We start from the raw sequence: 144179 nt of genomic DNA on the forward strand, positions 1-144179 counted from the left end.
ATGGGGATCCAAACAACACAGTCCACAAGTCATCTTGGACTCTGAAGTGTGCAGAACTGCTACAGTATCTAATCAATCACATGGGGGAGTTGCGGGTACCTTGATACCGACAAGTTAGCTTCAAAGTTCCCTTACACGAGCCTCTAAATCAGCTGAGACCAATTATTGTTAATGCTCTCCGGGGCCGTGTTGAGGACTCCCAATTGGCAATCTGGAACGCTTCCAGAACTTGGTGGGGGGGAGGGGGCTCATATTTCGTGGAGAATGGGGGAGGTGAGCCCTGGTTATAGGGATAACTTTTTAACTAGCCTTAATTGGGGTCTTTGCGGCCAGGCTGTAAAGATTCCCGCCACACTAATAAGAATCAGCCATGGCCTTTTAATTGGAACGCCGGAACTCTGCCTTGTTTTACTAATATCTTAATAACACGTTTCTATGATGGACATGTTGGTTCCTTGTATTTTAAGACGCGGCCACAAACTGAAGCGATAGCGATCACGTATATGCAGTCCCCCAATCGTCCAAGCCGAATAGGTTGCATGTAGTATCACTCAAAAAACATTCATTACCGTCGGTGTGTTGAGTGGTGAGGGCCAGTGTGCGAATTCATTAATGGAAGTCGCGGGACCCCGAGCGGTTGGAGCCCTGCCACACCCCTCTCCTTGCGTTAAGACAACCTGACCCGACCTCTGGGGAACTGATGCGCAAAATGGCGGTTGCACTTCTGTTCTCCGACCCGGGCGCACAATCCTGAGGAAGGACGTCACGTCACCAGGGCAACGACGCTCCTGCGTAAAGGCCCGGCCCAGTGGAAAGTTCAGGGCGTCCGCGCTCTCGCCGCTGGTGCTTCTCCTAGGCCCAGTGCCAGACCAGAGCATGAGCGACTCCCGTCGTCCCTGGCCAGGCAAATGTTGGCCCAAGCTTGGCGCGAACGAAGCGCGCTATTTCCCTGCTTCCTTTAGGCCAAGCCTGCTGTACGGCAGGGCCCGCCTCCGGAGCGAGCATAGACCGGGGCAGCGAGGCCAGCCGGGCGCCGGCCAGGTCCTGAGCGCGCACGCGCTCTGTTCAGCTTCGGGTGGCGGTTGCCGGAGTTGACGTTAGCCATGGAAACCGAGAGCTGGCCCGGGCGGGGCCACGGTGAGCTTGTTGTTCGGCCGCCGCAGCTTTTCTGCCTCCGCATTCGGGCAATAGCCAACCTCCCGGCGGGAGCGCCTAGCCCGGGTTTACCTGCAAAAATGCAGTCCCCGGGATGCCTTCGCGTCTTCGCTTCCCTCGGTTGACTTGAGGTACGTTCGTTGTCCGATGTCCACCTTGGGACTTCTTCGGCGCTTTAATCTCCAAGCCTGTGCGGAGAGCCAAGTTGTTCTTGGAGCATGCATTGCCACAAGAAACACATTTTTCCTTTTTAGTTACAAAACCTGTAAGTGCAATTGCGCTTAATGAACTCAGTCATTAGAGATAGTAATTCAGTGTGATTTTAACTTTACTTTGAAAGACTACTTTAGCCTGTTGAATTTGTAGCATTTTGTTTCTAAGAGACTCGTACGAAATGGAAAATGGCACACCCGGAGCTGTGTCCCTTAGATAGAACTGTACTCTCACGCCTTATCTCCAGCTAAACCTCTTTTGTCCGAATTGTTCAACTCATGGCCCCCTGAACGTGAAGCGCTCCTTCCCCCACTGATCTCGATCTCTGTCCCCACAACCTCCTGTCTGTCCAGGACCAGAATTTACTCCAGTGAATCGAAAGTTGTTTTTCATGCCGCTGCATTGGTTATCTGCTCCGTATCCATCATTTTTCACTTACTCATTTTTTACTATTTTTATGTGTTTGTTTTCTTCATTAAATCATTCCTGCAGTTAGGGCAAAGACTATCCTTCATGTTATTTGGTATCCACCGCCACTCACGCCAGATCCCCAAACCTTTAGCATAGCATCCAGTTCAGATGTTGCCTTTTTACGAATTTAACTGTTTGGAGCATCTGTTGGCTACTCCTAAATTTCCTACTTAAAGAGCTGCCTTCTAATTATTAACTGCTGTGGAAAATACCAATTGGGGAACCTTTTCTTTTTCCTTTTTAAGAGCTTTATTGAGATGTAATTTACATTCAGTAGAGTTCACCCATTTACAGAATTGTGCAACCCTTACCACAGTCAAATTTAGAACATTTGCATCACCCCAAAAAGAAACTCTTTACCCTCAGCAGTCACCAACTCCCCCATTAACCTTACCCCACCAGCCATAAGCAATTACTAATCTATTTTCCGTCCCCATAAATTTGCTTATTTTGGACATTTCACAAAGATAGGATAATACAATATGTGGCCTTTTGTAACCTGCTTTCACTTAGTGTGTTTTCAAGGTTCAGCCATGTTGTAGAATGTATGAGTACGTCATTCCTTTTTATAGCCTAATTCCCTTGTGTGGATATATCACATTTTATCCATTCATTGATGAACATTTGGGTCGTTTTCATTTTTTTGGCTGTTAGTAATATTTCTTCCATGAATGTTTTGTGTACAGATTTTTGTGTATACATACATGTTTTTATTTCTGTTGGGTGTATACCTGAGAGTAGAATTACTGGGTTATATGGTAACTCTAGCGTTTTGAGGAACTGCCAGACTGTTTTCCAAAGGAGCTGTATCATTTTACATAACCGCCAAATATGTTTGAGGGTTCTGATTTCTCCACAGTCTCATCAATACTTACTATTGTCTGCCATTTTTATTGTAGCCAGTCAAGAGGATTTGAAATGGTACCTAATTATGGTTTCAACTTGTCTTTTTCTAATGAGTAATGATGTTGAGCATCATTTTATATTTTCTGTGCTTATTAACCACTTGTATATCATCTTTGGATAAATGTCTATTCAGATCCTTTGCTCATTTTTTAAAGATTGGATTATTTGACTTCTCGTTATTAAATTGTAAGAGTTCTTTATATAGTCCAGTTGTAAGTCATATATGTGTATATATATGATTTGCACAAATTTTCTTCCATCCTATAGGTTGTTTTCACTTTCACAGTGGTGAGGACCTTGTTTTTTAAACACTTTCTCACTTGTTACAGGTTACTGGATACCAATCCCCTCATGCTGGCTTAGCTATCAAAAGCTTCCCATTTTTACACTTTGTAGATTCCTCTTGGACCCACTTTTCTCCAAAGAACCCTCTTCCCCCAAGTTATCCTTCCAGTTCTCTAGCTTCAAAATGAAATTCCCTTTCATTTGGCAATTGTTAGTCCAAACTGCACCATTCTGTAACTCCCCCCACCATTTTGCAGACCTTGGTCAAAGTAACACATTCCACGGGAGTTTGGGCTGTGAGAAACATCCTGCCTAACCACCTGACCACAGTGCACAAGAACATCCTTATCATACCCTGCTAAGCAAAGGCCCGACTGAAGGAACATCCCTATCATACCCTGCAACCGGAAAAAAGGGCCAAACCACCTGATCATAGGAACATCTTATCAATATCCTGCCGGGCAGTGAACCAGACAGCCCAGACCCCTTCTGCCCATACTTGTAAGTCCCCAGCCTGTGAACGGCGGTAGGCTCTGGCGTTAAGCTGCTCCCCCATCTCTGCAGGTTTTTGCAATATACCTGTGTTGCTGTAGACCCCCACACCCCCATCTTTCTTTAACCCCCACCTTCCCTTTTAAGAAAACCTAACAGCAATAGCCTGGTATGATTTAAAAACTCATTCTGCCACTAACTGATGTTGTATCTTGGTTGAGTCACTTAATATCACTAGTTCTCAGGGTTTTTTTGTAAAATTAATTAATTTCTTTCTGGTAATTCATGTGAGTAGCAGACTTTCACCTGATACTTGATTTTAAAAGAAAAGTTTTTCAACCCAATTGAATTTGTAGTGGGTGTCAAGAAAAATGATGGGACAAGTCTCAATCATTTTGGATTTATTTGCCAAAGTTAAGGATGTGCCCGGGAGACAAGTCTATGCCTTTCTCTGAAGATGATTTTGAGGTGTCCAAATTTAAAGGGGAAAGGGCAGGATATTGAGAAGTACACAATTGTCATGTAAGAGGTAGGTAGGGGCAAATAGTCGTTTATGCCTTTGTCTGGCTCAGCGGATCTGCATTTTTTACATAAGATGACATAAAAGGGGCAGAGGAAAAAATGGGGGGAATCTGCATTTTACGTAAGATAATAGACAAAATGGGGTGGGAAACAATCAGATATGCATTTACGTCTGGTGGGCCGGGGTAACTGCACCTGTAAGCTATCAATTGGCATTGCCATGATGAAATTTTAGCTCACTGGGAATTTCCTTGTGGGCAAAATACAGGGGAAGTGTGTAGCTTTTCATCTTGTAGCCATCCTGTTTAGAAACCAAAGGGGGAGACAGATTTGCATGACCCAGTTCCCAGCTTGACTTCTTCCCTTTGGCTAAATGAGTTTGGGTCCCAAAATTTAATTTCCTTTCACATTTCCCTTCTTTTTTCTGTAAAATCTTTTGGAAAAAGCATTTTAAAAGGAATACGAGTTCCTGGCCTCAGGCTGGTTTTTCCTCCCTTTTTCAAGCTGCTTTCTTACTGCTAGGATGGTTTATTCCTAGCAGTTCAGGTCCCCAGTCTCTAGGAAGGCTCATTCCTAGGAAGTCATGCCCCATGAAGATTAAAAACAACAGGGAGAGGAAGGAAGTAAAAAAGGAAAGGAAAAAAAAGAAAAAATATGTAGGCCAGGTTTATAGCAACAAAAGGAAATCACACCTGGAAGCTAGGTCAGGCTGTATTACTGCTTTCTCAATTAGAGCAATTTTCTAGGGAATCATTACCCTAGCCCTTTCAGTTGGCATATTTACAGGCACATCCCATAACAACACTGTAAGCAGAAACAGGACACAACACAAATTAATATTACTAATATAAGCAATAAGCGTCTGCCACCAAGTTCCCCAGGATCCAAATCCACCACTCAACCAGTTGATTAACGAGGGTTTTGGATCTAACAGGTATCTGGGTTTTCTGGGTTTTCATATCAGTCATAAGCCAGGTTATGTTCTTCAATTCATCTGGAGTATAAACGCAACATTCCGTTTTTATGATGGCGCAGGTCCTCCCTTGTGCTGCCGTAAATCTATCTAAAGCCATACAGTTTTGCAGCACAACTTTCCTCATAAGCATGACTTCCTTGTTTAGTGAGGAGATACTCATGCAGCTATCATTCAGGACCTTTTGGGTGTAATTCATTAAAGCCTCTATATGCCATATAACATCTTCAATACCTATCTGTGGTACAAAGATTCAAGCTAAGTGGTCATACCGTTGAAATACCAAATGTGTCCAACAAGATTGTAAATGGAAAAGGTTTGCTGGTTTTGGCAGGGTCTGAATTACTCATCCTTGTGCCCAAGCATAACCTAGGGAACATTGTCCTAACCACTCTGGAGGTAACCACGGCCATAAGTTAGTGCCACATAGCCAATATGTCCCATTTGGAGCTAGCCAATAAATACCTGGTCGTTGGCACCCCGTGAGTGGCATGCCATTCAATGTCTTGTAATATGATAGTGTGGTCACATCGTTTTCCAGGTGTCTACCCCGTATCTCTTGTACTGTTTGGACATAGGTCCTTGGTGTGATTTATTTGCTCCCAACACAAAGCATTTTGGCTGAGTTGGCCAAATGAAGCGGTGAGCCAGATAAATCAATACCAATTTAAAAGGTCTGTGTTGGCCGGGCGCAGTGTCTCACACCTGTAATCCCAGCACTTTGGGAGGCTGAGGCGGGCGGATCACGAGGTCAGGAGATCGAGACCATCCTTACTAACACAGTGAAACCCCGTGTCTACTAAAAATACAAAAAATTTGCCAGGCGTGCTGGCGGGTGCCTGTGGTCCCAGCTACTCAGGAGGCTGAGGCAGGAAAATGGCGTGAACCCAGGAGGCGGAGTTTGCAGTGAGCTGAGATGGTGCCACCGTACTCTAGCCTGGGCAACAGAGCGAGATTCCACCTCAAAAAAAAAGTCCTGTGTAACAAATAATTGTTCTTGCTGTACTGTATCCAAATAATTAAGCCAAGTATAATAAAGCAAGCCAGTCCTGCCATGACTTGGCTTTTAATAAATGGGAAACTGGAGAGAGAAAATTATGTTTCAAAAACTGTAGCACACCTGTTGTTAAATTCTAGTCTTGCCTAATGTTTTTCAATTTTTATTATTTTCTACAGTTTAAATTAAATTCTAATTTTTCTGGCTACAAGTTTCTAAATAAGTTGTGCTTTCTTAAAGCCCTATGAACTGAAAACTAGATGTTTTATCAGGTGCTGCCTCTAAGCCCCCCAACCATCACAGGAAGAAATCTCTTCACTGCTGGGCACTGACAACTAATAGCTGAGGGTGCCCGGAATCCTTCACCCCCATGTCTAGTGAGTCTACGGAACCAGGGTAATTGAGACAGTATCTTTTACAGGAATCAACTCCTGGATACATCACACTGGAGTCGAAGCCTGGAAAGCTGAGGAAGCAACCCCTGACAGCCCAAAGGAACGTCTTAAATATGATGGAAATTATTTACTATGCCACCCTTGTGGGAATTGCTTTACTCACTGTACTGTTTGCAGTAGGACTATATACTGTAGCACCCTCAGGGTGGAATATCTGACAGGGAATCTCAATTGCTGTAGCATTTTGCTTAATTATTATCCTCATAGAAGGAATAACGGTTACTAACAAAAAATAATACATGGGCCTTTGCAAACATGTGCCTCTGCCTCTCATTAGGTAGGGAATGTTGTTTCTATCTCAACCAATCAGGCCTAGTAAGAGACTCTGCTGAAAAACTTAAAGAAAGGACTAAAAAGCTAAGGGAATGCCAAAACAACCAAATAGTTTCTTTGTTTGGGAGCAGAATCATAGCATGGGTCACCCCATTCCTGGGCCCTCTCCTAATATGCCTAGGACTAATGTTCTTACCCTGCCTAGTTAACCTTTTTCAAAGATTTTTAACTGACAGAATCATGGCCATTTCACAGACAACTAACTACCCAAGAACATCTACAGATGGTGTTACTTCTGCAGTCAATGCAAGACTCAAAAATTGTCTATCCCCTTGTCAACAGGAAGTAGCCAGAAAGAACACACCGCCCCTCATCCTTTTTATAACTACAGGGTCTGGATTGACAGAGCAGGAGCATCGCCATTTTGGACGAAGACCAACATTTTAAGTTTCACCTTGATCAGAGTCCACCAAAGTCCAAAGGGCATTAGCCTTATAGCTAAGGTCAGCATGACCATAAATCATACATAACATCTCTGACCAGAAACATTCCAAACCCCTCCTGGACCAGAGACATGCCAGCCCCAACATGACCTTCCCTCTGGCTGGAGAGATGTCAGCCCCAGGATAACTTCCCCTCCGACCAGAGACATTCCAACACTGTCATAAGCTTCTCCCCCATGTAGAAACATTCCAAGCCTGTAATAAGCTCTGTCACCAATAAATACTCCTAGTCTGTAAGAGAGAGCTTTCCTGACTAAAATTGGCCAGAAGCCTCTCTCAGGTTTATTCTCCTAAACAAACCTGTCTTTGACTGTTGAGCCACTTTTTGTTTTTCTTTCCTCTTTAACTTACACTGTGATCTTATAGAACACTCTTACTCAAAAACCCTCCAAAAGTTCCTCCAAAAGTCTTGAATTTGAATACCATTTTATAGATCCAAAGAGATGTTAATGTGCTTGTTCCTTTTCAGTCTTTCTTTTCTAGTACTTGGGTAGACTTTCCTTTCACTGGTTGGGGAGGAGGGTGCTTACCATATAACTTGTAAACCAAAGCATGAAATGTATGTTTCGGTTTAAACACCAAAGTCTTTCGCCGGGTGCGGTGGCTCACGCCTGTATTCCCAGCACTTTGGGAGGACAAGGCGGGTAGATCGCCTGAGGTCAGGAGTTCAAGACCAGCCTGGTCAACATGGTGAAACCCTGTCTCTGCTAAAAATACAAAATTAGCTGAGCCTGGTGGTCCATACCTGTAATCCCAGCTACTCTGGAGGCTGAGGCAGGAGAATTCGCTTGAACCCGAGAGGCAGAGGTTGCAGTGAGCTGAGATCATGCCCTTGCACTCCAGCCTGGGCAACAAGAGTGAAACTCCGTCTCTAAAAAAAAAAAGTATTTCAAAAGACTCCAGAATTTAGCTGTTTATCCATGGAATAGCATTCAGTTAAGATTCCATAGAGTATTTTCAGGATTATAATGGTAGCTATCTTTGCATCTCTGAATTCCTACTGGTACCCTCAACAGATAGCACTTGGCTGTCAGATAGACTTCATGTGTGCATACTTTTTAGAATTGCGCTAGTAGTAGCAAGTGATTTTTATCCAGAGCAACTGAAAATTAAGTTCTTTCATATCATGCTTTTGAGTACTTAGGTGTATAGGCCAGTTTGTTTTCTTTGCCAGGTATAAAGTTTTCTGTTTTCCGAATTACAAAATGTGGTAATGCTTGGAAATGTAAAACTTTAGTATATTTCCTTGCAGATTTTGTAAAATATTTTTTAGGAACATGGATGAATACATTGTATTTATTATTGAAAGTTTGTCTAATTTTTAAACAAGCAGAAATTAGTTTTTCTTGACAAGTTTGAGTTTGTTTAATTTAGGTTATTTATAAATTAACTTTATGTTTCTTGCTTAATAATGAAAATGGAAAGACTTCCAGAATTGCTTCTACCAAAAACAGTTATTTGAAGGGAAAATGATATTTACTGGATTGTAACCTTTGGGTTAGAGAGAGCAGTATTATCACTGAGCACCTTGTAGGTACTCAAAAGTTTGTAACTAGAAGTTTAAATTGTGGGAAGTAATAATTTATCTTTTAGCTGTTTCTTCATAGAAGGAAGAGTAACACATTTGGCCTATAATTAATAACTATCAAAATTTAAATATTTAATCTTTTCTAGCATCTTCTAACAGTGCTTTAAGAAAAAGGTAATGGTCAGGTGCAGTGGCTCATGCCTGTAATCCCTAATTCCAGCACTTTGGGAGGCTGAGGCAGGCGGATCTCTTGAGGTTAGGAGTTTGAGACCAGCCTGGCCAATATAGTGAAACACCATCTCTACTGGGAAAAAAAAAAAAATAGCCGAGGGTAGTGGCTCATGCCTTTAGTCCCGGCTACTTGGGAGGCTGAGACATGAGAATCTCTTGAACCTAGGAGGCGGAGGTTAAAGTGAGCCAAGATCGTGTTACTGCACTCCAGCCTGGGCGACAGACTGAGACTGTCTCAAAAAAGAAAAGGAAAGAAAAGGACAAGGTAACATAGGAAAAAAAGAAAACCGTCATGTCAAAGAGTTAATGCCCTCCATATATGAAAAGTTCTTCCAAGTTCATAAGAAAAATGTTCAAAAATGATCACTTCAATAGAAAAATAGGCAAAGGACATGAAGAGCCAATTTACAAACAAAAAAAAAATAGCATTTATCTACATACACACACACACACACACACACACACACACACACATGCCCAAACATATATACATACACGTAATTTTTTTTTTTTTAAATTTTTGAGATGGAGTTGCAACTCTTGTTGCAGAGTGCAGTCTCGCCATTTTGGCTCACTACAACCTCCACCTCCTGAGTTCAAGTGATTCTCCCGCCTCAGCCTCCCAAGTAGCTGGAATTATAGGCACCCACCACCACGCCTGGCTAACCTTTGTATTTTTAGTAGAAATGGGGTTTGGCCACGTTGGCCAGACTGGTCTTGAACTCCTGATCTCAGGTGATCTGCCTGCCTCAGCCTCTCAAAGTGCTGGGATTACAGGCTTGAGCCACCGTGCCCTCCATAATTAATATTCTTAAACCATATTCATGAAACAATGATAGGATTTTGAGGACTCAGCTCTGATTTCTTAAATCTTGCCCAAATTCCTGTCTAAGGGGCCTAGAGAGTCATGCCCTACAAATCATAAATTCTCATCAGATGGATTTTATTTAACCCTATATATCTTGACTTACTTTCCAATCTGACTCTGGCATAATAAGGAAGAAAGTCAAAATGTTTTACCCAAAAATATATTTCCTTGCCATACCTTGAAATTGCCCTGCAAAGTCTCTTGTGGGAAAAATCCACATTCTTTAATGAGGATTTTTCCCCTTTCCCCTTTGTTTTCTTTCCTTCTTGTCCAGTTCCAAGAGATAATCAGCTAAGAGCCAGGCACCCTTTTAAGTCTGATAAGAAACATTTTACCACCTGCTGTCTGAAGTCTGCTGAGAGCTTCCTCTGCACAATAAAACTTAGTCTCCACAGTCCTTTATCTTAACCTGAACATTTCCTTTCTGTTGATCCCAGGTCTTCAGATAAACTCATCCTATTGTCAACCAGAAGATGTTTAAATTTACCTATAGTCTGGAAGCCCCTGCTTTGAGTTGTCCCGCCTTTCTAAACCAGACCAATGTATTTCTTAAATGTATTTGATGTCTTATGTCTCTCTAAAATATATATAACTAAGCTGTACCCCAACTACCTTGGGCACATGTTTTGAGGACCTCCTGAGGGTTGTGTCTGGGCTATGGTCACTCATATTTGGCTCAGAATAAATCTCTTAAAATATTCTATATAGTTCGACTTTTTTTCATCAACAATTTCATAAAAAGAAACACTCAGAGATTAAAGAAGAGCTCTTAGAAGTTAAAAAAGTGAACAAAGATTTGATAAATTTCTACAGATCTATTAGAAGATAGTCTCCTGAAAGTACAACAAAAATATAGTTAAGACAAATGCCTCAGTGCAGAAGTACTCCTTACTATCACCTTACCTGTTATGATGACTACTATCAAAAAGACAAAAGATGCGTGTTGGTGAGGATGTGGAGGAATTGGAACCCTTGTATGCTGGGTGGGAATGCAAAATTGTGCAGCCACTATGCCAAAACAGTAATGGAGGTTTCTGTTAAAAAAAAAAAAAAAAAAAAAAAAAAAAAAAAAAATCTAGCAATTTTGCTTTTGGGTATTTATACAAAGTAATAGAAATCAAGATAAAAGTGATACTTGCCGGTGGCTCACGCCTGTAATCCCAGCACTTTGGGAGGCTGAGGTGGGCGGATCACGAGGTCAGGAGATCGAGACCATCCTGGCTAACATGGTGAAACCCCGTCTCTACTAAAAATACAAAAAAATTAGCTGGGCGTGGTGGCGGGCGCCTGTAGTCCCAGCTACTCGGGAGGCTGAGGCAGGAGAATGGCGTGAACCCGGGAGGCAGAGCTTGCAGTGAGCTGAGACTACGCCACTGCACTCCAGCCTGGGCGACAGAGCAAGACAAAAAAAGAAAAAGAAAAAAAATTTAAAAAAAAGTGATACTTGCCCTCGCATGTTCATTGCAGCATTATTCAACTTAAATGTCCATCAACAGATAAATGGTTAAAGAAAATGTGGTATAGACAGACGATGGAATATTATTCAGCCTTAAAAAGAAAAAGGAAACCATGCCATATGTAACAACAGATGAACCTTGAAGGCATTATGATAAGTGAAGCCAGTCACAGAAGGACAACTACTACATTCCACTTATGTGAGGTATCTAAAATAGACAAACTCCAAATCAGTGAGTAGAATGGTGATTGCCAGAGAATTGGGGGAGGGAAAATGGGGAGTTGCTATTAAACAGGTATGAAGTTTTAATTATGCAAGATGAACAAGTTCTAGAGATCTGCTCTACAACATTGTGCCTGTAGCTGATAACACTGTATTGTACACTTAAATGTTTAACAGAGATCTCATGTTAGTGTTCCTACCGCAATAAAAAATCAAAATCCTAACAATACAGGAAGAAAGAGGGATTCAATAAATGAAATCAACCAATCAATAAAAATAATATGATAGATTTAAAAAAACTTTACCAAACAAAAATCAATCACTACAACTTCTCAAAATTTTTTTGTTGAACTTAGAGAAATATATATTTAATCCAAAAATGTGGCCACTTTTGGTTTTTTTTTTGTTTAACAGATTTTTAGCGTGGTGTTATATATGTCTGAGTTACATACAGTTTTGGTAACTAAGAATTCCTCTCAGTACATTGTCAAATTGATCTCTGTTTCTTATTCTTCTGAGTAATGCATAAGAAATACAACTCCCAAATAAAGCAACATTACTGTGGCTATTTCGTTGGCTCACTTTCATAGTAGTATATGAAGAAAGCCTATGGCTTAAATCAATGTTGCAATGTCATCTTTATCCCTTCGGTTCTCTTTTCATAGTTTCGTTTTTTTTCCTAAGTCTTGAGCCATTTTTAATTTGAATATTGTAGAGGTGGCATCCATACCAATGCATCAGTTCTTCTGGGAATTACTTGTCTTTCAGAACTACGTGCCAAATTCTCACTGGGGGAGTACATTTTAGTTATTGTGAATTTGTTTTCTATGCTAGTAATTCAGGTTAGCATTTAGAAGATTCCTCTTTATAAATGAAACTGTTGTCTCCTATAAATAAAATATTTTCAAATTCTTAAATATTTTTAAATGTTCCAGGATCTGTAATTAAAATTAAATGTCAACGGGTACCAGTGAATCATAATTTTTGTCTTCATACTTCCTTAATGAGTTGTTAGTATCCATCATGTAATCCTCTTTTATCCTTAAAAAGAAAATAGAAACACCCATACTTTAAATCAGTCTTTAGGTCTGATATGCTTGCTACCTGTCAAATTTCCCTGATAGTTTTTTGCTTGTGTACCTGTTCATGACATTCCTCCTTAACTGGCATACCCTTTCAGTTCTCGGTTTGGCTCAATCTTTAAGATCCTGTGGAATCCCAGGCCAGTGTTTCTTAAAGTAGTTTCGATAAAACATCAGTTACGTGATCTGTTATTAGATATCATGGAAAAAGTGGGTTCCAAGGTCAAATGAATTTGGAAAACTCAAATGACACATTTTAAGCAGACTTGCAGAAGTGTTTTTTTAATATCAAAGATCTCAAAATCTTTAATCTGCTAATATCCATTGTGACTCTTCAAGATGACAGTATAGTGTATAATTTTTCAAACTGCTTTGACTACAGACCCCTTTTCAGGATATATTCTGTGGGACACATGATCCTGTATCTTTCAACCTTTTAAAAATAGTTCACTCAAATCACCATACCAGTGTCCTCTCCCATGTTTCTTAGGCTTCTTGAGGGAACATACATTCTCTTTGTACTTCTTGGTCTGGTCTCACTCAATTCTTGATTTCTCCCACTTTATTTTGCCTCTTATGCCTACTGTTCTATGTCTGCCCTTCTTTCTCAGTATGAACTAGTTCTTCCTTTCCTGATGATGCAGGTTAAAGCATACTATGGGACAGGAAGCAAATTAAAATTGGACTTCTGACATCTTAAAATTCTCCAGTCATTTCCTTCACAGGAGAAACCCAGCCATATTTCTCCCTCAGGCTCATCCTGCTCCTGTGTCGCTATGTGGTATATTGATCTAGCCAGAATCTTCCCTGAACCAGTAATACTATGAATAGATAGTATTATTTGCTCCGTAAAAAATAAGATACTTTCCAAACATTTTAAAACTGAATAAACAGTTTATAGGCTTACTATTTTGAGTAGAGTAGGATATGCTGCAAGTTTTTGAAAATGGTAAATACGAGCAGGCGCGGTGGCTCACGCCTGTAATCCCAGTAGACGGAGATCATGAGGTCAGGAGTTCGAGACCAGCCTGACCAACATGGTGAAATCCCATCTCTACTAAAAATATAAAAATTAGCCAAGTGTGGTGGCACACACCTGTAATCCAAGCTACTCAGGAGGCTGAGGCAGGAGAATTGCTTGAACCCGGGAGGTAGAGGTTGCAGTGTTCTGAGATCACACCACTGCATTCCAGCCTGGGTGACAGAGCAAGACTCCATCTCAAAAAAAAAAAAAAAAGAAAGAAAGAAAATGGGAAATACTCCCAGCTTCCCTTTAAGACAGCAATATGACCTATTTTCCAACTTTAATTGTCTTATTTAGGCTGTATCATTAAAGTATTACATGCTTCTCCATGGAAAGGTATTTTGCTAAATATGGGGAATCAAGAATCTCAAGATGTGGCCTCTGTAGTTATCCGTTTTCACACTGCTGATAAAGACATACCCGAGACTGGGTTATTTATAAAGAAAAAGAGGTTTAATGTACTCAATTTCTCATGGCTGAGAAGGCCTCACGATCATGGTGGAAGGTGAAAGGCATGTCTTACGTGGCAGCAGACAAGAGAGAAAATAAGAACTGAGGCCGGGCGCGGGGGCTCAAGCCTGTAATCCCAGCACTTTGGGAGGCGGAGACGGGCGGATCACGAGGTCAGGAGATTGAGACCATCCTGGCTAACTGAGTGAAACCCCGTCTCTACTAAAAAAAAAAATACAAATAACTAGCCGGGCGAGGTGGCGGGCGCCTGTAGTCCCAGCTACTTGGGAGGTTGAGGCAGGAGAATGGCGTAAACCCGGGAGGCGGAGCTTGCAGTGAGCTGAGATCTGGCCACTGCACTCCAGCCTGGGCAACAGAGCGAGACTCCATCTCAACAAAAAAAAAAAAAAAAAAAAAAAAGAAAATAAGAACTGAGTGAAAGGGGTTTCCCCTTATAAAACCATCACATCTCGTGAGACTTACTCAATACCATAAGAACAGTATGGAGGAAACCACTCCCATGATTCAATTACCTCCCACAGGGTCCCTCCCACAACACCTGGGAATTATGGGAGCTACAATTCAAGATGAGATTTGGGTGGGGGAACCGCCAAACCGTATCAGCCCCTATGCCCAATAACATATTGCTAGAGAAAATAAATAAACCTGAAAAGATAAAATATAAAGAGGTGAACAATACAAGAAGTTACTCCATGCCGTATACTCATATATGTTACAAGGTTGAGTATCCTTTATCCAAAATCCTTGAGACCAGAAGTGTTTTGGATTTGGGTTTCCCCCCCCCCCCCCCCGATTTTGGAATGTTTACATTATACCAATTATCCAAAATCCTTGAGACCAGAAGTGTTTTGGATTTGGGTTCCCCCCCCCCCCCCCAGATTTTGGAATGTTTACATTATACCAATTATGCATCCCAAATCCAAAAATCAGAAATGCCCCGTTAAGCATCTCCTTTGAGCATCATGTTGGCACTTAAAAAGTTTCAACTTTTGGAGGATTTTGGATATTCAGATTTGTGATGTCCAACTTGTAGTATGTAGAACAAGCAGTGGTTTTGGTATACAGAGAGAAGAGATACTCAGCTACACCAAACTGCTCTGCAAAATTTTCAGAAATGTCTTAAAAGTTGTTTAATGTTACTAATTAGGGAAGGGAGGAGAGGACATCATCCTAGGCAAAGGAGAGAGTATGAGCTCAGTGGTACCCAGGAAGAAAAACACAGAACGTATATACAGGGTGTGAGGTTGAGAGTTCTGGAGGACATTTGGTAATTTGAAGAGATGTTAAATGTTACATATAAAAGACACACAGCTTAGTTAATATTCCTTCTGAAACTTTTTATATATATGCAAGCCATATACAGCAATCTATGTATATAGATGTATGTACTCTTTTTTGGATACAAATGGCATCAGTAGTGTGTTTATTTTACTTTTCAGTATATCATGGGCATCTTTCCATGTTTCCATAATAATAACGCTTCAGATATTGCACTGTTTGGAATATGATCACAGATTATTTCATCAAATGGATGAAAACATTTAAACAAAACTTTACAAAAGACCCAGAAATACTAACATGCAGATAGATAATCTGGTTTATAAAGTATCTTTACTTTCCCAGGAAGCCACTCTACCTTGTTTCTGAGTTATCTCAGTAGAGCCAGAAGGGCCAACTTTCACCTAACTCCTTGGGGAAATTTCAGGCACATCCACATTCTTCAAAATCCAGGCCATCCATCCAAGTTCATTTTCCTGTCTGATGGCATCTTCCATAGATAACTTATGTCAGAATGTTTATCCCCTCCCACAGGAGTGTGACCCTCCTTACCCATTGGCTTCTATAAGACAAAGTGGAATATTGTACACTGAGCCTGACGTCAGTGCAGGAGACAAGCTCGTACAAAGGGGAAGGAGGCACTCTTTCCATTCCCTAAGATTGACCAGTAGACCACTAACGTTCGATTTGGCCCTGTAGTTCTGTTATTTTGTGAGTATAGTCATCCCTTGGTGTCTGTGAAGGGTAAGTTCCAGGACCTCTCTCAGATACCAGAATCCAAGGATGTTCAAGTCTCTGATATAAAATGGTATCGTATATGCATATAACCTATGCACTTCCTCCCTGTACTTTAAATCATTTCTACATTACTTAGAATACCTAATACTATATAAATGCTATATAAATAGCTGTACTTTATTATTTAGGGAATAATAATGGGAAAAAAATCTGTACATGTTCAGTACAGATACAGTTATTTTCCTGACTATTTTGTCTGTGGTTGGTTGAATCCATGGATGCAGAACCCACAGACACAGAGGGCCAGCTGTACTTGCAGGGCTGTCCTGTGAGTTAAAAGCTGTGATTCATTCTATGCAGAACTAAGACCAATGACTGGAAGATGTAAGAAGATAGATGTTTACAATTTTTAAAACTCCATAGCGGTATAACAAAGAGGTGATCTAAGGTACTAATTCTTAAAGGTGACCCCCCAAACTTTTCATGCTGCCCCAAATTTCTCTCCAGAATTGATACTGGTTAGGTAGAACTGACTAGAGGAAAGATTATGTTTAAACTGACTGAAAGAAAGGTTATTTTAAGATGGCTTTAAATTTAATTTTTCCTTTCTAGCCTAACATGATCCACCAAAGTAATACTTTGCTAGCTGGTTTTGTGTAGGGTAACTGTTTTTCAGAATAAGCTGCAAAGATTAAGGAAAAGTTGAACTGAAGATAACTTACGTTATTTGATACTTAGATTTTATGGCTATTGAATAAAAGTAGCCTAAATTGATTTGAGTTGAAAGTATTGACATTTTGGACTTTCCATTGACCTCAGAATTTAAATATGTGAGTTAAAGTCTAATTCCAAATATTAGGTTATAAATGAATAAAGAATATGATTTTTTTAAAAAAAGAAATAAGGCTGAGCACAATGGCTCATGCCTGTAATCCCAGCACTTTGGTAGGCAAGGCAGGAGGATCACTTGAGCCCAGATACTCAAGACCAGCCTGGTGGGTAACATGGCAAAACCCCATCTCTACAAAAAATAAAAAGTTAGCCAGGCATAGGGGCATGTGCCTATAGTCCCAGCTACTCAGGAGGCTAATGTGGGAGGATCACTTGAGCTTGGGAGGTCAAGGCTGCAGTGAGCTGTGATCACGACAGTACTCTCCAGCTTGGGTGACAGAGTGATACCCTCTTTCAAAAAATAAAATAACTGAGCATATTTATTTTGTTTATAATATGTTATAAACAAACTAACACTAAGTTGCTATAAAACACTGTCAAGTATGTGTCAGGAAGGGGTCTGAGAAGTACAGTTATAAATCCTACCCTTGAAGGAAGTAAGGAGATAAAATAGTAGTGTGAGGTTTTTCCTCACAGGTTTTAAGTATGACATTTTCAAACAGTGACTTTTTTTTAATTTTTATTTTTTAGAAACTGCTGTGTTACAGAAAAGCATGTGACTTTCAGAATAATCCCGAGTGAGGATGAGTCCAGATGTGCCTCTACTGAATGATTACAAGCAGGACTTCTTTCTGAAGCGCTTTCCACAGACTGTCCTTGGAGGCCCTCGATTCAAATTAGGCTATTGTGCCCCTCCTTACATATATGTTAATCAAATTATTCTTTTTCTAATGCCATGGGTTTGGGGCGGAGTTGGAACACTTTTGTACCAGTTAGGCATCCTGAAAGACTATTACACAGCAGCACTTTCAGGTGGATTAATGCTTTTTACTGCATTTGTCATCCAGTTCACAAGTTTATACGCCAGAAACAAATCAGCAACAGTAGAAAGAATATTAGCCACGGATATCTTAGCAGAGGAGGATGAACATGAATTTACAAGTTGTGCTGGTGCTGAGACTGTCAAATTTCTCATTCCTGGCAAGAAATATGTAGTCAATACAGTTTTTCATTCTGTTCTTGCTGGATTAGCGTGTGGTCTTGGAACATGGTATCTGCTCCCAAATAGAATAACCTTGCTGTATGGCAGTACAGGAGGCACTGCTCTACTATTCTTCTTTGGATGGATGACATTATGTATAGGAGAATATTCATTAATTGTAAACACAGCTACAGAGACTGCAACTTTCCAAACACAGGATACTTATGAAATTACTCCTCTTATGAGACCTCTTTATATTTTTTTCTTTGTTTCTGTGGATCTGGCACACAGGTAAAAACCTACCAAATACTTTGTAACTTGCTTTGTTTTTAAGTATACAGAGTAAGAGAGCTCTCCTTTTAGTGTTACAAAAAAATGAATCCATGGATTAAAAATAAACCATTGGATGACAGGTTATTTTGATAATTATTCTTTCAGGATTAATCTCTGTAAAACATACTAACGCAATAGTTGAAATTTATTAAAGAGTTTTTTAAAAAACCCTTTTTGAGATAAGGAACTTTTCAATTTTGTGTTTCACTTTAAATAAGGAGCTTTGAGTTTTTAGGATAGCCTGGCTGAAACCTGTGTAAGGAGATGGAACTTTCCTGTGGGGGGAAAGGAAGAATTTAGAATTTATACACATAAGTATTATATAAAAATTGAGTGACTTTAAGACAAATAGAAAATTTATTTCTAATTTTGTGATAGCAACAATAGTAGAAGTAATATTGATTTTTTAAAAACCAACTTGTTACAGAAGAAAAGTAGGAAATAGTTTTTTAAGCAAACACGATTGTTCACAAAATTGTTTGATAACCCCTTTTACTTGCCTTTTCAAGTTTGACTTTTCTTTCTCTGTCTCTATAGATTGCAGCTTTCTTTTCTTAGGTTAGTGTCCAGGTAGATATGTTCAGGCATGTTACCTTGTGAATATTTGTGTCTCTCCAGAATTCATATATTACAGTCTTAAACCCCAATGTGATAGTATTTGGAGATGGGGCCTTTGGGAGGTAATTAGGTCATGAAGGTGGGTCCCTGGTATGATGGGACTAGTCCCCTTGTGAGAGGAGGTACCAGAGAGCTTGATCGCTCCCTCTCTGTGCCATCTAAGGACACACCAAGAAGGTGGCCACCTGCAAGCCAAAGAAGAGAGCTCTCACCAAAACCTGACCATACTGGCAGCCTGATCTTGGACTTCCAGCCTTCAGAACTGTGAGAAAATAAATTTCTGTTCTTTAAGCTACTCAGCCTATGGCATTTTGTTATGGCAGCCCGTGCTGATTAAGATTTTGCTACTAAGAAGTGGGATGCCTTTGTAACAAATACCTAAAGATGTGGAAATGGCTTTGTAACTGTTGGTAATGGATAGAGGCTGAAAGATTTTTTTGTTTCTTTGTTTTGTTTTGTTTTGTTTGAAATGGAGTTTTTGCTCCATCGCCCAGGCTGGGGTGCAGTGGCACAATCTCAGCTCACTGCCATCTCCGCCTCCTGGCTTCAAGTGATTCTCCTCCCTGAGCCTCCTGAACAGCTGCGTTTACAGACATGCGCCACCACACCTGGCTAATTTTCATATTTTTAGTAGAGACAGGGTTTCGCCATGTTGGCCAGGCTGGTCCCAAACTCCTGACCTCAAGTGATCCACTCGCCTCGGCCTCCCAAGTTCTGGGATTACAGGCTTGAGCCATCACGCCCAGCCAAGGCTAAAAGAGTTTTGATGTGCATGCTAGAAATATGGACATTAAGGGTGGTTCTGATGAAGTCTGAAGTCCCCTGAACCCAGAGGAAAGGTAGTCTTTGTTACAAAGTATCAAAGAACTTAGCTGAACTGTGTCCTAGTGTTTTGTGGAAGGTAGAACTTTAGAGCCATGAAGTTGGATACCTACGTAAGGAGAGTTCAAAGCAGTGTTGAAAGGAGCAGTTGGCTTCTCCTGACGGTTTCTAGTAAAATGTGAAAGGAGAGAGATGAATTGAAGAAGGGATTGTTAAGCAAGAAAAGGAACCAGAACTTGAAGATTTGGAAAATTTTCAGCCTGGATTATCCACATTGTAAAACATGAGAAAGCATATTCTGAAGAGAACACCAAAAGTGTGGGGCTGGACTGTCACTCAGTAAAGAGCTTTTGGCATTATATGAGTAGAAACACTGCCAGTTTGAATTGAAGTGGTTGGAGACAGGAAGTAATGAAGGCCGACAGTCAAACTTCTTCGATTTGACAGGATGTAATGATAGAACTGTTCACCTACAAACGTGCAGTATTCTTCTAGAAAAGGAGAAAATGATGCCAAAGGTGATTTAAGGGTCTTGAGGGCTACCACCTCAGTTTCAACAAGTCAGATAGCCTCTACCCAAAGCCTTGGGAGCAGTACTGAACTTCAGAGCCACAGAAGCAGTACCCTCACCTAGAGCAGTGGCAGTGACCTGCCACCCCAGTGGCCTGGATGGCAGAGTATGGAACCAAACAGAATTATTCTCAAGCTCTTAGATCTATTGGAATTTGCCTTGCTAGGTTTTGACTTTCTTGGGATCATCACCCTTTTTTTCCTGTTTCTCCTATTGGAGTGGGGATGTCTCTTCTATACCTGCCCTACCCTTGGATTTTGGAAGCACATAACTCATCTGGTTTCACAGGTTCACAGCTGGAGAGGAATTTTGCTTCAGGATGGATTGTACGTAGGTCTCATCCATATCTGATTTAGATGAGACTTTGGACTTTAGCCATCGGAGTTAATGCTAGAATGAGTGAAGACTTTGGGGGATATGGGGATGGAATGAATGTATTTTGCATTTGAAAAGGACATGAGTTTTGAGGGGCCAGGGATGGAATGTTATAGACTAATTGTGTTCCCTCAAAAATGTTTACGTTGAAGCCCTAACCCCCAATGTGATGGTATCTGGAGATGGGCCTCTGGGAGGTAGTTTATGAAGGTGAGACCCTAGTCTGATAGGATAGTGCCCTTAGGTGTCTCTCTTTTTGCCACATAAAGACACAGCAAAAAGGCAGCCATGTGTAAGCCAGGAAGAGAGTCCTCACCAGAACCTGACTATACTGGCAGCCTGGTCTTGTACTTGTAGCCCCCAGAACTGTTAGAAAATAAATTTCTGGGGGGGGCGGAGCAAGATGGCCGAATAGGAACAGCTCCAGTCTCCAACTCCCAGCGCGAGCGACACAGAAGACCAGCGATTTCTGCATTTTCAACTGAGGTACTGGGTTCATCTCACTGGGGAGTGCCAGACGATCGGTGCTGGTCAGCTGCTGCAGCCCGACCAGCGAGAGCTGAAGCAGGGTGAGGCATTGCCTCACCTGGAAAGCGCAAGGGGGAAGGGAATCCCTTTTCCTAGCCAGGGGAACTGAGACACACAACACCTGGAAAATCGGGTAACTCCCACCCCAAAACTGCGCTTTAAGCAAACAGGCACACCAGGAGATCGTATCCCACACCTGGCCGGGAGGGTCCCACACCCACGGAGCCTCCCTCATTGCTAGCACAGCAGTCTGTGATCTACCGGCAAGGCAGCAGCGAGGCTGGGGGAGGGGCGCCCGCCATTGCTGAGGCTTAAGTAGGTAAACAAAGCTGCTGGGAAGCTCGAACTGGGTGGAGCTCACAGCAGCTCAAGGAAACCTGCCTGTCTCTGTAGACTCCACCTCTGGGGACAGGGCACAGTAAACAATAACAAACGCAGCAGCTCTGCAGACGCAAACGACTCTGTCTGACAGCTTTGAAGAGAGCAGTGGATCTCCCAACACGGAGGTTGAGATCTGAGAAGGGACAGACTCCCTGCTCAAGTGGGTCCCTGACCCCTGAGTAGCCTAACTGGGAGACATCCCCCACTAGGGGCAGTCTGACACCCCACACCTCATAGGGTGGAGTACACCCCTGAGAGGAAGATTCCAAAGCAAGAATCAGACAGGTACACTCGCTGTTCAGAAATATTCTATCTTCTGCAGCCTCTGCTGCTGATACCCAGGCAAACAGGGTCTGGAGTGGACCTCAAGCAATCTCCTACAGCTACAACCTACAGCTGAGGATCCTGACTGTTAGAAGGAAAGCTATCAAACAGGAAGGACACCTACACCAAAACCCCATCAGTACATCACCATCATCAAAGACCAGAGGCAGATAAAACCACAAAGATGGGGAAAAAGCAGGGCAGAAAAGCTGGAAATTCAAAAAATAAGAGCGCATCTCCCCCAGCAAAGGAGCGCAGCTCATCGCCAGCAACGGATCAAAGCTGGACGGAGAATGACTTTGACGACATGAGAGAAGAAGGCTTCAGTCCATCAAATTTCTCAGAGTTAAAGGAGGAATTACGTACCCAGCGCAAAGAAACTAAAAATCTTGAAAAAAAAAGTGGAAGAATTGATGGCTAGAGTAATTAATGCAGAGAAGCTCACAAACGAAATGAAAGAGACGAAAACCATGGCACGAGAAATACGTGACAAATGCACAAGCTTCAGTAACCGACTCGATCAACTGGAAGAAAGAATGTCAGCGATGGAGGATCAAATGAATGAAATGAAGCGAGAAGAAAAACCAAAAGAAAAAAGAAGAAAAAGAAATGAACAAAGCCTGCAAGAAGTATGGGATTATGTAAAAAGACCAAATCTACGTCTGATTGGGGTGCCTGAAAGTGAGGGGGAAAATGGAACCAAGTTGGAAAACACTCTTCAGGATATCATCCAGGAGAACTTCCCCAACCTAGTAGGGCAGGCCAACATTCAAATCCAGGAAATACAGAGAACGCCACAAAGATACTCCTCGAGAAGAGCAACTCCAAGACACATAATTGCCAGATTCACCAAAGTTGAAATGAAGGAAAAAATCTTAAGGGCAGCCAGAGAGAAAGGTCGGGTTACCCACAAAGGGAAGCCCATCAGACTAACAGCAGATCTCTCGGCAGAAACTCTTCAAGCCAGAAGAGAGTGGGGGCCAATATTCAACATTCTTAAAGAAAAGAATTTTAAACCCAGAATTTCATATCCAGCCAAACTAAGTTTCATAAGTGAAGGAGAAATAAAATCCTTTACAGATAAGCAAATGCTTAGAGATTTTGTCACCACTAGGCCTGCCTTACAAGAGACCCTGAAGGAAGCACTAAACATGCAAAGGAACAACTGGTACCAGCCATTGCAAAAACATGCCAAAATGTAAAGACCATCAAGGCTAGGAAGAAATTGCATCAACTAACGAGCAAAATAACCAGTTAATATCATAATGGCAGGATCAAGTTCACACATAACAATCTTAACCTTAAATGTAAATGGACTAAATGCTCCAATTAAAAGACACAGACTGGCAAACTGGATAAAGAGTCAAGACCCATCAGTCTGCTGTATTCAGGAGACCCATCTCACACGCAGAGACATACATAGGCTCAAAATAAAGGGATGGAGGAAGATTTACCAAGCAAATGGAGAACAAAAAAAAGCGGGGGTTACAATACTAGTCTCTGATAAAACAGACTTTAAACCATCAAAGATCAAAAGAGACAAAGAAGGCCATTACATAATGGTAAAGGGATCAATTCAACAGGAAGAGCTAACTATCCTAAATATATATGCACCCAATACAGGAGCACCCAGATTCATAAAGCAAGTCCTTAGAGACTTACAAAGAGACTTAGACTCCCATACAATAATAATGGGAGACTTCAACACTCCACTGTCAACATTAGACAGATCAAAGAGACAGAAAGTTAACAAGGATATCCAGGAATTGAACTCATCTCTGCAGCAAGCAGACCTAATAGACATCTATAGAACTCTCCACCCCAAATCAACAGAATATACATTCTTCTCAGCACCACATCGTACTTACTCCAAAATTGACCACGTAATCGGAAGTAAAGCACTCCTCAGCAAATGTACAAGAACAGAAATTATAACAAACTGTCTCTCAGACCACAGTGCAATCAAACTAGAACTCAGGACTAAGAAACTCAATCAAAACCGCTCAACTACATGGAAACTGAACAACCTGCTCCTGAATGACTACTGGGTACATAACGAAATGAAGGCAGAAATAAAGATGTTCTTTGAAACCAATGAGAACAAAGATACAGCATACCAGAATCTCTGGGACACATTCAAAGCAGTGTGTAGAGGGAAATTTATAGCACTAAATGCCCACAAGAGAAAGCAGGAAAGATCTAAAATTGACACTCTAACATCGCAATTAAAAGAACTAGAGAAGCAAGAGCAAACACATTCGAAAGCTAGCAGAAGGCAAGAAATAACTAAGATCAGAGCAGAACTGAAGGAGATAGAGACACAAAAAACCCTCCAAAAAATCAATGAATCCAGGAGTTGGTTTTTTGAAAAGATCAACAAAATTGACAGACCACTAGCAAGACTAATAAAGAAGAAAAGAGAGAAGAATCAAATCGACGCAATTAAAAATGATAAAGGGGATATCACCACCGACCCCACAGAAATACAAACTACCATCAGAGAATACTATAAACACCTCTACGCAAATAAACTGGAAAGTCTAGAAGAAATGGATAATTTCCTGGACACTTACACTCTTCCAAGACTAAACCAGGAAGAAGTTGAATCCCTGAATAGACCAATAGTAGGCTCTGAAATTGAGGCAATAATTAATAGCCTACCAACCAAAAAAAGTCCAGGACCAGATGGATTCACAGCTGAATTCTACCAGAGGTACAAGGAGGAGCTGGTACCATTCCTTCTGAAACTATTCCAATCAATAGAAAAAGAGGGAATCCTCCCTAACTCATTTTATGAGGCCAACATCATCCTGATACCAAAGCCTGGCAGAGACACAACAAAAAAAGAGAATTTTAGACCAATATCCCTGATGAACATCGATGCAAAAATCCTCAATAAAATACTGGCAAACCGGATTCAGCAGCACATCAAAAAGCTTATCCACCATGATCAAGTGGGCTTCATCCCTGGGATGCAAGGCTGGTTCAACATTCGCAAATCAATAAACATAATCCAGCATATAAACAGAACCAAAGACAAGAACCACATCATTATCTCAATAGATGCAGAAAAGGCTTTTGACAAAATTCAACAGCCCTTCATGCTAAAAACGCTCAATAAATTCGGTATTGATGGAACGTACCTCAAAATCATAAGAGCTATTTATGACAAACCCACAGCCAATATCATACTGAATGGGCAAAAACTGGAAAAATTCCCTTTGAAAACTGGCACAAGACAGGGATGCCCTCTCTCACCACTCCTATTCAACATAGTGTTGGAAGTTCTGGCTAGGGCAATCAGGCAAGAGAAAGAAATGAAGGGGATTCAGTTAGGAAGAGAAGAAGTCAAATTGTCCCTGTTTGCAGACGACATGATTGTATATTTAGAAAACCCCGTTGTCTCAGCCCAAAATCTCCTTAAGCTGATAAGCAACTTCAGCAAAGTCTCAGGATACAAAATTAATGTGCAAAAATCACAAGCATTCTTATACACCAGTGACAGTCAAACAGAGAGCCAAATCAGGAATGAACTTCCATTCACAATTGCTTCAAAGAGAATAAAATACCTAGGAATCCAACTTACAAGGGATGTAAAGGACCTCTTCAAGGAGAACTACAAACCACTGCTCAGTGAAATCAAAGAGGACACAAACAAATGGAAGAACATACCATGCTCATGGATAGGAAGAATCAATATCGTGAAAATGGCCATACTGCCCAAGGTAATTTATAGATTCAATGCCATCCCCATCAAGCTACCAATGAGCTTCTTCACAGAATTGGAAAAAACTGCTTTAAAGTTCATATGGAACCAAAAAAGAGCCCGCATCTCCAAGACAATCCTAAGTCAAAAGAACAAAGCTGGAGGCATCACGCTACCTGACTTCAAACTATACTACAAGGCTACAGTAACCAAAACAGCATGGTACTGGTACCAAAACAGAGATATAGACCAATGGAACAGAACAGAGTCCTCAGAAATAATACCACACATCTACAGCCATCTGATCTTTGACAAACCTGAGAGAAACAAGAAATGGGGAAAGGATTCCCTATTTAATAAATGGTGCTGGGAAAACTGGCTAGCCATAAGTAGAAAGCTGAAACTGGATCCTTTCCTTACTCCTTATACGAAAATTAATTCAAGATGGATTAGAGACTTAAATGTTAGACCTAATACCATAAAAATCCTAGAGGAAAACCTAGGTAGTACCATTCAGGACATAGGCATGGGCAAAGACTTCATGTCTAAAACACCAAAAGCAACGGCAGCAAAAGCCAAAATTGACAAATGGGATCTCATTAAACTAAAGAGCTTCTGCACAGCAAAAGAAACTACCATCAGAGTGAACAGGCAACCTACAGAATGGGAGAAAATTTTTGCAATCTACTCATCTGACAAAGGGCTAATATCCAGAACCTACAAAGAACTCAAACAAATTTACAAGAAAAAAACAACCCCATCAAAAAGTGGGCAAAGGATATGAACAGACATTTCTCAAAAGAAGACATTCATACAGCCAACAGACACATGAAAAAATGCTCATCATCACTGGCCATCAGAGAAATGCAAATCAAAACCACAATGAGATACCATCTCACAGCAGTTAGAATGGCGATCATTAAAAAGTCAGGAAACAACAGGTACTGGAGAGGATGTGGAGAAATAGGAACACTTTTACACTGTTGGTGGGATTGTAAACTAGTTCAACCATTATGGAAAACAGTATGGCGATTCCTCAAGGATCTAGAACTAGATGTACCATATGACCCAGCCATCCCATTATTAGGTATATACCCAAAGGATTATAAATTATGCTGCTATAAAGACACATGCACACGTATGTTTATTGCAGCACTATTCACAATAGCAAAGACTTGGAATCAACCCAAATGTCCATCAGTGACAGATTGGATTAAGAAAATGTGGCACATATACACCATGGAATACTATGCAGCCATAAAAAAGGATGAGTTTGTGTCCTTTGTAGGGACATGGATGCAGCTGGAAACCATCATTCTCAGCAAACTATCACAAGAACAGAAAACCAAACACCACATGTTCTCACTCATAGGCGGGAACTGAACAATGAGATCACTTGGACTCGGGAAGGGGAACATCACACACCGGGGCCTATCATGGGGAGGGGGGAGGGGGGAGGGATTGCATTGGGAGTTATACCTGATGTAAATGACGAGTTGATGGGTGCAGCACACCAACATGGCACAAGTATACATATGTAGCAAACCTGCACGTTGTGCACATGTACCCTACAACTTGAAGTTTAATAATAATAAATAAATTTATAAAAAAAAAAAGAAAGAAAATAAATTTCTGTTGTTGAAGCCACTCAGTCTGTGGTATTTTGTTATGGCAACCCAAGCTGATTAAGACAAGGCATTTTAAAATATTAAGTCAGTTTGGGCACTGAAACTGACCTCTTCTTGGGTGTCTGTTTGCAATTTCTTAACTTTTTTTTTTTTTTTTTTTTTTTGAGATGGAGTCTCGCTCTGTCATCCAGGCTGGAGTGCAGTGGCGCGATCTCGGCTCACTGCAAGCTCCGCCTCCCGGGTTCACGCCATTCTCCTGCCTCAGCCTCCCGAGTAGCTGGGACTACAGACGTCCGCCACCGCGCCCGACTAATTTTTTGTATTTTTAGTGGATACGGGGTTTCACCATATTAGCCAGGATGGTCTCGATCTCCTGACCTCGTGATCCGCCCGTCTCGGCCTCCTAAAGTGCTGGGATTATAGGCGTGAGGCACCGCGCCCGGCCGATTTCTTAACTTTTAATCTCTTCTAGTTACACTGCATTTATGAACCAGAGGGCAGTGTAATGCCCATGTAATTCTTCACCTAACCAAAACTGTAAGGGGAGGATTAATAAACAGGAAATCCATTTATAATTGGTTTCTTAATACCACCACCATTTACTGACTATAAAATATATTCCAGTTAAATACTTGGTTTTGGAAAGTTAGTAAAATTGAATTTAAGTGTGTGTATGTACATGATTGCCTTTAAAATATTTAAAATTTATAAGGTGGTTATTTTCAGAATACAAATTATTGAGTTACTGTCTCCGTATCCCATTTCTGAGATCAGAAATTGAATGCCTGATGTAATCTTTGGATTCAAAATGATGTCCTAAGTTCTTTAATTTTAAGAAAGAATCTTTTAATTTAGTTTTCCTAACATTATGCATTACTCATTTCTAAAAGTACATAAAAGGTTTTTTACTAAAATCTTGTTGGATTTAATACACAGTTTTAATGTTTAAGATTTGATAATTACAAAGTTATTTGTTGTTTTTTTAACTGTAACTAAAAAGACAAGGCCAGTCCCCACATCTATTTTTAGAGAAGAAAATGACTATTTTATCCAGAAAAACTACCTCCGGTTTCACTTTTGATTCAGAAAATAATAGAATTGAGATCACCTCTAGACAATAGGTGTGATACTGCAGCCAAATGATGTATGAAATGCATGGACTCTTCAAATTTGGCCAGTTGACAGGTAAATTGTTTCTTAGTTTTATTTCAGAAGATACGAAAGGAAGCGGAAGAGGTGAACCCCACAACGTGGTAATCTTTTCCTTCCCCATTCTTTACCTAGTACAGTTGTGTAATAATACTTTTAAATGAGTTTTTCTGTGCATTTTAATTTTTATTAAAAACATTATATCTCCAGTGCTTAGCTCAGACACTCGGGAATTGTTTGAATGAATGATACACATGTACATCATCTTAGCCACTGTAGAAAACATCTTTTTTCTTGACATGTGGATCTTAGTGAGTGTGCAAAATTTGAAACATTTTTATAGCTGTTAGGTTCCAAACTAAGTTGGAAGGGCTGAGATTTTTTTTACCTTAGAACATTTTTATTATATTATCAGAAATATTATAATTTAAATGTTTTTCCATATTAAAGAATTAACCACAATAATCCATTCGGAGCTAAGTCCTATATACAGGAAAATAATCACAATGTTTGATTACTTCAATTATGTTATCCTTGAATATAAATACTTTACTTTGCCATCGCTTGTTGTTAAAGGACCAAAAGAGATTTAGGGGTAGAATCTAGTTTTGATAAAAGGTTTCATGAGCGCACGTTCTTTTTACACAAATTATCCTATTCTTGATAGAGGGGTGTCATCTTGGGGAAAAAATAAAAAGACTGTACCAATCTCCATGTTTTCCTTGACCTTCCTGTGGCTTACTATGTATGTATGGTTTGATTTTCTTGATTTTTTTGTTACTTGAATGGTTTCTACTCAGAATGAAATGAATTTTATTTTATAAAAAAGTATTGTCCTCTAATTTAGTATCACACTGTTAATCTTGTGTTCATTAATTCTCTACTTATAAAAATTTGAAGGGCATACATTATGAGGCAGAGCACATTAGTTGGCATAGTCCTGACATCTGTGTGAGCAAACATACAATGCCATTACTATATTATATCCATAGTTGCTGTACATTTGCTTTGGGATTGTCAGCATATGCTTAAGTGGATAATTATTTCAGAAATTGTCTTTCTTTATTGTTATTTATTTATTTTTTGATACGGAGTTTTGCTCTTGTTGACCAGGCTGAAGTGCAATTGTGCGATCTCGGTTGACTAGAACCTCTGCCTCCTGGGTTCAAGCAATTCTCCTGCCTCAGCCTCCCAAGTAGCTGGGATTACAGGCGCCCACCACCATGCCCAGCTAATTTTTGTATTTTTAGTAGAGATGGGGTTTCGCCATGTTGGCCAGGCTGGTCTCGAACTCCTGACCTCAGGTGATCCACCCACCTTGGCCTCCCAAAGTGCTGGGATTACAGGTGTGAGCCACTGTGCCCGGCCCCAGAAATTGTCTTTCTCCTCAACTTGGATTCCCAGTAGTTCGGGTATTCAAGTACAATTATGCCGTAAGTTTTGAGACTTTGTTGTCTTTTGAAAGTTATCTTTGGAACCCCAGAAGTACTCTGACCTTATTGGTCTCTGGACACAGTGTTTGATTAGCGTTATTTTTTAAAACATTCATAATATATTGATAATATGTATAGTCCTGTGCTTTAAAATTAAATTATTTGAAGCAGTTTGATGATGGTACATTTAACTGTTAAGTGCTGTGCCAAGTTTGAGTTTTTCCACTTAAGGTAGAGGTAGTCACTCCTTTATGAGGAGATTGTAATGTGCAAGTTTGTGTTCTCAAATTCATACCACTGCTTATGCAAAATGGAACAGTGCTGTAAATGCTAGTTAAGTTGTTAGGTTAACCTGCAGAGATACAGTCATAACCTGAATTGCTCATTTCTGATATTAACCATTCCAATGTTAAATTCTGGGTCCTGGGAGCAGGAGAGTACAAGACAAAGAGGAAGAGAAGAGCTTTCCCCCCTTTTTTTTTTTAGCTGCTAATGTATGAATGTGAGTAAGGCTTTGACTTTCCAAAGTTACTTGAAATTTTAAATTATAAAATTTTAAAACTCTGAAGAATCATTGGTAGAATTTCAGCCAATGTACTAGTTTAGACATTTAGGGGAGAAATGTTTATGCTCTGGCCTCAGTTGTTTAGTTTTACAAATTCCTGTATTCAATTTACTTACTACTCAATGATGGCTTTTAATTACTTCCTCCTCCTCTGCACATTTGAGTTCACATATTCTCTAAATGCTAAGCTTGTACACAATTGTGTAGGGGTAGTTGCTGATGTAGAAGGACACTTGTCACAATTTGTATGTACTGATCATTTAAAAGTTGGGACTAAGACTTTGTGTGTGGTGTGTGTGTGTGGTTTTTTTTTTTTTTTTTTTGGAAGGGAGTGTGTTGTTATACTGTGTTGCTTTGCTTTTCCTTAAAAGATCCTCCTCTATATATTTTGTGTGATTTAAATGTTCTTTTTTTATAGCTTTATGGTAAATATGCCAGCTCTAGAACAAATGAATCAGATTTTACACATCTTGTTTGTATTCTTACCCTTTCTGTGGGCACTTGGGACTCTGCCCCCACCCGATGCACTTTTCTTATGGGCAATGGAGCAGATTTTAGAGTTCGGCCTTGGAGGCTCGTCTATGTCAACCCACCTAAGGTATTTATTTTTAAATATTGATGTTATATGTAACTTATTCTTAAAGAACATTTTTCTTTTCAAGTAAATCTTTTTTTCTTTTTTTTCTCTACAGGTTATTAGTAATGTTCATCATGTCTGCTGGAACAGCTATAACATCATATTTCATTCCAAGCACTGTTGGTGTGGTTCTTTTCATGACTGGATTTGGTTTCTTGCTGAGTCTGAACTTAAGTGATGTCAGTCACAAAATTGGAACCAAATCTAAGAATTTACCCAGTGGTCCAGAAAAATATTTTTCATGGAAGGAATGCCTTTTCTACATCATTATATTAGTCTTCGCTCTTTTAGAAACTGGTTTGCTTCATCACTTTGCTGGCTTCTCACAGATTTCTAAGAGCAGTTCCCAGGCTATTGTGGGCTATGGTTTGATGATATTACTTATAATACTGTGGATACTTAGAGAAATTCAAAGCGTGTATATCATTGGAATTTTCCGAAATCCTTTTTATCCGAAGGATGTGCAAACTATGACTGTATTCTTTGAGAAGCAAACTAGGCTCATGAAGATTGGTATTGTCAGACGGATTTTGCTAACTTTAGGTAGGAAGATAAAGTCTATTAACCTTGTGTTACAAATCATATCCTGGAGGTATTCAAAAATATTACTGAATTCCCATATTTGTGTGGTATTATACCACATACAAGTGTTCTTTTATGTTTTGGTTTTTTGTTTATTAGCTTTTTTAGTTCATTGCTTAAATGTGCTCAGAAAAAATGTATATTTGCCAAAATAAAATATGGTAGAAGGAGCTGTTTTGCCTTAATTAAATTTCTCTTTGTTTTGTTTTAGTATCACCTTTTGCCATGATAGCATTTCTCTCATTGGACAGTTCCTTACAAGGGCTCCACTCAGTGTCTGTCTCTATTGGATTCACAAGAGCCTTTAGAATGGTAATCCTAATATGTGTTTAATAGTATTTTCCTATTGCTAAGTTTTATTGTAATTTTGTTTAATAGTTTGCTTAGATTATCTAATTCTACCTGATAAAAATGAATAATTTGTATACTGCAGGTATGGCAGAATACAGAAAATGCTTTATTGGAGACAGTCATTGTATCAACAGTACATTTGATCTCCAGTACAGACATGTGGTGGAACAGAAACCTGGATACAGGAATCAGACTCTTACTGGTAAATGTGTCTTTTAACAGCTTTACTGAAGTATCTTTTACATACTGTAATATTTGTCCATTTAGTGGTATATATTCAGTTTTGTAGTCATCGCTGCAATCTAATTTTAGAACATTTTCAACATCCCAAAAAGAAACCTCAACTGTTATTTCCCATCTCCCCTCTCCATCTCGCCTACTACCCACTGTAGTCCCAGAAGCCACTAATCTACTTTCTGTCTTTATGGATTTGCATATTTTAGATATGTCCCATGAATGGAATTCTGCAGCATGTGATCTTTTGCATCTGGCTTCTTTCACTTTTATGTTTTCAAGGTTCATTCATGTTATAGCATGTATCAGTGCAGTCATGCACTGCATAAGGACGTTTTGGTCAATGACAGACCACATATACAACGGTGGTTTGATAAGATTACAATGGAGATTAAAAATTCCTATCACCTAGTGGCATAGCCCTTGTAGGGTAGCTCGTTACTCACATGTTTGTGGTGATGCTGGTGTAAACAAACCTACTAGGCTGCCAGTTATATAAAAGTATAGCATATACAGTTGTGTACAGCATGTAATACTTGACAATAAGCAACTACAGTTTATGTATTTAGTGTGCTTTTTATCATTATTTTAGAATATATTCCTATGTATTAAAAAAAAAAAAATTGACTGTGAAACAGCCTCAGACAGGTCCTTCAGGAGATATTCCAGAAGAAGTCATTGTTATCACAGGAGATGACAGTTCTATGTATGTTATTGCCCCTGAAGACTTTCCAGTGGAACAAGATGTGGAGGTGGAAGACAATGATATTAATGATCTGACCCTCTGTAGGCCTAGACTGATGTGTGTTTTTGTATCTTCATTTTTGACAAAAAAGTTTTAAAAGTTAAAAATTTTAAAATAGAAAAAAGCTTACAGAATAGGGATATAAAGAAAAAATGTTGAGTAGCTGTACAGTGTGTTTTAAGCTAAGTGTCATTACAAGAGAGTCAAAAAGTAAAAACGTTTATAAAATAAAAAAGTTATGGTAAGCTGAGGTTAATTTATTATTGAAGAATCAAAAATATTTTAAAAATAAATTTAGAGTAACCTAAGAGTACAGTGTTTTTAAAATCTACAGTAGTGTATAGTAATGACCTAGGACTTCACATTCATTCACCACTCACTCACTAACTTAGAGCAACTTCTAGTGCTCTTTTATAATCTTTTTTATCTTTTATAATGTATTTTTACTGTACAATTTCAATGTTTAGATACACAAATACCATTGTGTTACAGTTGCCTATGGTATTCAGTACTGTAACATTTAGTACAGGTTTGTAGCCTATGAGCAATAGGTTATACCATATAGCCCAGGTATGTAGTAGGCTGTTCACTCAGTGATGAATCTCATTATTTGTGAGCATGTGTTTTCATTTATCTTGGGTATATGTACCTAGGATTGGAATTTCTGGTCATACAGGAACTCCATGTTTAATACTTCAAGATACTGCAAAACACATTTCTTAGAACATATGCTTGTCTGGCTGGACGTGGTGGATCACGCCTTTAATCTCAGCACTTTGGGAGGCTGAGGAGGGAGGAGGGATGTATTTATCTAGATTTCTTTCCTTGTGATATCATTGCCTGGTTTATGTGTCAGGGTAGTACCGATCCCCTGAAATGAGTTAGGAAATGTTCCATACTCTTCTGTTTTCTGGTAGAAGGTGGTGAAGAATAGGTATTGATTATTCGTAAGTGTTCTGTAGTATTCAATATGTATCTGAAATGTTTTGTGGTATGTAATATTTTGTATTGAAGCCATCTGAACCTCAGCTTCTCTCTGTGGGTAGTTTTTAAATTATTCAATATCTTTACTTTTTGTAGGTTATTCAGATTTTTTATTTCTTCTTGAGCCAGTTTTAGTAATTTGTGTCTTTCTAGAAACTTGTCAATTTCTGCATTATCTAATTTGTGGCCTACAGTGGTTCAACCTTAAAACATAGTTAGTATACTGTCAGCTCTTTTTACTGTTACTTTTTTTTTTTAAGAAAGTCCAAACTTTAAAATGTAGTCTTATTTATTAATTGTGAGGTTGGAGAAAATTAACAAAGAATCAAAGAATAAGATCTATTTCTTAAAAAATATTGGGGCAATAATAAAATTCCTGTATAGTCTTTCTTATATGATCTTGAAAATTCATGAAAAATCTTTAAGGATAGATAAAAATAATTTTTACATTTCTACAGGTTGGTATCATACGTGATCGTTTGATTCGGTTCATCTCTAAATTGCAGTTTGCTGTAACTGTACTTTTGACATCATGGACAGAGAAAAAACAACGTCGAAAAACAACTGCCACTTTATGTATACTCAACATTGTCTTTTCTCCATTCGTGTTGGTCATCATAGTTTTTTCTACACTACTCTCTTCTCCCTTACTCCCCCTTTTCACCCTTCCTGTGTTCTTGGTGGGGTTTCCCCGACCTATTCAGAGTTGGCCAGGAGCAGCGGGCACCACAGCCTGTGTGTGTGCAGATACAGTGTACTACTACCAAATGGTGCCCAGGTTGACTGCTGTGCTGCAGACTGCAATGGCAGCTGGAAGTTTAGGTAAGTAAATGGGTTGTGCTCAAGAATTTCTCACTGATGTATTTAAAGTACAAAAAAATAACAAACAGGAAACAATCTTTTTATCCAACCATAAGATGGCATAGCAACCATAACAATTTGATGTGTAGGCAGAAGGACTAAATATGAAATTAGAAGTTTATCTCCTGCTCCTTGTTTTCATCTAAATTAAGTTACAAAATAAAAATACTTGGGGAAATTTTTATTAAGGTGATTTGATAATTTTTAAAATACATTTTCTTGAATAAATTCAGATTACAGTTGCATCATTGAAACATGGAAACACCTTTCCCCCAGGATTTCCATGAATTTATAATGAGTTCATGTCAAGTACATGCAATAGCATACATTCATAAAGTTTAGTGAAAACTAGCTTTACATAATATCCGCTTGAGGAGCAGAGGGAATTTTGTTCATACTTTACAAGTTATAGAGACTTTAAAGCAGTCTGACAAGATAACTGGACAGGATAACAAAAACTTCGGTCAGTGATCAGTAGGTAAGGTAGCCTCCCAAAATGAAATGCTATGCAGTTATTAGCAAGAAAATAGGTTTTTGATGAGAGTAAATTCATTTTATGAGTTTTAATGCTTTTGTCAAACACTAACTATAAATTTTAACTGTATTGTACTTCTCAAGGTTGGTTTTAGATAAGGTATAAAATTGATGACACTAGTGTGTCATCTACCATGTGCTTTAACCCCTGAAACTTGTTTTTAAAATGACAGATAACTTTCTGACAAACTCATTCTAGTCTGAGTAGCAATTTAAGATTAGAGTTTTAATAATGCTTACTTGGGGTTGAACTTTTCTAATTATTATGTGAGATGATTTATGAGAAGAAAAATATTTTATCTTTGTAGTACAAATGTTTTATGAATAGTCGTTTTTCTTATAGAAAATAGTCTATACTTATAATACTTTTATCCAGTGCTAATTAATTTTCATTATGTAATGCTATTCTACTTTTTAAAACACCTGTGAGGTTAAACTCCCATCAGAAATAGTAATCAGATAAAAATTATACTTTATTATCAAACCAATTATATTCAACCAAGAAGTGTATTATAAAGTATTTTCTGGTGGGGAAAAAAGCAATGAGATAATATTTCACATACATCAGAGTGGCAAAAATGTAAACAATTTGACACTACCAACTATTGGCTAGGGCATGGGGAACAAGAACTTTCAGACTTTTCTGGAAGGAAATGTAAATTTTTACAACCACTTTGAAGAGTTAAATGGTAGTCTGTAATAAAGATGTACATATCCCATGGCTGAGGGATTCCAATTTCTGATTCCATGATTTAGTGATTCCAATTCTAGGGAAATTCTAGACATGTGTTTTGGGGGTCCTCAAGACTACTCCAGGTTTGATGGTTCACTAGAACTCACAGCTAAGATTTATTACAGCAAAAGGATGCAGAGCAAAATCAGCAAAGGGAAAAATCACAAGGAGTAAAAGAGACTGGGTGCAAGTCTCCAGGAGTTGTACAGAGTCACACAGAATGTGCTTAATTCCCTGGCGACAAGTTATGATGTGTTGACTGCCAGAGAAGCTCATTTGAGACTCGATGCCCAGGGCTTTTATTGCAGGCTGGTCATGCAGGCACTGTCTGCCTAGCACATACCAATACTCCAGAATCCCAAAAGGAGAGCAGGTGTTCAGTATATACTGTATTGTTTGTACAGGTAGACACAATGGGAGACTCTTACCAGGTAGGGGGTTCCCAGATGCCAGGCAAGGACCAACCATATAAGCAGACCTTTTGAAGAATAGCAGTCAGTTCTGGTATGTTAACACTGTTCTGAACCACATGTTTTACAAGCAGACTTGCACAAAGATAATTTCTGCAACATTACTTATAATAGTGAAAAGTTGGAAACATCTGAAAAGTTTATCAATGAGGAAATGAATACTCAAATTCAATTAAATTGATACAATGTATTTTCGACAGCAGTTATAATAAATTTTAGCTGTTGGCCATAGATGTGGGCGAATTTCATTAATAAAAGAGAAAAACTAAATTTAAAAAGTATTTGTACAGTGTGGTAGCATTTTATGTACATTTTTTAAACCATAAAACACTTTTATATGTTCATATGCGTGTATATAAAAATGTCAAAGATATTTTAAGTCATGACTGTCAAGCTGACTTTTATAAACTCAATACTTTTCCTAATATAATTGACATGTATTTAAGATTTTATACAACAACTTCTAATTTGTTTTTCTGGAAAATCCTTGAATTTTTATGTATTATCACCTGCAGATTGTCTGTTCCATCTGCTCTTGTAAAGAGTTAATTTAATGCCTCCTGATACGCAGTGAGTAGTTATTTCTGTTCATGACCTAATGAGAGGGTAGGAGTCGTGAATCAGTTCTTAGATGTCTTTTCAGTTTTGAAGATTCACATGGCAAAAATAAGCTTGAAAAATGATTTTCTTTTTTTTCTAATTTGTTGTAGGTCTCCTCCTACCTGGATCTCATTACTTGGGCCGTTTTCAGGATCGTTTAATATGGATAATGATTCTGGAATGTGGCTATACTTACTGCTGTATTAACATTAAGGTCAGTGTGCATTTAAAACATCTCTAGTATTTTTATAGTTCATGTGTAAAATTTTACTTGTTATGTTCACATCAAACACTCAGTTTCAAAGAAGAATATCTCTTCAATTACCTGTGAAAACACCTAGGGATTTTTAAAGTGTATTTCAATAAGCATATGTTGATAGGTGGACTAATGTTAATTGTATAATAGAGCATGATAACAAAATATACCTGCTTCCATTCCTTCCGGTCCTATTCTTGTTACCTCTCTCTAGCCGAGCATCTCAAAAGTGTGAATCAGTAACGTTTTTTAACTCCTATATCATTTAAGCATTCTTAATAAAAACTGTATTCTAATCCTACTGCCCCTTCCTGCTATACTCTATTTCTTTCCTTCTTTGAAGAGCAAATGGCCTTATTAGAGCTGCTTATAGTTGTATCTCCAATTTAATTTCTTCCATTCTGTCTTCAACTCACTCTAGGTTTTTGACCCTGCTACTCCACCCGACCTGCTCTTGTCAAGGTCACTAGTGACTGGCACATTGCTAACTCCAGTGATCAACTCTCAGAACGAGTCTTATTTGAACCATCAGCAGCATTTTACACAGCTGTTCTCTTCTCTTCACTTGTTTCATGGGTTACTTCTCTACTTTGTGGTTCCTTCTCTTTGACCTTTTAACACCAGTGTGTCCCCAGAGCCTAGCAGTCCTTGATGACAACTCTGTCCTCCTGGTTGTTCAGGCCAAAAATACTAGAGTCATGTTTGACTCCTTTTTTACTTGTATACTTCCACACCCAGTCCAACAAGAAATCCTGTGGGCTCCACCTTTAAACCATATTCTGTATCCCATCTCTTTTTACCACCTTGGTCCCAGCCACCTTGATCCCTTACCTGGATAATTGAAATAACCTCCTAATTGGTTGTCCTGCTTCCACCTGTGTGCCCCTACAGTATACTGTCAACCAGAATGATCTTTAAAATCTAAGTCAAACCATGTCACTTCTGTACTCAAAACCTTGCAGTGGATCTCTTCTTTCATTCAGAGTAAAAGCCAGGCTCCAAATGGCCAGACTTCCTATTCCCTCTTTGGCCTTCTCTATTACTTTAACCCTCTCACTCTATTCCAGCCTACTGGCTATTCCCTCTGCCTGAAACACTCTGCTTTCAAATAATCATCTAACTCCCTCACCACTTTCAGGTTTTTGCTCAAATGTCACCTCCTCAGTGACCTCTCCTATGGACATCATATTTAAAGTTACACTCCCACTCTTATCCCAGCACTCCCAATCCCCCTTGCCTTGCTTTACTTTTTCCTTATTTTTATAGTACTTATACCTTATCACAAACTATATAATTTACTTATTAGTTTTACTGTTGATTACCCATGTCCCTCACTTTATAAGTATCACAAGCACAGGGATCTCTTGTTTTTATTCAGGAATACATCCTAAGCCCCCGAAACAGTGCCTGGCACAGAATAGGCCTTTAACAAAAAAAAAAAATTTTTTAATGAATCATAGGTTAATTTCTTGTACTAGCACAGATTGGATAAAATCACTAGTGACTAAAAAGCTGTCTCTCTAGTCCAGTGGTTCTCAAAATGCAGTGCCCAGACTAGTATTAGTAATACTTCCTGAGAACTTGTTAGAAGTGGAAATTCTTGACCCCTACCCTGAACTTGCTAAGTTAGAAACTCTGGGAGTGGGCTCAGCAATCTGTATTTCAAAGAGCACTCTCAAGTGATGCTGACTCACCTACAGATTGAGAACCTCTGTTCTAGTCTAACCCATACAAGAAGACAAAAAATATTGAGGACATTTTGATTACTTATTTTTATTCTATTTAAAAATGATATGGTTTAATAATACCTAATAATGTTGATTGATCCTTTGTGCTCTGTGACATATGTGGTTTAAAAATATACTTTTTGATGGTACTCTTTTTTTCTGTCTTTTTTTGACGCAAGCTGGGTTAGGCCATGCCATCTATTAACAATTAATACTTTAAAATTTACAAAGCATGCAACCGTCACAACCATATGCCCTAGGATTATTTTCCTTTGAAACAGAGGAAAAAGGAATCTCGGAGAGGGTAGGTGACCTGCTCAAGTTGTGTGCCAGCCACCTGGTAGAGCTGTGACTTAAAAACAAGTTCTGAAGGCACTGACAGCTTTGTAAAAATATATAAATTAGCAATAGCAATTATAATAGTAAATAGTGACCTGATACATCCTTTTCAAGTGATTCCTTCTAAGGAGGTAATCAAAATGTGTTTAAAATTTATGTAAGGATATATTGATAATATTCGTTCACTCAGCATGTATTTGTTGCATACCCACTGTGTACCAGATACTGGTTTAGGCACTACTGACATAGCAGTAACCAAAGTAATCAAAGAAGTAAATCTGCATTATGATGTTAGAAATCTGGAACAGGAGAATGATAAATTCTGGCACATCCATACATTGAATAATGCTGTTAGTCTCATAAAGTGGAATGGAAAGGATATAATACTACTGTATATACTGTATAATTCTAATTTTGCTTTTTTCTCCTCCAGGATTATAATTTGAAAGGTTTTACTGTGTGGCTCACTCTTAACTATGGATATAGTCTTTTAAAATTATATTCATACCTAATAAATTTGCCCAATTTCTAGTAGAATTTCCATAATATTTTCAAAAAAATAGTAGCATTATTTTTAATCCTATCCAGAATCAAATGTGTTAAGTGCTGTTAACTTTAAGTCAGGATGTTGCTCTTGAGTTAAAGAAATTGTTTTTGTAACTTTCCATATTTGTGTGATGAGAATCTATGGGCATTTTCAAGACTAGTTGCTGTATTCTATGTAATAAATGATTATAAACTTAAGTATTTTTTATTTCTTCTTTAGGGGTTAGAATTGCAGGAAACATCCTGTCATACTGCAGAAGCTCGCAGAGTTGATGAAGTTTTTGAAGATGCTTTTGAGCAAGAATACACAGGAGTATGTTCCCTTAATGAACACTTTGGAAATGTCTTGACACCCTGTACTGTTTTGCCTGTGAAATTGTATTCTGATGCCAGGAATGTTCTATCAGGCATAATTGATTCTCATGAAAACTTAAAAGAATTTAAAGGTGACCTCGTTAAAGTACTCGTGTGGATACTTGTTCAATACTGCTCCAAAAGGCCTGGCATGAAAGAGAATGTTTACAACACTGAAAATAAAGGGAAAGCACCTCTAATCTTGCCTGATTCAAACACTTCGCCACCTCCCAAATCCCCAGAAGACATAGATAGTTTAAATTCAGAAACTTTTGATGACTGGTCTGATGACAATATTTTTGATGATGAGCCAACTATCAAAAAAGTAATAGAAGAAAAATATCAGTTGAAAGATTTGCCAGGTACAAACTCATTTATTCCAGGATCAGTAGAATCCCAGAGGGTTGGTGATCATTCTACAGGCACTGTTCCTGAAAACGATCTTTACAAAGCAGTTCTATTAGGATACCCTGCTGTTGACAAAGGAAAACAAGAGGACATGCCATATATTCCTCTCATGGAATTCAGTTGTTCACATTCTCACTTAGTATGCTTACCTGCAGAGTGGAGGACTAGCTGTATGCCCAATTCCAAAATGAAGGAGTTGAGCTCGTTATTTCCAGAAGACTGGTACCAGTTTGTTTTAAGGCAATTGGAATGTTTTCATTCAGAAGAAAAGGCCTCAAATGTATTGGAAGAAATTGCCAACGACAAAGTTTTAAAAGACTTTTATGTTCATACAGTAATGACTTGTTATTTTAGTTTTTTTGGAAGAGACAATATGGCTCCTAGTCCTGGTCATATATTGAGGGTTTACAGTGGTGTTTTGCCTTGGTCTGTTGCTTTGGACTGGCTCACAGAAAAGCCAGAGCTGTTTCAACTAGCACTGAAAGCATTCAGGTAATCCATTTAGATCATATGTAACATATAACATTGGCGGAAAAATATTGATTTTTCTAAATCACGTACAAGAAGACAGTTGTTTCTAGTTTTTTAAAATTTACTTTCTTCAAAATGAAAAAAATGTTTCATGTGTAGTGTGATTATATGAAGAGTACGCTTTAATTTGTGCTTCCTTTGGTTTTGTTTATATGGAAAACCTATTTTTTTTTATGGCTCACTGATTTCTTCACCTTAACTGCATCATTTCTCCCTCCACTTTTTAGCTGAGATAGATATGATTTCAGTTCAATGTCTTAAAATATTGATTTAACAAAATCTATTTGATCCATAAAGTTGACAACAAATATTCTAAAATTCTTCGGTTCTCCATTTTTTAGGTATACTCTGAAACTAATGATTGATAAAGCAAGTTTAGGTCCAATAGAAGACTTCAGAGAACTGATTAAGTACCTTGAAGAATATGAATATGACTGGTACATTGGTTTGGTATCTGATGAAAAGTGGAAGGAGGCAATTTTACAAGAAAAGCCATACTTGTTTTCTCTGGGGTATGATTCTAATATGGTAAGGTTAAAAATTTTTTAAGCGTATATATTCTAACCTTAGAGAATGGATGTCAGTTATAAAGTATTTGAACTAAGTGATAAATGATATAACATTATAGTTGTGATATAGTTTTAAGGCATTTGTAATCATGACTTTATGGCGAAGCTAGACGAACTCTAGCTGATTTCTCTCCTATGCCAACTGAAGAGGAGCCAATTAAAAATGTTGTGTAGCCATAGTGCAATACCTGACCTATAAGAGAGCCAAGTATGTGTAGTATGGTATAACATATTTGACTAAATGGATTGTATTCCTTTGTTCAATGTATGAATTATCACTTGGATTTGACTCCTAGAAAAAGTTATTTGTAAGTGGCAAAGTATTTTGCTGACATTTATACTGTATTGAAGCAAACCTAACCTGTGAAAATCCAGAGACTTAAAATAGGGGATGACTCTTTAAGATTTAGTACTTGTTCTTATCACATTTAAAATGTCATCAAGTCTACACAATATGAAAGATTCAATGTTATGAGCTTATCGTGGTTTTGTCTGTCTGGCATTATGGTTTGAGGAGCTCTGCAAATGCACTCCCCAGTGAAACTAATGAAAATTATATTTTTTTTAAATAACCACTTAAAGTCTTAGAAAGTCTCCTAAGGGCATACAGCAAATGAACATAAATTTATTTTTAAAAATCTGCTAAAACCCAGTGAGAATAGTAAGAGACTGTAGTATTTGAACCAAAACCTACCCTACCTGAACCTCAGCAAGATGGAATCTCCCCTCAGACTGGTACAACCCAGAACATAGGCTCTCTTCTCTGTCAACTCCCAGTTGGAGGACTGTTTTCCTAGGAAGGGCAGGAGTTCAACATTTTTAATCCTGTCCCAGCTACCTGTTGCTGAGGCTACATTCCAGGCATGTGAAGTCCAAGCAAAGATTCCCTTCTGGCCCACTGCACTTATGGGATGGAGACTTTATCTTGGGTGTGGTGCCACTGAAAATACTGGGGCCTTGATCACTCTTGCCCACTCATAATATGGAGGTCCTATGCTGGGAGAGGCAAGCTGGAAAGACCTGAGGCTACTCCTTCCCTCCACCAAGTGCTTATCTCCTAAAGCAGAAGGGTCACTCAAGAGAGAAGCATGCTGTCGCCCAGAACTCTGGCTCAGAGATTTTGCCCAGTGGAAGAAGCAAATTATTACTAACAGCAACAAAAGCTCTGAATCTCTTCTTCCCAGAGGAACTGATTTATCTGCAATAGAGTGTAGACACATTGAAGCCCAAAATGTTCTTAAAAACAGTGGAGGACTTGCTGTTTTATGATAGTGTCAAAAAAAGAAAACAACATAAACGATGGAGGTTGTGGTGAGAACTAATTTCTAGGAGACTGGTAGGTTCATTAAGCTAAACTGTAAACTGGCTAGATTTTTTTCAGGGGAAGAAACAGCAAAGAGCCTTCCTGGGATCAAACACATGAAAAGCTATTCCTTTGAAGGAGTTCACATTTAATTGGATCAGTCTGTGGAGCAATGTATGCCTCAGGTCTTTGTTGAAAGCAGAGTAACCAGCTGGCAATCAGTGGAGCTTAATAGCTGGGTATGAACACTTAACAGACAAGATAACCCTGCCAAAACCATCCCAAGGTAATTATGCATTCAGTTTGACTGTACTCTATGAGAGGCCGTATCTGAGACTTCAGACTGGGCGGGGGTTGGTAGGGAGCAGACTGGGATTGACTTCACTACAGTAAGCCAGCCAATCACTAAACAAGTACATCATAATAACAAGCCCTGGAGTTAGGAATGAAGAGGACCAGCACCCAGAATTTCTACAGTGTTACCTGCAATATCTGATTTTCAACAAAAAGTTGAGATATGCAAAGAAATGGGAAAGTCTAACCCATATACCGGGGGGGAAAAGTAGACAACCGGGCTTGCCTGTAAGAGGGAAGAGATGTCAGATTTAATAAAGATTTCATAGTATTCATTATAAATATATCCAGAGAACCAAAGGAAACCATGGTTGAAGATATAAAGGACAGTATGGTGACAATCTCACATCAAATAGAGAATGTATTAGAGATAGAAATTATAAAAAAGAACCAAATGAAAAATTCACTAGAGGGGCTCAACAATAGATTTGAACTGGCAGAAGAAATAATTAGTGAACTTGAAGATTCTAGATCAATAGAGATTATGCAATCCAAAGAAAAGAAAAGAATGAATAAAAAGAGAGCTTCAGAGAAATGTAGGACACCATTAAATGCTCCAACATATACTTAATACCAGAAGGAGAGAGAAGGGAGAAAAAAATTATTTAGTGAAATAATGGCTGAAACTTCTTAAATTTATTGTAAAACATTAATCTACACATCCAGGAACTTCAGTGAACTTTATAATAAATGCAAAGAGATCCACAGGCAAATAACATCATGGTAAAAATGTGGAAATCCAAAGACCAGGAGAAAACCTTGAAAGCACCAAGTAAAAACTATTTGTACGTTTTAAGGAAAGTCATATAAAATTAACAACTGATTTGTCATCAGAAACAATGGAGGCCAGAAGCATGGAATGACATATTCAGAGTGCCCCCTTAACCCCAAAACAGAAAGCTTAACGAAGGACCCTGTATCTGACAAAGCGATCTTTCAAAAATGAAAGCAAAATAAAGAAATTCCAGATAAACAAAAACAGAATTTGTTGCTACCAGACCCACCTTACAAGAAACACTAGAGTTCTTCAGACTGAAAGTAAGTGACCACAGACAATAATTCAGATTCACACACAAAAACAAAGAGCACCAATGAAAGTAACTGTGTAATGATAGAAAAGAGTAAAAAGGCATATTTCTTCTCTTAACTGATTTGAAAAGCAATTCTATAAAATGTATTCATGTATTATTGGGCCTGTAATATATGGGAATGTAATTTGCTAATAATTGCACAGAGGAAGCCAGTAGGGGCAAAGCTGTACTGGATAAAGGAAGTGAATCCAGATAATTCATTTCTGGATTCTTGAATCTACAGGAAGAAAGAGAAATAGCATTTTTTTAAAGGGTAACATAAGGCTGGGTGCAGTGGTTCACGCCTGTAATCCCAGCATTTTGGGAGGCCGAGGCAGGCGGATCATCTGAGGTCAGGAGTTCGAGACCAGCCTGGCCAACATGGTGAAACCCTGTCTCTACTAAAACTACAAAAAAAATTAGCTGGGTGTGGTGGTGGGTACCTGTAATCCCAGCTACTTGGGAGGCTGAAGCAGGAGAATTGCTTGAACCCAGGAGGCGGAGGTTGCAGTGAGCCGAGATCGCACCACTGCACTCCAGTCTGGGCAACAAGAGAGAGACTCCATCTCAAAAAAGAAAAAAGGGTAACATAACAATGCTGGACATGGTAATTTAGGACTATAATCCCAGCAAGTTGGGAGGCCAAGGCAGGAGGATTGCTTTGAGACCAGGAGTTTGAGACCAGCCTGGCCAACATAGCAAATCCTATCTCTACAAAAAATAAAAATTAGCCAGGTATGGTGGTATGCATTTGTAGTCCTAGCTACCACTTGAGAGGCTGAGGTGGGAGGATTACTTGAGCCAGGTGTTCAGGTTATAGTGAGCTATGATTGCACCACTGCACTCTATCCTAGGTGATGGAGCAAGACCCTATCTCTAAAAAAATAAAAATAATTAATATAACACAATAAATGCATACTTGCTCCGTTTTCTCTCACCTTCTTTTAAAGGCATAAAATTATATAAAGTGATAATTAAAACAATGTACTGTTGGATTTGTAACGTTTGTAATGTGATATGTATAACAGTACCACAGAAGGGAAGAAAAGGGACTAGAACTTTGTAAGAGTAATATTTCTGCTTCACCACAATTAGTATAAATCTGAGACTGACTCTTGTAACACAGAGATAGTAAGCTTTAGTCAACCACTGAGGAAATAACTGAGGAAAAAAGTGAAAACCGTCATTAAAGAAATTTAAATGGCATATTACAAAATAGTCACTTTCTTGACAAGAGAAAGTCAAGAAAGAATAGAGGGATAAAAAAGATATGAGACGGGAGGCTGAGGCAGGAGAATGGCGTAAACCTGGGAGGCGGAGCTTGCAGTGAGCCGAGATCGCGCCACTGCACTCCAGCCTGGGCGACAGAGCGAGACTCTATCTCAAAAAAAAAGAAAAAAAAAGATACGAGACAAAACAGAAAGGAAAATGACAGACAAAATTCAGCTATTTCAGTAATAAAATTAATGGGAATGGATTAAATAATCCAGATGAAAGGCAGAGATTATCAGACTGGATTTAAGAAAGTGCTTGTAATCCCAGCACTTTTGGAGGCCAAGACAGGTGAATCACTTAAGTCCAGGAGTTCAAGACCAGCCTGGGCAACACAGTGAGACCTTGTCTCTAAGAAAAAATAAACAAAATTATCCATACATGGTGGTGTGTTCCTGTAGTCCCAGCTACTCTGGAGGCTGAGGTGGGAAGATTGCTTGAGCACAGGAAGCACTATGATATATAAACTATATAATATTTTATTAATATAAATATGTAATATATAAAATATATAAATAAAAGACACAAACCATATGATCATCTCAGTAGATATAAAAAAACTAACAAAATCCCTCACCCTTTCATAGTAAAAACAAACTAGGAAAGAAGGGAACTTCTTCAACCTGAACATCTATGAAAAACTCACAGTGAGCATCATAATTATTGGTGAAAGATTGGATGCTTACCCCTGAGATCAAGAAGACAAGAATGTCTACTTTTACCACTTTTATTAACCATTGTACTAGAACTTCTAGCCAGGTGGTATGGACTGAATGTTTATACCCCAAATGTACATGTTGAAGCCTAACCACCAATGTGATGGTAGTAGGAGGTGGGGCCTTTGGGAGGTAATTATGGTTAGATGAGATCATGAGCATGGAGCCCTGTGATGGGATTAGTACCCTTATAGGAAGAGGAAGAGACACCCACAGCTTCCTGTCTTTTTGCCTTAGAGCAGAATAAGAAGATGGCTATCCATGAGCCAGGAGGATAGCCCTCATCTGAACCCAGACATGAAACTACCCCGATCTTGGACTTCCCAGCCTCCAGAACCATGAGAAATAAATGTCTCTTCTTTAAGTCACCTAGTCTATGGTATTTAGTTATAGCAGCCTAAGCTAAGACACCAGAGTAAATAGGCAAGAAAAAGAAATAAAAGGCATTCAGATTAGGAAGAAGTAAAATTATCTCTATTCACAGATGACGTGATCTTGATGATGTATAGAATATCTAAGGAATCAACTAAAAAGCTCAGAACTGATTAGCAAATTCAGGATGGTTGCAAAATATAAGATCAACATAAAAAAATCTGGTGAATTTCTATACACTAGCAACAAACAAACCAAAAATGAAGTTAAGGAAATCCCACTTAAAATAACATCAAAAATAATAAAATACTTAGGGAAAATGGAATAGTAGTAGTACAGAACTTATACTCTGAAAACTACAAAACATTGTTAAAAGAGAAAGTTAAATATCTAAATAAATAAACATCTAGTGTTCATAAATCAAGATGACATTGTTAAGATGGCAATACTCTCCAAATGTATCTACAGATTCAGCACAGTCCTTTTCAGAATTCCAGTTGGCTTCTTTGTGGAAATTGAACAACCTGATTTTCTAAAATTAATATGGAATTTCAAGAGACCCTGAATAGCCAGAACAATCTTGAAAAAGAAAATTGGCGGACTCATACTGCCAAGTTTCAAAACGTATATGAAACAATAATCAAAACAGTATGGTACGGGCATAATGATAGACATATAAATCAGTGGAATTGAATTGAGGATCCAGAAATAAATCCATGGGTCTTTAGCCAACTAATTTTCAACAAGGATGCCAAGACCATTCACTGGGGAAATCATCTTTTGGTAGCAACATTCAAAAGAATAATGTTGGATTACTAGTATTAGTTTCCCAGGGCTGCTGTAGCAATTACCACAAACTGGGTGACTTTTTAAAAAATGGAAATGTATTCTCTCATCATAGTCTTAAAGGTTAGAAGGCTGAAGTCAAGGTGCCAGTAGAGCCATGCTTCCTCTAACGGCTCTAGGAAAGAATCTTTCCTGGCCTCTTCCAGCTTCTGGTGGCCCTTAACATTCCTTGGCTATGGCTGAGTAACTCCGGTCTCTATCTCCATATTTACATGGCCTTATTCTCTATACTCTTGTGTTAATTCTCCTACTACTTTCTTTTATAAGGATGTCAGTCACTGGCTTTAAGACCCACCTAAATCCAGGATGATCTCATCTCTAAATTTTTAATTACATCTGCAAAGTACCCATTCCAAATAAGGTCACATTCACAGGTAACTTCAAAGAGATGCTATTCAACCCACTAGAGACCTTACTTTATATACCATATTTTTAGAATAACTCCAAAATACATCAAAGACCTAAACATAAGAGCCATAAAAATGTTAGAAGGAAACATGAGGGTAAATCTTCATGACCTTAAACTTGGCAATAGATTCTTAGATATGACACCAAAAGCATGAGAAACAAAAGAAAAATAGATAAATATGACTTCATCAAAAGTAAAAACTTTTGTTCCTCAAAGCACACCATCAAAAAAGTAGACAACTCACAGAATGGGAAAAATATTTGCACTTATCTGTTAAGGGACTGTTACTAGAATATATAAAAGAACTCTTAAAACTCTATAATAAAAAGGTAAATAGATTTTAATGTGGACAAAGGATCTATATAGACATTTCTTTAAAGAGGATGTATAAGTTGCCAATAAGTTCATGAGAAGTGCTCCGTATAATTAGTCATCAGGGAAGTGCAAATCAAAACTACAATAAAATAACACTTCACACACACGGGATGGCTAAAATCAAAAGGTCTGAAAATAAGTGTTAACAAGATGTGGAGAAATTGGAACCCTCTTCTGCTCTTGGGAATGTAAAATGGTACAGCCACTTTGGAAAACATTCTGGCAGTTTCTCAAATAGTTAAGCATAGAGTTAACATACGACCTAGCAGTTCTATCCCTAAGTATATATACCTAAGAGAAATAAGAACATAAATCCACATGAAACCTTGTACATGAATGTTTATAGCAACATTATTATTAATTGCTATAAGGTGGAAACAAACCAACTGTACATCAATTGCTGAAAACAAATTTTAGTATATCCATATGATGGAATATTATTCTGCCATAAAAAGGAATAAGGTACTGATACATGTACAACATAGATGAACCTTGAAAATATGCTAAGTGAAAGAAATCGGTCACAAAAGACCACATACAAGTGAAATTTACAGAAGAGGCAAGTCTATAAAGATAGAAAATATGTTAGTGGTTACTTAGGGAAGGGTCAATGAGATAGGATGGTGATAACTAAAGAGCACAAGGATACTTCTTGAGGTTATGGTGTTTTAAAACTTAACTGTGGTGATGGTTGCACGTATCTGCGACTATAATAAAAACCATTGAATTGCATACAGTAAATAGATTGTATGGAATGTGAATTATATCTCAACAAAGCTGTTTCTTTAAAAAGAGCCTATTGTATCATTCACCACCAAATAGTATGTATGACTATGCGTCACTGAGGCAACAGATCAGAGAAGGAAGACAGAAGTGACTAAGATTTTGCCTAATGGTGATTGAAATGACTGCCAGGAAACTTTCTTTTATTAAAGAACAAAGGAAGTAGAGGTAATTCTTGATTCTGAATACAAGCAACTCATTGTGTACATTTTTAAAACACTACTTTCTGTTTTTTGAACTTGGGAGAAGTTTGCCTAATTACAATGCAATTTTTCTGTAAGTTTATAAATAAAATATGAAAACCTAAATGTAATCTCTTTTCTTTCTCTCCATTTTTACTGTAAAGGGAATTTACACTGGAAGAGTACTTAGCCTTCAAGAATTATTGATCCAAGTGGGAAAGTTGAATGCTGAAGCTGTTAGAGGTCAGTGGGCCAATCTTTCGTGGGAATTACTTTATGCCACAAACGATGATGAAGAACGTTATAGTATACAAGCTCATCCACTACTTTTAAGAAATCTTACGGTACAAGCAGCAGATCCTCCCCTGGGGTATCCGATTTATTCTTCAAAACCTCTCCATATACATTTGTATTAGAGCTCATTTTGACTGTAATCTCATCAAATGCAATGTTTTTATTTTTTCATCTTAAAAATGTAACTGATTCTTGTAACTTCAGGACTTCTCCCCACCCTCATTCAGATGCCTGAGAACAGCTAAGCTCCATAAAATTGGTTCTCTTAGCCATCTTAATGGTTTTAAAAAACAACAAAAACATCTTTTTGTCTAATGTAAAAGTTAGAACTATTTGGCCAATACTTGTGCCCTCTGGACTTTAGTAGACTTTGGTAAATATGAGAAAACATTTGTGTAATTATTATATAATGAATTTTGTAATGCTTTCTTAAATGTGTAATAGGTGAATTGCCATATAAAGTTAACAGCTATGTAATTTTTACATACTTAAGATAGACATATCAGTGTTCTAAGTAGTGATAATGGATCCTGTTGAAGGTTAGTATAATTTATAGTATTTTCAAATGTGCTGTTTTAACACCTAATATTATCTGAATGTTTTTATATAGTTTGTTTTCATAGACTTCAATTCACAAACCTTAAAAAACTTTTAATAAAATATTTTCTTTCCTTTTCAAATATCCTTTTGATATATGTGAAAGAAGCAGGGTTCATCCCATTCATCATGTGAATATTCACAGGAAGAGCAATGTTGGGGTAATCTGCATATGACTACTAAAGCATAGCTCTGACTCATTATATATTTCTTTCAAATGAATTTACTGCTTCTGAAAAATGATTTACTCAACAGGACTACCAGTTACTAATGTCTTAAGGTATATGAAGTAAAGAGGAGATGGGAAGAAAATTTTTATAATATGATCTGAATTTTATTTTCTTTCTCTTCTTGCTTAGGAATGTTTTACAGATACATGTAAGGGGGATTAACAATGAATCCACGTCAGTTGAGAGATCAGTTTCCTCTACTTCTTACTTAATTTCCAATGAAATCGGTAGGAGCCCCCTAGATTTGTAATAATGTATTCTCTTTAGAAATCATTCAAATTATATGAAATGAACAAGTTAAGCTGCTATTAATATTCCATTTATTTAGTATGTGGACCAGTTCACTCTAACAATGTTAAGGGATAACTTTTTGGACCAATTTTCAGTTAATGAATTCAAGAGATTTGTATGTTTATCTTTTTTTGGAGGTAATATAGTACAGTTACTAAGATAAGATTTTATATTACTCTTGAGTTCACATCTTAGACTTATGATTTAATTTACATGATTGAGATTTACTAGCTGTATACCTTTATATCTTTGTCATGTAGAAATATTTTCTCATGTCATTAAAAGTACTTTGTAATTATCACCTTTTTTTTTTTCGAGACAGTCTCACTCTGTCGCCCAGGCTGGAGTGCAGTGGCACGATCTCGGCTCACTGCAACCTCTGCCTCCCTGGTTCAAGCAATTCTCCTGGCTCAGCCTCCTGAGTAGCTGGGATTAAAGGCACGCGCCACCATGCTGGCTAATTTTTGAATTTTTAGTAGAGATGGGGTTTCACCATGTTGGCCAGGATGGTCTCGAACTCCTGACCTCATTCTCCACCCGCCTCGGCCTCCCAAAGTGCTGGAATTACAGGCGTGAGCCACCGTGTCTGGCCGTAATTATCGCTCTTAATGACAGCATAAAATTCCATTGATATTATTTATTGGATTACTATCCCCCAAATAATGTGAATTTTCAGTTGTTTAGAGATTTTCACTATAATAATAATAATGCCAAGCTATGCCTTCCCTTAACCTTGCATCCTCCTCAAACTATTCTCATATCTCCATTTCATTCATGGCCAAGTTTTCTCTTTCATTTACTTGTCAAACCATTCCAATCTGGATCCCATCTCCATGACTCCCCCAAATTAAAAAAAAAAAAAAAGTTTTTATTAAGGTCACTATCGACCTTTTTATTGTCAAACCAGCTAGTAGTAATTGACACATTTGACTATTCCTTGAATCAGCTTTTGTGTTTCCTTTTGGACTTTCCTGATACTACATTATCTTTGTTTTCTTCTTATCTTCCTAGCAACTCCTCAAACATCTTTGCTGCCTTTCCTCTTCTACCTGACCTGTAAATTTTAGAATTTCTCACCAGTTGGTTCTAGGGCCCCCTTTGTATTTCTGCAATCACCATAATCTCAACTACTTCAAGACTTGAAATAGCATCAATAAGTTGATGATGATCAAATATATATACCTAACCCAACCTCTCTTCTTACACTGAACCTGTATATATCACTTACTTGATATCTTCACTTAGTATATTAAAAACTGACTGTTAGATTTTGAAGGGAAGGCGAGGGTTAAAGAAAGACACACAGAAAGAGGATAGCTTGACAACAAATGCAGGCTTTACGTCCAGCATAAAACCTACAGAAGTGGGGGACCAGCTTAATGCTAGAGCCTACCACTGCTTCCAGGCTGGGCGTACTTATAGGCATGGGTGGGAGGGGTCTGGGCAGTATGGCTTGCTGTCCAGCAGGATATTGATAAGATGCTCCCATGATGAGGTGGTTCTGGCCCTTGTTCTAGCAGGATGTCATCATGGTATTCCTTGGAACTTTGCCCAGCAAGATATAGGGATATTTCTTAGGTTGGGCCTTTTTCCACCTTGTGATCAGGTAGTTAGGCAGGATGTTTCTCACTGCCCGAACCCCTGTGAAATGTTTCACTTTGATTAAGGTCTGCAAAATAGCGGGGAGCTTACAAAATGGTGCAGTTTGGACTAACACTAACCTTACTGAATTTTCCCTAAAACCTTTTCTACTTCCAACTTTTAGTGGTGCATTCATACCAACTATTTCAGAGAGCTAGAAAAGCCAAGCAAAATAGTATTTTAAAATCTGCTTAAAGACATTAGAAAACCAAAAGACAGTGAAGAATAACATCACTAAGATCTAAGACAGAATGAAACTTAGATACCTGAGCTCAGCATTTGGGCTGCTTTTCTTGTAGGAGATATGCCGATTCAGGATAAGGTGGTTGTGAGTCTGAGACACTAAGTAACACTTATGACAGCCTTGCTGCTGAGTTAGAGGGACAAAAACTGGAGACCAAGGCTCTCCAAGGAAGTAGGGAAGGGGAAAGGAACCCTAGTTAACTGACCATACATTGGGTTGTGTCCCCAAGGACCATATCCAAATCGTAAGGGTGAAGAAAAACCAGATGCAGTTAGGATCTTCTCACTTCCCAAAACTGGATTAAGGTGACCCTTTGTCTGCTACCCAGAGCAAATGTAAATCCTCTCTGATCTTTTGAGTTATTTTTATAACTTTTCATGTTTAGTATTGGAAGGTTATTTAAGGTATCTGAGGAAACAAAGCAACATGATCAAAATCCAAAAGAAGCAACGGATGATAGGACCGAGCCACAGGGGACCCAGATAATGAGCTACACAACACAGGGTCTAAAATTACTGTCTTTAGTGTGTTTAAAGATCTAAAACACAAGATTGAGAATTTCAGCAGAAAATCAGAAACTATATAGAAGAATCAATCAAGTCCCCAACTTAAAAGTACTCTAATCAAGTTTAAGAATTCAGTGAATAGGCCGGGCGCGGTGGCTCACGCCTGTAATCCCAGCACTTTGGGAGGCCGAGTCGGGCAGATCATGAGGTCAGGAGATCAAGACCATCCTGGCTAACACAGTGAAACCCCATCTATACAAAAAAAAAAAAAAAAAAAAAAAAAGCCGAGTGTGGTGGCAGGTGCTTATAGTTCCAGCTACTCAGGAGGCTGTGGCAGGAGAATCACTTGAACCCAGGAGGTGGAGGTTGCAGTGAGCCAATATCATGCTACTGCACTCCAGCCTGGGTGACAGAGCAAGACTCAAAATAAATAAATAAAAGGATTCAGTGAATAGATCTGATAGAAACTGGATACAGTGAAGTAAGAATTTGTGAACTAAAAGTTATGTCAGAAGTAAATACCAGGTATGAAAAACTAAGACACAAAAGAATGGAAGATACAGTAGAGAGAATAAGAGACATAGAGTTAACATGAGGAGATCTAACATACACGTAACTGGATTTCCAGAAGGAGAAGAGAGAATATGACAGAAGCAACCTGTGAGGAGATAATGACTGAGAATTCTCCAAATTTTTAAAAGACATGAAGTCCTGCAAGATCAAAGCATGATAAATAAAAACAAAATTACACCTTAGCACATCGTAAGAAAAAATAAAACACAAAAAGAAAATCATTAAAGGAGCCAGACAGTGATAAAAGACATTACTTTTAAAGGAGCCACAAGTTTATTAAACTGACAGCTACCTTCTCAACAGAAAATATGGGAACCAGAAATCAATGGAATGATATTTTCAAGTTACTGAAAGAAAATATCTACAATTTTAGAATTCAATACCCAGCCTTTCCCCAAAAACAATTCTTGAAGAATGAAGGCAAAGACACGTTCAAACACAACAAATTTAATAGCAGATTGTCATTAAAGGTAATAGTAAAGGGGATTCTTCAGACAGAAGGAAAATGATCCCAGAAAAGGGTTACAGATAAAGGTAGGAATGAACAGTAATTTTAAAAAATAATATACAGGTTAAGGAATATTAACTATATAAAATAGTCTTCAAGGTTAAAATAAATAATGTTAAAACGTGACAATAATATATACATTTGGTGCAGGAATTCTAAGGTCCTTACAATTATCAGAAAGATTATAAGTAATATTAGACTGCTGTGTCATCTATAGGGTAACCACTAAAAGAACAGCAAAAAGCAAAATAAATCATATAACTACAAAGCTAATACAGGGCGAAAGTGGAATAATAAAGCAAAAAGGGAGAGAAAATATAGAACAAATAGGACAAATAGAAATCAAATAGATTAGGAGGTTTAAACCTAAATATCAGTTACAACATTTATATGAATAGACAGTGTACCAATTAAATGCAAAGATTATCAAAGTGAAAAGAAAGAAAACCCACAAAGTACCTTTATGCAAGAGATGCCTTAAGTATAGGAGTACAAGGGTTGGAAGTAAACAAGAATGGAAAATGTTATAGTATGAAATACAAAAAACAGAAACGATAGGGCAGGAGGTATGGTGGCTATTGCAATATTATTTAATGTTGACCTTAAGGTGAAAAGTATTGTAAAGAGAGACAATTTGTAATGATAAAAGATTTGATTCACCAGAAAGTTTCAACAGGTCTAATATTTTAATGATTTAACAATATAACCTCAAATATAGAAGCTTAAATGAACAGAACTAAAATGAGAAAAGACAAATCTGCATTCCCAGGTTTTAATATACTCAGTAACAGAACAGCAGCCATGGAAAAATATGTAAATATGTAAAGATTGGAATAATATTTTAAAACTTAACCTACTTGGCATATATAAAACAGAATGCCCCCCAACAACTGCAAAATACACATTATTTTCAAATGCAGGTGGAATATTTATCAAAACTGACCATATTCTAAGTCATAGGGATGGAATATATTCTTTGGTCATGTTAATTCACTTAGAAATCAATAATAATTTCAAAGATAGAAAAATTCTATTAAGTCCATAAATTAAGAAATATACTTCTAAATAACTCATGGATCAGACAATAAATTACAATGAAAATTAGAATATATTTGAACTGAATAGTAAAAGTGCTACATGTCAAAACTTATGGTAGACACCTAAAGCCATGCTTAGAAGGAAATGTATAGTCTTAAATGCACATTTAAAAAAAAAAAGATTGAAAATGAACCTAGTAGTTATCTCAAAAAATTCTAAGAATAGCAAATTTAACCTGAAGAAAATAAAGGAAATAAGATAATAAAGAACAAGAATTAATAGAGTAGAAAATGAAGATAAAGTTGGATCAACTAAACCAAAAGTTGATTCTTTGAAAGGATAATTGATAAGTTTCTGGTAGACTGAAAAAGGAAGAAACAACCAATATCAGGAATGAAAGGATATTACAAATCCTACGGTCATTTGACAAAATATGTGCATGACTTCAAGCCAATAAATTGGAAATTTTAAATGAAGTGAACAAATTTTTTAAAATATGGAAGAGCCAAAATTGACAAATGAAAAAATAGAAAATTTGAGTAGTTCCCTATCTGCTAAAGAAATGGAACCTATAGTTACTTTATTTGCTTTTCCATAGTGAAACAAGAAGCCTAGATGGATTGATTCATCAATGGAAAAACAATCTTAAATTCTTACAAAGAGCAGCAGAAATGCAGGAACCCTCCCCAACTCATTTTATGATGCCAGAAAACCTAGATACCAAAACCTGGCAGAGACTTCCTGAGAAAGAGACCTATTTCATTCCCCCCAACATCAATGCAAAAATCCTGAACAAAATATTAGCAAACTAAACTACACACATACACACACACCTACACACACGGAATAATCACAATCAAGTTGGGTTTCTTCCTGAAAAAGTGAAGTTGGTGTGATGGTTGCAAATCAATCAATATAATTCAACACATTAACAGAATGAAAGGAGAAAAATAATATTTCAGTAGATCCAGAAAAAGTATTTGATAAACCAGTATCCACTCATAAAAAGTTTGCTTTTTAATATTCATCTTTATTATTCTTATCCTGAGTATGCACATAAGATGTTCTGGGTCAGAGATAGATTTCTTACTACTCAGGGTAAATAAGTGCACCTGCCCACCTTCACACTAGTCCATATCCCCCAGAGCAACCTGATAAGAACTCATGGGATTTTGGCTGTGTAAGTGGCCAAATACTGCCTAGGCAAGGGACAGGGAAAATTAATTTTCCCTACTTAGAAAGACAAAAGAGGCAGCTGTCCTCTTCCCTGCCTGAAAGGGTCTCCTTTTACTCTAGTTTTGTGGTAGACAAAGTCTCTCCAAAAGCCAGATAGCGAGCCCCATGTGTCTCCTAGAGCTGTCTCCTACATCCCTAGGAAGATAGCATATTAGAAATGAGGAAAGATCTCAGCACAATAACCTAAGTTCCCACCACAAGAAACAAGAAAAAGAATAGCAAAATAAACCCTAAGCAGGCAAAAGAAAGGAAATAACAAAAAGCAGAAATCTATGAAACTGAAAATAGAAAAATACATAAACAAAAAACTGGTTCTTCGAAAAAACATCAAGAAAATCCATAAACCTGTAGAAAGACTGACAAAAAGAAAACGCAAATCATCAAGAATGAAATGGCAAATATCACTACAAATCAGGCAGTCATTAAAAAGATAATGAGAAAATACTGTAACTTTCAGCTTATACACTTGACAACTTAGAATAAATAATCTGATTCTTGAAAACCACAAACTACTAAAACTCAACCAAGATGAAATAATCTGAATATCCTATAACCATTAAAGAATTAAATTCATAATTTAAAATCTCCTGATAAAAGAAATCTCCAGACCCAGATGCCCTGGCTTCTTCGAGGTTCTTCCATGTTGTTGCATGTATCAGTCATTCATTATTTTTATTGCTGAGTAGTGCTGCACTGTATAGAATGTAACACAGTTTGTTTATACCATTCACCTGTTGGTGGACATTTGTTGGTTCCAGTTTTGGGCTATTATATAAAGCTGCTATGAGCATTCATTTACAAGTCTTTATGTGGCCATAAGCTTTCATTTCTCTTGGGCAAATACCTAGGACTGGGCTGGCTAAATCATATGATAAGTGTATATTTAAATGTTTAAGGAACTGCTAAAAGTCTTTTTCAAATTGATTGTACCATTTGACATTTCTGCCAGCAGTTTATGTGTGCAAAGTGTGTAATTACATTTATGTAAAACTATAAAATGCAAACTAATCCGTAATAATGCAAGCACATCATTGGTTGCCTGGAATGGGGTGGGTGAGGGGAAATGATTACAAAAGGGCAAAGGGAAACTTTTGGGGCTGATACCTGTGTTTACTCTCTTGATTGTGGTTATGGTTCACAAGTATAGCCATATGACAAAACTTACCAAATTGTACACTTTAAATATGTGCCATTTATCATATATCAATTATACCTCAGTAAAGGTGTCAGAAGTAACAGGATATTTATATTTAAATCTGTCTTTGAATTACTGATTGTGACTGAGGTCTCATGTGGCTTACTGGTGAATCCAGTAGCTGAGCAGACTAAAGCTGTCACTTCTGCTAACTCTTTTACCAACTCACCTACTGTCACCTTACACAACCCCAACTGTGTTTCAGCTTTGGACTAATGAACACACCATTTTCTTCCTACTTAAAAAGACCACTCAGGATAATGATTAAGAAATACATCGATGGTGAATAATAAATACTTTCAAAAAAGTTAAATGTGAACATTTGGCTTTCATAGCTCTTGACTGTCTTTGACAAACCTTGACATAAAGCTGCCTTTTCCATCTTGGGCTGTTGACAAAAAAGCCTAAGAAGGAAAGAGGGTGTGTACAGAAAATTACATGCCATAGAAAAATACCATACACAGGCCAGGAGTAGTGGCACTTTGGGAGGCCAGGGCAGGTGGATCATTTGAGGTCAGGAGTTTGAGACCAGCCTGGCCAACATGGTGAAACCCCATCTCTACTAAAAATACAAAACTTAACCGGGCATGGTGGTGCACACCTGCAGTCCCAGCTACTTGGGAGGTTGAGGTAGGAGAATCGCTTGAACCCGGGAGGCAGAGATTGCGGTGAGCTGAGATGGTGCCACTGTACTCCATCTCCAAAAAAAAAAAAAAAAGCCATACAGATGAATCTTTAAAGATTTTAATTTATATATACCTCTTCTACCATGCATTGGCTGTAGTAGTTGAACAGAGATCAGCAGGCACAATGCTAGGCAGGCACCGGAGATTCAGTGATGAATAAAACAAAACTGACCTGGAACCTGGCTTCCTGAAGCTTCTCTTCATCTGTCTAAATTCCTTTCTTTCAAGGCCCAGTGCAAGTGACACCATCAGAAAGAGCTTCCACACTATTCTATCTGCAAATCTTCCTTTTCGGAACTATTATGCTTATAGTATGTACCAGGCCACATGACATATGTTATTTTGTGGCATTCTAGAATTATTCCAATCTTTTCATTTTTATAACTGGTATGTTGTATTCAATAAATAATGTTGTTATTCCAATTTTCATCACTGGTAACGCAAGAGTCCTCTCTTCATTATATTTTGTCCCCATAGTGCACCCCCAGTTTCCTCCCCATCCTAAGTAACCATTACAATACCTAAATATGTATCTATTAGGTTGTATGTTTTCTTGCAAAATGAGCACTATCTTCTATGCACATATATTTGTGTATGTGAACAGTATTGTGTTAGCGTTGCTTCTCTATTTCTTCACTCCTTACTATGCCTCTAGTACATATCCATGTTGTTATGTATGCATTTATTCCATTGCTTCTACCCGCTATACCTCATGGTGTACCTCTACCACATGTCGTCCCTCTACCACATGTCGTCTTCCCCCTTTTCCAAGGACAGCCACTTGGGTGGCTTCCAACTTGCCCAACAACTATTCTAGTTATTTTATGTATGTTACTTTGGCTCCAGCTCAGTTGTGAACTGCTTGTAGATAAGGACCATGTTTTTCTTTACCTGTTACTCCTGCTGATTTTCTGTTAGTGCCTGTGCATGTTTTCTGCTGTAAGGTGGTAAACATTAACGTAAAACTAATTATAGAAATAAGGAGTTGCCAGTGGAATCTTCCTGAGCTGAATCTAATCATGGCTTTACCCCTTACTAGCTTTGTGACCTTGACCTTGGAAAAGTAAAACCTTGTTGCTCTTTCTTCATCTATAAAGGTAGATAATACCATCCATCTTAGTGGGCCGTTATGAGGAATGAGTTAATTAACTAATACTAAGCACTCCAGTACAGCAGAAGACATACAACAGGTGTTTAATAAATAATAGGTACAGTGAATCCTACCTACTGCTTCAAATTACAGCCATCTATACCTGTCAACTTTTCTAAGAATATAAGCATCCTGGAAGTAAGGTCATTTCAAATACTTCTTTATATCTGCTCATTACCCAGCACTCTGCTGTGTGTGAAATATTCTATACATTTATGTTGCTATGGTTTGGATGTTTTTGTCCCCTCCAAAATTCATGTTGAAACTTAATCCCCAATGCCACAGTATAAAAGGATGTGGCCTTTAAGAGGTGACTGAGTAATGAATGGGATTAAATGATCTTTTAAATGCATTTTTGCCCTCTTTCCCTTCTGTCCCACCATGTGAGGACACGCATTCCTCCACTGTGGAGGATGCAGCAATGAGGTGCCATCTTGGAAGCAGAGATCAGTCTTCACCAGACACTAATTCTGCTGGTGCCTTTGTCTTGGAATTCCCAGCCTCAAGAGCCATGAGAAACAGATTTTTCTATTGTTTATAAATTACCAAATCTGTGGTATTTTGTTATAGCAGCACAAACGGACTAAGACAAGTCTGTTAACTTAGATTTTAAGCATATGTGCTAAAGTATTTTAAAAGGTTATTTTATCCAAGAATATAGTATGAGTTAATATCTTTTTTGCAAGATTCATGGCTATCTTTTATTATTTATTTTTTATTTCATTACATGTTGAAAACGAAATCATATCTATTAAAAAGTAAAATCACAAATTAGTCTTTGATTATTCAGAAGCATAAGAAGATTGCTGTTTTCATGTTTTCCATTTCTCCCTCCAGTGACTTGAAAAGTACAGGAACTCTTTTCAGTCACGTTTTGTCTTAAAGATTTTAAAATAAGAAGAGTCTGCATCCTGTAAAAGAGGGACAGAAACATGAATCAGTACCTACTCCTATTTACCCCAGTTTTTAACATTTTAAGTCCTTCTGTTTTGAGGAGCTATATCATTATGGTTCACTATTAAGAATCTTCACAAAATTTGAGAAACTGCTTAAATTAGAATTAAAAAGTCATAGCCAAAATTTTAGATGCACACAAAAGTACCTCTAATGAGTTTAGCATCATCTCTGGTTTAGAGGAGGCATAAATAGCATTGGACTGTAATGCTAAATTCTCTATAATGACTTTTATGGATCAGCATATCATACCTACACTGCTTTGCCCTAATAAATAAAAACAATAAGTCAGATTATGTAGAATTGAAATATATGGGAGATAACGCTTTAAAATTATTTGTGGCCAGGCAGGCACTGTGGCTCAGCTTGTAATGCCAGCACCTTGGGAGGCCAAGGTGGGCGGATCACCTGAGGTCAGGAGTTTCAGACCAGCCTGGCCAACATGGTGAAACCCCATCTCTACTAAAAATAAGAAATTAGCTGGGCGTGGTGGTGTGTGCCTGTAATCCCAGCTACTCGGGAGGCTGAGGCAGGAGAATTGCTTGAACCCGGGAAGCGGAGGTTGCAGTGAGCTGAGACAGCGCCATTGAACACCAACCTGGCCAAAAAGAGGGAGACTCTGTCTCAAAAAAAAAAGAAAAAAGAAAAACAAAAAAAATTATTTGTGAACTTTTTGTATATTGCTTAAGGAATAAAACAAGGCAACCTGATAATCCCCAAAATGTGATGTTTCTTTTGGGAAGATATGCATTTACTACTTCCAAAACTTTGCACTAAGAAAGACAAAATAATAATAATGATAATACAAAAGTCAGTGTAGCCACTGTTCTTGATCCCTAAAAATAATAAAGATTCATAAAAACAAAGTTCCAGACATAATGTTCTTAGACTAAAGAAGCAAATTCTAGTTAACAACAAGTACTATTAGCTTGAAATAAGTTATACTAGCATTTTCTTAGATGCTTATCAATAAGAAAATATATATATACACATATATGTAAAATATAAAACAATGGGAGAGAGGAAGAGTACAGACTATAAAGAATGAGGTATTATGTCCTACAAATTGCTTTGGGAGATGACAGAATGCCCAGCTTATCATAATAAAGAGCAACAAAGTAGTAAGACTATATAATAAGCAATATTTCAAAGATGGTGGTAGGAAGAAAAAGGCTGTCATTTTTTTTTTTAGAAAAGCCTAGGTGTAAAAAACATGCGAGATTTGCTAAATGATGTTTATATTTTACAGTTAGATGTTCTCTAAACAAAACAAAATACCCTTCATATGGACATTTCTGAAAATACTATTACAGTGGGACTGAAATTCTCTAGTCCCTGGTCCCTCTTTCCTCTCTGAAAAAATCACTTCTATAATATATTCTTTATCTGCCCTATTATTTAAATTGAGGATGTGAACCAGTACACTCATTATGGAAAATATAGAAATTCCTCAAAAAATTAAAAATAGAATTACCATCTGATCCAGTAATTCCATTTATGGATATAAATCTAAAGGAAGTGAAATCAGTACCTTGAAGTGATATCTACACTCCCATGTTCATTTTAGCATTACTTATAATAGCCAGGATATGGAAACAACCTAAGTGTCCATTAGTGAATGAATGGATAAAGAAAATGTAGTGTGTGTGCGTGTGTGTGTGTGTATGGAATACTATTCCACAATGGAATATTTTTCAGCCGTAAAACGATGGAACTCCTGGCATTTGTGAAAACATGGATAATGGACATTAATGTTAAGTGATAGAAGCAAGATACAGAAAAACAAGTACTGTGTGATTTCACTTATGTGGAATCTAAAAAGTCATACTGAAAGGCAGAGTAGAATGATGGTAGCCAGGAGCCAGAAAAATGGGGGAAATGGGGAGATCTTGGTCAAAAGGTACACATTTTGGCCAGGCACAGTGACTCACACCTGTGATCCCAACACTTTGGGAGGCCAAGGCAGATGGATCGCCTGAGCCCAGGAGTTCAAGACTAGCCTGGGCAACATGGCAAAAACCCATCTCTACCAAAACTACAAAACCTAGCCAGGCATCGTGGTGTGTGCCTGTAGCCTCAGCTACTCAGGAGGCTAGGGTGGGAGGATTGCTTGAGCCTGGGAGGTGGAGATTGCAGTGAGCCATGATCACGCCACTGCAGACTCCAGCCTGGGCAACTGGGCGAGACCCTGTCTCAAAGAAAAAAACATTAGAAATTTTCAGTTATAAGATAAATAACTTATGTTATTATAACTTACAAATTCTAAGGATCTAATATATAGCATGGTGACTATAGTTAATAATACTGTACTGCATATTTGAAATTTGCTAAAAAAGTAGATTTTAAGTGTTCTCACCACAACAAAAAAAAGGTAACTGTGGGTGGCAGATGTGTTAATTAGTTTGGTCGTGGTAATCATTTTACAATGTATTAGATCATCACAATGTATACCTTAAATATATATAATTTTATGTGTCAATTATAATGAAAATCTTTGATCATTAAGGAAGCTGAATATCCTGCTATATCTAACTCAAGATGAGAAGGGGGAAAAAAGCACAATAGCTAACACTTAGAACACTCCAAGTTGTGTTTTAAGTGCTTTTCATATATTAAATTCATGTAATTCCCATACGATCCTGTGACTGGGCACTATTATCACTAATCTCCATCTTATATTAATAGATGGGGAGACTGAGTGATAGAGAAGTAACCTGCTTTAAGAGCGTGGGGCACAGCTGGGATTTGAACCCAGGTAGCCTAGCACCAGACTGCATGCTCTTTGCCAGGAGACTGTGCTTCCTCTGTAGTACAGTGGCCTGTCCCTCTCAACTCTTTCCATCACTGGGCACAAAGCTACTGCATCAGCTGTCCTCCATAAAACTCAGGTTTAATCTTTGATGAAACTTTACCTTTAGAGCTTCTACCCACACTACCAAGTCCCAACAATACCAAAACACTCATAAGCGATTTGGCCCAAAGTAAACTATTCCACATTACTACTTGGTAGAAAATGAAAAGCTCCTTTGTGATTGTTCACACTCTGGACATTTTAGTGTATCATGACCCAGTCTGATAACCTTTTATGTCTCTTAAGCATTTTGTTGTGTTTGTAACTTTTTACCCCCTAATTCATTTTCACTGTCCTGCAAAGAGTTGGAATAAATTAAATGTCTAACAATTAGTGGATTACTTAAATATTTGCAGGTATGTATAGTATGATCCTGTTTTATAATTATTTTTTTATCTATCAAACCCTATTGATTCATTTCTAAAAGAAGGTGGTAACAAAGTATATCAAAGGCTAACAATAAAAACTATCCTCAGCAATAATCTTTTGCTGCATAATCATCTATAATTTTTTGTTTACTTCATTACATTTCCTATACTGTCTATAAATTAAATTCTTTTGAGGGTCACAATTTCTCAGAAATGGTTAATAGTATTCCCCGACTAATTGCTATAAAGAATGAGTGCTGAAAGAATGATCATCAGCATATTTCCTTAGACAGGGGAATAGGCACATCTTAGATGTGCTGAGTACTTCAGGAATGAGGTAAAAGCACATGCATCTGTTTTAACAACGCAGTAAGTGCTTTGACAGGAAAGCACAGGGGCTGAGGTGCACCTGGTCCTGGGGAGAAGTGGGAGGGAAGGCCAGGTACCATTCCAAGGAGGTGACATGGGAGTTGAGACTGGTAGGATGGGTAGGAGTTGGTGGGGAGAAACAGTAGGGAAAGAACATTTTGACACACACACTGGCCAAACAGTATGTACAGAAGAAAAAAATGGCAATCTTTGATTTGATTTTACCTTGTAAAAAAACGTCTTTCTCCAAGACTAGTAATAATTTATACTAAACCAAAAGATAAGCATGGTGATAAAATATTTTTTATTTATTTTTCTTTATGTCATGAGATTGGTGGAAGGTTAGAAAGATTTTTTTGTTTTTGAAACAGAGTCTCACTCTGTCACCCAAGCTGGAGTGCAGTGGCACCATCCTGGCTCACTGCAACCTCTGCCTCCCAGGTTCAAGCAATTCTCATGCCTCAACCTCCCGAGTAGCTGGCATTACAGGCGTGCACCACCATGCCCGGCTACTTTTTGTATTTTTAGTAGAGACGCGGTTTTGCTATGTTGGCCAGGCTGGTCTTGAACTCCTGGCCTCAAGTGATCTGCCTTGGCCTCCCAAAGTGCTGGGATTACAGACATGAGCCACTGTACCCAGCCAGAAAGTTTTTTAACCACTGGAAAATTCTGTACCTTCCTGCAAGATTGATACATATTATTAAGAAACTTAGAAATTGGTCTTACCACACCACTCTTAAAGTTCTCAATCCTTTTCTTCCCCATCTTGCTGGTTATCCACCAGGCCCAGGTTGGCATGTATTGCCACAAATATGTTACTAACAAGAAAGGTTGTTGTGAGATCCAAACTTCTTTCAAATCATTGGCCATGCTGATTAACATCAGCCGCACACAACGACTGGTTGTCATCTTGTGGGACTGGTCTCCATTATTGGCTATAGTCTAAGAAAATTTAAAAATTAAGTGAATTTATCCAAGCAATTTCACAGAAATTTAAGCTGGAAAGGACTCAAATGCCGTCTAGTTAAGTGGTTCCTTTAGTGGAGCTTCATGCCCCTTAGGAGCCTCCATAAGTACTAATGGGAGTTCATAAACTATTTGTAATATTTCAAAAAGAAATAGAAACCATATGCTTACTAGATAATACAGCGCAGGCTAACTAAAAGGTAAAGATTCTTTGCTTTTAATTAGAATTGCATCACCCTAATGTGCTTAAAGACAATTACTACTTTTGTAATAAAAATCAAACTATTAAGACAATGCATTTAGCAAATGAAATTCCATAAACAATTTTCATAATGGCAGAAGTTGTTTTGTGAATAATTCACACAAAAGCAGTTCTAAGACAAAAACTCTGATATACAGTGATACAACACCAATATATAATGCCAATATGTAACTAGTAAACATTCAAATTATTCCCAACCAGAAATTTTTACCTTTGTGACTTCTCCAGCTAGGGAATTCTCCACAATATTTGATTGCACAGGTCCTGGGCAAATGTTAGAAACTATTATACCTGGGTATGCAGCAAGTTCTGTTCGAAGGCCATTAAAAAAACCCTAACAGGCCAAAAAAAAAAAAAAAAAAAGGAGGAAAAGAAGGCAAATAAATACAGACACGTATCTCATGACTTATCAAAATGTGTTCTAAAATGTGTGAGTAAAGAACAGGGAGTGTAATCATGCAAGCTTATTAGGCACTTTTAACTGTAGACTGGAGGCAATCTAGAACAGACATTCTCAGCTCTTGCCAGGTATAAATGGTTCACCCCCTTTGATAGTGATGGGTCTTGCCATCAATGATTTTTATGGTAGGCATGCACTGGATAGGTTAAAAAAACTATCCCTGAAGATTCTGATATACCCTCTTCATACCAGTCCTCCTCTCCCCACTCCAAAAGGGGTGTATGTCCTCCACTGAGAATCACTTAGGTCGGGTTTCTATTTATTCCCCAAAGTAGTCTAAAGCGCAACTGTTTGGGACAAAGGTGAGGAAGATGGGATTAGTACTTCGCAGAAACTATCACAAAGAATGATTTCCACTTTTCCCATGTATATTGCTATTTTAACAGAATTAATTCATTTCAGTAAACATTTATCTTTTGGGGTAATAAGAGGGTACATGGCTAATTAAAAATGTAATATGGTTGCCTACTGAATGATTTGTGTAAAACAGACTAGACCTTCTAGACTTAAAGATACTGACCATTTCTAAACCAATGGGGAGTAAACAGAAATCTACTGCCTCTCATCTCTTCCTAAATTAGGAAATGTTCCAAGACTACATTGTTATAAGGCTGGGTTATCTATTGAAAAGCCTAAACAGCTAACCCACAGTACATCTGTATATGATCCAAAAATGTTAAACAGCTATCAGCCCTGAATGCTGACCCCAAAAAACAGAGGGGCTATGAGGGTTTATGATCAGAGACCAATACAGTGCCTGACTCAGAGATGAACCAAAAAAAAAAACAAACCTTGGTAAATTAATGGAAAACTCCCATAACTTTAACTTTCTGCCTCTCTGTAGCAAAAGAGGAGAGAGGACACCAAGCAAGCCAATACATCAAACACTAAAACCTCTCCTTGTTTGAAATCACATCTAGTATTGTGTGTAAACTTTTCAATGATAAACAAGTTAATTCTGTAGCTTACTGAGAATCTGAGAAGAAAATGTGCTCTTCAAAAAGAGTTTCCTGGTAACTACAGTCTCAACCTGCCACATTTTATCATAGGATCAAATCCAGTAATAAAATAATGAGTCTTGCAGGGCAGGCCAGACAGCTCATCTGTGTTTACTGAAAGCATCCGGCATATCTTATGAGATACATGGTGCCAAACAGATGGGTGGCCGCCCTCCCCCATCTGCCTGCCTGAGGCTTGCCCAACTGCTCTCCAGGAAGTGACTGATGCCTGTTACTAAATATGAGGAAATCATCAGTATAGCATTCTGCTTCATCACCGTCTGCAGTTGTCTGCACTTTGCAGCAGAAAAAAGATGTCCTAAAGAATTAAAGCTCCAATTTTCATGAAACCATGATAACCATGTAGCTATTGCATCTCATTATTCCAACAGTGAAACATTCTACTTAAACTGACTTCAACAGCATTAAATATAAATTTTGTGTCGTCTTTAATCATTCTTTTCCTATTGGCCTTATAATTTCTTTATATCCAGTCTTAAGCCACCATTAAAAATTCATCCATTTCTAATATTTATATCTTATAACTTATGCAATCCAAATCAAGCTTTTCTCCTTGCCTCTGCCTTGACTAGATTTTCTTCTTCCAATGAAACCAGAGTGAATATAGTCAAAAGTTTTCCCAGTAAGGATATGAGACCAGGACTAATCATCCTGTGGGAAGTACCTATTTCTGACATGCGTATATAATTAGACCAGGCAAAACACACACCAACTACAAGGGGCAAATAAAAGAAGTCACAGAAATGGGGAGGAAAAAGTACATCCTGAAGTGTATGTAGAAGAAAGGAGAAGTGGACCCCCAATTTTCCATGAAGATGTGGTAGGAATAAGGACAAGGTGAAGAGTGACATGTTAACTAGATGATACACTTTTTCAGGGCAGAGACCCCATCTTAGTATCTTTATATCCCCAGGGTCTGTTGTACTGCATGGCACAATGCAGTGCTTGATACATATTTATTTGTTCAACAAGTTAGAGGCATGTGTGGATCAAGTCTTTTTTAGCATCTACTGGGGGTGTCCTCTACCAAAGGTCTCCTTGGGTATCTCTGTCTCCCCACATCACTTCCCAGTTCCAAGGACCTCACACAGTGATGGCCATATCCCCCACATATACATTTAAGTCAGTTCTATCAGAGTTGAGTTTGAGCAGCCTTACCCGGAGAGCATGCTTGCTAGCACAGTATCCAGTGGAAAGAGGTGCAGATATGATACCCAGGATGCTATTCACAGTAACAATCTTTCCTTGCTTCCTCTCGATCATGTGAGGCAGAACACATTTTGTCAAGGACACCGTCCCTAAGTAGTTAAGCTCTATTAGCTTTCTGTAGACATCCAAGCTGGTATCCATGCACAAAGAACGCTGGGATATTCCACCATTGTTGACCAGAATGTCGATCTAGTTAAATAAAATCAGAAAAGGGGTGTTTGGGGGATGTCCTGTGGATAGACTGATGGAATTCCTACAGATGGTTGGTTATATTGTTAACTTGAAGAATCAATGGAACAGTGGTATATTTCCAGAAGTCAGAAATTAAAAAGATAAAACCCCGAATTTACCTGTGGAATTAAATTCCCATTTTAGGTGACTTTTTATGAAAGTTAATAATTGTCATAAAAATAAATAAAAGCAGCCAGCCAAGCACAGTAGCCTGTAATCCCTGCACTTTGGGAGGCCAAGGAGGGTGGATCATGAGGTCAGGAGTTCAAGACCAGCCTGACCAACATGGGGAAACCCTGTCTCTACTAAAAAATACCAAAATTAGCTGGGCGTGATGGTGCACGCGTGCAATCCCAGCTACTCAGGAGGCTGAGGCAGCAGAATCACTTAAACCCGGGAGGAGGAGATTGCAGTGGGTCAATATCACACTACTGCAGTCCAGCCTGGGTGACAGAGCAAGACTTCATCTCAAAAAAAATAAATAAAAGCAGCTGTGAATTTTTAGCTGCTTTTGTTCTACATGGAGGAATTTGCACTTGTTAAGACATGAAAAGTACTAATTCCATAACGCCAAAGACTCAGAGATTAAGGGGCCCAACTCATGGACCCGATCTCACTGCATGGACCCCACTTGCCTAAAGCCCTTTGTATGACAGCACCACAGATGGGAATCTCTTCTGCAGTTACTTCAAAGCAAGACTGTATCAATATAAGATGCTACTTACTCTACCAAACTCCTGGAGAACAGCTTCGGTAGCCGCTTCATGGGAACCAGTGTCGGTCAGGTCAAGGGGCAAAACAAGTATATCTTTTTCTTTTAAATTGCCATTCTCTAAATAAAGACAAAAATTTGTCTGGAAGTCACGCCATAGTTCAATCAAGCTCCTTGCTACTCCCGCTAACATCCACCCTGCAACAGGAGTTGGCAACAAACTCATTTCCTAGTGGTCCTGTGAGAGTTCCTCTCGGTGGTCAGGAAGAGGACTAGTGGTTAAATGATAATGTCTTACCAGACAAAATGCTGGCTGGCCTCACAGGAAGTAGAATGGCAACTTGAATATGCAGTCTAACTTTACAACTTGATTTCTGGCAGAAATCAAGATTATACTACAAACTACAAACTAGAAAAGAGCAAAAATTTTGGAGCAATTTTTTTTTTTTTTTTTTTTTTTTGAGACGGAGTCTCGCTCTGTCGCCAGGCTGGAGTGCGGTGGCGCAATCTCCACTCACTGCAAGCTCCGCCTCCCGGGTTCACGCCATTCTCCTGCCTCAGCCTCCCGTGTGGCTGGGACTACAGACGCCCGCCACCGCGCCCAGCTAATTTTTGTATTTTTAGTAGAGACGGGGTTTCACCGTGTTAGTCAGGATGGTCTCGATCTCCTGACCTCGTGATCCGCCCATCTCTGCCTCCCAAAGTGCTGGGATTACAGGCGTGAGCCACCGCGCCCGGCCAAGCAATTTCTTTAGAAGTACAGAGGTACCTTTGTTTGTGATAGGCTCACAAAGATGAGTTGCTCTTCTACACCCAAAACAGCTATTTGTGCTTAAAATCAGTAAGAAGCTTAGAGTCCTACAGTCAAATGACATATAGAAGCTTCTCTCCAGAGGCTAAGGATTCCTGGAAGTAAACAGGGAAAAGGACACATGCCTGAAATTCCCATCCAAGAAACATGCTGCTGAGTTGTGATTGGCTCTTTCTGTTCATCAAAAGAACAACTGAAACTAATTTTCCTGGACTCTAACCTTGAAATACAAGTAACATCAGTAAGAAAAATAAGCAAGTATAGAAAATATAAGAGGTAAAAAGACTTCATGGGCAAAAGAGTTAATTGTGAAACATCAACCGTATTAAATGAAAAAGTGGGCACTACAGATCTGCAAGATAAAAGGAAACAGCCTTGTGCCAGGTAAGAAATGCTGACCTGGTTCATCTACTCCACCAGTACAGGACTTGCAAGTCACAGCAGCAGAGGAACAACTACCAAAAGAAGTGGCCCAGTGCAAAAACACAAGAGGCCTTTGAAAGAAGTATCATGAAAGAGGCCCATGGCCCTGCTGAGCAATACTGTGGCAACTAACTCTCATTTCTGGGTGATTAGCTTGATCAGCAAAGTTAAATATTTAAAAGAATGACAGAGAGATGGCCCAAAAAATGGTCTGTTGGAAAATTCAAAATTATCTCAGTTTAGGTACTATTAATAAATGTTCCATGAAAAATAACAACTTTCCTGTTCCATGAAAAAAAAAAAAATTTACGTACTATTAATAAATATCGCATGAAAAATAATAACGAGGTTGCTTTCAATGTGAACATAATGGCTGGGCACAGTGGCTCACACCTGTAATCCCAGCATTTTGGGAGGCCAAGGCAGGCAGATCACCTGAGGTCAGGAGGTCGAGACAAGCATGGCCAACATGGCAAAACCCCGTCTCCACTAAAAATACAAAAATTAGCTGGGTGTGGTGGTGCACATCTGTGGTCCCAGCCTACTTAGGAGGCTGAGACACAAGAATCACTTGAACCCGCGAGGCGGAAGTTACAATGAGCCAAGATCACACCATTGTACTCCAGCCTGGGCAACAAAGTGAGACTCCATCTCAAAAAGAAAAAAGTGAACATAACTACACCAAAACTCAGACAAAAATATTAACACTGTTGCCCTTTATGTGAACATGAAAGTATTACCTCAAGTTGTATTTTTTAAACCTAATTCCATTCCTGTTCTTTTATCTTATATAATAAAAGTCTTATCCCATATGATTTTAATATCTGATACGTTAATAAAATGAGTAAGAATTCTTCCTAATTTCTATGATCAGATACATGTATGTCATGGATAAGAACCCAACTGTTTTTTTTCCCTAAGACAAAAATCTAAGTCACTTGGTCACTAAAAATCCACCAGCATTAGATACAATTATTGGTCACTCCCTAATGCCAAGAGTCAGTGCAAAAAAACCATAGAAAGGTGGCAGAAAAGAAGAAAAGGCAAGGGCAGCCAATTAAGACATAAAGGAGAGGATCTGAGACGAAGCACTTAGAGCATCTGGAGCCAGGGGGAAATCTCACTCCTCTCTAAAAGTCCCAAAACTGTATTTGAGTTTGGATTCTGATTTATTTCTAGGAAGCACCGCTGCTATTTCAGATCTGCTTACCTAGACATCTTCTTTTCACCCTTTCCAGCTCATGCACTCTTCTGGCTGACAGCACAAGAGAAACTCCTAGTTTAGACAACTGGTAAGCCAGCTCCTCACCAATTCCACTTGAGGCTCCAGTCACCCACACCACCATATCAGTCAGCTCCCATTCTATGGAAGGAATGACAATGGAAGGAAGAAAATAAGCAATGAATTACAATCATAAATCAAAGATTAGAAAAAAGAAAAGAAAGCCTTAAACAATACCACTAAATATGAAGGCATGATGTATGGAGCTTAAAATTTGAAATATTCTAAGAAAGCATCTCCTTAACTAAAAAAAAAAGCATTAATACAAATCATACTAATAACAGTTATCAACATAGTATTCCTAGACTACCGAACCTTCATGACTTTTCCAGACTTTACTTCAAGGTAAGCCTTGTAACCCCATGTTTTCACCCCAAGGCTCTATTTATGACAAACAGATAAGATAAATATGATAGATAAGGTAAACAGGCTAACTAAATAGGAAATCACTGCCTGGACTCACTTTCCTTAGCCATTAATGAGGCATTCAGATTAGATGATGGCTGAAGTTCCCATCCAGTTTTTAATTATATTATTCTAATATTTTACAATGGAGGTTGATGAAGAATCCTAGAATCCTGTTGATGGAAACATCCTAGATTTTTAAAGTAATATTTTCCCCATTTGCCAATCATGCCTGATGCCTATCAGCTCAAAGTCATTTTGTAAAAATGCTCCCCAGATGCCTGAGCTTTCATCTTAGGAGAATATAGTAATTCACCCAAGAACAAATGCATATTAGAGAGAGATGAAATATTGTACTCTGCTTCTCCAATTATGTTCCTCTTAACAACTAAAAATGTTACAGTACTAAAGCAATGACAAATGGTTTATTCTTTTCTCCAATGAAAAACTTGTTAGCACTACAGGACATGATATTCACTGTCTCTCTGAACTCGTAAAGTCACTGTTATGCAAAGTTCCTGTGTGCCTTATTTAATAAAATAGATGTTATTTATCAAAAATATTAAACAAGGTATCACTTAACATCACATTTCTGATTTTAGATCAGAAAAGTTAAAATCAGGAAAGGATTGTAGTGTTTTAAACAGCTCTAAATCCTAACTGTGATGTTAACAGTACCACCCCTGGAGACTGCCAGGGTTCAAATGCCAGCTCCAACACACACAGCACTGAAATGTTCCCAGGTGAGAACTCGGTGCCTTAATTTTCCACAACTGAAAATGTGATGAATAAGAACACATCCTTCACGAGATTGTTGAGAAATGAGTTAAAACATAGAAAGCACTCAGGACAGGATATATCCAGTACATACTCAGTGTTTAATAAACATCGATTATAATTATTGCTCAAGTTTTTTAATAGATGGACTCCACTACAGCAAAACATAGAACAGTCACTTAATAACCTATGTCTCCTGACTTCTCCAGCCAGGGAAACGGGGTTACAAATTCTAATGGCTTAACATTTTTACATTACTTCCTATGTACTTAACACATTATCTATTAAAAGCCTCACCAGAACTGTATGAAAATGTATTATTATCTCAGTTTTACAGAAAAGGTAACTGAGGTTTACAGAGATTAATTTGTCCCCACTAGTCAGTAGATTCCATTAAGGGTAGGACCTTGTCTTCCTTGTTCATTGGTGTGGCCTCAGTGCCTAGCAAGGACTGGAATATTGAAAAGGCTCCATAAATAACTACTGAATAAACAAACACCCAAGAATCCTGGCAGAGCCAGAATATAAGCCCAGGTATATCTAGCTCCAAAGCCCACACTGTCCACTATTTCATGATATACATTTAAATATGATCAATAATTTAAAACCCAACTGTTTCTTAGACATTCAAGAAAATACCACTTGTCCTTAGGAAAAAGGTTTCATGTAAATATCTCAACTAAAGCCAGGTACGTTGGCTCACATCTGTAATCCCAGCACTTGCCTGGAGGCCAAGGCAGGCAGATCACTTGAGGCCAGGAGTTCGAGACTAGCCTGGCCAACATGATGAAACCTGTTCTCTACAAAAAATACAAATATTAGCCAGGTGTGGTGACGCATCCCTGTAATCCCAACTACTCAGGAGGCTGAGGTGCGAGAATCACTTGAACCTGGGAGGCAGATGTTGCAGTGAGCCAAGATTGCTCCACTGCACTCCAGCATGGGTGACAGAGTGAGACTCTGTCTCAAAAAAAAAAAAAAAAAAAAAAAAAAAAATCTCAAAGGATGGAAACATCCCAAATACTATGTCTGGGCTACAATGCTTTCCTGTCATATAATGTGCTTTCATAAAAGGCACAATTGGGCAACCTTCCTATAGGACTTTATCAAGAACAATATAACATCTATTCAGATAATCATTTATTCATTCATTGACTACTTGTTGTTCCCAAGTTCTGCAATCATCAGACTCTAAAGTGAGTATCATTTGTTTTAGAAACACAGGATTTACTAACCAGCCTCGAGCTAACAAAGATTTCTTGATGTTTACACAACTAAGCAAATATTTAAAGCTGATGGCGTAAACCTTTAATACAATCACAGTTCTGGCCTCTTCCTCCCACCCTAAAGAAACTTTTTTATTTAGCACCATTTGTTTCCCAGTTCCACAGAATCTGGTATACATAATGGTCTCCCTTTAAGAGCCCCTGAAAGTAGATTCTTAGAGTTGAAAGGAAAGTGACAGTGCAACTCCCACTCCAGTTTGAGAATTCTCTTCTCAAGCCCTTGACCCATCTCTAATTCCCTCACAGGATGAAGAAGCTAATTATCTCTGAAGCTTCAGCTCCTTTTTTGGGAAAGTCTAATCATTCAAGGGATCTTTTTTGTACTGATGTGATAAGCTTGTAAATGCTATCAACTGGTAGCAGTGTGCAGTAATCTCGCCTTGTGGTTTGACAAAGAAGTCAAACTTCTGGTGTCAGTGGGTCCAAGTGTCCGGCGTGAGGCATCCTCCCCATCCCTCCCTCTCCCAGTGCCTCAAACATTCATCAAGGATTTTGTATCCAAGGCCCAGAAGTTTGTTACCCAAGATGACGAATATTGACATGGATGCAGCTGATGCTGAAAATCATTTGGAACTGGAGGAAAAAACACAGCTTATTAATCAGTGTTGGAACTCCAACATACACTTGAAGATCTCTCTGTCAGAGGAGATGCAGTTATGGAAGAAAATCTCAAGCTAACATCAGAAAACCAAGTTCTTGGACAATACACAGACAATTTCATGTCAACTTCTAGTGTTTTTCAAACAACTGACACAAAAAGCAAAAGAAATATAGAATTGAAGCCCTTCCGTTTTATGGAATTGTGGCTGATCTTTCTTTATATATTGGACAGATTTCAAAAGTGATAGTACCTTTGTTTGTGGTTCCATTGAATATTTATAAAGCTAATGTCAGATGTAGGCAACATTCATAGCAAAACGGGAGACTTCCATAAGTTTGTGTATTATGTTAGTCTATGAGAATGTGCAGATGTACTGGAGACGTGATTTAGAATAGCACACATTTATGAAACTTAAAGATGAATGTTTTTAAAATTTGCTCTGATTCATGGGTTTAGCCCTGTCTTTTATTACAGGCTTAATAAGATATATAAGAAAATAACCATCACGCTGTGAAAAAGTGACCCAAATCAGGTACTGACTGTACAGCTTTATGTACCCTATCCATCTTCTTGGGCCCCTTCTCCACTGGCTTCTTCCTTCCTCTCTCCCCTCCCCTAGGGAAAAATTGGTTTCACATTTGTAAAAGCAATTTTAATACTTAATCATCTCTGAGAGTAACCTGAACTTTAATTGTTGAAACTTAACCAAATGAAGACATTTTCTCAGCTAGGGCTTCTCATTTGTGATATTTAATACTAAGATAGAATTGCTGGTTTCTCTTTAATCTATTGAAAACAAAAAGAGGCTATAAAAATGAAGATTTTTCATTGAAACTGAATTGTCAATCTGGGAAGATAATTTTTTGTTGTCAAAAACTTCTTTTTGGCCGGGTGCAGTGGCTCACGCCTGTAATCCCAGCACATTGGGAGGCCAAGGCAGGAGGATCACCTGAGGTCAGGAGTTCAAGACCAGCCTGGCCAACATGGCGAAACCCCGTCTCTACTAAAAATACAAAAATTAGCTGGGCATGGTGGTGGGCGCCTATAATCCCAGCTACTTGGGAGGCTGAGGCAGGGAGAATTGCTTGAACCTCTAGAAGGTGGAGGTTGCAGTGAGTCGAGATAGTGCCACTACACTTCAGCCTGGGCAACAAAGCAAGACTCTATCTTAAGAAAAAAAAAAAAAAAAAAATCTTTTCTTTACAAAATTACCTACTTGGTATCTGAAAAGATATAAATTATGGTCGTGTGTGTTTAAAATAGAAAAGCTTAAGGGAAAATAGAAATAGGGTAGAAAAGTACTTGGTAAAATACTAGTAACCAACTCCAAATATTTTCACTCTCGATTTGTGTTATCTCTGGCACAGAGTAGATCTTTTGGGAAATATATGAGAGTAGATTAAGCTCAACTAAGCTTTTTTTTGGCGGGGGTTGGGGGACGTGGGGGGGAGGGGGGGAGGGGACAAGGTCTGGCTCTGTCACCCAAGCTGGAGTACAATGGCATGATCTTGGCTCCCTGCAACCTCCACGGCTCAGGCTCAAGCCTACGTCCCACCTCAGCCTCCTAAGTAGCTGGGACTACAGGCGTGCACCATCACGCTCGGCTAATTTTTTTGTGTGTATTTTTTTGTAGATATGGGGTTTTGCCATGTTGCCCAGGCTGGTCTCGAACTTGTGAGCTCTAGTGATTTGCCCACCTCAGCCTCCCAAAGTGCTGGGATTACAGGCGTGAGCCACCGCGCCTGGCCAACTTTGACTAATCTTAATATACCACATCTGGAAGAGAACAGTTACAAAGAGTTTGGTCTTAAGGTTTATTTCTCGTCAGCAGATTAACTTTTGCAAAATTCCTTAAGAATGTATTAGTATCAGAATTGTGAAAAATGGGAGAGTTTCAGATGCATACTTATTGAAAATCTTGCTCAGTTTTATCCTGCTTGTTCTCCCAGAATTTTCTGTAAACTGAATGACTCCGTTTACAGAGTTTTAGTCACCTTTAACAATTTTTAAAAATTCAGTTTGTAGACTCCGTTTGTTAAGGGAATCAATATAAGAAGTAATACTAAAATGTTATATTAGGAAAAGGGATCCACTAATATAGCTTATGGTTATTAGAGCTGGGCTACTTTTAATTTATGGAAGTATCTTATGTATAGGTGTAAGAATGACTCACTATATGAATACATACTAATCATACTGCGAACATTTTGCATCTCTTTTGTGACCTACACAGACACTTAAATTGTGTTGCAATTCTGCTGTCTTGTTTTACAAAAAGCTCTTTAGGGAAGAAAAGAAAAGAAATCAAACCTGTCTTCCAAATAACAATCCCTTACAGTTGTTAGGGAAGACAACCATTATGTCTTCCCTAAGTCCTTTCATCTCTTACTCCTCTAAGGCTAAATAAACCTATCCAATTTCTCCACCTTCCCTTACATGACATGGTATCAGGTTTCCTCGCTCTTCTGCTCACGCCCACCTGCACCAATGCTAGTTGGTCAATGCTCCTGTTTATTAATGGGTACTGGCTAGGGCAGGACACATGATTCGGTAGGGTCTGGACAGTGCAGAGCAGGATGAGATGACAAAAATCACTTCCCTTGTCCCCCAGAAGGTAGGGTCTATGAGGGCCTGGACTGTGGCTGATTCAATCACTGTAGTGTCCCCAGTGCCCAGCACAGAGGCCGGCACATACAAGCAGCTAGTCAGGAGACTTCTGTTGTTTGCAGCTGTTGCTTCAGACACTGAAGTCTACAAATGCAACCCAAGGTTGCCTAATCTTTTCTGGCAGCCACTTCACAGTTGACTCCTATTGAGGTTACTGTTAACAAAAACTTGAGTTTTGCTCACATGTGCTGCTGCTGAAATTTTTTCTCCTCTAGACTTCTGCCATGGATTTTTCTGGACCATTTTAATGTCTAAAATTAGTCACCCTTAAATTTTGCCATGTGTGGCTGGGCTTGATGGCTCACATCTGTTATCCTAGCACTTTGAGAGGCCAAGGCAGAAGGATCACTTGAGGCCAGGAGTTCAAGACCAGCTTGGAACATAGTGAGAGGCTGTTTCTACAAAAAGTTTAAAAATATCCAGGTGTGGTGGTTTGTAACTGTAGTCCTAACTACTGGGGAGGCTGAGGTGGGAGGATTGCCTGATCCCAGGAGTTTAAGGCTGCAGTGAGCTATGATCATGCCACAGCACTTCAGGCTGGGTGACAAAGCAAGACCTTGTCTCTCTATTAAAAATATATATATATATCACCATGTGAGATATATGCTTGGAAATGCACAGAATTTCTCTAGACTGATACAGCAGAGGCAGGAAATGGTGGCTGCCTCCAGAGAGGCATACTAGGTAGCTAGGGCACAAGGGTCAGAGAAAGCTCTTTACTTTTTACTATATATCTTTTTGTATTTTTCACTTTTGTATTACGTAAGTGTGCTATTTTTTTAAGGGACAAAAAATAATAAACCTACAAAGAAGTCAAGAAGGATAATTTTTTTTTTCTTTTTCCATCTTAATAGAGTCTGCCCATCTCTCCAGTTTGAGCTGTTTTGGGAATCTGAGTCTATTTCAATTTTCCTTTAATCTTTTCTTTTTTCTCACTCCCTACCTCCACCAGGAATCTTTTTAGACATTTTTTTCCCCTAAAACTCTCCTGTGAAATGTTAATTCCACAGATATACTATATATCATTTATGTACTGTACATATATCTGTGCTTTATACATAAAAGGAGTTCTGTAAAGTTTACTTCTGCCAGGCATGGTGGCTAATGCCTGTGTTCCCAACACTTTGGGAGGCCGAATGGGGTGGATCACCTGAGGTCAAGGGTTTCAGACCAGCCTGGCCAACATGGCGAAAACCCAGCTCTACTAAAAATACAAAACTTAGCCAGACATGGTAGTATATACCTGTAATCCCAGCTACTAGGGAGGCTGAAGCAGAAGAATCACTTGAACTCAGGAGACAGAGGTTGCAATGAGCCAAGATCACACCACTATACTCCAGCCTGGCCAACAGAGCAAGACTGTGTCTCAAAAAAAAAAGAAAAAGAAAAAAAGCTTACTCCTTGGTTAATAAGCATATGACTACATTTTAAGATTAAGTTAAATGTTAAATTAAAATTTAAAAGTTATTAACACCTAACTTTATAACTGTATTTGCTGAAAAACATTTTTATGGTTTTTGAGACAGTGTCTCACTATGCTGCCCAGGCTGGTCTTGAACTCCTGGACTCAAATGACCCTCCCACGTTAGCCTCCAGAGTAGTTGGGATTGCAGGTACATGCTTCCACGCCAGATTTTTGCTAAATAACTTTTATGTAACTTATTTACTTAGATAAATAGCAATTTATCAAACTACATGAGCAAATTTGCAAATTATATAACTACATAATAACAATGTAATTAAATTTAAAATCCTTCAAACTGTTCTTTTCCAGCAAAAGATAATCGAAAATATTAAATGAATTTCTTAAAATTGTCAATGATCTTAACTTTTAACTTTTCCTTAATATAAGAAAATAACTTTTAACTTAGTAGCTTAGAGATATTCATTCAGATGTTGTCAACAATTTTCCTTTTTAGCACTTGACATAATTTGATGGGTTGAATATTTTTTGTAGGATTAAATTATAAAATATAATCTATTTTCATTTAATTCTCCAAGTCCAAGTGAACACAAAAGCACTAAGGATCAAACACAACGTCTGCAAGGCAGCCAATGGCAGCCAATAGGCACACATATTCCCCCACTGGGATGGAACAATCAATCAAGAGAAAGCCCTTGGTTAATGAAGTTGTGCAGTATTTGGGATTCCGGCTTTAAAAGGAGAAAGCCCAATCACTTGCCATAGTTTCTTAGCACTGCTGTCGCGTCTATGTTGTGTATTTTTCGTGAACTCAATGTCAGTGCTGCACATGCTATACCCAAGAAAACCCAACCAGAAAAATGAAATACTAAGGAATAATATTTTCTCGGGTAGGGTTAAGCTTTGGAGGGGCACAAACCACTGTATCAGATTTTTTTTTTTTTTTTTTTTTTTTTTTGGTCCACAAGAACCAATTCTCACCTTGGGATAAATATCACCCCCCTCAACGCCCAACCCACAGTGCCCCCACAACATAGTCTATCTTTCGAGCTACTATCTTTTCCAAGCAAACTTTGTAACATGCTTTGAGTATTTTTATACCAGAAACTTGGTCTAGGGAAACCCCACTTCCCCAAGTCCTTAAGGATCCAAAGCCTAGCTTTTGGTAGGTCATTTAATTTCTCTGAACATCAGTTTCCCTATCTGGAAAATAAGACTAATAATGCCTACCTTGTAAGAGTTGTAAACGTTAAAGGTTATGGGTATAAAGCGCTGAGCACAGAGCCTACATATAGCAAACAAACACAATGTCAAATACGAAGCAAGACACAGATAAAGTGAGATGGGCAGTATGCCAACAATGATCTCACTCCAGCAAACTGCCATTTCAATTCTTTCTAGTGTTCAACTTTCATCCCAATAAGTAGGTAGGTGAGTGACTTCGGATTATCTCAGATTTTATTTCAAAACAGCAGGAGTGAGAAGTGGAGGCTAGACAACTTCAGGTAGTAGAATGACGGGGCTTCCAGTACTTACAAAGGAGGTTCCCTTACAAACGCAGGGGTACGCTCACTGTTCTCAAAGTATCGTCCTCTGAGGCAACACTAGAATCCTTTGAGTCCTGAGTAAGATGTCAGAGTCCTCAGGGGCCCCGCCGACTCCAGTGCTCTCTTATAGTTTGGCACTCCCTGGAGAGGTTTCCTAGCCTGAATGGCAAGTCCGTGCCATCTTCCGACCAGGACAGAAGACAAAGGGGCTTTTCAGCCCTCGCGTCCTCCTCCCCAACCCGCAGCCCAGCGTAAGGCGTAGCCAGGCCTTCGGGAAGCTCTACGCAACCCGCAAAGGACCCGGGATCACCGCGGAACCCCCGGAGACCCGGACACGCCTCGGCAGCTCCAAGCTCGGCCTCCCAGTCGGGAACGGCTTTCGCAGTTCCTCACCTGGGCGTCGTCCCTGCCACTCGGCCCATAGTAGCGTCAGGTCGCCGTCAGCTCGCAGGAAGCGCAGCAGCTGCACCACGAGCAGGAGCAACGCGCACAGCGCCAGCAGCCAGAGCAGCAGCTCCCAGTTCATCGCGGCCGCGCACGCCCAGCTCCGGGGGAAGAAGACAGCCCGCACCAGAGTCGCGTCGCTGCCCCGCGGGATCGCAGCGCCACCCTTTCGGCCAGCCCAGAGCGGCACCGCCCCGGCTCTGCCCAGGGAGCAGGCCGGGAGGAGGAGCCGCTCGGGCGCCCCGGGCTCAGCACTCGCGGCCGCACTCGCCTCCCTGGGGCGGCCCGCGCCCTCTTGCGCCAAACCCAGCGGGGCAGGCAGATTGCTTGAATTCAGGTTTCCAAGACCAGCCTGGGCAACATTGGGAAACCCTGTCTCTACCAAAAATAAACAAATAAAATTCCAGTATTTTTTTTAAAAGCTGATTCAAACATAAGCTACATACTATATACTACATTATTTCCTCTCTGTACAGGAAAACTAGCAACAGCCAGGAGACAAAGAATCATTCTTGCTTGGCCCCTCTTCTCCATTCCTATTCAGAAAGAACATTCCCTTTTCAAGTTTCAGTATCTTTTCATGAGGTCGAGAGAGTGCTGAAGAGTGTGGCTATCACTCAAGACCCCACAAGTCAAGGCAATGTCCCTCCATGGGGACAAGGACCTTTTACAATTAGAGAAAAAAAGACTGAAGCCATGTGCTGTGTTGGCACCTTACAACCTGATTCTGACCACACACAAACTTACTCTCAGCTAAAGTGTCTGTTTGGCAACCAAAGCCTAGCTTGGTACCAAATCTTCCCCTTACCCAAGCCATGATTCACATCCTAATATAAACAGCAAATAAAAACAGAGAACGTAATGAAAATACCAAGGTCTTGCCTACTCTAATACACGAAAGAGTAAACTACTGTTCTTGATTAATTTCCGTTTGAAATGAGCTTCAAAACATTTCATTACTTCCCACTAAATACCTACATGTGTTTAAGGCATTAACAGTCCCATCTTTCTTGTTTTCAAGCATTTGAAAGCAAGAGGGCTTTCCATTCACAAGCCTCAGAGGGACCCAGTTAGAGTGCATAGATACTAGGCCATGTATGAGAACGACCTGTGACCAAATGGAGAAAGTTCTGGACGTTGATGCAGTAGAACTTTCATCCTCTTTATTTCCTAGAATACCTTGTATGCTCTGATGTCAAAGGCTGTTCCTTGGCTGAAACTAAATATGACTTTAAAACAGTCATGGAAATAAAAGAAGCTGTGACTTCCTTCCCCAATGTTGTTTTCTTTTTCCAGTCTTGCGTGCCAAACTTTTGTTTTTCTTCAAATGTTTTGAAGAATGTTACTTGCAGTAATCAAATTTCCTTAAACAGCTCTTCCTTCTCTTTTTTAAATCCTATTATAAACCTCCCCACCCTCATCCTTCTCTAAAAAGCTTTTTGGAGTTATCTGGACTCACAGTCATCTCTACCCTAATCTCAGCTCTTTCCACAATTACTTCTGAACTATGTCTGATATTGTTTTTTAATTATTTTTGGGGTTAATATATTATTGTTGCAACAGAACTTTAGAATCCTTGAAATAGAGTAGCAAATCTGATGTTCCTTTTGAAGAGTCTGCAATACATAGCTTAGTGTTCACATGAGAAACAATAAGCCCACATTGATTGAATTCTCCTTTCCTTGAAATTTAAACCTCCTTCAGAGAGAGTAGAAGGATAGTTACCAGAGGCTGAGAAGAGTAGTGAGAGGGTTGGGGGAAAGTGGAGATGGTTAATGGGTACAATTATAGTTAGAAAGAATGAATAAGACCTAGTATTTTCTTAAAATTCTAAAACTGCTCAATGCTTTTCTCTCTTTCTCTTTTTTCTCCCCCTCCAGCCAGGACCAGCCTTGGAGATAAGCAGAGTGAACAGAAATTTATGCTCTCAGATTTAAGAAAAACAAGATTCTTTCTTGCTTCTTAAATCATACTCCATCCCATCGACTTGCAAACATGCTGACACTTCTCATAATTTCACTCTTCATAAACCAAAGCGTAAGGTCAGAGGAGAACTTGACATATTAGAAGACTTAGGCATTGAAAGTGGTTAGTCTAACTAACCCATTGAGGTTCTGGAGAACCTGGGACTCAAATTTTGGAAGATGTGACAGATGATATGTTAAAATACATTGCACCAAGGCTGAAGTGGGAGGATCGCTTGAGACTGCCTGGAAGGCAGAGGTTGCAGTGAGCCGAGACTGACGGTGCCACTGCACTCCAGCCTAGGCAACAGAGCAAGACCCTGTCTCAAAAAAAACAAAACAAACAAACAAACAAAAACAAAAAACAAAAAAGCCATTGCACCAAGTAACAGTCAACTTTTCAGCAGAGGTGAGTAATCAGTTAAGGCTTTCTGGAATGCCAGCCCACCTCAAGGCCTTGTACATATTGTTCTCTCTACATAGAGGGATGGCCAGAAATCCCCCAGATGGATCCACGAATGCTCACCTCCTGTCTGCAAACCACCATGTATTTCCCTCCCATGTTGTATCAGGGTTGGTCACTGCAACCAGTAGAATGCTGCAGAAATGATGAGTATGTGACTCCCAAGGATAGGTCACAGAAGATATTGCAGCTTCTACCTCTGGCTCTCTCTTGTTTATACCTTTACTAAAGTATAATTCAAGTACAAGAAACTGCACATATTTAAGGCATACAATTTGATGAGTTTGTCAAATATATACACCTGTGAAACCATCACCACAATCAAGGTAAACTTTTCCATCACCCCCAAATGGGGTGACCCTTTGAAATCCACCCCTCCTCTACCTTTTCCCTAGGCAGCCACTGGTCTACTCTGTCACTGTATGGAAACACCTTACCTGTTTCCTCTGTGGGATGTAAAGTCCCATTTCTGGATCCTTTCAGGTTCCTGTCTAATGTCTATTCTCTGTGCCTTGCCCTTACTTTTGTTCAGACCAAATTTAGCCTTAGTGGGGAGTTTGGTTTTGTAATTCCAAACCCTAAGCAGTCTTGGATTGCTGTCTGCTGAGATGGTGCATGAGAGCAGTGAGGAGCATGATCTGTTTTAACAAAGCTGTATGCTGTTCCCAGCTATCTAAGACCAAGGCTCATCTCTTTCTAGTAGGATCTTGGCAGGAGCCACAAGAAGTAACCAACACAACAGGAGTTAACCTGTCCATATGCTTTCTAAGTGCCAGGCCTATTCTAAGTGCTTTATATATATTAAATCCCTTAATCCTCACAATAATCCAGTTAGTTAGGTACTATTTTAATTCCCATTTCCCTGATGAGGAAGCTTAATTGTGATTAAGTAACTTGCCCTAGGTCACACAGCTAGGAGATAGGGTCTTTGAACCCAGGTAGTCCAATTTCAGTCTTTGCTCTTAAACCACCATATGATACTGCCTCTCACACCAGAGCAGCCTAACTTTGTTCTGCTGGATTCCCTGAAGCTTCCACCTTAGTAGGTACAGGTCTGAATCCCAAAGAAACTACAATAACATCTTAATGAGCTGCTTCATTACCATATCATAAAGACTGCCCACTTTCCTACCCAGGGATGGAGGGAGATGGAGAGAGCCTCACTGCCTCCTACCCTACCTTGACACAACAGTTCATATTTTAGGATCCTTCATTTCTAGCACTCTACTTCTGGGTACTAATGTCTCAATCAGTCGGTACTCTCAACTGCAAATGGCAGAGACCCACTCAAATTAGCTTACGAGAAATATTATGGAATGTATTGGTGCCCCCATAGGTAAACCCCCTACCCTAAGGATGTGGCCTGCTTCTGCACCCACCCTGAGGTCCAAGTGAAAACCTCTAACGTGAGGGCCAGGAACCCGAGCACAGCACTGAGGCCTGTTACTTGGAGACAGAAGTGCTCAGGCAAAGTCCAGGGTCATTACCCTCATTCGGTAAGAATTTTGAGGTTGATTTCTAGTGTCTAGAGACCTCAGTATCCAAAATAAACATTACTATATTAATTTGCTAGGGCTGCCATAACAAAGTATCACAGACTGGGTGGCTTAAACAGCAGAAATTTATTTTCTTACAGTGCTGGAGGCTAGAAGTTCAAGGTCAAGGTGCTGACAGGGCTGGTTTCCTCTGAGGTCCTCCTCCTTGACTTGAAGTAAGGAAGACCACCCCTCTCTCCTTGTGTCATACCTCAGAAAAAGAAAGAGGAAGCAAAAGTTACAGAAAGGCAAAAATAAGATCAATAGTCAGATAGCCCAGCACAGCACCTCCATCCTGGTGTTAAAAATCAACCCCTGACCTAGCTGCTTGTATCATCCATAGATTCCAGGCATTGTGTGAAGAAGCATTGCAAAATTTTCTGTTCTGTTCTGTTCTGTCTTGATTACCAGTGCATGCAGCCCCAGTCCCGTACCCCATGCTTGCTCAATCGATCATGACCCTCACATAGACCCACTTAGAGTTGTAAGCCCTTAAAAGGGGCAGGAATTTCTGTCTCGGGGAGCTCGGCTTTTGAGACGCAAGTCTGCGGAAGCTCCCGGCCGAATAAAGCTCCTTCCTTCTTTAACCCAATATCTAAGGAGTTTTGTCTGTGGCTCGTCCTGCTATAGCGGATGGCCGTCTTCCTCCTGTCTTCTTATAGTCTTTTATCTGTGTGCATCTGTGTCCTAATCACCTCTTCTTATAAGGACATCATCAATCATATTGGATCAGGGCCCACTGACATGACCTTGTTTTACCTTAACCACCTCTTTAACAACCTCATCCCCGAATACAGTCTCATTCTGAGGTACTAGGAGTTAAAACTTCAACATATTGATTTAAGGGGAACACAATTCAGACCATCACAATAAACAAAAAATAAAGCTGAATTTATTGCTTGGTTATATAAGGGAGAGCTATGCTGACCAGGCCCAGTCTCTCTAAGCAGATCAGGGAACTGATCTTAATACGGTTCTGCAGAAGCATGGAGTTTGGTGACTGGCAGAGTAGGTCAATGTCAGCTGAAGAACTGTAGTTACTTGAGTGAGGCTTTAGTAGATTCGTTGGCACTCAGTGGTATGTTCATTGAAGCAGTCCATTCCCAGGTGGTTTGCTTTCACAAGCAAGGGGTTGTCGCTGCTGGGATGGCTTCCAGAAGCATGCTTGCAGAGGTGAGTTGTTGACTGATTAAGTAGATTTAAAATCATTTCTGGTGGTTGATCTTGTATACTGGCTGTAAATCTTTCCTAGGAGTGTGGGAACTTTTAGAAGTTTTCACTAGTGTCAAAAATAATACTTAAGTTGGGCATGGTGGCTCATACCTCTAATCCCAGCACTTTGGGAGGCAGAGGTGGGAGGATCACTTGAGCTCATAAATTTGAGACCAGCCTGGACAACATAGACATAAATTTGAGACCAGCCTGGACAACTATTAAAAATCAAAAAAATTAGCCAGGCATGGTAGCACACATGTGTAGTCCCAGCTACTCTGGAGGCTGAGGCAGGAGGATCACATGAGCCCAGGAGGTTGAGGCTGTGGTGAGCTACGATTGTGCCACTGCACTCCAGCCTGGGAAACAGAGCAAGAACCTGTCTCAAACAATAATACTTCAGAAAGAGTTAGTTATTCTCACTCAAGTAACTACAGTTCTTCAGCTTACTTATATACATGAAAGAGCAGATTCAAGTAAAAAAAAGCAAAGCATTATTTAAAAGGGTAAAGAGAGAGATGAAAGTATAAGCAGCCAGGAAACAATACATCTTGTTCACACAATCTGTGGATAAACTCATTACCTGGCATGTAGCAAAGAGGATGTCCTGGATAGTTGTCCTTGGGCAGATGGATTGAGGGAATAAAAAAAAAAAATTGGTTTTTTTAAATGGAGTTTTGCTGAAAAGCACACATGACAGGCTGTGCCTGCTGTGTAATGTCTCCCCCTGTGTCTCCAGGAAACACTCCCTTAGCTAGGCCAGGTCTGCACCCTTTCCCTCATCAGCATCCCTCACCAATCACAGGGTTCCCAGGAAACAGAGTGGACTGCCTGGTAAGAGAGTTGTGTTGTCAGAGAACTTCGGGCCTACATGGCACAATTGCTGAGGCAGTTCTCATATCCCTCACTGGCTCCAATAACAGTGCAGGGAACGGAAGACAAATCCTTACCTTTGTTCCTTCTGGTGTACAGAGCTTACCATAACCAGACTGGCAATTTGCTGTCAAGGAGTGAGGCCTTCCTGTCTCTGCAGCGCAAGACACGACTATGCCATGGATCAGTGAGAGGTCTCATTGTAGTTGTCTGTCCCTCTAACATTGGATATTGTGTGTGTTAGAGGTTCTTACAGGTATTATTTAATATATTTAAACATGTTTGGACCACATGTGCACCAAAGGAATGTACATCAACAAGAGGTACCAGACTTGAAGGTGAATGCCAGTGACTTCAGGTTGTCTTTCTTTGGAAGCAATGCATGGACTATATACAGAAGAGTTGCATTTGTCAGTAAGGGGCACTTTAAAAAATGTAAGGGAAGAAGTAAGTGTGTAAGCACTAGTCAGCCAGTGGCTGCATATGTGTCCCATACCTGGCCAAAGAATGCTCATCCCCCTAGTCTAACCGATGAGTTCTGGGATGGACACATGAGCCCAGCCAACCACTCAGCATCCCTCCAAGGACTCACTGGCTAGTGCTGTTGGGGAAGATTTTTCTGTTGCTTTGGGAAAATGTGACCAAACTCACTGACCAGGTGGAAGAAGTACATTTGAACTACGAAAGAATGAGAACAACATGCAAAGAAAAGCAGAAACAGACATGAAAGATGAATGAGGAGAGCTTGGTCACTGTTAAATCCCTAGTTTTTGAGGCTTCTCCCCTGGTTTTATGACCCATTCTGTATTTTCCCAATTGATATTTGTGTCAATAAATTCTTTCCTTTTTTTTAACTCAACTGATTTTTTTTCAACTAGTTTGAATTCAATTTCTATCACTTGCAACCAAGAGTCCTACATGATATAGTGCTTTTTACTTTTATAAAGATCATCATAATTATGGCTTTATTATAATTTTGACCTTAATTATAATTGCAATTTTACTCATGTTATTTTCTCTCCTCCATCAGAAATTTTTTCCTCTATAAATTTGCATCAGTATAAAACATGCACAATATGTTCCATCTTAAAGAAAAAGCATTTCTTTGATCCCCCACATTCTCCTCCAGTTATTGTTTCATTTTTCTCTGTGCCCCTTTAAATCAAAATTCAAGAGTTTTCTATGTGCACTGTTTCCACTTTATCATCTTCATTCTCTCTTCAACTTACACCTGTCAGGCTTTTGTCCCCACTATTCCACTGAAACCACTCTTCTTATTGTCACCAGTAATCCCCATCTTGATATATTAAATGATCAGTGGTCAGTCTTCATCTTACTCAACCTCCCAACAGCATTCGAAACAGTTGGTCATTTCCTTTTTCCATTTTACGTTTTCCATTTTTCAAACCCCCTTTTTTTTTACTTCGTTTCCAGTGATGTCCCTCTTACTGATATAGAGGTTAAAAAGAAATTATTTAGGCAGATAGGGTAAGGAAGTCCTCGGTAAGGTTTTCCTTTTAATGAAAAGCAGCCACCAAATCATTTTCTTTTCTAACAAAGAGCAGCCTGTAAAATCGAGCTGCAGATATAGACAAGCAAGCTGGAAGCCTGCATGGGTGAATGCCAGCAGTTCTGTCAATAGGAAAAGGCTACTTGGGACTAGGTATGATCAAAATGACGGCTCCATCTTCCCTTCTCTTTGCCAAGCCACGTGTACAGTAAGAAGGAGAAAACATGGCACCAGCCAGGTGAAGACCCCATTTGCATAGTAAGGTTAGGGTGGAGCAGCCAGCTTCCCCACGTGTTATGTAAATGTCACATCTGGTCCAACCAATCTGTGGGCCCTATGTAAATCAGACACTGCCTCCTCAAGCCTGTCTATAAAATCTGGTGCACTGAGCTGTGGGCTGGAAGTCTGATTCAGGTGTCCCTCTCTCTTGCAAGAGGCAGAGCTGTTCTTTCTCTTTCTTTTGCCTGTTAAACCTCAGCTCCTAAACCCACTTCTTGTGTCAGTGTCCTTGATTTCCTTGGCGTGAGACAATGAACCCCAGGTGTGTACCCCAGACAGCGATGCTACTTCATTAGCTCATAGGTGCTGGTTCCTTCTTAGTCTGCATTGCTGGGTTCTCCTTTTCCTTTTCCTGGCCTTTGAATTTGGAGTACCCCAGGACAGTCTTTGACCTTCTCTTTCTCCTCTATCTATTCATATATGCTGGCATTCTCTGTACTCTCCTGAGTCCCAAAAGTGTGTTTCTGGCACTGACCTCTCCCGTCAGGTCCAAACTCACATCCTTACTAGTTGCCTAATCCTCATCTCAATCTTAAAATATCTAAAACAAAACTTATGATTCCTACCTCCAAACTGTTTCTACCTGCAGTGTTCTCCCATCTCAGTAAATGATACTCTATTTGTGCAGCCCCCAAACCTCAGAATCATCCCTAATAAGATGTTGAGTGGAAATTTTCTTGTGACCTCAGAATTGGCCACTAGAATCCAGCTCTGAGGAAAAAGATACATCTTGCACAATCCATATTCTAAAAACAGCCAGACACCTCCTCAGACTTATTCATAGGAAAAGAACCTGTCATGCCACTCCTAAACATGGCCCCAGTGATTCCCTCTCCCATTTTTAACCTGTCCCAGAAGGAAATGTCAGCAAGAGTCATGGGAAATGAGGCAGTGAGTCAACAGCCTCAGAGAAGGGCCATGGCTTTTTCCTCCTTCCTCATGCAAAGGAGGGAAGCTCACAGGAATTGGGATACCTGAGAGAACAGAGACTGGTGAGAAAGGAGACTGCTATTAGCTCTTGCTCAGGCAACAGACTTCAGCAGGGAAAAGAGAAGGGAGAAGTGAGATGGCAGAGCAGAGAGAGGGACCACAGTGGGGCTGCCTGTAAGATCATTACTGGGTGTGGCAAGGACTCTAGAACTCCCTGAGACCAAAGTGATGGGAAGTAACAAGACTTATGTCACCACATCAGGGGACTGGCAGCATGACAAAGGGAACCAGACAGTAAGACCATGGGGATGGAGCTGAGAGATTAGAAGAGGTTGGATTGGAATCCGATCTCCCCTGGCAGAAAACTAGGCAGAGGGAGGTCTCATTGGAATCATTCTGACAGCCTCCATATGACCACTCAAAAGACCAAAGAACTTGGATGTCCACTGCACAGAAGGCACCAACAAAGTGGAGAGGTTTGCAATTAATCGCACAACCACTTAAATAAAAGTGAAGGCCGGGCGCGGCAGCTCACGCTTGCAGTCCCAGCACTTTGGGAAGCCAAGCTGGGAGGATTGCTTGAGCCTAGGAGTTTGAGAGCAGCCTGGGCAACATGGCAAGTCCCCATCTGTACAAAAAAATTTAAAACTTAGCCCAGCGAGGTGGTGTGTGCCTGTAGTCCCAGACACTGGGGAGGCATGAGGATGGCTTCAGCCCAGGAGATTGAGGCTGCAGTGAGTTATGATCATACCACTGTACTCTAGCCTGGGTGACAAAGTGAGACTTCGTCTCAAAAAGGAAAAAAAAGTGACTTGTCCCTTTTCATCTCCCCTCTCCCATTCCAAAATTGGCCTGCATGGGTAGCAATGGGAGATGGGGAGTGAGCATGTGTGGGTAGGGGGTAGAGAAGAGATGAACATGAAATTAAAATTGAGATAAAGTTTTACATTGAAATAGGCTAGATCAGGCATTATAATGCTTGCACATGATCAGATAACTGTGCCACCTATCAGAAATACTGTAAAGGGACAAGAAAAGAAGATTTAATAGTAACTAGAATAAAATAAAACTGTTTCAAATGTATACCCCTGTGGGATTGAAATGGTGAAATAAGCCAGTTACTATTTCTAGCTCTAAATAGGCTTCTCTTCTAGTTGACTACATCTCAAATCCTGCCATTATCCTGGTCCAAGCTAACATCACCTCTTCACTTAATCACTGTGATGGCCTCCTCACTGGACCCACGACTGTCACTCTCCACTCCTCCTCCCCCATGTCTATTTTCTACTCAATGGCTAGAGTTCTCTTTTAAAAGCCTAAGTCAGTTACCTACTCAAAATATTTGGAATGAAACCTAAACTTTCACCAGACATGGTGGCCCACACCTGTAATCCCAACACTTTGGGAGGTTAAGGTGGGAGTATCACTTGAACCCACGAGTTAGAGACCAGCCTGGGCAACATGGTGAGACACTGTCTCTACAAAACAGTAAAAAAGTAGGCAGATGTGATGGCATGCAACTGTAGTCCCAGCTACTCAGAAGGCTGAGGCAGGAGGATCACTTGAGCCCAGGAGATCGAGGCTGCAGTGAGTCTTGATGGGGCCATTGCACTCCAGCCTGAGTGACAGAGCAAGATCCTGTTCCCAACAAACAAACAAAACCCCCCTGAACTTTGCCAAAGGGAGCAGCAGCTGGTGTGTTGTATTTCTGTAGAGTATCAGTAACCTATTATATTAATCAACAGTGATGAGTAATGAAAGAGAAATCTAATTCAAATAGGAAAAGAAAAATATTGTTGCCTTTTGTTGATTAGGTACAGAAAAATTTGTACCATATTGTAAAAGTACCAATTTCCTTATCTCACCCAAGTTGATACAAAACCATCATTACCGTTGTCTACCATCTCACAGAATCACAAAAACTACTGGAGAATTTTCGTCTTCCTTTTCACTCCCACCAAAGCATTCATTTATTCATTTAAAAACAATTGCGCTCACTATATACCAGCTTATGAGCTGTAAATACAACAATGGATAGAACAGACAAAAATTCCTTCCCTAATGGAACTTACATTCTGGTGAATGAGCCTTTTACTTTAATGATTAGATTAAAATAATGCTGTGAAGTATGCATGTGGGGGGGAAAGTCATCAAAATGCTATCACTCATTTATTCATTTAGTTATCCATTAGGCAGTAAATTAGGAAGTGCATATTACATTCTGAAACTTACCTTTTCAGAAGTCAGTTGCCAGTATAATGAAACACTTGCTTTGAAATGATGAAAATAAGATTTCAGCTGGGCACGATGGCTCACACCTGTAATCCCAGCACTTTGGGAGGCCGAGGTGGGCGGATCATGGGGTCAGGAGACAGAGACCATCCTGGCTAACACAGTGAAACCCCGTCACCACTAAAAATACAAAATATTAGCCAGGCACGGTGGCGGGCGCCTGTAGTCCCAGCTACTTGGGAGGCTGAGGCAGGAGAACTGCGTGAACCCGGGAGGCGGAGCTTGCAGTGAGCGGAGATCAGGCCACTGCACTCCAGCCTGGGCGACAGAGTGAGACTCTGTCTCAAAAAAAAAAAAAAAAAGATTTCAAATAAAAAACTTTTTCATTTTTATAAATTAACCTTAATAGATTTTTTAAAAATTTCAAAAATAGCAAAACTTTCTTGCAATCCATGTAAATAAATAATGCAGGAAGGCTTAAGGAAAAGTAGATGATCTTCCCTGTGTGAACTCTCACCTACCACAGTAGGCTAACCATAGCTCAGAGCCTGGGATGAGCCTTCCTACAACATTCCCTTTCTCATATAAACATTCTCAAATATTATAATGAATTATACGAACTTTCCATTTTCGTAGATTTAAAAATGATCAAATATCGCAATATCCCTGTGGTTTTTTGGTTGAACTTATAAAAACAGTATTGTATTATACACTTCACACTGAGACTTGCCTTTCCATTTTACCAATATCATGAACATCCCTCCAGATAGATTCAATAGATTTGACACTTTCTTTTTAATCACTGTCCACTGCTCCATTGAATAGATATATCACAATTATTCAATCACATCCATTACTGATGGGCATTAAAACTCTTTCCTTTTTGTATTAAATAACTACAACTAATGGTTTATATCCTTGTGTATGTGTGTTCCTTCTATACTGATGCCGTTACTTCTATGAGCTGAATTTCTATGAGATGAATTCCTAAGAGTAAAATTGCCAAATTAAGACTATATTTAGATATGTTTAGATACACAAATACTTGCCATTGTGTTATAATTGCCTATAGTATTCAGTACAGTAACATGCTACACAGGTTTGTAGCCTAGGGTATAGTATCTATCCCAGATGTATAGTAAGCTATACCATCTAGGTTTGTGTAAGTATATTCTATGATGTTCCCACAATGACAGAATCACCTAACAACCCATTTCTCAGAATGTATTGCCATCACTAAGCAACACATGGCTGTATTTGTTCCTTTGTACTCAATATTGCTTCATGCTATTTCAAATTTTATGTTCTTTTAAATTATGTTTTCTAGTTTTCTAGTTGCTTGCTGCTGGTATATGAATATGAAATTAACTATTATAAATTGCTTCTATAACAAGGCACTGTGCTAAATTCTACTATTTTTAAATTCTCCTATTTTTAAATTCTATATGTTTTCTATATAATTAAACCTATTATTTATACTATAATTATAGTCTAATTTCTTTTTCCCAATTCTTATGTCTTAATTTCTTTCTTTTTTTTTTTGCACACTGTCAGGAATTTCTAATACAATGTTGACTTGAAGTTATAAAATGGGTAACATTGCCTAGTCTCTCCTGCGGGACAGAGTGAAGGAAGCATTGGATGCTGGCATCTGGTTGGCTTCTGGGGAGGCCTCAGGAAACTTACAATCATGGCAGGAGGCAAAGGAAGAGTAGGTATGTCACATGGCCTGAGCAGGAGCGAGAGAGAGCAAGAGGGGAGAGGAGGTGCTACATACTTTTAAATAACCAGATTTGGCAAGAATTCACCCACTATCATAGGAACAGCACCAAGGGGATGGTGCTAAACCATTCATGAGAAATCCACCTTCATGATCCAATCACCTCTCATCAGGCCCTAAGTATGACCTTTCACCCTCTACATTCTCTTCTGGTAAAAGAGCTTTGCAAGTTGAATATGCTATGAAGGCTGTGGGAAATAGTATAGTGATTGGAATCATATATAAACATAGCATTGCTTTTGGGGTCTAAAAAAATTAGTGCTTTCAAAACTTTGTGAAGGAGTTTCCAACAAATGACTTATTAATGTTGATCAGCACATTGGATTGGAATGTTGGAATGCTGGCAGCAGGTTTGTTGGCAGTTGCTTGCTCTTTAGCAGAGATAGCAAGAGAAGAAGTTTCCAACTTTAAATCTAACTTTGGTTATAACACTCCACTAAAACATCTTGCAAACACAGTGGACATGTATATACATGCATATACACTCTACAGTGCTGTTAGATCTTTTGCCTTCAGTTTCATGGTAGGGTCTTACAGTACGAATGACAGTGCACAATTTTCCATGATTGACTCATCATGTGTTTTATATGGTTATTGGGGCTGTGCCATGGGCAAATCCAGGCAAGCTGTAAAACAGAAATAGAAAAGCTTCCAATGAAAGCAATGACCTGCTATGACACTGTTAAAGAAGTTGCTCAAGTAATTTACATAGTACATGATGAAGTTAAGGATAAAGCTTAAGAACTCAGCAGGGTTAGTGGTTTAACTAAAGGAAGATATGAAATTGTTTCAAAAGGTATAAGGGAATAAGCAGATAAATATGCTAAAGAATCTTTGAATGAAGAAGACAAGTCAGATGATGATAATATGTAACATTTACTCCAGCATCTATTCTATTTTAAATTCCTATCACAATCCCATGTAACTATATAGCCCTGTGGATTATACATACCCACTGAACAATTTTTATTAAATTTTCATCTTGTAAAAGACAAAACAGAAACAATAACAAGATAATCTTAAAAATTAAAAATATTACCCAACTGCTTTCTGGCCTCCATGATTTCTAATGAGGAACCCACCATCAGTCTTATTAAAGATCACTTGTACATGATGAGTTGCTTCCCCATCTTTGTCTTTTGACAATTTGGTTATGTGTCCTGGCATGATTCTTTTTGCATTTATCCTTTTTGGAGTTCATTGAGCTCCTTAAATGTTTAGATTCATGTTTTAATTTTTAAAAATCAAATTCAGGAAATTTTTAGCCATTATTTGTTCAAATATTTTTTCTGACCACTTTGTCCTCTCCTCTCCTTCTGGGATTCACAATATGTGTATTTGGTTTGCTTAATGGCATCCCATGAGTCTCTCAGGCACTGTTTGTTTTCCTGCATTCCTTGACTGAATAATTTCAATGGACCTATCATCATGTTTGCTAATCTTTCTATCACCATGCTCAAATATGCTATTAAAATTCTCTAGAGAAATTTTTATTTCAGTTACTCTACTTTTTAGGTACAAAATTTCTGTCTGGTTTCTTTTTATAATTTCTATTTTTTATTGATATTTTCTATTCAGTTATCATTTTCCTGATTTTCTCTCACATTTTGTCCACGGTTTCTGTTAGCTCTTTGAGCATATTTGAGACAGTTTGACTAGGTAGTCCAATGTCTGTGCTTTCTCAGAGATAGTTTTTGTTCATTTCTTCTGTGAATGGGCCATACTTTCTTGTTTCTTGGCATGCTTTATAATTTTTTGTCAAAAATTGAAACTTAAAAGCAAGATAAAGAACAGTATTATAATGTTTATTTAATAAACTCTTATATAGCCAGGTATTTTTCTGAATGTTTTAGGAATATGAAATAATTTCATCTTCTGAACAACCCTGTGAGATAGTGTTATTATTATGTTCATTTTACAAGTGAGAAAACTGAGGGATAGAGAAGTTAATGTGGGCTCGGATTTGTAGGAGGTGGAACTCTAGAATCTGTGATTTTTGTCACTGTGCTGTATTTCATCTCTGTAGCTACAGATTACTCTTTTTTTCCATTTATTCTTTATCATGGTAAAATATGAATAACAAAATTTACCATTTTAACTATCTTTAAATATACAATTCAATGACCTTAAGTATAATCAAATTGTTGTGCAAATGTGATCCAAATTTGCAAACATTTTTTCATTATCTCAAACTGAAACTCTGTATCCATTAAACAATAACTCCCTATCCTCTTCCCCTGGCCCTGGTAACCATTATTCTACTTTCTTTCTCTATGAATTTGAGTATTCCAGGTACCTCATATATATGAAATCATATAATATTTGTCCTTTGATGTCTAGTTTATTTCATTTAGCATAATATCCTCGAGGTTCATCCATGTCATAGCATGTTTTGGAATTTCATTGCTTTTTAAAGGCTGAATAATATTCCTCTGTATGTATATGCTACATTTCATTTATCCATTCTTTTGTCAATAGAAATCTGGGTGATTTCCACCTTTTAATGAATAATACTATGAATATTAGTGAATATTTGTGTGAGAAAGATAAATATTGTATACTCAGTCATATGTGGGAGTCAAAAAGTAAGCTCATAGGAGTAGAGAGTAGAATTACGGTTCTTAGAGATTGGGGAGGGTAGGGGCAAGAGAAGGATAGAGAGAGGTCAGTTAACAGGCACAAAATTACAGCTAGATAGGAGGAATAAATTATCATGCTCTATAGTACTGTAAGAACTACAGTCTGAATATAGTTAATAATAATGTATTAATTATTCAAAAAGCTAAAGAGAGGATTTCGAATATTCCCCACACAAAAAAAATATAAATGTTTGAGGTGATGGATATATTAATTACCCTGATTTGATCAATGCACGTTGCATACGTGTATCAAAATATTACTCTGTATCCCATAAATATGTAAAATTACTACATGTCAACTAAAAAGGAAAAATATTTGTGTAAGTTCCTGCTTTCAATTCTTTTGGGTATAGACCCAGAAGTGTAATTACTGTAATTATATTATAATTCTATGCTTAACTTTTTAAAGAACTGTTATGTCATATTTCACAGTGGCTGTAGCATTTCACATCCCCATGAGCAACACATAAGGGTTTCAGTTTCTCTACATTATTAGCCACACTTGTTATTGTCTAGGTTTTGATAGTAACCATCCTAACGGATATAACATGGTATCTCATTATGGTTTTGATTTGCATTTTCCTAATAGTTAGTGATGTTGAGCATCTTTTCATGTGTTTATTGCCCATTTCTACATCTGCTTTGAAGAAATGCTGTTTCAAGTCCTTTGCCCGTATTTGAGCTGTTTTGTATGTGTGCTCTTGTTGTTGTTGTTTTGCTGTTGTGAAGTTATAATAATTATATATTTTGAATATTAATCCATTATCAGATATATGATTTGCAAATATTTTCTTCCATTTGCTGGTTACATTTTTACTCTCTTTGATAACTTACCACTTTTAGTTCCCTTTTTCTTCATTCAGTATTCACTTTTGGAGCTGTACATTTTTTTGTTTGTTTTAAGGCATTCTCACAAAGTTGATTCTGAGAGTTTTTGCTTGAGTTTTTGATTTTTCTGTGGAGAGACATGCTCTGGGAGCTACCTACTCTACCATTTTTGCTGACATTACTCTATCTGCCTTTTTTCTATAAATAAAGTTTTATAGGAACACATCTTTGCCCACTCATTGTTATACTGTCCATGGCTGCTGTGTCAGGTATCTCCTGACATGGATCGCTCTCCCTTAGTATTCACATCCTTATGCAATTCTCCTGTTTGAATGGGGGCTGGATCTAGTCACTTGCTTCTAACAAATACAATAGAGCAAAAGTGATGGGAAACTGGATATTGCTGCATGCATCTATAGTCCCAGTTGCTGAGGAGGCTGAGGTAGGAGGATTTCTTGAGCCAGGTAGTTCGAGGCTATAGTGCACTATGATAACACCACTGAATAGCCACTACACTTTAGCCTGGGGAACATAACAAGACCCCATCTAGGAAAAAAAAAAATGATGGAGTGTCATTTCTGTGGTTCAATTTGGAAAGACTGTGACCTCTTCTTGCTATTATTCTCTCACTCTCGCCTTCTCAGCTTGCAAGCATGGATGCAGCAAGTTGCCATGTGTGCAAGGCCCACAGGCAAGGAACTGAAAGTGGCATCTGCCAACAAGGAATCGAGGCTCTCAGTCAAACGCTCTATGAATCCAATCAACAACCACGTAAGTGAGCTTCAAATCAGATCTTCTCCCAGTTGAGCCTCTGTAAGAGACCATACCGCTGGCCTACACCTTGATTATAGCCTTGTGAGAGACCATGAAGCAGAGAACCCTGTGAGTTTATGCCAGGATTTTGTCCCACAGAAACTGAGATAATAAATGTGTACTGTTTTAAGCCACTAAATTTTGCATAAATTGTTACAAGATATAGAAAAATGATACAGTTGTTTTTGCGCGACAACACTAGAGTTGATTATTGTGACAGGGACCATATGATGCACAAAGAATAATATATTTACTATCTGGCTTTTTACAGAAAAAGTTCTGTGTGAGAATGCAAGCAAGGAGGCTGGCAGGTATAGTCTTCCATGACTCAGTAAGGAGGGAAGAACCAGCTCCATGAGCACTCGTAACTAGATGAGCTACATGAGCACTAGATAATTCTTGCCCTCTGATGTCCTGATGTACATCAAGTGTCTATCTTGAACTCAAACTGCTTTCTTGGTATGACGTCAGAACTTCTCCTTAAGTATATAAAGGTTGAAGTCTCAGGAGAGCCAGTGACATGCACGTTCTCTCACACCACTTACAATCTAGTCCCCTTTATTTCCTGGAAAGTCCTGCAAAGGCTTTGGAATGAGACTACTTCAGTGATTCTGATGATGAGTGAGGATTGGAAATTACCCCTTCAAACTTCCCCAGAAAATCTCTTTTACAGAATTAATATATTTAACATACTGGTTCATAGAATAAGTGCTTCTTAAAGCAAAAGGAAATTTACCCTCTATCTGGGCCAAATGTGTCATTTTCTAGGTGAGAAAAATGAGGCTCGGAGAGCTTAAAAGGCTATCTAAAGGCCACAGAGCCCCAGGTTTAGAGGAAAAGTGAAAGCGGATTCATTAATTCTCAGCCCAGGGCTTTTAAAAACTATTATTTAATTTAGTCTTTGAGCAAATTATCACGAGATCTGATTCAATTAAATGTTAATTAATATGATTTTACTGCATTAAGAATCATCTGATCTGCATATTGGTTGAACAATTTACATCTAGAAAAGTCTTTTATTACTTAATTTGCATTTTCTACTGAAGGCACCCATAAATAAGTCAGCATCGCCCTCTACTGGATGATTTGTATTTATTACTCAATAGTTGCGTACAACATGATTTACGAAGAATTTTGGATGTTTATTCTCAATTTCAATTAAAGGTACATGAAAACCAGGACATTCCAGCTGTTTGGATATTCCCCTATGCCTATTAATCTGGTCAGATAACATTTTCCTCTTCCAAAAGAGGCCTTGATTTTCTAGTTTTGAGAATTATAAGTTTAAACAATAAATTCCAACGTGTTAACAAAGAAGGAAAAGACAGAGTCAGAGAAACCAAGAGATGGAGATAGAGATGAGGAAAAGCTAGAGAGAGAGATATAGAAGAGAGGGTCAGTTCTGGTCAGAGTGAAAGCAGACTGTTTTTCTACTTTGGCAGCTTCAAAAATAAACTCAAACAAATGCTTTCTTTGTGGCATCACCAGCTGCAGTTTTTATAATGCATATGCTAGTTCTAGCTCATGGGATAAACTTTTTATCTTCTTGAGACCACATTTAAGCTGTGAGCTGGGTTGACTACAGTGATCGGTTCTTCTGCCTGTGAAAATGGTATGCGCCTATCAAAGCAGATTAAATTGTGGTTGGTTGGGAGTCAGCCAGCAAACTGTTAATAGCATTAAAACTGACTGAATTATGGCTTGAATTTTGACTTATAAGGTAAGAAAAAATAAACAATAATAAAAAGATACCACTGCACAATTAGCTCTTATATTACAAAAAAAGAAGAAAGAATAGTATAAATTAAATTATGTTATGTAAATTACTATGACAAGAACATCTAGACGCAATTGTAACAAGGTAAATGCAAATGCAGAGTGCCCCATCATTTCTGGCTTAAGTATCCCCAAACCAGATTCTTCAGCCCTGACCTCTATTATCTAGCCCAGAAGCAGCTTCAGATCCTGGAAAGAATATGGGCTTTGGCATAGACACACCTGCATTCAAATTGCAGCTCTGCCACTGTATGGCCTTGAGAAAAGCCTTGCTTTCCTTATCTGTAAGGTGGAGATAATTGTATATAATTCATACAGTTTGGGAAAAAGTAAATGAAATAAAACATAGAAATCATTTAATACAGTATCTGCCATATATGGCTACTACACAACTCCAGGTGACACACACAGGCCATCATTTCCAAGCTACACATCCAAAACTCTCTCTCGCTACCTCTTCATCCCTAATGACTACCCCCATTATTCACGTGGTTGCCCAAGCCATAAGTGTGAGCATCACCCTAGATTCCATGTTCCCGCTCACCTCCATATATGCTTGCAAAACGTCTCCTCTGTCTTCAAGACAGTTCAGGTGTCACCTCTCTTGGGAGAGGAGTTCTGGATTTCTTTGCCCCTCACAGACTAAGTTCTTGTTCTACTCTCATGTTCCCAAGCGCCCCATATATATGTCTATTAGACAGTTAGTTACACCATGTTGTTGTGACTTGTTTCTCTTTCCCACTGGGCTGTAAGAACTTTTAGAGCAGAGAATTATATGTGATTCAAAGTTTTATCCCTAAGTTATACCATTGTACCTGCCACATGAAAATGCTGGAAAGCATTTGTAGTATAAATGAATCAATGACCACATAAACGTGTTGGAGTTTCTTTTGTTTTATTTTAGCCGTATTTATGTATTTGTTATTTATTTTTTAGAGACAGGGTCTTGCTGTGTCGCTGGGCTGGAGTGCAGTGGCCTCATCATAATTCACTGCAGCCTGGAACTCCTGGGTTCAAGCCATTCTCCCAGGTCAGCCTTCCCAGCAGCTGGGAATATAGGAGTGTGTTACTACTCCCCGCTAATTATGTAAAAAAAATTTTTTGTAGCAACAGGATCTCACTACTTTGCCCAGGCAGGTCTCAAACTCCTGGCCTCCAGTCCTCCTACTTCGGCTTCCCAAAGCACTGGCATTACAGGCGTGTGTCATAGTGCCTGGCTTGGAGTTTCTTAAATGTTCATCTCACCCCTTTCCTCTATAGATTCTGAACCAATTGAACAACAGTCAGGAATGATATGAAGAATGCTACATGGGCTGGGTGAGATGGCTCATGCCTGTAATTCCAGCACTTTGGGAGGCTGAGGCAGGAGAATCACTTGAGGTCAGGAGTTTGAGATCAGCCTGGCCATCACGGTGAAACCCCGTCTCTACTAAAAATACAAAAATTAGCTGGGCGTGGTGGCAGACACCTGTAATCCCAACTACTCAGGAGGCTGAGGCATGAGAATCACTTAAACCTGGGAGGAGGAGTTTGCAGTGAGCGGAGAGCCCACCACTGCACTCCAGTCTGGGTGATAGAGCGAGACTCCATCTCAAAAAAAAAAAAAAAGAAAGAAAAAGACCTTTTTCTTGCTACATGGACCTTCAGGCAAGACCAAGCTTCCTATTCCTTCCCCCAGGTTTAGATTTCTTGACCCTGTAAATCAGCTAAGATTTGCTCAGCAGCCACCTTCCCACTAGGCAAACAGCTACCTGCCTCATACCTACTAGCATGGAATAAAAAACAAGCCTGCCTCTGGAAGCCTGTCATTGGACCTTGATCCAGGTGTGATTACCCCATAGAATCAGGAACAGAGGAAAAAATATGCCCTTTGCAGGCAGGGCAGTTCTGAAAATGAGAATGCCTATGTCAATGTGAGTTGTTGCCTGCACAGGGTGCCAGCCAAGGAGCAGGTAGGGATTGAAATCCAGCCCACATTTCACTAGCTAAGCTATACTCACTGGTTTGAATCTATGTTACATAAAGATACCATCTGTCCATCAAGCCATGTGGACAGAGGGCTGTGTCCACCCAGAGGGAGCCCTTTTGTGTCTTCTGTACAAAAGCTCCATGTGAACTCATGGGGCTCTCTTCCCCAAATCTCACCAATCAAATCTTTTCTACTCCCTTGTAGAGGAATATCATAGATGGAAGAAGGCCAGAACTTCCCTTCCGAATACTTGCAAAAGAGTCCAAGTTTTATTTTTATGAACTAGGAAAGGAAGGGAAGAGTTCTACCTAAGAGAGATAAGCAGGGAGAAGAGAATTGGCATTAATTGAACATATACTGTATGCCGGGCATTGGAGAGCATATGATATGGATAAGCCATTTCATATTATTTGACCAAGTGTGTTAAGACTGATATCTTCATATGAGCGTCTTGAAGATTACATTAAAGAAGACCACACATTCAAAAATGATGACACTTGAATCCAAAGTCCATCATCTTACTACCACTCTGTGGTACTTTGTACTCTTTCAGCAAAAGGTCCTACTGGCAATGACTATTCTTTAAGATTTCCAGGAGCTGAGGAGCATGAAGTTGAACCATACAGACACAAATGTTATCCCACAGTCTGCAATGAGAAACACAAGCCAGGCAGTGAACTCCAAAAGTTCACTCCAAGGTTAATGCTTAGCAAGTATTTTTTCTAAGTTATAAATAAAGATTAGTTTTCTGAGTTAGCTCAAAAAATTGTTTTTAGTGTGGTTTGGACCCTTAACCCCTGAGATAGAGCTTCCCTGATTCTCTCTGATCATTGAGTCCCACTGTGTGCCTTTGTGAGCCAGTAAACTCCCAGGTGTACTAGCTGTCTAAAAGGGGGGGCTTATAAAGCAAGCAACATAAAATTAAGGGTCTATGTAAAAAGTCCTACAAATATAGTTTTGAAAATCTCTATTGCAGGGTTTCTCAAACTCAGCACTATTAACATTTTGGGCCTGATAATTCTTGGTTGTAGGGGGCTGTCTAGTACATTATGAGATGTTTAGCAGCATCCCTGGACTTAACCCATTAAATGTCAGTAACAACCTCCCACCATCACAAGTTATGATAATCAAAAATGTCTCAAGACATTGCCAAATGTCCTGTGTGGGACCAAAATAGCACTCCGTTGAGACTTTGTAGTGCAATGGCTTCTGAGCAATGGCTTGTAACCATTTAGGTATTCCGTAACTCTTGAAGGCTTAAAACCCATGTTCTGTGAATAAATTCGCTAATGTGTAAAGAAACATAACATCTTAAAAAGTAAAACACAATTTTGAGGGTTGTGAAGGCTATTTAATAATTTTTAAGGATTTAATACCTCTAAATATCTAGACATTTTTAATTTGTAGAAAGATTTAATACTTTTTCTCATATAAAGGATGACTGAAGATTGTTTTTCAATCTCAAATAAAATATAATGTTCCCCAGACACTGTAAGACATTTTAGATTAAGAATTAATGAAGAATTATGATACTCTGGTTTTCAGGTGGTGATTTAGTATCAACAACAGGCCTTTTCTTTGGCTATAAACAGAAAAATGTGGGTGTGGACATAATGAAGCAATTGCACAGTTTGAAACAGTGAATAACTCACATCCCTCATAGAGAAAGGGTCATGCTACCTTCACGATGCAGGCCAAGAAAATTCCCATGATCTAAGCCACATAGAAGAGTTTCAGATTCCACAAAATACTTTGAGCCCCTCCTTTATTCTCTCATCCCACTATTCCCTGTTTTTGAATGATCAAAAAATGAAGTTTCCTTCACTTTTGGGCTAATGCCCAAATGCCCCTGGGAAAGTTCAACTTCTCTTTTATTTGAAAATTAAAATTCTTATCTGATGAACTTCAAAATTTCCATCCAAAGATGAATACAGAGGTTGTGAGTTGCTCTAGCTCTCTAAGTGCCACACAAAACAGACGAAGGAATAGAATTCCAGGACTCTGCCTTCCCAGTTCGCTATAGACATTATTATAAATTCTCCAACTGAAAGCCAAATTCCAGGAGCTAGCTGTTACTTAAACTGACTTCTCATCCCCATTTTCTAATACCAATACTTTCAAAAAGAATTGAAAATGTTGTATATAGGCAGAGTATAGCGGCTGAGAGCTGGCATGCTGGCACCCAATGACTTCGATGCAGAATCTTGGATCTGCCACTTACTAGCTTGTGACCTTGAGACCTCCACCTCAACCTCTGTGTGCCTGTTTCCTCTTCTATCCAGTGGGGATAATAAAAGGGTTCATGCCTTAAGGTGGTTATAAGGAATAAGTGAGTTAATATTTGTAAAGTGTATAGATTGGTGTCTAACACATAGTAAGTGCTAAAAAGGTATCTGTTAAACAAAATTATACAATAAATAGAGCAACACAAGGCCTTTGCCCCATTATTACAATCATGAAATGCACTAGGGGAAAAATGAGAAAATAGGCTCTTCCTTTTTGCTACTGGCACTTCCTTCTTCCAGTCCCTTCTTCCTTTTTCTGTGTCCATCTCATGTCTTCTTTCCAGGTTCCTACCAGGGTCTTAGCAGAGAACAACTGGTGATGCTTCAGGTGCCAGTCTAAGTTGCTTTCGCAGAGGGACCTTTGAATTTCCCCTGGAGACTGAAACACTAAAACGTCCGCAGAACTTAAAGAAGTGAATCTCTATCCCTGCAGCATCAGTGAGCAGTTGTATTTTCAGAGAGGGGGACCCTCCAGGCCTGGCCTGCACAATCCTCAGGCTGGCCCTGGGGAGAAGAGTACTGGAAATTCATACCTTCAAGCTAAAAAATTAAATTTAAAAAATAAGCAACCTCAAGTTTCTGCATTCCAGCATATGGCAATTGTGGCACTGTCTTGAAATGAGTCATCTTAAGCCCAAGTTAGAAGCAGACATAATTTCCAGATGTCAAAAAAAATATTTTTCCCTAAACAGAAAAGCAAGCAAGATGGAGTGCAGTTTTCAAAACTGCTTATTTTACTAGCTGTTAATGTTTACTCACTTCTGATTTTCTCAAGATTATCCCCTTGTAAGCTGCGGCCTAAATGCATTTAAATTGCCTTTGAATATCCCAAGCAATCCTTACTACCATGGAAACAGAACCAAGGATATGCAAGATGACTCCTCTGGGGCATAATTTGGTGCTCTAGATAGTTTTGATTGGTTGCTCCCTGCTCTGTCACCTCTTCTCTGAAATGTAATCATGTTGGTTGGATTTGTTTTTATTATCCACAGGAGCACACAATTCACCAAGTAGTGGAAAATGCCATTCATTCATCAAATCCTTCCAGAGAGACATGGGAGGCGTTAGCGAGCAAATCCTTATGTGTCAGAAAACACGGGCAGATTGCTCCAGAAGGATTTGGGCCTTTTCCCAACAGTCTAGGAGGTAACTTGCATCTTTAAAATTTTTATTGGTGTAGGAGAAAAGACTATAGATTGGTGCCCCAAAGAATGCTGCCTAATGCCCTGGCTCTGGAGAATGTAAGTGGGTAGTTGTATACTTCTCTATAAACGGTATATGAAATAGTAATAATAAGGGACCAAAACAGAAATACCCAATTCTTGGCTTTGTTGTTAAGGCATTTATAACCTCGATAAAATTACTTAGCTCTGCTTTTTTATGTAAAATGGCCATTTGTAGAGTGGAGTGGACAAATAGGGCTTGGGTTCAATTTGAGGTCAATGTTTGTAAACTAATGAATCCTTTGGGTGAAGGATCTAGGCATAAAGAACAAATAGTATTTCCCTTGCCTATCTCATCAATCCACAATGAAGATGAGAGAAAGATGTCAAGGTCAAATCTGTTGTTTTTGTTTAAAAAATACCATCTGAGACGAGAGCATCTATCTTAGCCACTTGAAGGTATAATGTCCTTATGCTTCCTACAAAACTTGATTCATGTAATGTGCATGCACAAACACAAAACAAACAAATACTTGTGATTTTTGGATTCATATTTCCTTCTCTTTCTGAAGTAACTTGAAATTATCTGGGCGTATGTCAATGCAGGGGAACAGAGACCAGCTGCTTCTTGGAATAAACAATATCACAGCAATGAAAAGATGCAAAGGCCAGAGTAGGATGAACTGAGCCTACCTGACCTTCACTCTGCACAGAAATGATCGTGGCATTTAAATGTTGATAGATGTTGAAAGATTAAAACATTGGCAACCAAGTTTCGGCTCCATAGTACAGAAGAGTTCCTGTATATTTCTAAGAAATACATTAATAAATACATTTACAGATATTTCTAATAGAAAAATTGGCAAGGAAGGTGGACTGATAGTTTATGTAAATGAATATAAAATTAGTTCATTAAAAACTTGAGGGGAAATATAATTAGTAATCAGAAAAATGAAAAAAAAAAACCCTATTTTATAACTGATTCGCAAAAACAATCATTTAATGCTGGCAGAGTTATGGAAAGTGAGGCAGACATATGTCACATTTGTGGCCAACAGCATCTTTTGAACAATGTTCTTATATTTGGAGAAGTTCTTATGAGTTCTGCCTCTTAAGGAAAAATAAATAACTTATTTTCCCAACCTCTTTTGCAACAGATACATAGACATGTAACCTAGGCTCCACCAATAAAATATAGCCAATTGAGATTTTGTTAGAGAAGAAGGAAAAGAGAGGGTGCAGATGCTGCACAGAATTTATTTTCTGATGGAAATGACAGCAGAGTTCCTGGCATCAGCCAGTGCCCAGACTCAGCAGATAAGCTGTGGTGGTATTTCCTGATGGCAGCAGCACGGTTTTCTCCAAAGCAGTCCTGGAGAGTGACGTGAGCATTCTTCAAGGCTGTGTAGTCTTCCAAGACTTACTCTCTGGACTTCTGGAAGGACCAATTATTTCCTTAGTTTTCGACTAAGGACACTGGTTAAATACAGTATGTTAATTTGTATATCCTGGGTGCAAATATAAATAAGAATGCCACTTTAGTATTGTGTATCAAGTTCCAGAAAAAATTATCTTGCATTTATTAAGCCTTTTTATAAAAATGTATGCCAAGGAAGTAGCCCAAAATAAGAAAAATGGCAATGTGAATGGACAATTTAAAATTTCAAAGAATTAGAAACAACCTGTAGGCTCACCAACAGGGTAGGAGTTAGGTCAGTCATGGCATACTCTTGGTAGTCAGTAGAATGCCAGCATTTCTACGTGGTAGGGGCTTGGGATACACTCTTTTGTAAGACAGAGGACCAGGGACTTAAATCTGCATTTAGATAGAGTAAATGTTCTTTTTACTTAGGCGGAGTATTTATTTGGGGTTGCTTGTGGGTAATGAAGAATGGGATTGGAGGGTATTAAAACCTGCCCCAACCATCTCTCTACTGACAAACTATTACATGGTGAATAAAATAACTACTAGGAAGTGTTTGGGTTTTTTTAAGTTTTTAATTTTGGGGGTACATTGTAGGTGTGTATTTACAAGTTACTTGAGATATTTTGATACAGGCATGCAATACTTAATAATCATATCAGGGTAAATGGGGTATCCATCACTTCAAACATTTATCCCTTATGTCACAAACAATCCAATTATACATTTTAGTTATTTTTAAGTTTATATTTAATTTTTATTGACTATAGTCATCTTGTTTTGATAGCAAATACTAAGTCTTATTCATTCATTCTATTTTTTGTACCTCTTAACCATTTCCACTTTCCCCCTTCTGACATTCCAGTACCCTACCCAGCCTCTGGTAACCATCCTTTTACTGTCTATCTCCATAAGTTCAATTGTTTTCATTTTTAGCTCCTACAAATAAGTGAGAACATGTGAAGTTTTTCTTTCTGTGCCTGGCTCAGAAAGAAAAAGTGTTATTTCACTTAACACAATGACCTCTAGCTTCATTCATGTCGTTGCAAATGACAGAATCTCATTCTTTTTTATGACTGAATAGTACTCCATTGTGTATATGTACCACATTGTCTTTATTTTTTCAACTGTTAATGGACACTTAGGTCCAAATGTTGGCTATTGTGAATAGTGCTGCAATAAACATGGGAGGGCAGATATCTCTAATGTACCGATTTCCTTACTTTTGGGTGTATACCTGGCATTGGGATTGCTGGATCATATTGGTAGTTCTATTTTTAGTTTTTTTAGGACCTCCAAACTGTTCTCCATAGTGGTCGTACTAATTTACATTCCCACCAACAATGTACAAGTGTTCCATTTTCTCTACATCCTCACTGACATTCATTATTGCCTGATATAATGAATAAAAGGCTTTTGGCTTAAAGCCATTTTAATTCGGGTGAGATGATATATCATTGTAGTTTTGATTTGCAAGGAAGTTTTTGTAGGGCTATAGAAAAATATTCATATCTTGTTAAAGGAATAGCACAAAACACAAAATTATATCTATGATGTGACCTCTACTCTTATGTAAAAAAATTGAAATAGTTTTCTGCCAAGGTTTTTCGATGCAATGAATATTTTTGTGCTTTGCAAAATTATTGTAAGTGTTCAAAATTGTATCTTCTCTTTGGCAATGTCTCACTGATGTTATGGTATTATGGCTACCTGCTCAGTGAGGATGCCTTTGACACCTACTGTCTTTCGGCAGAGTTAGACTCAATCTGAGCCTTAGGTAATATGGCTTCTTTAGGCATTCATGGATCCACAGGGCCAAAGGGAAGAGAAATCACTACGTAAAATCTCAAGCCACATAGGCGTTTCCACCAGAATTGTAAACATGCACCTGCTCACATGGGGAACGGGGTACTGCTGGAGGGGGAGTAAATTGGCAAACCTTTTTGGTATTCTCCAATAAAGTTGGAGCTATCCATACCTTATGACCCAGAAATGCCACTCCTAGATATTTATCCTGGAGAAACTATTGGCACATATGCATCAGTAAATATGCCCAAGAATATTTATAACAGCACTACTCCTATTCAACAAAAACTTAAAACAACTTAAATATTCGTCACTACTAGGATGGATAAAAATGGGTAAATATATAGTGTAATCATGTAATGCTATACAAAAATGAGTGTATATATAAACTACACTTAGACTCAACTAAATGGAGGAGGCTCAGAAACATAACGATGAATGAAGGCAGCAAGATATATGGTATGATTCCATTTGTGAAAAGTTTAAAAACAGGCAAGATTAAGCTATACTATTAAGGTATGAATACAAAATTGGTAAAACTATACAGTAGGAAAATAATGATCACAATTGTCAACATAGTGGGTACCTCTGAGGAGGGAAGGAAAGAGGTAGCTGTGTTTGGAAAGGGGCACATTGGGGTTTCTAGCCTGGCAATATTCTTTCTTGATTAGACAAGGTTGTTTGTTTGTTTGTTTTCTCACATGTTTGTCATTTTGCATCAAACAGTGGGACAGTTGTATTTTATACGTTTTTATGTGTATATTAGAGTTTTGTTGTTGTTGTTGAGACAGAGTCTCGCTCTGTCACCCAGGCTGGAGTGCAATGGCGCGATCTCAGCTCACTGCAACCTCCACCTCCTGGGTTCAAGCAATTCTCCTGCCTCAGCCTCCCAAGCAGCTGGGATTACAGACGAACGCCACGACGCCTGGCTAATTTTTATATTTTTAGTTGAGAAGGGGTTTCACCATGTTGGCCAGGCTGGTCTCAAACTCCTGACCTCAGGTGATCCACCTGCCTAAGCCTCCCAAAGTGATGGGATTACAGGTGTGAGCCACTGCGCCCAACCTATAGTTTATTTTTAAAAAATAAAAAAAGGAGACTCTAACAAAAAAGTCTGTATGTCAGGAGTTAGGCAGTGGAGAAATCACATTTCTGGAAACAAAAACCCTCTTCAGGTCACTGAAGTGGGAGTTGAAGAAGTTAGTTTAAGATCTTGATTAATAAAGCAGAGCCACCTCGGGGATTTGGTTATCAATGAGGAGAAGGGTTCAGAAGCACTACTTAAAGAATAAATATGATCTTTTGAATTCCTCCATGGGAAGTCTAGATCACCAGGAATTGTGCCTTTGAAAGGCTCCAGGGCAGTGGAAAGGAGAGCTCTGTGGGTTGTAGAGGCTGGTGCATGGGAAGGAGTCCTCGCTTTGTTTATTCCTGTATCCTCTCCGGCTTCTCTCTCTTCATCTCATGCAGTGTTGACTGACAAACTCAAGAGGGAGGCATGGACCTGCCAATAGAGAAGTCAAGGTTACAGTTTTTAGATTTTACATTAGGGTTATCCATCCCTGTCATAAAGTCATGAACACAGGGGTGTTTATTAACTGGCCAATCTACACTGGGCATGGTGGCCCATGAGAGGGCTCTGAAATGAGGGGGGAAAGCATTTCAGGGACTGTTAGACTGAAAGCATGACTCCAACAATCTTAAACGGAACCCAGAATAGCATAGTAGTGAAGAGTGGAGAGTACTTACTACATTGTACTATGACCAGTGAGGTCACCTGACTCACTCTCCTGCTTACAAACTGCTGCCCAGGAAAGTTTCAAGCTAAGTCTTATCGAGCCCTCTTCAAACTGACATGGATAGCAAAATACCTAGCAATTGTTCAGTTGATTGATCAACCTGGGCAGTCCGTCCCATACTAAACATTTTACCAAGAACCAAAAGATTGTGCTGATTACCTGCGAATTTGAAATCTATCATTTACAGCTCAAGACCTGAGGATTCTCACTGGTTTAAGTTTAGTGTTGTGTTCCTGGGACGCTATTAAAGTGGAAACTTGGAAAGAAACAAAAGAGATTACTTGGTGCTTTTGCAATGTAGTGCTGAACTTAACTTTGTATTGACTCGGTTATTTTACAACTCTGTGGGGGTAGAAGTGAACTTAAAAGTTCTCATCTAGTAGAGATGCAGATAATTTCTTTCTGATAGAAGAGATAACCATGAAAGTTATAGTTATGGCCCTACTGGACATTAACCAGTTTTGTATATAACCCAGCAATCTTATGCTAGCACTGTCAAAGACACCTAGTTTCTCAAATGCTCTTTACATGGATTTGAAACTCAACTTGACATCCATAGGCTAAGAAAAGTCCTTTCCTTTGTGAAAGACCATGTGAATAACAAAGAATATGAAGAAAATAAACAGACAAGCTACAGACTGGGAGAAAAATATTTGCAAACTACATATGTAACAAATTAAAACTAAAAACCTAATACTAAAAAAAAATAAACAAACAATTCAATTAGAACATGGACCAAAAGCATGAACAGACACTTCTCTGAAGGTGGTAGATAAGCCCATGAAAAGATGTTCAACGTCACTAGCTATCAGGGAAATTAAAATTAAAACCACAGTGAGTAATCACTCTATACCTAACAGAAGGGGAAAATTAAAAAAAAAAATAGTAACAGTACCAAAATGAAGAGAACTGAATCACTCATACATTGTTGGTGGGAATATAAAATGGTACAGCCACGTTGGAAAATACTTTGGTAGTTTCTCTAGAAGCAAAACACACAAATACTCATATGATCCAGGAACTGTACTCTTGGGCATTTATCCCAGAGAAATGAACTTATACCCACACCAAATGCTGCACACAAATGTTCATATCAACTTTATTCATAATAGCCAAAACCGGAAACAGTAGAGAGGACTTTCAACGGATGAATGGTTAAATAAACTGTGACATATCTATACCATGAAATACCACTTAGCAATCAAAAGAAACAAACTATTGACATGTGCAATAATGTGGATGAATCTCCAGGGAATTATGATGAGTGGGGGAAAAAGTCAATCCTAAAGAGTTACATACTATATGATTCTACTGTATTTCTTTAACAACAGTTCAATGTTAACATTTAACATATTTTAACATTTTGAGCATTTAATATTCCTTTATTTAACATTCAATATTTAAAATTATTTAACAAATGTAAGCACATATTTAACATAAAATTTCAGAAGTGGAGAACAGGCTAGTGGTTTCCTGAGTTAAGAACCAAAGTTGGAAAGTGGGACAAGAGAGAGTAGAGAGGCAGAGTGAGATGGTCAGATAGAACCTTCCAGTAATCATCCCCCCAGCAGGAACATCAAATTGAATAACTATCCACAGAAGAAAGCACCTTCATAAGAACCAAAAATCAAGTCAATAATCACAGTACCTAGTTTTAACACTATATCAAGGAAAGAGGCACTGAAGAGGGCATGAAAAACAGTCTTAAATTATCAACACCACCCCTCCCCAATCCTCAGCAGCAGCTACATAGTGCTGAGAGAGAATCTGTGCATTTGGGGGAGGGAGGACAAAGTGATTGTGGGATTTTGCATTTGAACTTAGTGCTGCTCTGTCACAGAGGAAAGCAACATGAGGCGGAATTCACCTGGAGCCCATGCAGAGAGCATTCAAACCAGCCTTAGCCAGAGGAGAGTTGCCCATCCAAACAGTTGGAATTTGAGTTCCAGCAAGCTCTGCCAGCATGGATTAAAGTGCTCTGGGGTCCTAAATAAACTTGAAAGGCCATCTATGTCTACAATTTCTGAGCAAGTCCTGTTGCTGTGCTGGGCTTGAAATCAGTTGTCTGGGGGTGCATATAACCTAGTGAGACAGCCGCCAGGGTGGCCAAGGGAGTGCTCACACCACCCTTCCCCCAACTCCAGGCACTGCAACTTGCAAATCCAGGAGAGACTACTTCCTTCTGTGTGAGAAGAAGAAGGAGTAAAGAAGACTTGGTCTTGCAACTTGGATACCAGCTCAGCCACAGAAGAATAGGGCACCAGAAAGAGTCCTGATGCCTCCATTGCAGGCTCTGGCTCTTGGATGACAATTCTAGACACATTCTGGGCCAAAAGAAATCTGCTATTTTGAAGAGAAGGACCCAGTTCTGGCAGGATGCGTCACCTGCTAACTAAAGAGCCCTTGGGCCCTGAGTAATCAGAAGTGGTACCCAGGCAGTTGTCACCGTAGGCCTTGGGTGAGACTCAGAGCTGTGCTGGCTTCAAGTGTGACCCATCACATTCCCATGTGTGGTGGTCACAGGGACAGACTCATTCTGCCTGAGAAAAGGAGAGGAAATAACCAAGGGGACTTTGTCTAGCAGCTTGGGTACCAGCTTGACCACATTGGACTACAGCACCAAGCAGGCTCCTGGGGTCCCAGATTCTAGGCCTTGGCTCCTGGACAGCATTTCTGTACCTGCCCTGGGCCAGAGGGTAGCCCAATTCCCTGAAGTAAGAGACCCAGGTCTGGCAGCATTCATCACAACTGACCAAAGAGTGCTTGGACCTTGAGTGAATATTAATGGTAGTCAGGCAGTATTCGCCAGGGGCTCCTTCTGGTTGAAGAAAGAAGAAGGATTGTGAAAGACTTTGTCTTGTGGCTTAAATGACAGTTTGGCTGCAGTAAGATAAAGCAGCAAGTAAATTTCAAGGCTTCTGGCTCCATGCCATGGCTCCTAGATGGCATTTCTGGGCCCACCCTAGGCTAGAGGGTGGGAGCTCACTGACCTGAAAGCAAGGACACATACCTAGCTGGACTCACCACCTGCTGACTGAAGAGCTCTTAAGCCTTGAGTGAACATAGGCAGCAGCCAGGCAGTGGTTGCTGCCGGTGTTGGGTAAGACCCAGTGCTGTGCTGGCTTCAGGTCTGACCCAACATTCCCCCCGTGGCAGTGGCCACGGGGGGGGCTTGTGTCACTCCTCTCCCAGCTCCAGGAAGCTCAGCACAGACACAGAAAGAGACTCCATTTGTTTGGGGGAAAGTAAGGGAAAAGAGCAAGAGTCTCTGCCTAGTAATCTGGGGAATTCTCTCAGATCTAACCCAAGACCACCAAGGCAGTACCTCTATAATGCTGCAAGAGTCACAACTTTACTGGGCTTGGCGGGGGCGCCCTAATGCAGATACAATTGCAGTGACCAAAGACTTACATCACAGTAGTCAATTCTCTTTGAATACTTGGAGAACCTTTCCAAGAAGAATAGGTACAAACAAGCCACGACTGTGAAGACTACAATAAATGCCTAACTTTTCAATGCCCAGACATTGACAAATATCAAGAAGCATAAAAACCATCCAGGAAGACATGACCTCACCAGATGAACTAAATAAGGCACCAATGACCAATCCTAGAGTGACAGAGATATGTGATCTTTCAGATAGAGAATTCAATATATCTTGAGGGAGCTCAAAAAATTCAAAATAACACAGAGAAGGAATTCAGAATCCTATCACTTACATTTAACAAAGACATTGAAATAAAATTTAAAAGTCAAGCAGAAATTCTAGAGCTAAAAAATGCAATTGACATATTAAAGAATGCATCAGAGTCTCTCAACAGAATTGATCAAACTGAAGACACCATTACTGAACTCAAAGATAGGGTACTTGAAAATACACAGTCAGGCCAGGCCCAGTGGCTCATGCCTGTAATCCCAACACTTTGGGAGGCCAAGGCAAGAGTATTGCTTGAGGTCAGAAGTTCGAGATCAGCCTGGGCAGCATAGTGAGACCCCACTTTTACAAAAATATTTTAAAATTATCTGAGTATTGTGGCACATGCTCATAGTTCTAGCTACTGGGAGGCTGAAGTGGGAGGATCATTTGGGTCTAGGAGTTTGAGGTTACAGTGAGCTATGATTGTGCCATTGCTCTTTATCCTAGGTGGCAGAGCAAGACCTCATCTCAAAAATAAGTTTAAAGGGGAAAAAAAAAGAAGCAAAATACATAGTCAGAGGAGACAAAAGAAAGAGGAATAACAGAGAATGAAGCATGTTTATGAGAGCTAGAAAATAGCCTCAAAAGGGCAAATCTAAGAGTTATTGACTTGAAAGGGGAGGTAGAGAGAGAGATAGGGGTAGAAAGTTCATATAAAAAGATAGTAACAGAGAACTTTCCAAACCTAGGGAAATATATCAATATTCAAGTACAACAATGTTATAGAATACCAAAAAGATTTGACCCAAATAAGACTACTTCAAGACATTTAATAATCAAACTCCCAAAAGCCAACCATAAAGAAAGAATCCCAAAAGCAGCAAGAGAAAAGAAACAATAACATACAAAGGAGCTCCAATAGGTGTGAGAGCAGACTTCTCAGTGGGAACCTTATAGGCCAGGAGAGAATGGTATGGCATGACAAATTTAAAGTTCTCAAGGGAAAAATATTTTATCTTAGAATAGTGTATCCAGTAAAAGTATTCTTTGAACATGAAGGAGAAATAAAGACTTTCCGAGACAAGCAAAGGCTGAGGGATTTCATGAACACCAGACCTATCCTATAAGAAATGCTAACAGTTCTTGAATCTGAAAAAAAAGGATGTTAACCATTTGCTTGGTAGATCTTCCTCCATCCCTTTATTTTGAGCCTATGTGTGTCTCTGCATGTGAGATGGGTCTCCTGAAGACAGCAAACAAAAAAAGCAGGAGTTGCAATCCTAGTCTCTGATAAAACAGACTTTAAACCATCAAAGATCAAAAGAGAAAAAGAAGGCCATTATATAATGGTAAAGGGATCAATTCATCAGGAAGAGCTAACTATCCTAAATATATATGCACCCAATACAGGATCACCCAGATTCATAAAGCAAGTCCTTAGGGACTTAAAAAGAGACTTAAACTCCCATACAATAATAACGGGAGATTTTAACACCCCACTGTCAACATTAGACAGATCAACGAGACAGAAAGTTAACAAGGATATCCGGGAATTGAACTCAACTCTGCACCAAGCAGACCTAATAGACATCTACAGAACTCTCCACCCCAAATCAACAGAATATACATTCTTCTCAGCACCACATCGCACTTATTCCAAAATTGACCACATAGTTGGAAGTAAAGCACTCCTCAGCAAATGTACAAGAACAGAAATTATAACAAACTGTCTCTCAGACCACAGTGCAATCAAACTAGAACTCAGGACTAAGAAACTCAATCAAAACTGCTCAACTACATGGAAACTGAACAACCTGCTCCTGAATGACTACTGGGTACATAATGAAATGAAGGCGGAAATAAAGATGTTCTTTGAAACCAATAAGAACAAAGATACAGCATACCAGAATCTCTGGGACACAGTTAAAGCAGTGTGTAGCGGGACATTTATAGCACTAAATGCCCACAAGAGAAAGCAGGAAAGACCTAAAACTGACACCCTAACATCACAATTAAAAGAACTAGAGAAGAAAGAGCAAACACATTCAAAAGCTAGCAGAAGGCAAGAAATAACTAAGATCAGAGCAGAACTGAAGGAGACAGAGACACAAAAAACCCTCCAAAAAATCAATGAATCCAGGAGCTAGTTTTTTGAAAAGATCAACAAAAGTGATAGACTGCTAGCAAGACTAATAAAGAAGAAAAGAGAGAAGAATCAGATAGACGCAATAAAAAATGATAAAGGAGATATCACCACCGACCCCACAGAAATACAAACTACCATCATAGAATACTATACACACCTCTATGCAAATAAACTAGAAAACCTATAAGAAATGGATAATTTCCTGGACACTTACACTCTCCCAAGACTAAACCAGGAAGAAGTTGAATCCCTGAATAGACCAAGAGCAGGCTCTGAAATTGAAGCAATAATTAATAGCCTACCAACCAAAAAAAGTCCAGGACCAGACGGATTCACAGCCAAATTCTACCAGAGGTACAAGGAGGAGTTGGTACCTTTCCTTCTGAAACTATTCCAATCAATAGAAAAAGAGGGAATCCTCCCTAACTCATTTTATGAGGCCAACAGCATCCTGATACCAAAGTCTCACAGAGATACAACAAAAAAGAGAATTTTAGACCAATATCTCTGATGAACATTGATGCAAAAATCCTCAATAAAATACTGGCCAACCGAATCCAGCAGCACATCAAAAAACTTATCCACCATGATCAAGTGGGCTTCATCCCTGGGATGCAAGGCTGGTTCAACATATGCAAATCAATAAACGTAATCCAGCATATAAACAGAACCAAAGACAAAAACCACATCATTATCTCAATAGATGCAGAAAAGGCCTTTGACAAAATTCAACACCCCTTCATGCTAAAAACGCTCAATAAATTCGATATTGATGGAACGTATCTCAAAATAATAAGAGCTATTTATGACAAACCCACAGCCAATATCATACTGAATGGGCAAAAACTGGAAGCATTCCCTTTGAAAACTGGCACAAGACAGGGATGCCCTCTCTCAGCACTCCTATTCAACAGTGTTGGAAGTGCTGGCCAGGGCAATCAGGCAAGAGAAAGAAATAAAAGGTATTCAGTTAGGAAAAGAAGAAGTCAAATTGTCCCTGTTTGCAGATGACATGATTGTATATTTAGAAAATCCCAGTGTCTCAGCCCAAAATCTCCTTAAGCTGATAAGTAACTTCAGCAAAGTCTCAGGATACAAAATCAATGTGCAAAAATCACAAGCATTCTACACACCAGTAACAGACAAACAGAGAGCCAAATCATGAACGAACTCCCATTCACAACAGCTTCAAAGAGAATAAAATACCTGGGAATCCAACTTACAAGGGATATAAAGGACCTCTTCAAGGAGAACTACAAGCCACTGCTCAGTGAAATAAAAGAGGACACAAACAAATGGAAGAACATTCCATGCTCACGGATAGGAAGAATCAATATTGTGAAAATGGCCATACTGCCCAAGGTAATTTATAGATTCAATGCCATCCCCATTAAGCTACCAATGATTTTCTTCACAGAATTGGAAAAAACTACTTTAAAGTTCATATGGAACGAAAAAAGACCCCACATTGTCAAGACAATCCTAAGCCAAAAGAACAAAGCTAGAGTCATCATGCTACCTGACTTCAAACTATACTACAAGGCTACAGTAACCAAAACAGCATGGTACTGGTACCAAAACAGAGATATAGACCAATGGAACAGAACAGAGTGCTCAGAAATAATACCACACATCTACAGCCATTTGATCTTTGACAAACCTGACAAAAACAAGAAATGGGGAAAAGATTCCCTATTTAATAAATGGTGCTGGGAAAATTGGCTAGCCATAAGTAGAAAGCTGAAACTGGATCCTTTCCTTACTCCTTACATGAAGATTAATTCAAGATGGAGTAGAGACTTAAATGTTAGACCTAAAACCATAAAAACCCTAGAAGAAAACCTAGGTAATACCATTCAGGACATAGGCATGGGCAAAGACTTCATGTCTAAAACACTAAAAGCAATGGCAACAAAAATCAAAATTGACAAATGGGATCTAATTAAACTAAAGAGCTTCTGCACAGCAAAAGAAACTACAGAATGGGAGAAAATTTTTGCAATCTACTCGTCTGACAAAGGGCTAATATCCAGGACCTACAAAGAACTCAAACAAATTTACAAGAAAAAAAAAACAACCCCATCAAAAAGTGGGCAAAGGATATGAACAGACACTTCTCAAAAGAAGACTTTCATATAGCCAACAGACACATGAAAAAATGCTCATCATCACTCGCCATCAGAGAAATGCAAATCAAAACCACAATGAGATACCACTTCACACCAGTTAGAATGGCGATCATTAAAAAATCAGGAAACAACAGGTGCCAGAGAGAATGTGGAGAAATAGGAACACTTTTACACCATTGGTGGGACTATAAACTAGTTCAACCATTGTGGGAAACAGTGTGGCGATTCCTCAAGGATCTAGAACTAGAAATACCATTTGACCCAGCCATCCCATTACTGGGGATGTACCCAAAGGATTATAAGTCATGCTGCTATAAAGATACATGCACACGTATGTTTATTGCGGCACTATTCACAAGAGCAAAGACTTGCAATCAACCCAAATGTCCATTAGTGACAAACTGGCTTAAGAAAATGTGGCACATATACACCATGGAATACTATGCAGCCATAAAAAAGGATGAGTTCATGTCCTTTGTAGGGACATAGATGCAACTGGAAACCATCATTCTCAGCAAACTATCACAAGGACACAACACCAAACACCACGTGTTCTCACTCTAGGTGGGAATTGAACAATGAGATCACTTGGACACAGGAAGGGGATCATCACACACTGGGTCCTATTGTGGGGAGGGGGGAGGGGGGAGGGATAGCATTAAGAGATATACCTAATGTAAATGACGAGTTAATGGGTGCAGCACACCAACATGGCACATGTATACATGTGTAACAAACCTGCACGTTGTGCACATGTACCCTAGAACTTAAAGTATAATAATTTAAAAAAGAAAAGAAAAGGGTGTTAATGAGCAATAAGAAATCATCTAGGCCGGGCATGGTGGCTTACACCTGTAATTCCAGCACTTTGGGAGGCCAAGTGGGAGGATCACCTGATGGTGGGAGCTCGCAACCAGCCTGGCCAACATAGTGAAATCCTGCCTCTACTAAAAATACAAAAATTAGCTGGGTATGGTGGCAGGCATCTGTAATCCCAGCTACTCAGGAGGCCGAGGCAGGAGAATCACTCAAACCCAGGAGGCAGAGGTTGCAGTGAGCCTAGATTGTACCACTGCACTGCAGCCTGGGTGACATAAGTAGACGCTGTCTCAACAGCAACAAAAACAGAAATCACCTGAAGATACAATAGTAACTTGCAATGGTTAGTACAAAGACAAAAACACAGAATATTATGTCACTAATTGTCGTGTGGAAACTACTCCTATATTGAGTATAAAGACTAAAAGATGAACCTATCAAAAACAACTGCAACAACTTTTCAAAACATAGACAGTATAATAAGATATAAATAGAAACAGCAAAATGTTAACAAGTGAAGGAAGGAAATTAAAATGTAGAGTTTTATTAGTTTTCTCCTCACTTGTTTGTTTATCTTTGCAATGAGAGTTAAGTTGTCACCAGTTTAAAATATTGGGTTATAAGATGTGATTTGCAAGCCTCATGGTAGCCTCAAGTCAAAAAACCTACAACATATACATCAAAAATGAAAAGCAAGAAATTAAAACATACCATCAGAGAAAATCATTTTCACTAAAAGGAAGACAAAATGGAAGAAAGAGAAGACTATAAAGTGACCAGAAAACAAATAACAAAATGGGAGGAGTAAGTCCTTACTTATCAACAATAATATTGAATGTAAGTGGACTAAATACTCTAATAAAAAGACAGAGTGGCTGAATGGATTTTTAAAAAATAAGATCCAATGACCTGTTGCCTGCAAAAACACACTTCACCTATGAAGACACACATAGACAAATGAAAGGATGAAAGAAGTTATTCCATGCAAAGAGAAACCAAAAAAGAGTAGGAGTAGCTACTTATATGAGACAAAAGATATTTCAAGACAAAAACTATAAAAAGAGACAAAGAAGGTCACTGTGTAATTACAAAGGGGTCAGTTCAACAAGAGGATATAACAATTGTAAATATATATGCACCCAACACTGGAGCACCTAGATATAAAGCAAATATTATTAGAGTTAAAGAGAGAGATACATTCCAATACAATAATAGATGGGGACTTCAACACTCCACTTTGCACATTGGACAGATCATTCAGACAGAAAGTCAACAAAGAAACATTGGACTTAGTCTGTGCTATAGATCAAATGAACCTAACAGATATATACAGAATATTTCATCCAATAGCACATTCTTCTCCTCAATACATGGATTATACTCTAGAATAGGTCAAATATGAAATTACGAAACAAGTGTTAAAACAGTCAAAAAATTGAAATAATATCAAGTATCTTCTCTGACCACAATGGAATAAAACTAGAAATCAATAACAAGAGAAATTGGAATTGGAAACTATACAAACATTTGGAAATTAAACAATATACTCTGAATGATCAGTGGGTCCATGAAGAAATTAAGAAGGAAATTGAAATATTTCATGAAACAAATGATAATGTAAACACAATATTCTAAAACCTAAGGTATACAGTAAAAGCACTACTAAGTGGTAAGTTTTTTAGTGATAAGCACCTACATTGAAGTAGAAAAACTTCAAATAAACAACCTAATGATTCTGTTTAAAGAAGTAGAAAAGCAAGAGCAAAACAAACTCAAAATTAGTAGAAGAAATAATAAAGATCAGAGCAAAAATAAGTGAAATTGAAATGAAAAATATATAAAAGATAAATGAAGTGAAAAATTGAGTTTTCAAAAAGAAAAACAAAATCGGTGAACCTTTAATCAGACTAAGAAAAAAAGAGAAAACACAAATAAAATGAGAAATGAAAAAGGATACTTTACAATGGATACCGCAGAAATTCAAAGGATCATTAGAGACTACCATGAGTAACTACATGCCAATAAATAGGAAAACCTAAAAAAAGGATAAATTATACCTACCAAGATTTAACTACAAAGAAATCCAAAGCCTGAATAGATGAATAACAAGTAATGAGATCAAGTAATAAAAAGTCTCCCAACAAAGAAAATTCCAGGACCCAGTGGCTTCTCTGCTGAATTTTACCAAAGATTTAGAGAGGAACTAATACCAATCCCAATCAAACTAATCCAAAAAATAGAGAATGGGAGAATACTTCTAAACTCATTCTACAAGGGCAGTACTACCCTGATACCAAAACCAGACAAAGATACATCAAAAAAAAAAAAAAAAAAAAAAAAAAAACACTACAAGCCAATATCCCTGATGAGCATTGATGCAAAAATCCTCAACAAAATACTATCAAACTGAATTCCACAACACATTAAAAAGATCATTCATCATGACCATATGGGATTTATCCCAGGGATGTAAGAATGGTTCAACATATGCTAATCAATCAGCACTATACATCTTCTCAACAGAATGAAAGACAAAAACATGATCATTTCAATTGATGCTAAAAAGAACTTGATAAAAAATCAACATTCCTTCATAATAAAAAACTCCAAAAAAACTGGATATAGAAGGAACATATCTCAACACAATGCAAGTTATATACAACAGACTCACAGTTAGTATAACATTGAATGGGGGAAAACTGAAAGCTTTTTCTCTAAGACCTGGAACACGGTAAGGATGCCCACTTTCACCAATGTTATTCAACATAATACCAGAGTACTAGCTAGAGCAATCAGGTAAGGGAAAGAAAGAAAGTGCATCCAAATCAGAAAGGAAGTCAAATTATTCCTGTTTGCAGATTATATAATGTGACATTTGGAAAACCTAAAGACTCCACCAAAAAACTATTCGAACTGATAACCAAATTCAGTAAAGTTGCCAGATACAAAATAAACATACAAAAATCAGTAGCATTTCTGTATGTCAACAGTGAACAATCTGAAAAAGAAATCAAGAAAGTAATCACATTGATGATAACTACAAATAAAATAAAATACCTAGTAATTAACCAAAGAAGTGAAAGATCTCTACAACGAAAACTATAAAACACTGATAAAAGAAATTGAAGAGGACACACAAAAAAATGAAAAGATGTTCCATATTCATGGATTGAAAGAATCAATATTGTTAAAATGTCCATACTACCCAAAGCAATCTACAGATTCAATGTAATCCCTACCAAAATACCAATGATGTTCTCTACAGAAAGAGAAAAAACAATCCTAAAACATATTGAACCACAAAAGACCCAGAATAGCCAAAGCCATCCTAAGCATAAAGTGCAAAATTTGAAGAATCACTTTACCTGATTTCAAGTTATACTACAAAGCTATAGTAACCACAACAGCATGGTACTGACATAAAAACAGACACAAAGACCAATGTGAAATAATAGAGAACCCAAAAATAAGTTCATGTATCTACAGTGAACTCATTCAACAAAGGTGCCAAGAGCATATGCTGGGAAAGGACAGTCTCTTTAATAAATGGTACTGGGAAGCTGGATATCCATATGCAAAAGAAGGAAACTAGACTCCTATCTCTTGTCATATACAAAAATCAAATCAAAATGAATTAAAGACAAATCTAAAACCTCAAGCTATGAAGCTACTAAAAGAAAACTTCAGGGAGACTCTCCAGGACATTGGTCTTGGCAAAGATTTCTTGGGTAATATCCCACCAGCCCAGGCAACCAAAGCAAAAATGGAAAAATGGGGTCACATCAGGTTAAAAAGCTTCTGCACAGCAAAGAAAACAATCAACAAAGAGACAACCCACAGAATGGGATTAAATAGCTGCAAACAAATATTTATCCCTTCATTTCACAAGGGATTAATACCCAGAATATATAAGGAGTCCAAACTCCTCAATAGGAAAAAATGTGGTAATAATCTAAACATGACAAAAATAGGCAAAAGCTCTGAAAAGACATTTCTCAAAAGAAGGCATACAAATGGCAAACAGGTGTATGAAAAGATGCTCAACATTATTGATCATCAGAGAAATGCAAATCAAAACTACAATAAGATATCATCTCACCCCAGTTAAAAATGGCTTTTATCCAAAATGCAGGCAATAATGAATGGTGGAGAGGACGTGGGGAAAAAGGAACCCTCATATGCTGTTGGTGGTAATGTAAATTAGCATAACCACTGTGGAGAACAGTACAGTGTTTCCTCAATAACTAAAAATAGAACTACCATGTGATTCAGCAATCCCACTGCTAGGTATACATCCACAAGGAAGGAAATCAGTATATTGAAGAAAAGTCTGAAGAAATAAACTCCCATGTCTATTGCAGCACTATTCACAATAGCCAAGATTTTGAAGCAACCTAAGTGTTCAACAACAGGCATACAGATAAAGAAAATGTGGTAGATATACATAATGGACTACTATTCTGCCATAAAAAATAATGAGATCCTGTCATTTGCAACAACATGGATAGAACTGGAGGTAATTATGTTAAGTGATATAAGCCAGGCACAGAAAGACAAACTTCACATGTTATCTCCCATTTGTGGGAGTTAAAAATTAAAACACCTGAACCCATGGAGATAGAGAGTAGAATGACAGTTACTAGAGGCTGGGAAGGATCGTTGAAGTCAGGATGGTTAATGAGTGTAAAAATATAGTTAGATGGAATGAGTAAGAGCTAGTATTTGATAACATGACAGTGATTACAGTCAACAATAATTTATTGTACATTTTTAAATAACTAAAAGGATATAATTGGAATGATTGTAACACAAAGAAATGATAAATGTTTGGTGATAGATATTCCATTTACCCTGATGTGATTATTATGCATTGTATGCCTGTTGCAAAATATCTCATATACCCCATAAATACATATAATTTCTATTAATGTGTATCCATAAAAATTAAAAATTTAAAGAAGTGGGAGGTAGGTGAGGGTATAAAGGCAACAGGAGAGGTCTTTCTTATGGTAAAGGAACTGCTCTGTATCTTGCCTATGCTGGTGAATACCCAGACCTACAGATGTGATAAAATTGTACAGAACTAAACACACATCCATACACAAATGAGTACAAGTAAAACTTGGGAAATCTGAATAAGACCTACAGATTGTATCAATGCCAATATCCTGGTTGTGATATCATAGTATAGTTTTGCAAGATATAACCATTGGGGGAACCCAGATAATGGGTAGACAGATCTCTATTATTTTTTACAATTACATGTAAATCTATAATTGTCTCAATTAAAATTTTAGCTAAAATGATAATACATGCTCTCTGTAAAAAAAATAAAAAATAAAGAAAAAAATGAAGAAAATCAAAATAATCCTCAATTTCACCACTTAGAAATAAGCAACTGCTAAGACTTATTCTTTCATCCCTTTAAGAATTCGTATTTTAAAATACTGGTATTGAACTGTTTTATAAGCCAGTTTGTTTTTTAACATCGTATACTCTGATAAGTTTTCCACGTCATTAAATAAACTTTTTTTTTAGAAGCAGGGTCTAGCACTGCCACCCAGGCTGGAGTGCATTGGCGTGACCACAGCTCACCGCAGCATCAAACTCCTAGGCTTAAGAAATCCTTCTGCCTCAGCCTCCCAAGTATCTGAGACTACAGGTGTGCACCACCATGTCTGGTTTTTTTTTTTTTGGTAGAGATGTTGCCTAGGTTGGTCTTGAACTCCTGGCATAAAGCTCTCCTCCTGCTTTGGCTTCCAAAAGTGCAGGGATTACAGGCATGAGCCACCATTCCCAACCAAAAACATGGTTTTTAGTGACTGTATATTATTCCTTCATATGGAAAATCCTATCTATTTACCCAAACTAGTTTGGTATAAATTATTAAAAAACAGATCTGATGACTTTTCCAAATGTTTCACCATTTGTCTTACCACTATTTATTGGGTGGCTCAACTTTTTTTCCCAAATTTCAAATGTCAATCTTGTTAGTACTAAATTCATGTGTGTGTTTGGGGTTGCTTTTAGAGATTTCTATTCTGTTCCATTGTTCTGTTTACTGTTGCTACAGTCTCATTTTATTATGGGTGGTATAAAAGATAGTAATGCCTGGAAATGCAAGTCTTCATTTTATCATTTTTCTTTTTAAGTTTTCCTGACTATTCTCACCGATATATTTAACATATTTTTTACTGACTTGAGCATCCAACAAAATATATATGTAGCTGTGACCTATACTTTCATTTCTTCAACTGCTGATCTATTGGGTGTTTACTTTGTGCCAGTCTCTGTTCTAAATGTTTTATATGCATCAACTCATTTAATGCTAGAAGCAATCCTGTAAGGTGGATACCTTTATTGCTCATGTTTTATGAAAGAGGAAACGCAGGCATGGAGAGGCAAGGTTAATTTGCCCAAGGTCACACAGCTGGCGTGTGGCTAAGCTAGCCGTTGCATGTAAATCAGACTGCCTGCCCACTCAACCCAGGCAATCTGATTCCAGAGCTCACTGTCTCTCAAGCAGTATGGCAGGGGTTAATACTATTTTGATTTTTTGCTTTAAACTGGAGATACTGTGATTTAATAATCCTTTGATATGCCAAAATGACTACAAACACTGTTCAAATCAGCTTTTTACACACATTCTATAGCAATATAATACTTTTTCCCTTTAAAGTATTGAAGGATGAAATTTTCTTCAAATTATAAAATACTACTAAGAGTGTTAAATTCCAATGAAGAAACAAAAAAAGGCAAAAAACTATTGCCAGAAGAGCCCTGGATTGAGCAACAGGGAAACAAAAGTTCTGGTCCTTGTTTTGTTGCTAACTAGCTTCCTGCTTCCACCCCCACTCCAACACATACACCCACCAAAATATTGTCCTTATTAGTCTGTAATCCTGGCTAAAATTACAGTATTACAGATTCATTCCTCCAGGTTAGCTCTCTTTCTGAGATGTGACTACTTGTCAGAGTATTGATTATTTGCACTGTTTTGAGATTTTAATTCCTCTTAACCAAGAACCTTGCCCTGCCGTGATAGGAGTTGTCATGGTTCAACAGGCAGCCGGGAATAGAAAGCAATGTTATTCTGGAGCCTGAAAGGCTGTGAGAGGTATGTGTGGTGAGGGACCACAGCTGACAGAAACAGGCTATGGGGAGTAGCTTGGGTATCTCAGGTGACAGAGACTGGTGAGAGGGGAAGCTGAGAGGAGGAAGATGGTCCTGCAAAGGGAATATGGGTAGAGCCTCCTCTACTTGAAGTTTTCCCAGGGCTGGTGCTGGGTGCAGCCAAGGATTCTAAAAGAAGGCCTTCCTCTGGGGATCAGGAAGGGAGAGAGGGAATATGAAAAGACTCTGCCCCCTTGACATTGACCCAGAGTCTCCGCGAGTCACTGGAAAAGATGCATGAGAAGCTGTGTCTAAGGGTATGCAAACATATACACACAACACCATAAAAGGAGAAAGCTTTTTAGGATTTCCTTAAATCATCAGGCTTGTGAATTTCTTTAACAAAAATCTCAGAACATCATGGCTCTACCAAACCTTTGCCTATTTGTCATTGTCACAGTGATGCTGACTTTGAATTCCAGTACCAGGGGAGAAAGATGTGTGTGTGGTGGGGGGAGGAGGGCAGTAGTATCACTTTTTTGTAAATTCTTACTTACTCAACAAATACTTTCATTTTTTTTTGTTTTATGGGGTGTGGGTGGAAAAGTTTCTGTATTTTTACTGATTATAGAAGCTATGAATGCTTACTGTGAAAAAAAAAAATCAATGACACAAAGAAGAGAAATTCTGTCACCCTACCACATTGTAGTGTGTCTCTTCCAGGTTTTTCTCAAAATTCGATCACACTGTTCTGCAATTGGCATTTTCACTTAACATATATAATAAATGTTGTATTCCATCTTATTTATTAATGTCCATAATATTCCATTATATTTATATACCATAATTTATTCAATAAACCAAGCTGATAAACATTTAGGTCATGGTAATTTTTTTATTATATATCATCGTTGTATTAATGGTTCCCAGTGTATCATAATTTCCTAAGAGAAGAGGAACTAAATGACACACACATAAAATTTTACTATACATTTTCCTATTTCTATGGTTTGTTTATATCTTTTGTCATGTCTTTTGCTGGTATCCAGCTCTTTTGTAGAAACCTCTTAAACTTGGCCTTTGTTCTTTGTTCCACTTCACAATTGGTAGAATACGGGTTGATAGGGAGCTCAAAGATTCTCAAATGTAGGGCATCGTGTAATCTTTAGATCTTAAAGAAATCTTTCTAGGAGTAGCAGATATCAAGCTACTGGCAAATGAAAATTCTATGTGAAAAGACTACCTCAACAAAGGAGTAAAGTTCTATATCCTCGGTGTTCTGTCATATAATTACATTTTCATGATGATTGTTCTGGTAAAAATGAGTCAGGGAGAAAAGTGTACTGTTTTAGGCTTGATTACCTAGGATCACATGAGAGTACCTGGGAAGGAGTTGCTGAGACCAATGACTACCCTTTGAACCAAACAATATATAAAAAGATCAAAGTTTGGGTATAATTTCCTGGGCCACTTAGCTGCATTTTTCTTCCTCAGCACATATTGTTCCCTGCCAGAATTAATACATGAGAGCTGAGATTATGAGAAGCCCAACCAAGACCATGTGCATGACATCAGGGAAGATCTATTGGCACCACTCAAAGGGCGGAGCACAGCGCTCAAGCAGATTAGAACTCATTACACTTAGTGCATAGACTGCAGGCTGTGCTGAGAATCGGGCCATAGTGCCTACTGGAAGGTCAATGGGAGAAGAAATAAAAAGAAAGAAAGAAATAGAAAATATGCTGAGTCAGGGCAGAAGGGTCTTCCGAATCTCCTAAACTGGGGTCATGGTCATGCATGACAAGATTGGGGTGTCGCTGCCGAAGAAAGCACAAATTCAACTGATGGGAACTCAATAAAATATGTGCCCAGCATCGACTGAGTCTTTTCTCTTCCTCAGCAGAACTTGTGCTTATATCCTGTGGGCTTTCCACAGAATTCCTGTCAGGGACTTTCTTAGACCTCCTCCAACCCCCACTGAGGCTCCAAATCTGCACATCTTTGTGTTCTTGTTCTCTCTCTCTCTCTTCCCTTCCCCGTTTCTCTTTTCTCTTGCTTCTTCCCTTTCCTCCCTTCATTACCCTCATCCCAGTTGCTGGAAATCCATTGGCAAATGAGACCTATATTACTTCTTTCTTTGAATGCCTTCTCTGTTGCCTACAAACTGTCTGAAGTATTTCTTCCTTCAACTATGTTCTAGTTAAAACTGTCTTAGTATCTACTCACTTTATCACTCTTGTTTCTCAGTGAGGTTTCAAAGATTAGAAGGTGGCTAGAGTGTATGTGTATGAGTGTGTGTGAGAGAGAGAGAATGAGTGCATGTGTGTACAGGAACCATTGACTTTACGCAATATAAATGGGAACTTCCCTATGACTCGAAATGGGACCTTAGGCTCTAAGGCAGGGGTTCTCAGCCCCAGCTGCTCATTAGAATCACTAGAGCAGTTTTTAAAAATCCCCGTGCTCAGACTGAATCCCACACCAATTAAATCAGAATCTCTGGGTGGGGGACCTGGAATCAGTCCTTTTTAACAGCTCCATAGTAATTCCAAGGTGCCGGCAAGTTGAAAGCCTCTTCTCTAGAAGAAGTTAATGTATTAGTTAACCTGCTAGAATTAACAACCTCTCACTCATTGTTATCATTATCAGATGGGAGCCTTGATGGTTTATGCCAAAGCCCCCACCAATAGAAATGTGGCAAAATTCCGACACTGCTGGATCTGAACCAGTGGCTTTCTCAGCCCCAGGTAAAGCATCTTGCCAATGTAAACCTAATTCTGTTAGACAACTGGATTTGACCGCCGGTGCTGTAAACAGTTCATTCCCTGCTAAAGTGGAAAAGGTCTTGTGTCACAGAAGTTACATGGACCCCTTGGGCTGTCAGGGCTCTCCACTGTCCAGATTCTTGTGTCACAGTTGTGTGTGTGCGCACATGTATGTGTGCTTGCATGTATGTGTGTGTGTTTTCATGTCCTTTATTTTCAAAGTGGTTATTACCAAATTTGACCCAAAAAAGGAAGAGGTGATGGAGTGTGACCATGTCGTGTTGTCTGTTTCTCTTTGCCTTAATAATTTTTTGATGGCATCATGTCACTTAATAGGCACTTATTTTCTAAACTATATAGATATTATCTTGCTCAATTTCAACATTTCTATGAGATAAGTATTATTTCCATACTACAGTTGAGAAAACTGAGGAGCATGGAGATTAAACTTGCCTGAAGGCAAACAGCTAAAAAGTGATAGAACCAGAATTTGAATTCAAGTTGATCTGACTTCAGAGTCCAGGCTTGTAGACACATTATATTGACAGTTAGAGTATTTTTTGTGATCATCCACATGCCCTTTATCCAATGGCAAGTATTAGTAAAATGTACTTTTTACTTTAAGGAATTCCAGATTTATTTTTACTGATCAGACCCATAATTATGGGTTACTGATCTCCACAAATGCACAGTGGTCAAGGTTGCTAAGGTAGTGCTATGCCTAAGTTGAGTGCCTAATAAATGTTTACTGAAGGATAGATGGATGGATGGATGGATGGATGGATGGAAAAGTCAATGCAGGAGTGGATAAATAAATAAATGAATGCGGTATCTAATGTTAATCTACATTATCTTCCCATTAGATTAGGCTCCTTGAGGGGAGGGGATAGGTTTTGTTAACTACTGCATCTGTGCCTAACATAGTGCCTGACACTTACCAGGTGTTCATGTAAGTACAGAAAGCAGTGGAAAAATAAATAGCGGTACAGGCCACTAGACCAAAAATTACTCCGTTGATAGAATTTGAAGCAAATAAATTGTATCTCAGTATCTTTCCATAGAGTAAAAAGGCCTAAATTCAGGAAAATAAGGATACAAAAGAAGTAGCAGAAAACTGAAAAATGTTGGAAATTCTTCGTGTTGTCTATAAAAACAAGAATCTATACATTTCCATATATTTGGAAAATATAAATTTTAAAATATCTTTTCCAGTTTGATTGTATTTCTCAGTGTTGTGTATGTAAAGCGTCAGGATTATACTCACCCACACATGAGAGCTATAATCACAGTGTACTTCATGTGTAGAAAGGAAAGTGGTATTCTCTCAGCACAAAGAGCTTCAAAATCTGATCAGCACCATACCCCTCAGGGTTGAGAAGTAGAAGTGTTCTGTTTGTTGTTCTCCAGAGCCACTTTCAGACATTCCTCCTCATTCCACTTTCTTATAAAAACCTCTTCTCCTCTTAGGCTTGCACTGTATGGACTACCCCACGCCCCACCTACCATGGAATAACAAATTGCTGATCACCCTTTTGCTTCCTACTCAAACTCACTGAAGAGCCTGATTGACAGCCATCTTCTCCACATGGCTCCTGATATTACCCTTGAAGCTCATCCAGCAGCCTTGCATCTCAGTTCCCTACCCTTCTAATTCGTGATTACCTCCATTCCTGCACAGCTACCCATGGCCATGGTCACCCCCTTGTGTTTTTCACCCCCAGAAATTCATCACTTCAAAACCCAAAGGGATTTTTTTTGTTAAATTTATAGAGTACAAGTGCAATATTGTTACATGCATAGATTGCATAGTGGTGAAATCAGGGCCTTCAGGTATCCATCACCCAATTCACATAAATTGTACCTATTAGGGAATTTCTCATCATTCATCTTCCTCCCACTGCGATTTTCTTCTGAGTCTCCATTGTCTATCATTCCACACTTTAAGTCCATGTGTAAACATTATTTAGCTCCCACATATGAGTGAGAACATGTGATATTTATTATTCTGTGTCTTGTTTCACTGAAGATAATGGTGACAAGAATGTACACTGGGAAAAGAACATCCTTTTCACTGAATGGTGCTGATAAAATTGGATTCCAATGAATGAAACTGGACTCCCATCTCTCATCAAATAAAAAAATCAGCTCAAGATATGTTAAAAACTTAAATGTAAGACCTAAAACTTTAAAAATATTAGAAGAATACCTAGAGAAAACTCTTCTGGACATTAGTCAAAGAATTCATGACTAAGACCTAAAAAGCACAGGCAAGAAAAACAAAAATAGGCAAATGGGACTTAAACTAAAAAGTTTAAGTTTCTTCTGCACAGCAAAAGAAATAATCAACAAAGTGAACAGACAACTTGCAGAATGGGAGAAAATATTTGCAAACTATGCATCTGACAGGGGACTAATATCCAGAATTTGCAAGGAATTCAAACAACTCAACAACAACAAACACAAATAATTCCATTAAAAGGTAGGCAAAGGGCAGGAACAGACATTTTTAAAACAAATCGTACATTCAAACATCCCATTTGTCATTGTACTAGTCTGTCTTCATGCTGCTGATAAAGACATACCCGAGACTGGGTAATTTATAAAGAAAAAGAGGTTTAAAGGACTCACCACTTGGCTAGGGAGGCCTCGCAATCCCGGTGGAAGGCAAGGAGGAGCAAAGTCATGTCTCACATGGCAGCAGGCAAGAGAGAATAGTGAGAGCCAAGCAAAAGGGTAAACCCCTTATAAAATCATCAGATCTTGTAGGAGTTATTCACTACCAGGAGAACAGTATGGGGGAAACCACCCCCATGATTCAATTATCTCCCACAACAGGGACCCTCCCACAACATGCGGGAATTGTGGGAGCTACAATTCAAGATGAAATTTAGGTGTGGACACAGCCAAACCATATCAGTCATCCATTATCTCTTCCTTCCAGCTTTCCTGCTTAGTTCTGTTAGTTTTTTCTTTTTCTTTTTTTGAGAGAAGATCTCATTTTGTTGCCCAGGGTAGAGTGCAGTGATGCCATCATGGATCACTGCAGTCTTGAACTCCTGGGCTCAAGCTATCCTCCCACCTCAGCCTCACAAGCAACTGGGACTACAGGTGCATGCCATCATGCCAGGCTAATTTTTTTTTTTTTTTTTTTTGGTAGAGATGGAGGTATTGCCATAATTCCCAAGCTGGTTTTAAACTCCCGGGCTCAAATGATCTTCCTACCTCACCCTTCCAAAGCACTGGCATTATAGGCATGAGCCACTGTGCGTGGCTCAGGCTTTTTGATCTATGATCCTTTCCACTTTTTTGCCTTCATGCCCTTTTGCCTTCCCTTCTCCCACACCAGCTTACATTCCTGAGCCCATCATTACAATCATCCTATCACAAATATGTGAGGCTTAATTGGCTTTTTCTCCTTTCACAGCATCTGCCTACAGAACCCCCAGTTCTCCCCTGTGTCAATGCCTAAGCAGCTGAGCGTGGCCGTAAAGCTCACAAAACCAATCCAGATTTGTATCACAATAAAATCTTAATTATAGGTATCAGCAGGTGGTCTACATGGCCCAGCAATCTTACCTTTGTTCTCTAGAAAGCTTGAGCTCCCATTCTCTGCCACTGCTATTTCTCTGACTCACTCTGAGAAGACTACCTATTGCAGATACTGTAGAATTGTCTTTGTTTACAGAATCCTAATTTTATTTGGTTGATGCAGAATGAAGTTTGGGCTAAACCAGCAGTTTTTAACCTGTGTTATGTGAACTCCCAGTGGAACATAAAGACTTTCCAAGGGAATATGGGCACAAATACTCAACTATCTTTTGCAAAATTTAAAACAATTTAGTACATTTTTATAAACCTATCCACCTGAAAATGCACCTGCCAGTTTTTGGTTCTTATCTTCCTTTTCACAATTACCCTTTTCCACCTTACAGAAGAAATTCACACATTTCTCCCTTCTTAAATCTTACTGTGGTACATTGTACATTAATGTAAAGCTCTGATGTACTAAATCAAGGGAGTGTGTGTGTGTGTATGACAGGGTCTCACTCTGTTACCCAGCCTGGAGTGCAATGATGTGATCTTGGCTCACTGCAGCCTCGACCTTCTGGGCTCAAGCAATGTTTCCACCTCAGCCTCCTGAGTAGCTGGGATCATAGGCATGTGTCACCACGCCTGGCTTATTGTTTGTATTTTTTGTATACATATGGTTTCCCATGTTGCTCAGGCTGGTCTCGAACTCCTGAGTGCAAGTGATCTGCCCACCTGAGCCTCCCAAAGTGTTGGGATGACAGATATGAGCCACTGCATTTGACCTAAATCAAGGGATATTTCTAACTATTGATAGCAGAGAAGAATTGTGAAAGTTAGGCACCTCCTCACATATTTTTAAATCAACATCTAACCACTTTTATCAGAAGTTTGAATGGTTAATAAAAACGTAATTACTGATAAAATTTAAATTACTATTAAATAATAAAACTCTTGTACCACTCTTTCAAATGTAGCTAGTAGAACAAAAATACCATAGTGATTTAATACCCACTGTTATTCATTTAAAAAATAAACAGGTTCTTCTTTAATAATTGGATACTTTACTCATTTTTCTTCTTGAACAAGAAGAAAAATTTGTTTCAGTAAGGATCATCTCAATGTGGCAGGGAGAGCTCATGTATGAGTTAATCTGACTATGTGCTCTGTAAGTCCGGTAACACATTTTATGTGCTTTGTTCACCTAGATATGCTCAATGACCAGAGAATCTATATCTAAACTGTTAAGCTCAGCATTAATCTCTGTTTACTTTTAAGTATATGTAGCAAAAATTCAGCACGATTTTTGGGCCACTGACCCCATATTCAGCCCCACTGCTTGGCCTGGGCACACCCAACAACTCCCCCACTGAAATGTCGGAATGGTACACACTGCTTCTGTAAAGTGACCTCTTTCAGATGCTCGGTGGCTTTTTGTATGTGCATATGCCTGATGGCCTGGGCAGTTTCATGAGTGTTCTGAAAGTGAACACAAAGATTTGAACCTCTTGATTTGCATAATTTTGTGGGATTTTCTGGGTCAAGTGAATAGTGAACTATTTTCACAGATCACCTCATGTCACTTAGGGGAAGAGCAATCTCATCATATTTAACTTCTTAGCAGTACTTGACACTGTTAACTACTAACCAATTATCAAACCATCTCTTCCGTTGGACCCTATGAGACCATGCACTATAAGTTTCCTACTACCCTATGGCCTCAGACTCCTGTTCTGATCCCTTCTTCTCAAGCCACATCTGAATGTTGGGGCTCCTCATGGCTCTGTCCTGAGCTCAATCCTTTCCTCATGCTCTGTTTTGTCATTCCAGGATGATCGCATTTACGTAGGCTGCTGATTCAAATATATATCTCTAATCTAGTCTTCTTGTGGAGCTCCAGGTTTGCATAGCTAATTGATAACCTGAATTCTCTATTTGGAGGTCTCACAGGCATCTCAGATTTAAGATTTACAAAACCAAATTCTTAATCCTTGCCTGCTCAAATGTGCTTTCCTTTGCTCTTCTACATCAATAAATAACATTTTCATCTACTCAGATGCTCTAGCATGAATACTTGGTGTGTCATCCTTGATATAGCCCTTACCTTCAATCTCACCTCTCTCCTTCAATCCCACCTTCAATTCTAACTAAGCCATCACTGAGTCCCATAGATATATCTCTCTAAAATATTCCCTGGAATCCACTTATCTTTGTTTCTGCTCTCACCACAATCCAAGCCATCAGACTTTTACAATAGCTTCTTAACTGGTTTTCCTCCATGCTTCTTTTCTTTTCTTTTCTTTTCTTTTCTTTTCTTTCCTTTTCTTTCTCTCTCTCTCTCTCTCTCTCTTTTTTTTTTTGACAGGGTCTTGCTCTGTCAACCAGGTTGGTATACAGTGGCATGATCATAACTCACCATAATCTCAGACTTCTGGACTCAAACACTCCTCCTGCCTCAGCATCTGGAGTAGAGGGGACTACAGGTGCACGCCACCACACCCGGGAAATACTTTAATTTTTTTGGAGAGACCGGGTCTCACTATGTTGACCAGGCTGGTCTTGAACACCCAGGCTCAACTGATCCTCCCACCTCAGCCTCCCAAAGTGCTGGGATTACAGTCAGAAGCCACTGTACCTGGTCCCTTGATCCTTTTTCTTCCATTCTATGTGAATCCATTCTTCACATAGGAGCCAGGGCAATGGTTAAAAAGATAAATTTGATTGTGTTATTTCCCAGCTTAAAACCCCTCGATGACTACCCACTGCACTTAGATAAATAAAAATCTTCCATCCTTAATATTGCCTACAAAACATTGCACAATTTATTCCCACTATCCCAATCTTATGACATATCTGTCTCCTTGGCTACGGCCCCACCACGTTAGCCTTCTTCAGTTCCTGGAGGGTGCCAAGGTTTTATTTACTCAAAGCCTGCTCAGTGTCCAATACTCCTTGCCAGGCTTTACCCTCTAGTCTAAATGTAAGTGTCATTTCCTCAAAAGTCCTTTTCTAACCTCCCAATCCAAGTCATACTCCATTTTGATACACAATGTTTATCATTAACCATACACATTTCCCCACTTCTTTGCTATTTCGAACAGTGCTGCTATACACATTTTATGTGTGTGAGAGTTTCTGGGGCCGTGCTTTTCAAACTGTGGGTACCAATATGCTGGTGAACTAGTAATATCAATTTTTAAGAAAACAAGAAGGAAAAAAGAAATTGAAGAAGATAGAATAAAAATACCAGAGCTATTGCATGTAACAAGCGTTAGCTTTGTTTTATGAAATTTTTATTTCAGGGTGTGTGTGTGTATTGGATCACAAGGTAAAATGGATTTATTACTGCAGGTCGAAGTAGAAGAAGGTTAGAAAGCCACTATTTCAGGGTATATTATAGGAATGGCTATCTTGGGTCATGGCCTTTGATTATAATTTCAAATATAAATATAGAAAATTAGAAGATCCAGAGAATATATTATATATTTATACATACATATATTGCCCTTTGCTCTTGGTTTACTCATGCTAGTTTCCATAAACTTTTGTTCACACTAAAGGTACTTTTTTAAGGGGAAAATTCTTACAGTAAATTATTTTACATATATTTTATAAGGGGTGAGTTATTTATGTAGAAATCAGTGTTGTTTAAGCTCACAGAGCAGTGACAGAAACCAGGAGGTCTCAAGTTTTTGGATGCATTCTCTTTTCATAACTTTCTACATCACCAATTTACATTACAGCTAGAAATAAATCCTCCATGTTTATTTAAACACTAAAAGTGCAGAACACATTTATTTTATTGTATAAAACTCTGCTGGAAAAATTCTGACTGCTTAGGATAGTAATCCCCAATCCATGGACAAAATACCATCTCCATGTGCTGTTTTCTATTCTCGTTCCATTCGGTGCTGCCCTTTAACCTACCTTTACTGCACAGCAAAGATCTGTAACAGAGCCAACCCTACCCAGCCAGAGCAGACAGCTACCTCTCTGTAGAACTTGAAGGGAACTGCAAGACAATCTCCGCGGCATCTCCCTACTGCCTGACTTTTCACCATTAGAGTGCCTTGTTTGATATCAACCAGATGATCCTTGTTGAAATACAAATATCTTAGGTAAAAGGAGGAAGTCACATTTTTAAACCATCATCCATTAGCTAGTGAATTGATTTATTGGATTATTTTTAGAACCAGGATCAGGATCTCGAACGAGTAAGATGAAAAAATTGGAATGCTAGGCCAAAGAAAACTGAGAGACAGCAACGACACCCTTAGTGAGAGGGCAATCTGAGTTTCCCTGCTGAACCTGGAGAAAGAAGAACTAGAGATAAACTCTCCCTGCTTTGCAGTTTGCCCTGCCTGTAAATACCAACTCTGTTACGGTGGCGCCATCTTGGAAGCACCATGAATCACAGCAGTCAACATGTCAACTCTGTTCTATCCAACCTCATTCACACGCTACATCCATTGTGAGGCATCAGGCATTGCTCCATTCTTGCATTCAAATACAGTTTCTCAGAAGTCAATGTTTGGAACACAGAAACCATCCAGGTTTGGATACCCATCTGGTTTATGTGTCTCCCTTTTATTTCTATTTTAATTATATTTAGGACTGTCCTGATCCTTCTTTTAGCCAGTTTTGTTTTTTCAATCAACTCCAAATAGAGACTCCACTTGAGCAAAACCAGTACTGCCCTGTAGCCTAAGCCAGAAATGAAAAGAGGAATGCTGGATTAAAAAAGCAATAAAAGAAAACAAATCCAGACAGGGAACAGGTCTGTTTCTTGGGACACATCAACCTTACACCACATTCTCAAAGTCACTTTTTATTGAAGAAGACAAACAGCAAAAAAATTTTTTTTAGATTAAATCCCTCCATGGCTAATGTAAGAAAGAGGTCTTTTGGTAAAAATAGCAGTAATGACAACTTAGGTCCAGGTTTAGACTGTTGTGCCAAGATTCAGTTGTGGGGGTGAATTGTGAACAGGCCAGCTGCCTCATGTATTCAAGTGGATTTTGCTCCCAGAAGCCCAGAGGCTCTGCATTTGGGGGCAGGCTGAAGACAGGCAGAGTTCCTCACCTTCAGAGCCTGGAACTTCTACTTCCCCATCACTTACTCTCTGGCTAAGCTTTGATTAAACTCATTCACAGTAAGGTGCAAATGACAAAGGAGGTTCCTTGTTTGGTATTAAGACTCTTCCCACTAGAAATTCATAATGCACATTAGCGTATTAAGATGTTGAGAAGTTCTACTGAGAAGAAACCTGTCTAACTTTGCTTTACCCAAAGTGTCCAATTTGACCATGGACCTCTTTCTGACCTCATAATAACTACTAACATTTTGAGGGAGCACTAGCATTGTGACAACTGTATTCCTTTCAGTTAAATGATTGCATTTCTCATCCATTCATTCTTTCAACAAATAGTTACTGAGACCTAGTATGTACCAGGCACTGGTGAGTAAAACAGGCACCTTCATGGAGTTTACATTGCTTAACGTTTGTCTCATCCACAGTTTGTCGTTGAATTAATTAACAAACGTCATTAAAATAATCACACAAGTGAGGACAAAGCTGAGCCAGGGGAGCCCTTAAAGGTTCTCTTCCAGGTGACTGAGGAGACCTGGAAGCCAGCGCTAACTGGATGAACAGAGTGGAGGTCTGAGGGGAACAGCATTCTAGGAAGAGGGAACAGCAGTGACAAAGATCATGGTGGTATTCAAGGAAGCAGAGTGCAGGCACCATTCCTGTTTGAGGCTAAAGAGGTGCATAAAAGCCAGATCATGTCAGAAAATTGTCGGGTAAGGATTTGTTTTGGCCCAAGGGTCCTTTCTCACTGTGGCTGAAATCGCACCATGTCTGTGTGTTGGGCACTTGCCATGGCCAAGGTAGGGGCTGTGCCAGGTCACCACACAGACAGGCATTAGTGCCTTTGTTTTTCAGAGGAGGAAACAAAGGTCAAGGAAGCATGTGACCTGCCAAGACCATCAAGCTCCTCCGAGGCAGAGTCAGGATTTAAATCCAAGTCTGTCTGAGTCCAAAGCCATGTACCAGACTAATAAGCTGCTGCAGACTCCTGTCTGCCATTACCCATTCCCTCCCCAAAGCACCTGGTTCCTGGAGCTTCTGTGGGATTCCAGACCCTGGTGGAGGGTGTAGCAGGGGAATGAAAGACGCAGGTGTAATGTTCCGTGTCAGAAAGTATAGCAGTAGGACAAAAAGGTAGCCATTCTGAGTACCAAGTGTGGACACAATTATCCTTTTCATGCTTTAAACTAGCCTGTTGTTCTAAGCACAGCAGGGAAAGCCAGCGTGGCCTTTGGAAGTCCTGGTTTCCTGGGGTTCTGAGTCCTGAGATGTGGTAGTGGATTTTAGATACCCCAGGAGCACAAGCCTGTGACCCCCATGGGCCTCCGTGCCAGCACCCCAGACCCCAGACTCCTGAGAAGTTCCAGGACCCCCAGGGAGATGGGTTGGTGATACCAATGAGGCCTGAGAAATTCACAGCTGCCAAAGAGTACTTGAGCTGGAGGTTGGAAACCTGGGAGTTGGTTTCAAGGCCTTTTAGAAGCTCTTAGAGTCTGGCAGCCTGTTTCATGTGCAGAGTGAAAGCATGTCCTCAAAAAGCCCTAGGTCTGCCCTACTTCCTCTCTGGACTTTCTTGAATATAGAGTGGCAGACAGGGCTAGAACCCCATTCCCCTGACATTCTCTATACCATACACTTACATGTGTGTATGTACATGTGCATACATACAGGTGTCCACACACACACAACACATACACACAGTATTTCCATCTCCACACAAAACATATTATAACTCGTGTCTGCATTTCAGAAATCCTGGAGTCTCTTATATCCAATAACGGTTCGGAGTGGCTATGTCCCAGTGAAATGTCATTTGCGGGGCTGAAATAGCTCCCAGGGTACACTCTCAGGCTAACCAAGTGAATATTCACTGGTCTACACTGAGACACTCCGAGGGGACAACCAATCTTAGTAGGTCCTCCCTGCCCTTCAGAACATCACCGTCTCCAAAACAATCCCTTTGTAGGGCACAGGCTTTGAGCACACATATACCTGAGTTTGATTCATGGCTTTGCTGTATGACCCTGGCAAGACATTCAGCCTCAGTTTCCACATCTACAAAATGAAGATCTAATTCTCCCTTCATAGGGTTGCTGCAGCAACTAAATAAGCTCTTACAAGTAAAACAGTTCACACAGTGCTGGGCACATGACAAACTCTCAGTAAATAATAGCAGTTATTTCTATATAGATTGCCCAGCAGAACTCATGGGCTCAAGGTACATAAGCAGGTGGGACTAGCAGGAAAACCTGCAGCAGTGTAATCTCTGGCTCTAGCCATCCCACCCCTTCCCACCCTGATGTCCAATCAAATCTAAGGGTCCTCGAATAAACTAACAAGTGGCCTAGGCTTTCTGCCATTTCCTTGGGCCAGGCAGGAATATCTACAGGATTGAGAATACATGGGGTAGTAGATCAGCAATTATCTTCACGGTAGTCCTGTCTTCATCTTTTCTTGGCTGTTTGATCTTAGGCAAATCATTTACACTCTGCATCTCACTTTTCTCATTTGTAAAATGAGAATAGTAATGACATCCTCCCTACAGGAAATGTGTACAGATTAATGAGATAATGTAGAAAGGGTGCTTAGGGTATAGTTATGTTTTATGCTGGAGAAAGAGGACTGATAGTTCAAAAGTGTAGCCTCTGCTGGAAAACTTCCAGCAACAATGAATTCACAGAAAGGTGATTACATTGTCATTCAGTTATAATTGTTTAAGGTTTTCTCTTTACATTGAACGGGTATCAGTTCACTTCAACCTTGACACAGTGGATTTCATAGGACAAACTCCAGATCCCTACATTAGAATTTCTGAGGGACAGGACCTGAACTTGTAGAGTTAAAAGCCCCACAGTTTTAACTGACAAGCCAAGACTGCTCACCACCAGATTATGGACCAAGAATGACCTGGAGTTGGGGCAGAACTCTCCAGGGCTAACACTAATATGACCAAGTTCTATGGATGGCAGGGACAGAAACATAACCTGATTCAAACTGTACGCTTAAATAGAAGTTTGGCTAAAGTGGGAAATGTCCCACTTAGGAAAGTTTATTAGGAAAATCTCCAAATAGCTTAGACTTTCTGTATTTGTCTGACTTCTCCAAATGATCACACTTTAATTTATTCCTCCAATTGTCACCCCCAGGTGTCTCCTAAGTGACTTGAAATGAAAGAGGGAGAATGACCACAGAAAGATTGGCTGAAGGATTAGAGAGATTGTACACCTTCAGACTCAGGGGCTGTCAAACAGTGTCAAACGTAGTGAAGAGTGAGTGAGGAGACTTCCCTCCTGTACCCCCACACACACCTTAACTGATATCTGCAAGTACTTCCACTAAAATGCGCACATTTTAAAGCAGAAAGAAATTTTAACCACTATTTAGTTTGTGGGTACATAAGAGATTCAGCTAATAGGTCAAGAAAGTGTTTTGCCCTGTAATGTGTTTTGTACAGTAAGTTATTTAAAGCATAAAATGTAAGCAATACAATTATAAGGAAAATATACTGACTTCTATTACAACATTCTTTTTCCATGCTCTTCATCTTGGAACATATTTACACATTGCCATTTTATATAAAATGATGTTATTTCTCTGAGGAGATTGGTAGCTCCTTGAGGGAAGGGATCAGTCCTGATGCAAACTTATGCAGCATTCTGAGTATTTGGAAGGTACTCATCAAACACGTGATGAAATATTAAATATTGTGGAATCTTGTACTTTATTGTGCTAAACCTAGATCCAAGATAGGGCTGGATTGTTTAGAAGATACCACCCCAGCACCTTTCGCCACACTATGACAAAACAACCTTGGGAAGCCCCCAAAAGTTTCTCTGGCTGCTTACCAAGTTTCTCTTTCTGCTTACCAAGGTAACTTCCCACTCCCATTACCTAAGTGACAGGATACGTGGGTCTCTAGAGACAAGGCTCATGGGATTTACTTTCTCTTTTCTTTTCCTTGCAGTGCAACATGTGCAACATTGGCTGAAAAAATACTTTTTATAGAGGGTGAGTTAAATAGCAGGTAGGTGGTGTCTCTATTTACTCAATCGACCGGGTATAGATCTGGGACAATAAGTAGCCTCTTGACGGCTACTGTTGGCAGGATCCTTCTCAGAGCAATCCTTCGAACGCAAACTTGTCTTAATCATTTATTCTGCTTCTGCCATTTTGTTTTGAGATCCCTGGTTTCTGGAGGAAGAAAGTTACTTCTGCCCAAGACCTGAGTTTCTCTCCTTACAGCCCCTGGAACCCAGCATAAACCAATCCCTTAAGTGTCATTGTGGTGCAAGGCCAAAAATCAAGGCACTCGTTTTATGTTCTACCTTGACATCTTGTAAAATCTTGAGGTCCTTGAACGGCCTAACTGCAAGTTCCCTTCCTCACTCTGCTCTTGTAGATGAAGTCTCCTATCTAAACAACCTTGGTTAAAGCGACCAAGAACCGTTCCTGCTTATCCCTGAGTAGTGGGGTTCAGTCCACAGTATTCAAAGAAGCCAATCACATCCTCCTGTGGGAATCCGGAGGCACCATATCCTCTTGATCCTATAAAGCTTGCCTCCAACAGCCCCTCTCTGTTCGCTCCACTCCCAAGTGCAACCCCCATGCGGCCCTGCATGGCATTAGGTATCCTCCCGGGCTGTAAGCATATGTGACTAACACACTGCTGTTGATCTCATTGGGCCGGTGTTGGGGGTTGGGTGTTTCTCATTCCCATCATCCTAGAGCAAAAAACCCTCCCTCGTCAATGAGGTGAGGAAGAGGCAATTAAAACACTGTTCCTAAAGTGAATCCTGTGGGTATTAGTTCTCGTGCCCCTTCTTTAGCACCCCTAAGCTGCACCTGCTCCCTGCAGATTTTTCACTGTTTCTGCTGCCCTTCTAGAGTGCTAGGTGCTGCATGTCCCGTAGTTTCCACCTCTAGCTCTTCACGCTTAGCAAGTGACCACCACCTCTTACTCTACCAACACTGACAGCAAGGGGAAGCTTCAGAAACAACTTCTTCAATGTCAGTAAAAAAAAAAAAAAAAAAAGATTTCACTTTCCTTCTCTAGCAACATTAACGTTCTCCAAGTCCTCTTTAATATTTTACTGCATTTAGCCTGCCACTCTGAGGGTTATCCACACATATTCTGAGAGTAAAGGGAGTTTTTGCTGTGGAGACTCAACTGTCTGTCAAAAGGATAGTCAGCTAGTAGTAGCTCTTAACAAATAAAAACACAAACAAAAACAAAAACAAAAAACCACTACTCTGAAAGGCCACTTATTTTTTTCACTTTCTTGCAACACTTAAGCTGACTAAAATGTGCTCATGGTAGAATACATTATCAACTGGTCGACCTACTTCTTTTTTTTTTTTTTTTTTTTTCTTTTTTTTGAGATGGAGTCTCGCTCTTGTTGCCCAAGTTGGAGTGCAGTGGTGCAATCTCAGCTCACTGCAACCTCCACCTCCCAGGTTCAGGTCATTCTCCTGCCTCAGCCTCCCCAGTAGCTGGAACTACAGGCGCATGCCACCATGCCTTGCTAAATTTTTGTATTTTTAGTAGAGACGGGGTTTCACCATGTTGGCCAGGCTGGTTTCAAACTCCTGACCTCAGGTGATCCACTCGCCTCGGCCTCCCAAAGTGCTGGGATTACAGGCATGAGCCACCGCACCCAGCCTGATCAATCTACTTCTAATGTTCAGTTTCTGCAGTAGGCCTTGACATGCCCTTAGGAGCCATGAAGGGAAAAGAACATCCTTCCTGTGTTGCATCAACTGAACTGTGGTGGATTCCTCCCATCTTTTAGGATGTAGATCTTCCTTCTGCAACTATATGACCATTTAATCAGTTCACCTGAAGATTAGAAGATTAGATTTATTTAGATTAGTCAGAAAATCTAGGTGTTTATTTATCTAACTTCAGACTAGAGAAGGCCTAATTTTAAAAGCAAAATAAGAAAACATAAACTTACCTATTTTGTAATAGGTAAACTTCTGCAGGCCAAAATTAAAAATCCTTACGTGAAGTTAAAGGTCAAATTGGGGAAAAAATGAAACATATATATCTGTCAAAGTGTTTCTAGCCTTACTGTTAAAAGAACTCTTACCAAAAAGATAAAGATAAATGCCCTAATAGAAAGCTCACTATTCCAATAGGAAAGTCATTCTAATATATGATTAGGTAATTTACAAAAGAATCACAAATTACCAATAGGCCTATGCAAAATGTTCGTCCTCTCTAGCAAACAAATACATGTAAATTAAAGTAAGAATAAGGCACTATTTTTGCCTATCAAACCAGCAGTGAGTGGGCTTTCCTACCTTGTGAGTCTTGGTGGTAAGATAGACGGGCCTCACGTCCCTGGAGAGACAAACACCAGATACTTTCATTCCCACCTCCTGGGCTTGGGCACTCAGATGTGACAACCTAAGATTGTGTGTCTATTGCTAGTCATGCCAAGAAACTAGAAGACAGCAGAACTCTTTCTGGCTGCAGCAGCAACATCCAGTTTCCAGGAGCTGCCAGCATGGTGTATGGTGTCTAGTGTCCAATAATCAGGCCCAATGCCAGCAGTGTCAGGCTCTCGTTAGGCCTCAGTGGCAATGGCAGAGGAGTCCTCGCTGAACTGGATCTGCAGCAAAGACTTGACTGGAGCTCTGGCTGCACAGCCTTCCCATGTTCCTGCCCATTTTCTAAGCCCGAGGCTCTAGCTTTCTTGACAAATCTGTGGGCTCCCCAACACCTTGCATAAATAAATTCTTGTGGTGGTTTCTGTTGCTTGATTGATAAAGCAATATAAAGAGAAAGCTCTCCAACCTAGTAATTTTACTTCTTGGGACATAC

At 39.0% G+C, this 144179-nt stretch overlaps 2 protein-coding genes and 2 pseudogenes across 8 annotated transcripts; 3 read left to right on the top strand and 1 right to left on the bottom strand.

Moving 5' to 3' along the window:
* Nucleotides 1-815: 815 nt before the first annotated feature.
* PCNX4 (pecanex 4) lies at nucleotides 816-59058 on the top strand. 6 transcript variants are annotated; one of them, XM_073011053.1, is made up of 12 exons: nucleotides 845-1286; nucleotides 6436-11532; nucleotides 17566-18307; nucleotides 30868-31047; nucleotides 31142-31629; nucleotides 31880-31980; nucleotides 32102-32221; nucleotides 34441-34804; nucleotides 37291-37394; nucleotides 40269-41302; nucleotides 41683-41869; nucleotides 49757-59058. In XM_073011053.1, exons 3-12 carry the CDS (start codon nucleotides 17619-17621, stop codon nucleotides 50006-50008), a joined length of 3519 nt encoding a protein of 1172 aa, XP_072867154.1. In that variant the 5' UTR covers nucleotides 845-1286; nucleotides 6436-11532; nucleotides 17566-17618; the 3' UTR covers nucleotides 50009-59058. The 6 variants fall into 6 exon arrangements, 5 of the variants coding, with proteins under 5 accessions (XP_007985025.2, XP_007985027.2, XP_072867154.1 ...); XR_012090977.1 differs by lacking the exon at nucleotides 6436-11532 and having other exon boundaries at nucleotides 816-1286; nucleotides 41683-43499; nucleotides 49757-49863; XM_007986834.3 differs by lacking the exon at nucleotides 6436-11532 and having other exon boundaries at nucleotides 816-1286.
* A 1398-nt stretch (nucleotides 59059-60456) lies between these two features.
* DHRS7 (dehydrogenase/reductase 7) lies at nucleotides 60457-81089 on the bottom strand. Of its 2 annotated transcripts, none has more exons than XM_037984077.2 (7): nucleotides 80798-81089; nucleotides 71627-71779; nucleotides 69196-69302; nucleotides 68189-68428; nucleotides 65763-65885; nucleotides 65050-65265; nucleotides 60457-60692 (listed from the first exon to the last, which is right to left on the bottom strand). In XM_037984077.2, the coding sequence occupies exons 1-7, from the start codon at nucleotides 80928-80930 to the stop codon at nucleotides 60645-60647; spliced, it is 1020 nt and encodes a 339-aa protein (XP_037840005.1). In that variant the 5' UTR covers nucleotides 80931-81089; the 3' UTR covers nucleotides 60457-60644. The 2 variants fall into 2 exon arrangements, with proteins under 2 accessions (XP_037840005.1, XP_037840006.1); XM_037984078.2 differs by having other exon boundaries at nucleotides 80394-80941.
* LOC119619029 (short coiled-coil protein B pseudogene) lies at nucleotides 74537-75223 on the top strand (annotated as a pseudogene).
* A 12643-nt stretch (nucleotides 81090-93732) lies between the features above and the next one.
* On the top strand, nucleotides 93733-94499 carry LOC103229901 (proteasome subunit alpha type-3 pseudogene; annotated as a pseudogene).
* Nucleotides 94500-144179: the final 49680 nt, after the last annotated feature.

This window comes from Chlorocebus sabaeus, chromosome 24, assembly GCF_047675955.1.
Source record: "Chlorocebus sabaeus isolate Y175 chromosome 24, mChlSab1.0.hap1, whole genome shotgun sequence".
In the NCBI taxonomy this organism is placed as follows: domain Eukaryota; kingdom Metazoa; phylum Chordata; class Mammalia; order Primates; family Cercopithecidae; genus Chlorocebus; species Chlorocebus sabaeus.

What these genes read in the sequence shown, in the direction of transcription:
- PCNX4 (XM_007986834.3), top strand. Translation starts at nt 17,619, where the DNA reads ATGAGTCCAGATGTGCCTCTACTGAATGATTACAAGCAGGACTTCTTT. An exon ending in TCTGTGGATCTGGCACACAG is followed by an intron (nt 18,308 to 30,867) that starts GTAAAAACCTAC and finishes CTTTTTTTATAG; the next exon opens with CTTTATGGTAAATATGCCAG. An exon ending in TGGGGTATGATTCTAATATG is followed by an intron (nt 41,870 to 49,756) that starts GTAAGGTTAAAA and finishes TTTACTGTAAAG; the next exon opens with GGAATTTACACTGGAAGAGT.
- DHRS7 (XM_037984077.2), bottom strand. Translation starts at nt 80,930, where the DNA reads ATGAACTGGGAGCTGCTGCTCTGGCTGCTGGCGCTGTGCGCGTTGCTC. An exon ending in GGTGAAAAGAAGATGTCTAG is followed by an intron (nt 69,303 to 71,626) that starts GTAAGCAGATCT and finishes GTCTTTATTTAG; the next exon opens with AGAATGGCAATTTAAAAGAA. An exon ending in CTAGCAAGCATGCTCTCCGG is followed by an intron (nt 65,886 to 68,188) that starts GTAAGGCTGCTC and finishes TTGGCCTGTTAG; the next exon opens with GGTTTTTTTAATGGCCTTCG.